The 144179-nt window shown below is 41.3% G+C and overlaps 3 long non-coding RNA genes across 3 annotated transcripts; all 3 read right to left on the bottom strand.

Moving 5' to 3' along the window:
* Positions 1–2699: 2699 nt before the first annotated feature.
* LOC120513795 lies at positions 2700–8579 on the bottom strand. Its single transcript, XR_005630393.1, has 3 exons — positions 8450–8579; positions 4046–4111; positions 2700–2836 (listed from the first exon to the last, which is right to left on the bottom strand). It is a non-coding gene; the product is annotated as an uncharacterized LOC120513795 (long non-coding RNA).
* A 12783-nt stretch (positions 8580–21362) lies between these two features.
* On the bottom strand, positions 21363–22450 carry LOC120498774. The gene is made up of 3 exons (XR_005626733.1): positions 22430–22450; positions 22174–22306; positions 21363–21766 (listed from the first exon to the last, which is right to left on the bottom strand). It is a non-coding gene; the product is annotated as an uncharacterized LOC120498774 (long non-coding RNA).
* Positions 22451–89648: 67198 nt separating this feature from the next.
* On the bottom strand, positions 89649–135165 carry LOC120497693. Its single transcript, XR_005626554.1, has 3 exons — positions 135052–135165; positions 96205–96260; positions 89649–89817 (listed from the first exon to the last, which is right to left on the bottom strand). It is a non-coding gene; the product is annotated as an uncharacterized LOC120497693 (long non-coding RNA).
* Between the last annotated feature and the right edge of the window lie 9014 nt (positions 135166–144179).

Raw genomic sequence — 144179 nt, 5'->3', positions numbered from 1 at the left:
GGAGGCAAAGGAATAAGGAACAAAGTAAGAAGGCCAGGAGAGAAGACAAAGGGTACTGGCTATCAGTATTTAGGGAAGGACAGCAACTAAGACTGAAGATTATGTCAAAATTTTGATTTAAAAAGAAATGTGCTGGGAAAGAGACGAGTTTTTCTTTTAAATCACATGGAAAATTCATCTTCTCTGTGTGTCCCATGGGATAAGAGACCAGCAAAAGAGATCTATCCTGCTCCAAAGTTTGGCATGTATCTGAATACAGATTTGGACTGTGCTGATCCCTGCCAATGATACTTGAGTCAGACCAGACTTAGCTCAATCTGTGTCTCTGCAAACATAGTTCTCTGCAAAGCCTATGAGCACTCATACTCTGACTTGTAAATGGAACAAATTTCCTTTAATATCACGAAGAAAGAAGAACTGGGGGTTGTGCCTGCCTGCATCCCCTTCATGTCATTTTAACAGAGTGGCTTTTAAGAGCATAAACACCCACTCAAAATTAGTACAAATGTTTCCTTCATCGTCTTGCTCTGACACTAATGGGTAAAACATATTTCCACAGTGCACATCCAGCATTCTCACTGCACGGCTCTCCTGTCACTAACAGCAGCCGATGCATTCAAATGAACAATTGGCAATAAATAAAACTGACAAGAGCAAATTACAAAAGCAGGAGCTGTGGCATGGGGAATACTCACAAGCCAGAGAGGCATTACAGTCCTTTCACCTTTAGGTCACTACTATCCACTAACACCCAGTTTGTCAAGTTAGGCTGACTCTTTCTTGTCCTTGGGCCTGGAAGATTCCTACAGAAATGCAGGGCTTGTGGCCAGCAGGAGATCCCCCTCCCCTTTCCGTGGGCTGGTGTTTATTTCTTTCCTACAAGTCTACTCCCCACTCACATACTTTTTTCCTCACAGTTTTCTCATCTGACCTAATTTGTGAAAAATTGAATTATATTCAGTGCAATCAGTTCTTGAGCTATCTGCATAAGCAGCTTCACAGGGCACTGAAGACTATGCATATCTGTTTGGGAACATTTCTATTTGTGTTTGGCTTTACACATTAATAAATGTATCTTCCAGTACTCTAGTCAGAATATTCACCAGGAGAAACTTCCAATCAGTCCTTCTGAGCTCCGTGTAAAAACGACCCAAAACAGGTAAATTGAATGTTGTCCTAACAGGACTTTTTAGTCTCAATGTATGTTTTGAGTGCTAAGGTATGTGGAAGATTAGAGCAGAAGTATTTGTTAACAAGTTTGGGCTCAATTTCTTAAAGAGAGTTTGCCATTCTGGGCCTGAGCTAAAGAGCCAAGGTGCTCCTACCCATCCCTCCATTGTGCCCAAATGTTCCCAGAGAAACAAATAGTTTGTGTCATCTACAAACAATTCACTTTCACCCGCATATGCCAGACTCTGCTTTCCCTCTAGCTGCCTTTGGAGAAGGAACCTCTCTGTTGAGACAGGCTCTCTGCACTTCCATCTTTTTGGATATTATAGAGATGTCAATATCAATTGTCACCATGCCAGAAATACAGTGAGCACTCCATGTATGACTCCACAAGATCATAGTTCCCTCCAGGTTCATTACGAAAATCTCCCTTTTCACAATGTGTGCACAAATATGAATAGCTAGCTGATGCACAAGGGATTATTATCCGTATTAAAGGACCAATATAATTTTGTATCCTTTCTGGTTTTGGAAGATTCAGTTGTCTCTTTTAGAAATTTATAAGGCTGGGAGCATATGAGCTGATTTGTTCTGCTTGCCTGGGACAAAAACAACACAAGGCTCTATGTAGCACCCAGAGACTGCAGTGTGTTATCTGCCATTGACAGCAGTAATAGGCAATAAAAACAAGCTTCTAAGATCCAGGCTCACACAGACATATGAGTACACCCTTTTTTAGATGCTCATGTCAACTAACATTAAGTACCTAATACTAACCAGAACAGTTTTAAGAAGAACTGATATCTGGAGGCAGGTTGTTAAGTCAGTGCTTTCCATTTGTGGGAAAACAAACAAACAAAAAAAGATAATCAAGAACCAGATGAACCAGTCTTAATCTCCTCAATAAAAAATTCATTACATTATTCTGCATATATATTGTAAATGCTGTCACTTATCAAGATCCCAGTGAAGATCAGCTTTTCAACCCTATTTCTGTGTAAATTACTTGATTGTTTTATTCTACTAAGGCAGGGCTGAAGTAATTTTTACTTGTCAAATTTTGACATAGCATTCCAACAAAATTAAGCAAGATTCTTTGAAGATTAATGTGTCTTACTGTGTCTTCTGCACCCAAGATTTGTGATATTTTATTATACCATATGCAGCAAATTCTCCCAAAAGAAGTGTGAAAATGTACTAATTAATAGGGGGGTGGAGGGAGAAAGAAAAACAGCTAGTCAGGGGATAATACCTCTATGCATCAGTATGTTCCAGGGTAAATTAGTTTCTGTTAAGCTTGAAAAGCCTTTTTCCCATCTAGGAGATGTCAGTGAGGCCTCAATGAAAGCTGCCAAGGGATGAAGTGAAGAAGTATCCTAAAAGAATAGACTGTGCTTCATGTCCTGGAATTCTGCCTGGCTTGAACAACTCTTCCTTCACTCCTTTCTGGGAAAGGGTTAAGACGAAAGATTGAGTTTGGACAGATTTATTATCATACCTTGAAAGTGAACTCACCAAGCAAGAAGCAGGAAGAAGGGAAGACTAATTTTTCTCAAAGACTCTTGATTAGAACAGATATTTTCAATTACGTATGATTGTTTTATCTGAATATTATAAGGATCAAAGTCATTTAATCTGTCAGTCAGATCAGGTCTCCATCTCACATCTGGAAGAGGAAAAACAAACAATTGAATGCAAGGTGCTGTTCTCAATTACAGTCATCTAGGTAAATAATAATTATATGGTTTGCTCTTGTTAAGGGATAAACCTCAGGAAGATCCACAGAAATGGTCTATTAAAAACACTGGTCTGTGAATTTAAGTTTAGACATCAATAAGTTACATTTCCTAAGAGAAACACTCTGTCAGAACTGCTTGTGTTATCTTTTCTTTTAACAATTTGCTTCAGCCCTAAAAAAAATAATTTAAAATCTCGTTTATTCTTTAACTCTCTATCTATTTTTATTTTTTTGAGAAGAACCAAATGTTTCTACAAAAAATTAGCTTTGTGATTGTCAAGTTTTTGGCAGTAATTAATTTATAATTTTTGGTTCTGCCTAATTAATATCTTGAGCCATGGATCTTCAGTGCACCAGAGGAACCTTTATGGATAAGCTTCAGACTTCTGGTTTGTAACTTATATTCAGCTTTGCCCCTGATCAGGTGTTAGGATAATAAGACGTGACTGTTGGCAGTCAGAGAAGGTGCCAACTTAGAAAGTGTCTCCTGCTCTGTTGCATAAGAGTGGAAGCTGGCAGGAGTTGTCAGCTAGCAAGCACATACCAGATGAGTTACAGCACAGAACTCTGCTGGAGGAGAGGTTTTTATGTTACTTTCACAGCACTTAGAACCAGAATTTAATGAAATGGGGATTTGCAGGGCTCTAGGAGTTTTCAACCAACCAGTAGGCTCAATGGGCGACTCCTGAGAAGTTAACAAAACAAAACTAAGAAAAATGACCCATTATCATTAGATTTAGGTAGCTATGATGTACTAGCAAGGGGAAGTATGCATGGGTCCACAAACTCATGAGGCTGAGGATCTGAGCAACAGGCTCTTGAGTCAGAGTAGAAGAAAGAGTGCAACCACCCAAAGCTACATCAATCACAGCCTCACACAATCAAACCTTCTTCTCCTTCCTCCTCCATATTCCCAGAGCACACACTTCTCTGGACTGCTGTCAGACAATCAGAGACCTTGTCATTAAATACTTTCTTTCTACCATGGCAGAGATCTGCTCAGCAGCCTCTTCTACCTGGGGCTGGCAAAGCAGCTCTGACAACCTCATTCATCTGACCAGGAACCCCATGTCAAGACTTTGCTCTATCCTTGTGTCACAGATATAAACAAACAGCCCTTGCTTCTGCAAAAATTACCAGTATTATGCAGGCTCTTGGGAACACCCATTCTTCACATCACACAGTCCTGCTAAGGACGGCAGCCTAGTGGAAAAGAAAACAAAATCAAACACTCCACCGTTTAGTGAAACTCAAAGGTTTCAATGTGCCCACCCACAATGAGGCCAATCCCAACTTGTCTGAATTCAGGATTGATGTTGGACTCACACACAATGAGTAGGTAAACTTGGCACCTTGCTGCTTTCCAAAGACTTAAGGCAATCAGCTGGATGCTCTTCTTGGGAGACCACGCAGCATTTTTAAACACATCTATTGGAGCAGAGGTCACCTTGATGTGTAAATAGCCTTTCACTGCCTTTCAGAGTTTCTCTGTCCCAACCTATTTAAATAGGAGTTAAAAGTCCATTCTGACCAGTTGCTGTATCTTACAGTAGAACATGGACTGTCCAGCTTCTCCACTCCTGCTTCTGTTAAGCTCAGTAACTTCAAAACTGCGTTGGTAGTTACTAAACTTTCTGTGCAGATGATAAGTGATGTGAATTTACTACTTAATAAAACTAATTACTTTATTAAACTTTCTAAGGAAAGAAAAAGTTGAAATACACCCAAAACCAACAAAACCCCAAAGTCGAACCTACAGCAATAAGAAGAAACCCAACAGCAGCTAAAAGAACCTCTGCAATTTAATATTCACAGATTTCTGGCTTCTGTGTCAGCAACTGGGTCCTGCAATTTCTTCAACTACTCAGTGAGGCATCCAATTTTTCTGCCTGCACATCTGTTTATTGGCAGTACTTTAGTCACCCCTTAATCCTTTTTGTCATAAAGTAAGTTTAGCTAGCTCCTGTATTATCTGCCTGGAAGGCATATTTACCATATGTGAAATTGAAACCAACATTAAACTATAGATATAATGGTCAGTGTCATCAGAAATTAGGCCGTTCATATGTAAGATGCTTCTAATGGTTTAGAATTGTTCCAGAAACAAAAAATAAATATTAAAAAAAAAATTAAAATTTTTCCAAAAAAAAAAAAAAAAAAAAATTAAAAAAAAAAGAATTAAAAAAAAAAAGAAAAAGAAAAAAAGAAACCTACAAAAAACCCCCCTGCTTAGCCATGTAGATTCATTCCTGAGGCAAAGTTTGTAGGAAGAGGTAAGGTTTTTAATTAGACCATCTGATATGCCTGGAAAATAGCAGGCACGTGCTTCCAGGCACATGAGCCCTTTGTCAGGTCTGAAATACAAGAGAAACACTTCAGGCTAAATACAGGTTGAGAACAAGCTGCTTTGAGTCTAACTTTATTATGTTAATCAGTCAATTTGAGAGAAAGGTGTGCTTTGTGTTGTAATTCCTCAGCTCATTACATGTGGAAGAGTTCTTAAATTCCAAGGTGCTGATATGCTTAGGACACATTTTATTGTACAGTTGGCTCATCATTCAGCCTAATAAGGAAAACACCCAGGAAATGAAACCGAGTAAGAGCAAAGGGCACTCGATGCCTATCTGTGTCTGGTCGCTGACACTGCATTTGGGAATGTGGACCAGTTGGGTGACTCCAAATACCTCCCTTCCCCTCCCATAACAGCATTGCCTTTATTGGAAATAAAAGAGAGGTTAAGGAAACTATTTCACCAAATATCGGCCTTGCTATAATCTAAATGGACAAGCCAACATTCACTACACTGGCTCCACTGACATTAATTGCACAGCAACAAGGGTTCGTGCATTTCAAGGGCAGGAAGATCCATTAGATCATCTGCTCTGACCTCCTGCAGAACTGCACGTTGTATTATTTAATAAAAAACAACTGTACTGAGCAGGTGCTCCAAGCCAGACCCCTTCATTTCTCATTCAGTTTCTAAGCTTCCTATTCTTTTCCATAGTAACTTAAATCTTTGCATGTTGCAATGCTATACAATAGGCAAACAATGTCCTGACCTGAACTCCTTCAGGGTGTCGGTATCAGAAAAGCAAATATTTAGACAAATGGTTGTGATAGTTAGTGTAAATAATGAAGCAGTAACAGTGAAGTAAAGATATTTCCTGGAGGTTTAATGCCCAGCTAGGAGGAGCTGATGCTCTAAACTGATTTTGGTTAATTAATAAATATCTTGCCATTGTCTATAAATAGATTATTGTTACTATTTTTATATAATGAAAACAGAAAATTAGGTATACATTTAGAGTCCTGTGGCATATGGCTTTTTTTCTGGATCACAATTACCACATACATCATGTGGAATAAATGTTTGCACCCTGACTGGTTGAATCATTTCTCCAGAATCCATCATTTCATGTCAAAATTCCTCATTGGCTCATGAGTCTCTTGTTTTGCATGACCTGTTGCTTTCCTGAAAACAGGAAAAAAGACAGCTGAAGGAAGGCCTTTGTCTTGAGGTCCCATTTCTGTCTCTCTGAGTAATGTTACTGTGAGACCTACAGGTCATCTGGCAACATTATGGGAATATTCAATTATCCCTGGGAAATGCCATGTCCCAGTGCTGTGGCACAGATGAGCAAACCACATAAAACTAAAAAATGGATTTGAAAAGCAAACCCTTAAAGGCTTGGACATTTCTGTGAGTATAGTCTTGAGAATTTTTTAGTGCCTCTGCCAGGAAAATTGTTTTACAAATTTTCAGCGTTCTGCCTATCGTTTTGATGTCTTCTTTTTTCCCCATCCTTGCCTAATCTTGCTGGTCACAGGAAGCAATGAAACAAACAAATAAAAAACCCCATTGTCTATTAAAGAGGCACAAACTGCAATCTATATAAATCCCTGCCACTTTTTTGGAACTGGTGCATTTTTGCACTTGAGAAGTGGTCCTGGAAAATCTGGTACTTTCAGGTCCTTTTCGATTAAGATTAGGCAGAGCTCTTCTACATCTTGACCTGACCCAATGCTGCACATCACAAATTGGAAGGACCAGAGAATTTTGCTGCATAACTTCCCTTCTTTAGTGTCAGACTGCTGAATGATCTGTGACAAAACAGGACAACTTTGAGCCTACTTGCTGTCCTTTTCCTCACAACTGGCCAGTTCAGTGCAGTGGTTTAACAATAGCTGGCAACTCAATATCATGTGCACTTCACCCCACCACCCAGTGGGATGGGGAGGAGAATTGGAAAAGAGAGAAGGTAAAATCCTTGGGTAGAGATAAGAGTAGTTCTAATAATTTTAATAAATTAAAAATATAATAATAAATGTAATGAAAATGGAGGCACCAAAATGAAAGGGACATAAAACTGAAGAAATGCAGGTGATACAGAGTACATGTGCTCACCACCTGCTGACCAATGCCCAGCCAGGCCCTGAGCAGCTACCAGCACCTCCTGAGCAGTTTTCCCCAGTTCATATACTGAGCATGGCATTCTGTGGTATGGAATATCCCTTAGGTCAGTTCAGGTCAGCTGTCCTGGCCACACTTCCTCCCAGCTCATTGTGCACCTGCTTGCTGGCAGAGCTTGGGAAATTGAAAAGTCCTTCCCTGAGAGTAAGCACTGCTTAGCAACAACTAAAACATCAGTGCGTTATCAACATTATTCTCATACTGAATCCAAAGAGACAGCACTGTACCAGCTACTAGGAAGAAAATTAACTCTATCCCAACTGAAACCAGAGCATCCAGCTCCAAAGCTCAAAGGCAGAAGGGATGGAAAAGAGATGCAGTCAACACTTGTCTCTCAACATTAAGACAGCAGTTCTCAGTTTAATTTCAGGATAGCACAACTGAGCTCTTGGAAACATATATGTTCCTATCCTGTGGGCACAGAAATATTTGTCATTTTTATAGATGGCTGAAATATATTTGGAAGCTCTAAGACTGTGGCCATCCTATATCAAAGGCTGTTTCATAACAAAACACTGTAGCAGTCCATTTATAGAAACAGCATACTGCACTCTGGCTGCTGTGGGTAAAACGAAACACCCTCCCTGCCTTCCTAAAACAGTAGAAACAACAAGACCTTCCTCCAGAAGGGCCATTTCCATAAAAGAAATAAAATTAAAGCGGAAAACATTGTACTGAAGGAGGAAGTTGGGGACACAGAAGCAATGTTTTCAACCCAAAATTGTCACGTGAGCAGGTGGTGGATGGCAGAAGGCAGCAACCAGGGGAATACTCTGTGGCTGTGTAATTTGCTAAACTGAGGTGGACACAAGGAAGAAAGTTGAGGGAGGACAGGCATTTATTTTAGAAAGGAAATTTGAATCCCATTAGAATGACCACAGTGGAATGAATCCAGCCAAGAAAAGTGAAATGGGGGTCATAAATAACAGGAATCACAGGTCAAGCAGCAAGGTACTGCTGCAAAATCCATCTGAGTAGTAGATGGAGGCTTCCAAAAGCACATAACTGTGAGCTCTCAAGGACTGCAGGCTCCCAGGACCACCAAGGATGCCTGTAAGTATCTAACTTACACTCAAGACACGACTTGACATCTCTTCCAGCTCTTTTTTCTGGTCTTCTCATTTGCTCTGTGACTGGCAGGAGCGTCCAGATCTGTCTCTTCAGTGTTTTACAGGGCTGATAACACACATTTCCCATCTCTGCAGGATAGAAGATCTTCACTGCACCACTCCTTTGCACTGTGATAATTCCATTCCCACCAACACTCTCATAACAGTTTTGAGTACACTTAAATATGACTATTTCAGTCTCCACGTGGTACCCAGAAAGAAAACTTCTTTATTCTCTGGTGCAATATCCCCTGATACAGGAAAGCATTTCTTTATTGACAAGCATTAAATATTACAACATCATAAGGAAACTTATCTGACTTTACAACACAGACAGGAGAAAGTAAGTTGAGTAACTGCACAAATATGTAAAATTTTAACTGAATTCGTTTTCCCAAATGTAATCATACAAGTTTATTACTTCCATACCAATCCATTAGAAACTTTGTGGATATACAGTTGACCAATCAGTTTCAAGGAGTTTGATTCAACAAGATGCCTGTGGCATCTACCTGCTGTACTGCCTTCATGTTTACATGAGTGGCTCTGCTGAGTGCCCTGCAGGACAGGTCCCTTTCAGGGTGTCACTGACAAGAGTGACAAATATTTGTATATAAATATGAACACATACACTACGTGCTCCTTTTCCAGATTTTTTTTCACATTAATAAATAATGTAAGAAAGTTAATGCTGTCATAGTGTTACCTCTCCTGTATGATCAGAAAAAAAAAAAGTAAACATAATAGATAAATAAATAGGTTTGACTGCAAAAACATGGTGATTTCCGAGGCAAATAGTAGGTGGGTCTGTCTACCACTGTCTGTTTTTTTTAATGGTGCATTCTTCATCCATACCAAAGTCATAAGAAATACCACTCAAATCATATCTGTCTATAACCAGATTTGCCAAAAATAAAATTAAACAAAACACATAGGTTTTCTATGGCATGTTTTACAGAGAGATGTTCCTTCTTGAAGGAAACCTAAACTGCTAAGGGCTTGAAAGGCATTATTATTCTTACAAGAACTTTCAATCTGAGAAGCCATCCTTCATCTTGGGAATTTATTTCAGATGGGGACCAAGCAATAATTGCCATCCTCCTCCACAGACTTATCTCGTAATAAGAAACATGTGCACAGCTGGAGGGGTGTGAGGTTGGGGTAGGACTGGCAGTGGAGATGTGCACGTTCAAGAGCAGATGGAGCACTGCTTTTTATTAAGAGAGTATAAGTAGATTCAAAACACCTGGCAGAGAGGTGCTTGCTTTTCCCTTTGGTCTCATGAAAGCCGTTGTGACAGTGAAGGTATTTACATGTAAAACAACTCAAAAGTAAAGGGAAAGAATGTAAATTTAAAAAAAAAAAAAGAAAGAAAAAAAAGAAAAAAAGAAAGCCATAGAAACTGAAGAACTTTCCATAATAATTGTGCTTTCCATAATAACTGACAGACTGGATAGTTTCAAAGCAGAACTGATGCTTCTCAACAGCGCTGCAAATATGTCATTTTAAAATACAAATTTAGCATTAGATTTATTTGGAAAAGGTGTATCAGATTAGTGTTTTAGAAGTAATCTAACATAATTTTAGAAAAATCCATTAGTCACCATGGAGGCTACATCTTACCAACGTCCACACCTACAGAGTGACCCTGTGTTTATCATTCCATACACCAAGAGACACCTCAAAAAAAATAAAATTAGAGTGAATATAAAACAGCCAAAGGTTTTGAGAAGCATACCAGTGGTTTTGAGAAGCTGTGCACCAGTTTCCTGAGGTTGAATATAGTTTATCATTGGAAAACAGAAGAGATTTTTATCAACTATTGAAAATAACTGGGAAGCAGTGGTAACAGAGATAATGAGTTCCATTCAAGAGTAAAGGCTGTTTCAGAAATTCTCACTTTTACAGAATCTTCTGTCATATGAAGATTTTCATAAAATGGCAAACACCATCCTCAGAGGAAATGCAGAGGACAGCACATTTTATGAAAAAGAAAATGATAGTAACTAAAAACAAAAACCAAAGCAAATTCTGAGGTTTTTTCCCAAGTTTTTAAACAGATTACCTTGGTTTTTTAAAGATCGATTCAAAACCACCATACTTTGCAAGATGATCCCCAAATACTGGCAAAAGCAAGAGCATTACAAATACAAACCATTCAGCATGTTTTGATCTTACCCGTTTTCTAGCACGGCTGAAAAGACACACAACATAAAGAAGCGATGACAGTAATGACTAAGATTGTTTTAGGGACAGGTGGGAAGAATAAAAGGACATTGCTCCCACACCAAACCTCCGTAACCTCTGAGCCAGTTCCCTGAGCTAACTCTAGTTCACGTACTCATAACTTCCTGTGATTGATATTGCACATTTCTTTGTCCTTATTACTGACCAAGGCCATAAATCCCAATTATGGAAGACAGTTGAGTTCAAGCTGTTGCCATATTTCAGAGCAACACTAACGCTGGGGTTACCAGAGGTCACCTTGGCCAGAAAGCAGGACTATAGCACAGTAAGTCTATATCTTCACTAGTCAGCTGTAATGTCTTTCAGGCTGATTGAGCTTTGATTACCCCCTATCAGACCCATAAGCCACATTCTTCTCTCACAGCCAGGGACAGAACCAAGATACATGATCTCCTGTCTTGTGACTTGTGAAATGCACTGGCAAAGTATGTGTCAGCCCCTTCTCCAGAGGCTAAATGAAGTAGCAGCCACTCATGCAGCTGAAGGGAAAGATGTGGTAGGGGAAGAGAGAGCCCTCTGAAAAAAGAGACCTCTGAGAGCCCACAATATGCCTTGCACAAACTACAGATTTTTACTATTATTGTTATTAATAATATTATTATTATTACAGAAACAGTCCTCCAATTTTATGCACATCTAGATGTACCCATTTAAATGCACCAAGTCTGTATTGCAAGCTTGTTGATGTAAAAGCATCAGGGTTCTGGTTAATAGATAGATACAACTGCCTTGAGACACACCTAACAACTCACAACTTTTAAAAGATGTTGCCAAAATACAAAAGGAACACAGCTTAAAAGAAAAAAAAACAACTTGAAATCTTCTACATCTTTGCCTTTCAGGGCATTATCTTCATCATGACACAGTTTCAGAATTTAGAGTCCGCTGGAAGGAGATACCAAAAAGTTTAGCATGCCCCAGCTTAATCACAGCAGCCTGAGAAGGCAGTTTCTCTGGGGAGAAGATGAAATCCCTGCATTTGACCTGTGTTTTCTGGCATATGCTCAGACAAAAGGGATGTTAACAATTCTTTTATATTTTTTATTTTCCAAACTCCTCAATGAGGGTCAGTCAGCGTGCACAGGAGACTGGGGCTGGCAGTCTGGGCAGGCTTCTTCCATCAGAACCAGACACTGCAAGGAGCTCCCTACAGGAGTGTGCCTCCCACAGGCACATTCCATAGGCACTGGCTGCAGGATGAGTCACGCTTCTGCCTGGGAATTCTGATCAGAAATATGGGATGTGCAAGTTTGGGTTTCACATCATGTGACACGTTCAATGAATTTGAAATGTGAAGAAGTACCTTCTTACTAGACAGAGTCCAGCCCAGAACTGAATGTGTCAGATGAAAAAAACTTTATAACAGACTAACAGCAATGCAGGGGATCAAAAAAATCTTCTCACTCTCACCTCCATCCTTATAACAGACTAACAGCAATGCAGGGGATTAAAAAATCTCACTCTCACCTCCAGGCACACAGAGCATGTATGATCTAAAAAGGCTTTTAGCCTTGTATTGAGGAGTCAGAATGAACCATCAAACAAGTATATATATATTACACACCTTGGCTGCAGGATTAATAAAGTCATTTACCAGGACATCTAGAGCTCCTTAAGTGAAAGGCTGTAGAGGACAGTGCCCCTGCCCTGTAGATTTGACTGGTATTCAAACTATGTATCCCACCTAATTTCATCCCATTTGCTCTATTTATACCCCTTGAAACAGAAGGCTCAGCATGCCCTACAGTCAGTAGAGATCTGGAGACAGGAGGGAATATTCCCTTAATTATCCTATATCCCAGTGGTATATGTCACAAGCCAAAGTGCATAAAGCTCCTGGCCTGATTACCATTCACATGCTGTGTGGAATTTATTAAATTCCTTATCCCACAGCCATTTAATCAGTGGTATTATTGGAATGAGATATTTACCCCACTGGGTGGTATGGACTGGGGCAGGAAAGCATGCCAGGAACAGCTTTGCTGATGCCTATTTATAAAGGCTGTAATTTTCTTTCCCCCTCCCTTTCCTCACTAGAACCAGTTAGTCAGAGCTCCAGCAACAGAGCAGGGCTTATTCCATGTCTAGTTTTCTGCAATAAATCTTTACTCCTGATGTGTTTTGATCCACAGCCAGTTTAATCTGCCTATTGACTGTTAAACTCTATTTATTGTTTTCATGGGATCTTTAAGAATTAGGCCTTTCTTTCTTTCTTTCTCCCTCTCCCAGATCCAGGTTGGATTTTTTTTTAAAGAGATTTGGAGCTGGGCTGAATACCTGAGAAAGCCATTCCTTCCTCAAAACAAAGCTTTCATGGCATTACCCACGGCCACTGCCCCCAGCCTGTCTGGCTGTATCTGCTTTAGACAGAGCTTATCATTGAGTCTTCTTGCTTGGACAATCTCCAGATTCCCCATTCAGTCTCCTCACTTGGACAGTCTTCAGATTCCTTGCTGAGATTGTAAATTGTAACCAGCTATTGTTCTTATTTAGATTTCAACCATGGCCTTAACTGTGACTTGAACTCCAGAGCAGTAATATTGTACATGTGCACAAGGAGTGACAGTTTCCTTTCCTAACACTGAAGGACAGTGTTCATCTCTACCAACCAAACACCAAAAATAGAGGGGCAAGACACATGAATCAGTTGATCTTTCTCCCCACTGATGTGCAAGGAGCCTAAACAGCTACCTTGCACTTTACAGAAAAACATCCCAGCTTCCATTCCCGTTTATTGTAGTCTAAATTAAGTGTCTGTAAGTATAATTTTTGCTCTTTTTCCATGACTATTCAGCTTTCTGCAATACATTAAATATGCCTTCATCCACAATAATCCCTGGAGCACAGCTATGTTCTGTCCTGATTTCATTCACCTTCATAAAACCACGAAGGAACAGGGGTAAAAGAGGGATGGAGAAACATCTGGTTAGCTAACACATGGGATACAGGAGTAATGAACCTTGCATTTTAATAGGTAAGTCTCCACCTGCACAAGATTTCCAGCTTCTGCACCAGCAACAGCTCCAGAGAGGGATAAATAATTAAGACAAGAAGGCTGAGGTGGAAAATGGCTGTGATATTTGCTTTCCTTAAGAGCCCATTAGGGACATGCATAAAAATCAGACACGGTTGGGTTTGCTCTAAGTGAACTTTGACTGACCCCAGAAGCCCTTTTAGCTGAACAGAGTGGTGAATCTACCCTCTGTAATCTGAAAAAGCACTAATTACTCTTTGGCTAGTCCTAAGACTGTGACTCTCTCTTATTTGAAACACAAGAACCCTAAACCCCTGTGACCCCATAACTTCAAACTTCAAGGGGCCATGACCCCTGTGTTACACAGCCATCCCCCAAGAGCCTGCCTGCTCCTATGGCTACTGCCACACCCAGACACTTGCCACTCTAGCATGTAAGTGTGGTGAAATGATAACTTGGATCTCGCATCTGGAAAAGCTTAACCATTGTAGTAAACCAGGCATGATTCCTACTGCTGCACTCTATTTTTGTGGGGAAGCACATAATGAGTTTTTCATTGAAATAGCCTCCTCCAGGTAAAAAAATTATATGGTTGACACTGATCAACTGGTTCAACAGGTGGCTGACATCTTCAGTTCCAAAGGAAGGCAAGTTTGAGGAGAGTCAGATCTAGAAGAGATCTTGAAGATTAGGCAGAACTGCTTGCTGAAATGCACACTAAGATATACGTATTCCCCAAGAATACAATATGTGGTATTTAAAGGGTCTTGTTCAATCTGAAAATCAAGTGATGCTAAAGTTCTTCTTTCCTTTCTGTGAAGCCAATTCAAAATCAAACTTCTGATCCTCCTGCTGTCAAAGAGCCCAGCTGAGAAAGAGTACATCAGAAGCTTATGGGCTTTTCACCAGTACTCTACATCCCTTTGTACAGAGACTCCAACACTGATCAGGTTTCACACCCATAAGAACAGGCTGGAAGACATTCAAGAGCTCAGGAAAGTGGTTCAGAGGACAGCTTATTAGAAAGGCAGTGTAGCTGCAAAAGAAACTATGGTGGCCTCTTGAAAGTTGTCCACACTATTGTAGCTCCTGCCATGCTTTAATCTCAGATCAAAATGTCCCTGCTCTGTGCAAACAAAGAGGAGAGAGTTTATATAAAAAGAATCTAGGATAAAAATCAGCAGGTGCAAATAAACAGGAAAGCACCAAACACAGTGTCTGCCTTTAGCAGTAGTTCCACAACTACCAAGAATGTCAAAAATAAAGTGAACTTCAGTGTTTTATCTCATTGATTCCAAAGCAGGGAGAACTAGCTTATATGGCCCTCCTCCATGAGTAGGTAACATACTTTCCTTTCAGGATCTCTGGTTCTGTTTCCCACTCTCAGCAATAATTATACATATGATGGTGGACAACTGAATTGATCTCTGTCTCCATTTCTCCAAACAGCCTCAGGAATAAAACTCAGAACCACGTTTGCACAGTCCATTGCATATGTGCCCTCATCACTGACAGTAATGAAAAACATCCAAAATAAACTAGCCAACCTCTGCCCCAAACAGGATTATAACAGTTAAAGTTTAAGAGTATCAACTTAATTTATGAATCATGCATTCATGTTTAAGAAACTTACTGTATGACTGGATCTTGAAAATAAATTGATTTTCAATATAACTTGTGAGATAAATCAAATAGAAACAAATAATATCAATAATAACACTAATAATATACTAAATAATATGTTGGATTTCAAGCAAAACAGAGGAGAGTATTTAAAAGAAGTGTCTATGATAGTCTTTCCACCATTAGTCAGGGTACCAAAGAACTAACTTAATACCCTCCTGAAATTTCAAACTCTGCATATTCTGGTGAAACCTTACTCTATTAGGAAGGTGTTTATGTGTGAAAAGAAGAGACACATTAGTTGTTTTCAGCTTTAAGATTTACAGGATGGTGACATCAGCCTCTCACACTCAACTAGGGACAGATTTTTTGGAGGTTTTTGCAATATTTTTACTGTGCTGTGATAAAATATTTTGCATACCTTGCAGCTCTAACAGTTCTTTGATATATGCTAATAAAAATCCAGAGGTGTGACAGTAGCTATAAGTCTATTGCATAAGCGAAGTGACAAATATTTTCTTGCTTGCTCACAAACCATCAAAAAATAATTTTCTTTAAATACTACAGGTTTTTATGAATATTCAAATGACTAAGTTTTAACTAGAAGTTTCCAAGACTAACACTGCTGATTCTGTTATTCCTAAATGATTAGCTGGTCACAGAAAATATTCATATTTTTTATTGCAGCTTTTTGACTACATTTGCTGAGAAAATAATTGTGAACATCTGTCCTGACTGGTCAGTGACTGACAGATCCACAGTAAACCTCAGACATATTTACAGCTAAGGAGGTTTCCAAATGTAGAATGGTGTCCTGGGAGTGAACAGGCTGGCTGGTTGCTCGTGAGTCACAGCTGAGAAATGCACTACAGGTACAAGCTTATAAAACCTTGGATGACCTGCAGAACACAGACATGGAAACCATATCACAGGAAAACCCCAGTGCCACATAAATGCTGTCTGGATAAATTTACCTAATTGCAAATCAGAGCTGGACACTAAAAGAGGAAGGGTCTTTGTACGGTAATACTGCATGGAAATGAAATAGAAAAGAGCAAGCTGTGAGGCTGAATAACTTGCATGCAGAGTCCCTGGGGGAATACTGCTCCTGCCAAGCAAGGACAGGAAAGGAAAAGTGGCCTTGCATTTAGGACAGAGTTTGGAATTTGGAAACCCATGTTTGGGTCCTGGTTTTGCTGAAGAACTTCCTAAGTCTGAGCAAGTTCTTCTGAGAGGACATGGCGGCACAGTCAAAAATGAAGTTTTAGCACTTTTTTACCTCTGGGATATACCACTGTCGAGGCTAGAGAGATGCTTGAGTGTCAGACAGTGAGACCAGAGAAATCTTATCACATTCAGTCAATCCATTTGTTCCAAAACTGAGCCAAAACTCTTGGCTCTTATGTGAACAAATGTTCTTGCCAGGCAGTTTCAGCACAATGGAAACCTTCAGAGTGAGGCAGAGCTAGAACCAGTCAGAGAGGTGTGAAGAGAGTTTGTAAACATGTCCTCCCAATTACATTGCCATTTATAGAGAGCAGTGAGTGACCAGGGTAGCTGGGCAGCATAAACACATATCACACATATTATAAACCACAACACTATACTATGAAACCCCAGTTAGGATTAGGAAACCCAAATTAGTTTCATGCATTGCTTTTAGAAGACTTTTTGATCTAGCATTCAGCTCCAATACCCATGTTTTAATAATGAATAGGAATTATCTGAAATCTGGAAAACCTGTTTAAAGGTGAAAGAAATGCAAGTTTCTTTTCCTGAATTATAGCTTGATCTCATATGATGCAGGGGAGAACATGGGGCATAGGGACAATATCAGAAGACTCCTTACTTCAGTTATTAGTCACAGGCACAGCCTGGATGTTTATTACCTTCCTCCTCCTCCCTCCCCTGCTTTGTCCAATCTAGAGGTGAAGTGTCCTGGTTTGGTTTTGTTTTTCCATCAGGGAGGGTCAAGAATTTTTTAGTTCCAAGGTGCTTGATTCCCGACCCCTTGAAACCACTGCACTGAGGTTAACTGCCTCTGCAACAAAGGTTTCTCAACTTGTGCATTGCAAAACCAGGGGAGATAGGGGAGGAGAAGGGAGTGAGGGGTCAGAAAGGCAATCAGGGGTGTTTGTAAGGCATTGAAATGTTATTACAATCCAAGGCCAAGAAAATCTTGCTATTCTCCTCCCTGTACCACCTTCAACTCCAAGGTCAAATACTCCCTGCCAAGTTCTCAGAAAACCTGAGCACAAACATGTTAGAGAGACTTCACCATGCTATCACCAGCAGATTTTTCACTCTTACTTTTATGGAGAGTCACAAAAATGATTGACTTCTAGAAAGGGGTTATGACCTAAGAAGGCTGAGAAATCTTATACTTGCTGAACCTGAAATTAGGGGCTAGTCTGAGCCTTAATTCAGTGGAATGCTATTAAATAAGCCATAGAGATATTACAGCTGAGGAATTAATTCCATATTTAAACACTCACATAACTTTTAAACAGGAGTAAAAATTGAGATGAAATTGCACAGGCGATTAAGCAATTTTCTGAATCAGTTTACTTGTTTATTGTTGGATGTTTGTTTTGGTATGTTTTTTCTTAAATTTATACAGTCAGTTTTTAGTCATACCGATGTGAGAACATGGACAGATCTCCCCTAAATGTAAAACAAGTAAAAGAAAGTATATGCCTCCATTTTCTAAGAACTGAATGCAGGGACAGAGTGCTATAAAAATGCAAGTGGCACTGGAAGATCTGTGACCGCATTTGAGCACCATTCTCAGGAGCAGCAAGTGAAGAAATTAAATGCAAGGTATGAGGGATCGCTGCCCCTTCTAACAGGGAAATTTTTGTGCAAAGCACCATCTTCCTAGATGGGTGCCCGGCTCTGGCAGATCTTCATGAAGCACCTCAGGGGTCTTTCCACAGATATGCAAGGAGCACTGTGGGTCATGCAATTTAACCCTGGAAGTGGCTCAATGTGGAAAAGGTAGGAATTTTCAAAGGCTTTTTCTTCCTTACTTGCAGCTTCTCCCCTGTCAGCTGAGAAAATTTTACATGCTGCTCTGTTATTCCTTTCACAGGGTCTTAAAACAGTCTAAGGTGCTTGTATTCAAAGATGGGAAGAGCACTGTAGGAGCTTGTTGAATCCCCACCTCAAAGACCCTAAACCAGCAGTTTAAATTAATTAAGACTATGAGCCTCTTCTATATCCCCCTCCCATTCTTCACCCACCTTTCTACCCTGGAGCCAATCCAGTCCTCTACCCTTCATCCTGGTTCATTTCAACCCTGGAAGAGAGGGAATGTCAGGCATGGGAAACATCACTGCTTCCATGAATGGACAGCTGCTGCTTTCAAAGAGGGAGCTGGAGACACAGAGGAACACGGTGTCATTTGTTGTGGCTTCTGCTTCAGCAGCCTTTAGATTGCCCCAGATTTGGCAAAAAATCACACCCTGGGCCAGGATGTGACAAGATGTTTGCTTCTCCATCTGCTGGAACAAGGATGCCTGTGTGCTGCCCAACCTGCTGGCCCTTTTGCACAATTCCTTTAGAAACCTGCTGCACATCTGTGTGGGGATGCACTGAAGTCATTACCAGCAGACTGGAAAATGTGCAAAGGCCAGTATTGTCTTCTGGGCCGCTGCTCCATTTTGAGTGAATTGCACTTTAAAGAGATTTGAGGCTTCTTGAATGTGTTCATCATGGTAAAATTATAAAAACTGACAGTGCAAAGACAGGCAGAATGATTTCATTAGGGCAACACACATACTAATTTCTATCTGCATCCAGCAAGTTCCAGGGATTGGTAAGAGTACCAGAAGAGTCCTTCTATTCACTCTTTCAGTACCTGCAGATCCTTGTGATCCTTTAGCACAGACCAGTTTTTCCTCCTCAACTTCCCTGAACTGATAGAGTGCAACAGTCCTTCCTTGTCCCACCTGTAAATTGCATCCTTACCCCCCCAGCCTAGCTTGTAAATTGGGTGCTAACTCTTCCCTTGCTCTTCACTTCTTGTGACCCTCTGGGAGAGCAGCTTTAGGCATCTGCCCAGAAACCACAAACCAGGCTGTGTGAATTTGCTTGTAAAACTGAGCAGCACATTATCTCTGGCAGTTACTATCAAAGTGTGTGACTCGTCAGGTAAACATGGGAATCCAGGCCCTTTATCTTCTGTGCTGGAGGAAATTTTCAAAGAAGGGCTCTCAGAGCCTCACTGTCAGTCTTTGCAGTCTGGGATGGAGCCAAGGGCAGGAAGGTTTGGTGCAATGGGAGCGCTTGGCAAGTAGAAGAAAGGTTGCTATACACCAAAAAGAGCATCCTGAGCATTAGCATTTGTCTTGTAGGCAGAAATGGGCTGCAGGAAGAAAACCAGGTGAATTTCTATCTTCTGATTCAATCTATTTGTTGTATCTGCAGCCTGAGGAGAGCAAGCTGATGCCATGGTCTTTGCCCCATCTCGTGGATTACTGCATGCTGGGAAAAATGATGGGAAAGGTCTGCCTTAGAGTCAGACTCACCTCATATACTGATATTCCTGTATGGCAAAACTTCAGTCATTAAGAAGTGTCCATCTCTGACCCTCAAGTACAAGAGAAGACCCATCAATAGAAAATGATTAAGACAGAGTATCTGGCATCCAGCAGCACTGGGAATGGCCCAGTGAAAGTAATTTCTGAGAAATTAAATAAAAATCTGCCAACAAAAAGGAACATGACCATTAAAGTGGGATTTAACACTGAGGAGAGAATCAGCCAGCTACAAGAACCTTATAAACATACAATTGCAAGGACCCAAAGAGAAGGGAGAATTTCTTCTTGCCTAGGGAAATTTGACCACATCCTTTAATAGTATCTTCACAAGTCTTAATAACAGCAACTTGTGTTCAATGCCTTTCATCCTGGAGGAACCCAAAGAACTTTACAAGTGACTTAGCAAACTATACAACAATATTCACCCCCTCAAGACTGAAAACTGACTGGAATTGGCAAGCTTTCCCTTTTGGTTTCCAGGGTTCCATGGCTATTTCTCTAGGCCATTGCTTTTATATCTTTGTTTTGCTTTAATAGCAAATTTGATAGTATGGGAAAAAAGGCAGCTCTTTTCTCAAGGACAGCTGCAAGAATATAATCAATTTTGGGGGGTCAAGAAAGAAAGAAAAAGACGTTTCTTGTCACTCCAACACAAAAAAAATATAAGTTTTGTTTTCCAAAATGGGGGGGCTCCTAACATCAAAACAAAAAACCCCACTTGAAGAAAACACAGAATATTTAATTTGCTGTGAATTAAAGTCTTTTCTTGATGTTTTCTGAAGACTGAAGTTGACTCAGCTGTAAAACAAATCAGATTTAATTTGGTAAATGGAAATGAAACTATTTAAATTTCAAAATGCAGTTTTTCTTTTGGACACAGCTTTAAAAAAATAAGAAAATCCATGTCACCTGGTGCTTTTCTTTGCCCAGAACTTAAAGCAGTACCTAGACACAGCCTAAGGAGGGGCCAAGTACTTCAGTTCCTACTCTGTCCACCCAAACTAGCAGCAGCACCTTCAACAGACTAAAAAGGTCTTTTTCCTCCATGAATTCATTCAGTTCACCCCTCATTGGAGCTGCATAAATTTTACTGTTCACAGCATCCTCTGGCCAGGGGTTACACAGCTTCTGCATTGAGCACAAAAGTACTTTGTTTTGATTGTTTCAGTTTCCTCTTGATAATTTTCTAGGAGCAGAAGGCATTGAACCAAAGAGTGCACAATCATTCCTTTCTCACCACCACCATGCCAACAGCTGCTTTTCTCTTTCCATGGGGAAAGCCTGTGTGTGCATGGTCTCTGCTCCTGCAGAGGTGTTGAGCAATTGCTTTGGCTCTCTCCTTGTTCTTGAGAAACTATAGTTTCTATACTATTACTGTAGCAGGAGGCTGAACTTTATAACCAAATGTGTACAGGGGACCTGTGATTGAATATATTTTGTTTATGCACCCCAGACTGACCTTCCCACACCACTGTAGGAATAGCTCAGATACCTAAGACACAGACATGGGGCAGACACAGGACCTTATTGTACTGCCTGCAGTAGGAAACACAGCTTCTTGGGGATCATGGGTATGATGAAGGACAGCAGAAGACACGCACTTCAGAGAAAATGGCATCCAAATTGTACTATATGCACAGTATGCATACAGGCACTCATTTTGATCTCTGGCAGTTTCCTCTTACTATAACATCTGAGTGAATCAAAAGTGCCCACATTTTGTTCCCTTGCTACAAACAGGACTGATGGAAGTCAGATGAATTCTTCAGATTAATTCCTCTGGTGATCTTACAAGAGACTGGAATATACCTTAAAGGTCTGTTGGATCACCAGATACTGAGCTCAAGAGATACTCCTCACACTTCTGGAGCAGAGCTGATGAAAGCTGATGACCTATAAAATGGAAAGGAAAATCCTGTCCCCATTCCTCCCTTAAAAAAAAAAAAAAAAAATTGAATTGAATTCAGAGGTATTGAGAAACACATTGAGCAGAGTGGAGGAAGAAAACAGCTTGCTCATCCAGCCTTTATAAGCAGCTGGGCTTGAGCTGAATGGGCTTCTACTGTGCTCTTTGTGTAATAGCATATTATAAAAACTTTATTAGAAGGACAAATTTAAGCATGGCAGGAGGAGAAGAGGGAACAACACCCTGAAACCTTGAAAGGTCAATCAGCTTCTTTAGGAGGGAGATTTTAAGCCTTCCCTTACACATTTCTTTAAAGTTTTGGATATTTTCCTCTACTGATTGGAAAGTTTAAAGCAACAGGAAAAAGAAAATATAAAACTAGCAAAAAACTCACCCTAGAGTGCAACATCCTTTTTTGAACTCAGCCTGAGATAGACCTCAGTTATAGGGCAGTTGGAGCAGGAGAGGGCTACGTGCTCAAAGAGATTCTTCACAAAAAATATCTTACTCAGACTTGTTCATGTTTTCTATTGACACAGAGGTAACAAGAAGAGATTCAATTTTAAGTGGGATCACCAACAAAAAACATAAGCTGAGAATTTAGAAAATGTGCATCAGCTGCTGAAAAACACATAGGGACTCCTTCTTACTTCAATCACTGTTCCTTCATTTCAAATCTGATGCAGAGACCATGGAAGCTCCACTATTTAAAGCTTTAAGTAGCCAACTTCAGACACCTGCCTTTGTTTTCACAGATGGCAAATATCAAAAGGCAAATCAGCAGCTATGGTGGTTAGAGGATTAAACACAAATTTTAAGACACTGAGTAATCACTGAAATCCCAAATCACAGGTAATTCAGAAAAATCAGAGTTTCATTTCATTAGTCCCTGTATTTATCGACTCAAAAATAACAGTTATGCTAATTGATTGCTTTCAGCTGCAAAATGTAAGCGTTAAGTGAACTTTTCCCAAAGTGCTGCATTTCAGAAATTAGGATGTCTACTGTACGTAGGGGAAAACCTGGTCTGGTTACAAAGCATGGTGTTACACAAAACCTCTTGCTTCCCTTGAGCTTTTGTCTTGGTAGCAAAGAGACTTTGGTGTGTGTTTCAAGCTGACTTGTTAACAGAATTAAGCCTGTCTGTTTTGAACTACTGTGACTTGAGGAAAAACAGATCATTATTTTTTTCCCCCTGAAGTTAGGAACAGAGAACTTGGGTGGATTGCCTAGGTTACCATGCCCTGTCTCCACAATTGCAGCAGCTCTTCAATAGCTTTTTACTTAGGGGGACTACAAATCTTCTGATGTTCCCACACAGCACAGGCTGCAGGATTCTTCCAGTGCACAGCAAAAGGGAGACTGTAGGAAAGGCTGGGAAGCTGCAACAACAGCTAACAAAAGCTGTTAGCTGTCCATGAAGGACATTGCAAAAATCCTGTTCTAAAAAATAAATTTGTCATATGATACTTGGAAAATAGAACTTGTCCTTTTCTACAGAGGAGAGTAAAAGCAGATTTGAGCTGCGGAAAAATTCACCTCTCTTCCCAGTCCCAGCAACTTGATTAACTGTAAGCATCTGAGCCAGACACACCCAAGGCACAATGAGACTGATACAAATAGAGCGTGTACATGTGCCCAGGAATGTTCTCTGGCACTGAAATCAACTGGCACTGAAATCAACTGGCACCAAATAACTGGACTGCCGCGTCTCTCAGACCCCCAAAATAGGCTGGCTACCTGAACACTGCCTTCTGTGAAAGGTTTCTGGATCAGCCTCTGAACAGCACCTGGAAGTAAATTTTGGAGAGTATTAGCTGGCACGGGCAGAATGCTGACAGGGATACCATGTAATGTGTTGTACCATTGAGCAGAAGGATATGAGAATTGTGTGTAAGAATATGAGCAATCACATTTCAGTGCCTGAGAATATTTCTAATAATTCTTTACTTTTCTGGTATTAAGTCTCTTGGAAACTTTTGAATGGATTTAGTTATGCACTTTGTTTAATTTTGAGCAACTTATTAGTAGAATTTTTTTTTTCATTAAACCTGCTCACCATCAGTACTTGAGGTTAGAGATCCAAGCTGTTATTACTCAATATATAGGTTTTGTGGCAGTGCTTGTGTGTGGCCCATAGTATTAGCCTCCAAACATAAACACAAGTAATCATAACAATTTTTCACTCAGTGGCTATTTTGTAATATTTATGTAAAATTTCATTGACCTATAAAATGTTTCTCAGTAAGTAAAATTAATACCCTTGAATAGGCAGGAAGTAGACCCCAAACAGATTTGAAGAAAAAAAACCAGCCAAGTCATTCAGGCACCTCTCTCTAGTAAACACCAACCAGTTCCATGTGATTTTGGCCAACTTCAAATACTTAACATGGTTCAAATGAGACAACTATGAATCTGGCATTCCTTTGTTAATCCCATGCCCCAGAAGACTTCAGCAAAGCCATTTTCAGATTCTGTACTCTGGTCCATATGCCGTACCTTCGTTTTGACTCACAGATTTTGGTACCTTCAGAGTTTTAGTATACACCACAGCTAGCAAAAGAATTCTTGCCTAGAGACTTGATGTTGCCAGAGTACCAATAACAATAGCTGCCAAAAAAAGCCTGGAGATTCCAGAATGGGAGTTCCCTGACAAATGAAACAAATAGTCTGGTGGGTGCCAGACTCAAATAAATGACATTTGATTCCTTCCAGGTGTGTGCCCTCTACCAGTAAATTCTCCTGATAACAATTCCATTCCCCTCATCTCAAACCCCCACAATACCTTCATATTGTCACATCCTTGAAACTTACCACACCTACCAGTTCACCCGTATGTTTGTTAAATCTTCCTTCCATGGTCTTCTGTTAGCAGTGGGAAAAGTATCAATATATCAATGTACAGGGCATGTACCAGCTGAGTAGTCAGATAAAAAAATGAGAAAAACACACCACACACACACACCCACCCACACATAACTACTGAACAGTATTGCAACCTTTTTTTTTTCATAACAGGAACTTTTATTACAGTTTTAGCTATACACAACAACAAATTTTCACTAAAATTTATGTAACTTTTCTCTGAAATCTCCACCTCTGACAAATTTCATACAGCTAGGCTAATGACTTAAAACTATTGTGAGAATATAAAGGTGAAAAGACAGACAAGCAGAGAAAAATCATTAAAAATTTGCTTCTTTATGGTTTTATATTCTAGAGCTTTCCGAGATTCTAAATACAATTTATTTGCCAGCAAGTAAGTAGGAAACAGTTAGAGGAAAAGTGACTACCAGATAGTGTTTATGAGGTCTCCAAGCAGTCTGTGTGTGTGTGCTTGTGTGCATTCCCACCCACCAAGGGACACCTATCTGAAGAGCTGTATTAAACCCCATGTCTGACAAAAATTGCAGATGCACTGAAAAGAGCCAAGCCCCAGCAGATTTCTCTCTTCCCTGCTGCTCTCTCTGTCTTCAGTTAACTCTGGATGCAGCCTCCTGTTACATATTTCTGGTTATCAATTACAAACAGAAGTCCATTTATTTTCTGGAAAGAAAAATATTTTAGATGCAACAAGGAAGTTGCTGGTTGGGGTTAAACCACAGAGTTGTCTCTTATGAAGTTGTGTATATAAGCTGCCAGAACAATCAGTTCTGCAATTCTAATGCTTGTAAACTAGGGTTACAATAAATTTTGGTTTAAATCTGGGAATGAGATTCATGTTATAACTGTAACTCTGGAAGACATTCATGGAGTCATCTTTGCCTGAGGTTCAGCCTGAGGTCTTGAAGATGACCTGTGACACATGAACTGGACCCAAGTCCTTCATGATCACCCAAGAGGCAGCGAGTTATTCCTCAGTAGTAATTCCAATTTAATTCAAGTGTATTTTTATCTAGATATCTTGGCCTTTGTCCTTAGGACTCTTTACAACTGTTGTACTCCATATCATTTCCTTGAAGAAACTGCGCTGGAAATCAAGAAAAAACATGACCCTTCACTACTGAGATGTGCACAGTCTTCTTAATTGCATTTTATTTTTAAAAAAATTTACAGTGAAAATATTAGTGAAAATTAAAGGTAATAAGAGAGAAAGAAACAAATAGAAACAAAAGCTTCCTTGACTTTGATCTAGAAACCAAGCAGCCTTGGGAAACCTGAATAATACATGCACTTTGTTTTCAAAGACCTCCAAACAGAGTATGGACTGCATCAGAAGTTATTCTGCCAGAAGAAAAAATAAAATGCTAAAGCCAATATATGTCAACGGAGCAAGCCTGTTAGTCATAACATGCATCCCAGAGATCATAGCTGAGTATGTCTTCTGCTTAAAAGAAAAAACCCACTGTACACTGTATATTAGGTTCTGACAAAAGAGGTCCAATTATAATGTTTTCCACCCATTTAAAGATTTATTTTCATAGGGCCTCCACAAAATTTCCTAGCTGTTAGAAGACAACATAACTGGAAAAACTTGTCCTGAACTCAGCCCAGTTATGACACAGCAGCACACAAACTGTAGTTATCAAAGGGATGTAACAGAAGAAACAAAACTGACATCTGCACACCAATTACCAAACACTTTATCACTTTGCCCAGGCTATTGTTTAGTTTTGCACAAGAGGTACCACTGCTCTCTTCCTCTGGTGCTAGAAGAGCTCTGTAATAAAGAAAGCTGGAGTCTGCTGCTTTGGGAAGTACATAATTGCTTTTCACACCCAGGCACAGCACAACAATTGTCTTGCAGCCTCAGAATGAGAAAGTCAGTCTTCCTTTGCCTTTTTTCAGCCTATCTCAAGATGACAACATAGACTTGAAGTTCCTTTTTGGACTGAATATCTCTCTATCTTCTCTAGAGCAAAGTGGGGTGGTATCATATCTGTCCTTAAGGCTGGCCCATGAGAGCTTGTCACCATTGATGGCTTGTTCCTTCAAGGAACACATAAAACAGCAGTCTTTGGAAAACATTTTGTATTTTCCCAGTGAACAGTAGCAGACTACGGTAAACTCAGGAGCCTCCCACCATCCCAGCTTTCTGCAGGGGTCTTTCAGCAGCAGGCAGTGTTGAGATTCAGGCTGGGCTGGAACCTGTTTGCTACAGAGCAGCCTCACACAGACTGGTCAGTTAGTTGTGCTTCATAGAGCAGAGCTGCTTGTAAGATCTGGTTATATTCATTCCATCAAAACTGTTCTCGTTCCCTCTGTGAGAAAATTGAAGTTTTGCCTCAATGGAAAACTGGATTGTGAAGGAATCATTTGCTTTCCATCAAGAATACCAACTTTTGTCAGTCACTGCAAGCCTGCCATAAGGACATTTTCAGTGGACAGCCACAGCCTCCAACAAAAACAACATATTTCCACATTACTTAAATGAAACATTTAATTTCATTTGCTTTATTAAATTCAGCCACTGCCTCTTCAGGTGCCACGGTGTCTTGTGAAAATTGTGGTTTGACAGTTTCACACCCCACTCTCCCCTCTCCAACAGGCTCTCTCCCGATGACCAAAGCTGTGCCAAGAGAAAAAACTGCATACCTTCTAGGAGAGAACAAGGCATTAAAAAGGGGCCTCACCCTGAGGAAAACCAAGTTCCATTTCTAAAATATTGCATATTTTGCAGATGCATCCAAAAGAGCTATTGATGTGACCCCATCAGCAACAAAGTTGAGGTGAAGGCTCTGTCTTGTTATCTGCCAAGCCCTAAACTGCTCAGAAATGACCTGATTTTAGAGCACAGATGGCAATCTCTTTGGAGAAGCTTCAGCAGGCAATACCCTCACAGCCCAAAGATGTCGTAGTTGTTGCTCTCTTTGAAAAACAGAGTGGAAGGGAAACTGATACTAAAAACGAGAGGAAAAAAAAACAATGCTTCTGGTAAGATGTTCACAGCTTTACAATCCAAATATCTCTTCCTTCTTTGACAAAAGCCAAGCTCATGGGACTTGCCATTGGTGGGCGTTGCTTTCTTTCCACTCACTGCTGCACTGATTAGATGCTAATAAAATGAGTGATGATGTGCATCTTTATTGAGTGGTTCAATTACAATCTCCCTTACCACAGCCCTCCCACAAGAAGAGAGCAGGATGTGCCAAGGGCTTGAATTTGTTTTTCAGGTTCATAGGGGGTAGGAGGGTTCCTTCTCTGAAAGCAAAATTCTGCTCACTCCCCTGAAAAGAAAATAATCCCCCTTTCCTGAGCCAATTTTCTGCTGATTTTTGGCCCTGTTCCTTGTTCCATTTGGAAGCCATATTGCAGTGTGAGCAAGGAAACAGCCAATAAACAGGGGCTCTGGTATTTGCTTTTCTGGAAGTCCCAGGCAAGACCCATAACTAAAGCACTGTGATCAGGATCCCAGAAACATCTGCTTTCTTTTCAAAACTGAAGTGTTCTTTTTATTTGTTTTTCACTTTTGTGCTGGGGAGGAAGCAGGGGAGGAAGGGGAGCTCAGCTCTCAGCTATAGAAGCAGAGCAGAGTGAAAACTGCACTCTGCAATCTCTAGATGATTATGCCTGGCACCTAAAGGCTAGGGCAGTAATCCTTACATTTCTTTCACACTCCATTGATGGATGGTGTGTTGGGGGTGTGAAGTCTATTTCCCGTTTCCTATTGCTGTCCAAATGCTGGAAATGGAGGATGAGCTTATTAAAGCTCAATCCCACTTAGCAGATGCTGTAATTTTTTTTTCTGGGCTTGGTTTTTATTTGATTGGTTGGTTTTAGTTTTTTGGTGGGTTTGTTGGTTTGGTTTGGGAGAGTCTTTTTGTTAGTATTAGCATCTGGCTTTAAAAGAAAGGGCCACCACATGGCTATGGAGTGGAGTGGAGTTCTCAGGCTGCATCCAAAGCCTCTTCCATACACTGACCTGGCAAAGAGCAGCTACAAGCTTAAGATTAGAAACATTTTAGGAGCCCAAAGAGATGTGTTATATTGATAAGTTCTAGTGGTTTGCTGAGCTGTTGTCAGAGATTTTAAGGCACTTATGTGAGTGTGCTATTTATATACATCCACATGGATTATACAATCAATCACAAAGGTCTCTTCTGGCTCCACACATTATGATTCTAAGGAAATATGTATTTGTGCATCAGTACATATATGCATCTACAACTTCTGTTCAGGTCATACATGAAAACACGGAGTTTGAAAAGGGATTTGGGCTTCACTACATTCTCTTGCAGAGAAGTAAGAAAAGTTTCTAATTAATCTAGTTTTAGAAATCAGGGACAATAAGGCATTGAGATGGGTATTTTGTATATAAATAAATAGGATTTGCTATGAGGAACATTGCAGAGATAACCCTTTGAAAGCAACAAATATGCACAGCAGTCATTTGTGCTGAGCATGAGGTGGCAGAAGATTTCCTCCCAACACTTGCACACACCATGTCAAACCACAGGTATGATGTTGTCAACTGATGTTTATTCAAACATTAAGGGTACCACCCCTTACCCTACTCCAAAATTAATTTTTATGCTGTCAACAGATTGGACATTTGTCCTGCTGACTGATAAACCTGCTGGATTGTTCCTCAACCTGTCTTGTGGAAGAGACCACAGTATTTTATGATGGATTTCTGAAGCACAGAAATAATTCAGTGTGCTGGAAGTAGACTCAGAAATTGAATTTTTCACTTCAGCTTAAATATGCTTTTGAACTCAAGTTTCAAGGACTGCTTTATTATTATTATTTCTCAAAATACATTCAGGGAGTCTTAAGAGGAAAGCAGAGAGAATTTCTGCACAGCATTTTTTTTCTCTTTTGGTCTACAGTTTCCAAATTTTCCAGTGAAAAATCAAGTGTCAATATTTTAAAAAAATATATTTATCATAGAAACATAGAAAGGTTTGGGTTGGAAAGGAACATTTTTTTCAGTTAGGGAGGATTTATATGATTCCTTGAAAGAAGCACAGGGACAAAGAATACATGGAATGAAGTTTTACAGAACACTGTATCAGTGATTTCAACCAAAACTTGGAACCTCCTTTCCAGATGGGAAGCAGGAAGATTTACTCAAAAATGTTAATTGGCTGCATGCAATGTTTAAACACGTACACACTACATTGGTAATAAATACAGAAATTAAATCAAAGTTACAATTCATTGCCCTGGGTAAACTAAGACTGTACTAAAAAACAAACAAAACAAAAAAAAACCCATGGGGTACAGGAAGCACAATGACAACAGAGAATCCCAGCACTCTTTCTCCTTCAAAGTGCCCTGACATTCCTGTTTTTCTTTGGATATCACCACTAAGATGAAACTCAATGCCACTGCAGAGCTCTGAAGTTCAGGAAATATAGATTTTGGTCTGATTAGAGGTTATTCCCATCAAGACCACCTCTCTTACTTCAAGTGTGAGTCCCAAATTGGAAGGATGTAGCTGAAGCTGGGTCTCTGAACACAGACTTGGGTGACCATCCCAAGACCTTCAAAGGGAAGGAAATATTAAGATCAGCCTTCTGTGAGATGTTTTGCCATGATCTTCATCCCAGAGTTATACCAGAAAAATTGAAGTTAGATTGGCTATACTAGTTGGTTTTCAATCAATTCCCAGTTGCTTTTATTAACTACTCTTCCCTGCTAGAAACCCAATGTTTATAGTATTATTTTTCTGATGAAATATTTTCTGCTTTTGGATTATAATTATAGCTAGTCAGAAACCAGAATTTCCTTTCCTTAGGATACTCTGGCATTTGAAAGAGAAGGGTTTGTATTCCAAACTGGAACAGAAAGCCAACATCGTGACATTTCTGGTGAAAAGAACACAGTAAAAATTTCTACAGGGGACCACTGAAATTTTCATTGTCATAAAATCCAAATATGTTGTCCAGTAAATGTGAACATATTTCAAGAATGTAAAAATAAATGTTGTGCTTCAGATGAATCATTTGATTCATCTGTACATTTATGTAAATATGTTTGATTATGATCAGATAACCAAAATCTCACATTAACACTTTATATGAGCAAAATGAAAGGGAAGAGCAGTTATCAAATTGTCATTTATAACCAACTCAACAGAAAGAGCTATCTTCTTTTCCCATGGCAATTTGCTTTATGAGCAATCATTTCCCCAAGACTGAGTGGAATGCAGAGATCATATCATTCTGACTTTCTCAAGGCACACTGGATTAGCCTCAGTGCACATCATCTCTTGCCAGGTGGAAAGGACATAAGAAACATGAGGTTATTACGGAGGAGGTAGAAGAAAGGAACATCTGGAAAAGAGGACACAATTCCACAGGAAATCTGGCTTCAATAGTTCAGCTGCTCATGCAACAAGTTATTATTTCTGGAGATATTGGCTTAGCATGAGAAGCCCTGTTTGGGGTGTTCTGATCCTGTAAAAGGTGATGAAGAGGGTAGGAACAGGTATCTTTAAGACTAACACCTGAAACTGGCATGCCAATAAAGTAGGAAGATTGAAGGAGAACCTGGAAACTGTATTAATGCAACCTTGAGCAGGAAATTTCACCTTCATGATGAGCCTGTCCTATGCTCTGAGAACTTCTAGCCAGTTTAAGTGTCCTCTGGAGGCAACCAAGAAACTCAAATCTGTTATGAGTTCCCAGACACAATCAAATATAGACCCTAGCTGTTTTGGGGGATTGGGATGAGAGGGAGGGAGGGGCAGTTGTTACAATACAATTGGATAAAAAATCGGTTCTGAGCTTCTGCTTGCATGATTCTGATTGCAGTAAAAGTAAGCTTGATGCTATCTATCATAGGCACAAGGACAGATAGTACAGTTTATTAATACTGATCTCAGTACTTCCCTTGGAAGACTGTGCAACCAGCAGATTGTGCTGTTGGGAACTTGTCCTCACATTTGTAGTTCCCAGAAACCTGTGCATGTATACTCTACTTCTCTGTGCCAGTAGGTCTGTGCTGCCTCTCAACACAGCACATGTCTGTGAGGTTTGGAAGATCACTATCTCTGTCCTTCCACTGCCTGCTTCTACAGATGATATCTGGAGAGTTGCTGTAGATCCCACAGATTTGGACCAAGCTGAAATGACTCTAGCACATCATGGGGTAAAACCTTTCTGCTCACAAACCACCAAAAATCAAAGTTTAACAGAAAATGGAATTAATTAAAGATTATGCTCCAGGTCAGCATATGCTCTGAGACCAGCCTCAAGTCTCCAAACACCTCATCCTTCTCTGCAGCAGTGCGCACGTGCTGCCCGTGTAACCTTTCCTCAGAGCCCCAGAAGGACGTCCAGACCTCAAATATCCAGTGTGCTCCTGCATTTTTAAGCAGGATACCTTCAAGTGAACCAGCAGCTACATCTACAGCTCCCTTGCTGGACCAGTAAGTTTGATGGAAAGTGTAGCTGAAGGAAGGAGTTGGTTTTCTTCATGTGGAGGTGTTAAAGACAGATGTCAGGTAACTGCCAAGGGGATGTAAGGGAAGAGATTGAAAATAAATCTCAGTGTCTTTTGGTGCTAAATAAGCCTCAAGCAACTCCAGTGACTGCCTGACTGCTGAGGGGTTAATCCAGAGTGGTAAGAGCACAACTGAGATCACATCCTGGGCCTTAAGGGCAGAAATAAAATGCCTGCTAGTCTAACCAGGAAGGGACACAGAAACTACATCGTACATTATTTCCTTACAGCTGCATTCACAAACTTTTTTTTCTTTTGCATTCCTGACACCTTCACCTCAAAGCATCGCTTTTTATTAATGATTTCCTTCTCCCTCCTTTTGTCAGCTGTCACAGCAGAGTTCTTGTAAGGGCCTGGTCAGAACAAAGTAAATACTGTTCCACTCACACCAGAGGTGTGTCTGTATATGCTGATCTCGCTGTTATCCAGCAGGCTGCAGGAGGAAACTCTGCTAATGATCGTGACTTGCAGCATCAAGTGCAGGGTGGGCAGGCTGCCGGCGGGCTGAGGTGTGTGCGTGTCTCTGTGTGTGTGTGTTTGTGTGTGTGTGTGTCTGTGTGTGTGTGTGCTCTCGCATGCACGCACTCCTCTGCCTGCTCAAGATCACGTCGCAAGTCGCCATGCTAAAGATCCCACACATTCCAGAAAAGTACAGCCTGTTTCCATACATCACCAGGGAACGAAAACTAAAATCACATTCCCTCTTCCCTCTCTCCTAAACCAGGGAAGTATTGTCCTGTTAAATTGGACCCAGTCCTCGGGGGATGTACAGCGCTGTTGCTGCCTGGGCTGCTGTGCTAGCTCAGTCACTGTCTCAGTGTATCCACCCAGCTTCTGATGTTGTATCTGTACCACATCTCTGTCTTTCTAAATAAATTCTGATTGAAACCAAAAATTAAAAAAATGTGCAGAGTGCTGAGCAAAGAACTGTTGAGAAAAGCTCATACTGGATAGTTGGGGCCAGATGGAGGTGAAATGTCATTACACTGGAAAGAAAATTTTCACAGAATTTTTACTCATGCTCATTTAACGTACCTCAGCTTCCAATTTGGAAGTGTAATTGTCCCATATTCCTTCTGCAGGTTAAAAGGGAAGAGAGACACTCGCAGTGGATGATCAAGTCTACCTGGAATTGAAGCCTCTTCGGCTGCCAGTCTCTCCCTCACAGACATTGATGAAAGTTGTCCTTGCTTGGTCCCTGAGTAAAAGCAAGGTTCCACTTTGCCTCATTACATTTGAATGTCACATAATTAGAGGAAAGGCCCAAGGCCAGATCCCAGTTAGACGTGTAGACCAGCATATTCCCTTTGGCTGTACTTTCCTCTGTTATCTCTCTCTGCAAGTGGAAGCAGATTTCGGGACTGTGTAAGCCAGGTTCTCACATGATGCAGCACACCACTGATGTGGAATCACAAATTGTTGCAATTTGTTCATTTCCTAAGTACACACTAACCCTGTTTCCTGGAATAGGAGTTGTTATAAGCTGTATGTGAGCACGTAACTCACTGTAGCAGGATCTATCAGTGGGAAGAAATGTCCTCTCTTTCCACCATGGTAGTGTTCAGTCATCTTTTAAAATAGCCCAACCAATACCTCATACACCACTTATCTCCAGAGACTGTTCTGCAGCCTGGCATCTCTCACAGTTAGGAAATTATGCAATATAAATGTCCCTTTACAACTTACACTTTTTCCACATCATGGCCCTTCACATTTCCACATCATGGCCCTTCATTTTTTCTTTAATTCCCTTCAACTATTTAACTAACACACATCACCTGACACTGGTCTGGAACTTGAAAACCTGGCTCTGATCTTTGCATCAGAATATCAGAGATGTGTGCTTTTCACTTGCTATAGATATGATCAAAAATACAGTGTAGATGCAATTTTCAGGGCTAGTTCAAAAATTTGACTCAAAGACCACAATCCATCCTTTCCTGTTCAAATGCCTCCCGCATGTCTGCAGTGAAAAAACCCCAAAAATTTGGATAGGAGTCTATCTGAAGCTCATATTTTAAATGGTTTTCAGTGTGGTGGCAAAGTTGGAAAAGTTAATGTAGCTTCAATTAAAGCAGTTTCTCTCCTGGATTTTTTTCTTTTGGCAGAGATCAGGGAATATCTACAAAATAATAGTAATGGCCTGAGTCAACAGTGTGTCCCTCAGTAAATTGTAAGTCATGTTCAATGAAAGCTTTTGCCTGGATCAGTAGATGGTGAAAATTGAGAGACCCCAACACAGATATGCTGGTAGTCCCATAATAACTGTTCTATATGTACACAGATGCTGATCTGTTCAAAAGGACAGTGTGTTTTTCATTTTCCAGCATTTGGCAAAGGAAATCATGTAGTAGTTATGGATTGGGTGACTATCACCCTGGTCAGCGAGGCAGGTATGATTTATTTATCAGCTTTCCAGCTTTCCACAGAGGATAAGGGGGAGGGAGAGCTCTGGAGGGGGCTGCAGGGGGAGAAGATGAGGAGAGCGGGGGAAGGGGACAGGGAAAAGCAAGATTTATATCCAGATGGGAATGTTGAGACAAGGGTGGGAGCCACAGCAGGGAAGGAGCGTCCACAATGAAGGTTATTCATCAACTCTTGCAGCAACACAGCTCTGAAATGGAAAGGGCTAGAAACTATTCCTTCAGCTCCATCCCTGGGGTGCCTGGGGTTCCTGCAAGGAAGCAGCTACACACTGATAGCTGCACAGTTTTGGGCTCAAATATCTCCTACTGCAATTGCATCTGACTTTGAGGATCGCAGAGAGGCGTTTTTTCCTCTCTTCAATTCCTTGTACATCAGTGAGAAAGTACATTCAGCATCTCTTTCATCATCAGTCTCCAAGCAAGGTGGGCTGCAGCAAGAGCAACAGAGTAATGAAATAAAAGCACAGGAGCTACAAAGGATTCATGGTACTTGAATTTTTAGGATCACAGAAACACAGAACAAGTTAAGCTCAGAAAGATCTTACAAGGGCTCTGTTCCAACCCACCTCTCAGTCATGAGATCTCCCTGCTTTAATATCACAGACTCTGTTCTCAGCACAACAAAGTACCTTGTTTTCTGATATCCTGAGTCAATTAGGTTATTTGTTATCACTGCGGAAAATTTGTCCTAGAAACCTGGAGGATCCAGATGTTCTTAATTATAAAATCATAAAAAGAATTGCAGTACAAATAAACAAAACTGATTGATAAGATTATGACATATGATATGATAAATTATATTATATTCATTGATACTTGTACTTTTTCTAGAGTAAATGCCCTTGCTTTCAGAGGAAGACACAATTCATCTGGAAAGTCTCCCAATTTATTGTTACTGTCCCCATGTGTATTTGTGATGCAGGAACCTGTGGGTGCTGAGACACGTGATGGTGTAAGTTGCCAGATTTGCATTTTGCCATGTGCCAGTAAATTCACTCATTTCAGTGGGATAAGGCCAGTTTCATAATCAAGCAAACAGGTGGTCCAAATTTTATTTTTCTCCTGCTTGCTTTTTCTCACATAATTCATTTCTAATCTTGCCAGGCTAGCAAGAATCAATTGATTCCAAAGAATATTGTAACACCGAACAATGACCTGGCATTTGAGGAACTCAAAGGCTTATAATTTCTTATAGAACCCAAGTGCCAGTATCTATATCTAATCAGAATCTTGCCCTGTTTGCAAAGGCTAGGGTTTCCCTACCCATGCTGTAACATAAAAGATGGGTGAGTTGTGTGGAGTGCTGGAGATTTCTTTGATCCCATACTGCTTGCTAATATTCATGTCTCCATTGCAAATTTAATTATTCAACAAGAAAATCTCGCCTGTGCTCCTATTATAGTTTCTCTTTAAGTCATTCCTCAGTTTATTTCACCCTAGTTCTATGTCTGATAAAAACCAAAATATCCATCTAGGCCAAAATCTTCCATGAACATTTATGAGGTTTCCCACAGGTATCCCAGTGGCACTGATAGAAATATCACAGGTGACTGCATCATCTGGCAAGGTCAGAGTGCTGTAGCCATGCAGGTCCTGCCATTTATTTTGGCACAGCCTCCACCTCCACTGCCTTTTCAACACAAGGTGATGAGCACCTTGCTCACAAGTCCTTCTGCAGCCCCACGGGATTGTGAATGGATGTTGCACAGGCTATGAAACCTTATTTCTTCTTTCCTTGAAAAAAAAAAGTCCAATATGAACCCCAAATGGGAAACTGATGTTTCAGTATCATTTCTACTATGATAATACCACTTTCCCCTTTCCCTTGGATATTCTATTTATCTCCTTCAGAATCTAAGCTATTTGACCACAAAGACCCTAACACTGGTGTGGTGGCAACAAATCTCTGATAATTTCTCTGAAAGTCACCACTTTCCAGGATGTAATACCTGTGGACAGATAGCTTTTCTCCCCATGACCAAGGCTTTGGTTTCTCTGTTGCAGTTAATGATAAAATTCTCTTTCCTCTAAGTATTGTGTGATTCAACCCCAAAGTCTCAGTTCAGTTAGAATAGCCAGGACATGCATTTCTCCCAAAGCATGGAAAGTCCTCTGGATCTAATACTATGTTTAAAGAGTTTTGTAAATTCAGTATGATATTATATTGTCAGACTGAGCCTACCTGTTTCTAGAGAGCTCTCTGAGGAGAATTGGAAAAAGAAAATAACAGAGTAGCTAAACAGAGCCCTTTCATGGCAGGATGGCTGGAAAAGGTTTCTCTCTTTCAGCTTTATTTCATAATACACTAATGAATCCAAGGTTAGGCATGAAGGCTCAGTCACTCAAGTGGGCTCCCTGAAAAGTCATAGTAAGAGATTATTCTCTTATTGTGATGTCTCATCCCAACCTAGAACAGACAAATTTTTTGTCCTGCTGAGATACCCTACAGACTAGAAAAAGAGAAAAATTGCCCAGAGTAAAAGCCTGGAGAGAGCAGTCACCCTTTTACAAAGGTTTCCTTGCTCTTCCATCTGTCCATGCTGGTCTAGAAAGTGCAACTTCTCTGCTTCAGCTGTCTCAGTGCATTAACTCATAGTGCTACAGATGTTGGGTAGCTCTGGCATGACCTTGCACAAAATCCTAAGGGCCTCTGGCAGGGGAATGAGAGGGTATTCTGGGAACAGGACTAAAATCCTCACTAGATGCATTGTTAAGACTCCCTGAACTCCTGCCATAAAGTCTCTAAAATAAAATTTCAATAACTTGAAATAAAAGGCTTGAGTTGAAGGCATCTGGAGAGCTCTGTGCTGTGACTCAAACATTGGAGGCACTGCTTGGCCAGGGCAGTGATCCCAACAGAAGAGGAGGTGGAAAAGTCACCCAAAGCACACCTTGTACCTTCACCTGTTGTTTACAGATTGCTCATGTGAGCACTCTCACAAATAATGGCAGCAGATGGTTTTCTGTTATTGAATAAATGGCTGCTGTTTATCCAGACACCGATGAAGCATTTTGTTCTGAAAAAAAGTAAATTAAGTATTAGTAACTTAATTACTCTTAGTATTGTCTACTATCTGGGCAAGCTGCTTTAGCATCACACTATGGCTTTTATAGGTTGAATGCTATACAAAAATCCAGTATGTATGTCTCCAGTGGTGGTCTGTGTTTTTAAAGAAATGTTTGATCATTTTTTGAGCATTTTTCAAGATAGATTTTAGTAGCATTTCATTTCCATGCTGTCTGTAAGCAGAGTACATATGGAATTTTCTTTCCTCAAAACTCTCAAGATTTCTAATTTTTTCCCTCCCACTCTAAATAAGGACAAAGCCAAAATTCTCATGTTCAAAATACTATTATTTAAGAACTATTCACATGGAATTGGTTGAAACATTTCGAAGTTGGTTCTACTCCAATTTAAACCTTGTTTTTCTTTAATATATAAAAACAGCTCAGCCAGAGAGTAGTTTTGAATCAAAAAAACCTCCCACCTTCTTTCCATTTTGAAAATGCTGGAATGAGATATTTCAACACAATCCCAAAAGTATTTTTCACTTTCAAATGCAGAGCACAGTCAAAACCAGCTCTTTTTCTCCAAATTTATTAATTTGGATAAATCTACAAATTAAAATAATAACCATTGCTTTTTGGGAAATTCTCCAAGAAGCTTTTCCTGAATTCATAAAAAGCTTTAAAGTATTACTACAGCGCCTCTGTCTCTGCAGTTGTAATTGAGCCCTGCACAAGGCTATGTAGTCCTTGTGTCTCTGGCTCAACTCTGATGTTAATTCATACTAATATTATTTAAAAGCACTTTCTTGTTGCTGGACAGAGTGTGACAATGCTGTCTCCTGCAGTTGCACCTCAGGTGGAGTCCTCACATGGTCTTGCTTCTCTGGAGTTTGCTGGTGAAGGCCACGCATTCAGCAATGGTGCAGGAGGTGATGAACTCTGGTTTCCCTGTCTCTAGAGGGCTGAAAAAGGTGCCACTAGAAAACAAATGCCTGTGTTATCTCTAATTAACCCCTATGTGCATCTTTCCCATACAAAATTATAATTCACTTAGTTTCTCTGAGGACTGAACTTCCTGATTCCTAAAGAACTCCCATAAGGGAAGCAAATGAGGCCAGAAATAGACTGATTTGGACAAACCCCAGTAAAATACCACATTCCTGGTATTTGCAAGACTGGGTACTTCCCCATAACTGCTTTTGATACCTCAGCAACTTATGCACAGGGAGAAATAGATATGAAATCTAATCACCTCCTGATATTTCCAGCATCCAAATATTAGAATGCAAGGAAAAAGCTGACTCCTCCAGCTCCGTGACTAATTCTCTGAGTTCATTTAAGCATGAGTTCTAAAACAGTTCACATAGAAAACAGAGCAAAAAAGTAAAAGGAGTTGTGTACTAGCATCCTCTCTTTGCAACAAGAAATCAGGTGCCACAGGAGCATTCCAACAATCCAATAGGAATGGATTCAATCCATTTGGCTGTGGATGAAAAGTCACCCTGATAATGGCACAAAACGCGTCCATTACTTATGATCATTTATAGAGTAACTATTACACATGAGGGTTTATGATTCTGCCAGGAAATGAAGCCATAACTCTGTGAGGAGCCCTACTGACAATGCTTTGCCGTCCTCAGAGGTCTCATATACCACATTTCATGGTTCCAGCAGACTTTGCTCCAGGTAGTACTGAAAACTGGGACATGGCGCATGCTTCAACTCCAAGTATACGAGGGGCTCTTCCACTGTTAGTCACCTGGTCTGTCTCCATCCATCCATCCATCCATCCATCCATCCATCCATCCATCCATCCATCCACTCATCTCCTCTTTTCTCTAGGAGAAATGGGTGGTAATAGCAGCCCTCATTAGCCTTTTAGGATTCTTTCAAGTATCCCTTGAAAAGGAAGGGAGTTCACCTCCAGAGCTGTAGCCAAGTTGAAGATGCTTGGCTGGACATTGATTACATTACATAAGGTTGAAGATGCTTGGCTGGACATTGATTACATTTACATTGTGCCTTACTTCTGGCAAGAGGCAGGGACCCAAGCCAAAGTCCCTTATGTATCCAAGTGCCTGTAGCCCCAGGTACTTTAGCATTACCTGAATATCCAAGAAAAAAGAAAAGGAAGGAAACATCAGGCTCAGTGCTATATTTTCCCCTTTTAAATACTACCTATTGAACAAGAAATTTCAGGGTGCATCCAGCTGCAGCAGGTAGCTGGATCAAGAAGATAAATCATGGAAAGCAGATGGAAAATTAGACAGGAGTGCTGTGTGTAACGAGTCAGGTTTAAGCAAGACCTTGTGATGGAGCTGACTAGATAATAAATCTGCAGATGGAAGCTGATTCCCAGACTGTCACTGAAAGACTATTAGTAATTTTCCAGGTCAGGCTAAGTGATCTGAAGATCCACGGGATCCTGTTGTCCTTAGTATGCAGTGAGAAGTTTGAAAAGATGGTTCATGACAGGCCAAATGAAACTTTGAGCACTAACAAGGATCTGCAGCCAGCAGCTGGGAAGCTGGAATCATGTTTCTTTCCACTGACCCACTTAGTGATTATTTCTGAATTTTACATTACCTTCATATAAAATGTTCAATTAAGAAGTTTATTGGAGGGAAAACAATCTCACCATATTTGGGGAGATACATCTATTAATTCTAGACATTTTGTGGTGATAATTTAAATGTTTTTTTCTTTAGCACTAAGATAAATGAAAATCCAGTCTCTGCCTTGGAGAGTTTATAAATAGCACTACACTAATCTTGTGAAGGGCATGAAAGGGTCAAAGAAAGAAAGGAATTACTTAGGGTAGCCCAGGGAAGCAGAGCTCTTAGTGAAGAGGTAAAGCTAAGAAGTGGAATTTGGGCCTTAAACATTATCATAGTGCTTCTTGATATGTATTTGACCTGTAAGTGCTCTCCCAAGAGATAAGAGGAGATCTTAAATGCTTGGAACATTTCAGTTAGATTGGACTGAATTCCTAAAATTTGGCAAGGAGTTAGCCTTCAAAAGAGATAGATGAGCTAATTAGCTTCTTTTCCATCTCCAGCTACCGTGGCTTTGTGTGTTGCCAGTGCTGACCTTAGAAAGGAAAGTGTGGGACATATCTGTGGAGATGTACTATACATAGTGGTGTATTTTCATGCACAGCCTCGGAACCTCTGGCATGGAGCTAGATATATATATATATATATTAAAAAAAAAGGTACTCAAAATAAAGTACTTAAGAATAGCAAGACTAACCTTTTCAAAGGGATCTGATGCAACTATCATTCCTCAGTCACCAGTATGTCTGATTTCTGAAACACCATTAAAAAATAGCAACACATTTTCACCCTGCTAGCTACTACTGGTTAACAGAATGATCCCAGCACATAAGCACTTGGTAGCCTAAGAAAATATGGAAACACTTCACATGCAATGTCTCACTGCTGATTCCTTGCTGTTTGTGTCACAGTGATCTTCACACGATAAATCATCTTGCCTGAAGTGAGTCACTTACCAAAAAGATGCCTCTGTACTCTTTGCCCCTTGATATGTTTGCCCTTAAATTTCTGAATGGATCCAGGGTTAGAACTGTAGACATAGCCATGATCATAAAAGAATTAATAACTCAAAAAAATGATAGTGCATGACTTTTGATTTATTACTTTGTTCTGTTTTCAGTCCTGATCTTCCCAGCTCACATATCAAAAAGGAGGATGATGTCCTCTCCTAATCTTACAAAAATCTGAGTTAGTCTTCATCTGTCCTGCCTTCTTTCTAGTTGAGAAAAGGCATGAGTCTTTTGCCATTTTACTTTTTTCTTGTATAGCTTGCCAATCTCTTTAAACAAAAATTTTATGACCTTCATATAAACTTTCTCAGTCCAAATCACACCTGAACCCACCATTTCAATGTCTCTGAACTGGGGATGAATGTATCCCAAAAAACAGAATTAATTCAAGACCAAGCTGAGGGCAGCAAACAAGAAATAACTGCTGTTTGCAGCCTCCATGTTGATTTTCTGCACCTGGAACTCTGCACTGACCAATAATCAATTCATTAGAAGCAATTTGGACATATGGACTGCAAGCCTCATGTAGCACTAAACACTAGTAAGAGTTTCAACTTTTGACACCCACTCAGGAGATGAAGCTGCTGGTAGAAAACAACCAGATGTTAGTTAATCATTCTTGCACCATATATCAGATGGATTGTTTTATAGCAATATACCTGGATAGGTAGGCTTCATAGTTTTGGAAGTTTCAAACTAAAGTTCATCTTGGGGGTGTGTCTAGCCATTATCTTTTGGGAAACACTGACACAAAGCAGCCATTGACCTGTACAGATGGGAATAAAAGCTGTGGACATCTCCTCAGTAATGCCAATGATTTCTCAATCACCAGTGGGCCATGCAAATTCTCTGAACCAATACCACATGTTAGTCAGGTTTCCCTCTCTCAGGAAAAGGAACCTTCACGTCTTGAGGAAAAGATGAAGTTTGCAAAGTGAATTGATTAGGTTGGCACTGGTCTCTGTGTGTCTGCTAGCACACAATTATTGCCTTAGAGATACTAAAGGCTTAATATTGGCCATATGTGGCATATTAAAATATGATTTAATATGTGCATATTAAAATATGCACCAAGAACCTCTTCTGGAGTCACCAGTTTTGGTATACAGTAAAATTATGGATTCTTGCCTTCAGCACAGATTTCTAGAGTATTTTGTAAGTCTCCCCGGAGGACTGAGGCTGAGAAGTCAGACACGTAGCATCAGGAATTAGTTATAGTTGGAAAACCTCTCCCTCTCCGGACAAATCTTGTCTCAGTGATCTTCTTTTGCCATCACAGCCATAGCAACGCTACTAGCAAAAGATGAAAGATATCTGACAACTTTGTTTCTCTGGAACCACAGAGCTTTCTACTATAAGGATAACTTTCATGTGGAAGAGACACAGAACTTTTTCCGGGAGCGCGTCCAACACTTTGAAACAAATCCTCATAGGATAGGAGAACCCTCCAAAACCTCACCACCTTCAAGTCCTTTGCACATCAAGTGATTTCCTTCTTGCCTCCTGCAGTGTAAACATGCAGAACTGCTTGCATATTTGCTTAAGCCTACCCAGCTAAGATGTTCCACTGCTCCCACCCCTCTTCCTGCTCTTTGCAATGCTTAATCATAACTGGATAATGTGCCAGCATTTATGAACTTTATTATGAGCATAAGAATAAAGAATAGACAACAGAAATAAGTATTCTTAGCTCAGCTGACGGTAAGAATATGGGGAGGGAGAGTGGAAAGAAGGGAGGAAAGGAGGCAGACTCTAGGGCATATCAACCCACAAATGAAAAGAAAAAGAAGAAAAAAGAGAAAAGTAGACACTGAATACCTGGTGCTGTACAGGAGGTTTATGCAAAGATCAGGAACTTAGAGCTTACACCACCGTGAAAGCTCAGAAAAGACAAATTTGACAATTTATAACAAACCAAAGCGCAAAAGCAGAAAAAGGCCCCTTCCTCCTCCTACAAAATTTAAAAAAAAAAAAAAAGAAAGAAAGAAAAAAAAAAGAAATAAAATTATCACTAGGTCTCTGGAAATCAAGGAGAAATTAGGGTTTTTTACTTCCTTATAAGCAGGCTGTATTCCACAGGAGCAAGAAATCCTTGGGTGTTAAGAAAATAGGACATTGGGCCTTAAACCAGGGAAAATGTAGCAATGCAGGATTAAATCAACATCTACTCTTCTCCTGACCAAAGAAACACAGATGTCTTCAAGAATTCTGGTGAAATTTTCAACTACATGGAGTATGTCTGACTCTGAGTCTCTTTTTTTTTATTTTTCCTTTTCTCTTTATGGAGTGTTTGACAGCCTTTTTTACCATTATAAAAAACAATCCAGACACTCTGTGCATCTACAGTCCAGCAGCCCTGTCCCTGATACCTGTGACCTGTTTCCCCTGGTTACAGACCTATTCACAATTTCAAAGCTATGCTCTGTCTTCTTTTCCTTCCCTCATGGATTTACCAAGAGGGTCATCAGAGCATCAACAAACGTCCCACAGGCATGGGAAACTCTGCTAACTGTGACAATCCTGGCTTGCAGCAGCACTGGTATCAGGAGCCGTGGGGAAACTCATCTGGGATGACCATTTGGGTTAGTTTTAGTCCTGCCAGACTAACTCAGCATTAGAGTTGGGCTGAAGAACCACATCAAGCTTTCTGGTTTCTGTTCTCCAGCCAGCTCTGCACATATTCTGCCCAGTTCAGCATATACCTGGATGTTTTTTTGTGTTTTTTTTCTTTTTTCTTTTTCCCCCAGAAGTTTACAATTCTACCTCATAGCATTAAACTTGCCTGTCCTTGGCAATGGTTCCCTCCAGCAGTGCCAGTGACAGCAGGAGGGAGGTGTACATCAGCCCTGGGATCTGAGCAGGCTTTAATCGATGTCAGGGCAGGGGGAGCTGCTGGTACAGTCAGGAGCTCCCTGTACTGCACTTATCCTAAGGAGCTGAGAGCTGGGGTGCTGCAGATAAGAGCTGGGGAAGTGCTGAGTGACTGTGCTGCTGAGAGAGAACAGTTCCTGCCTTATCCTGAAGTGGGAAGTTCAACCAGAATGGATTTTGCTGTTTCAAATTACAGGCTGGTGGCTCCAGGCAAATGTAGAGGGGGCTGCCATCTCCTGAAATAGCAGCAGCAGCAGCAAGAGCAGCATGTTGAGATCAGGAGCACTGGCGTGACATTTGGGAGTGAGGGTTGCTGCAAGATGGCCTTTGAGTGCCAAGGTCACAGCCCATCAAAATGATGCTCATCACTGCCTGACCCTTCACTCCAGCCTCTCCCCACCTTTACCAGGAGCTGGGGGAAAGCATGCAAGGGCCAAGCCCCACTGCATCAAGAGCCAAGTCAAACCTTGCAGTCAGAAGCCCTTCCCTCCTAACAGCTCCCCTTTTTCTCACTGAATCCAAAGCCTTTGGCTACATGGGAGCTTAAATATTTTGTTGCGCCCTCATCACTTACAAGAATGTAGCAACTGACCCTAACGCTTTAATCCTCCCATTGTCTTTAAAAGCTTTTTATATCGTCACCAATAAAGATTGCCTGTCTCAAGGGTTTTCCTGCTTCTCTGGCTGGGTTACAGCAGTGGGGTGGAGGTAGAGGAAGGGGGGTACAGGGAAGGGAAGAGAGCTGGATCATTGCCAGGCTTTAAAAGGCTGCTTAAGCATTTTTCTGTGGCTTGCAGGGTTTTACTCAGCAAAGTCTCCCAAGCCACAGAATATGCCTCTACTTGTATAACATTACAAAGTCAAGATGATTAGAGCGTAAGCCTCAGCCCTCTGGAAGCTGCCCTTTTGTCTCTGGGGTGTAACGATACATTATTTGTCCTTGTCTAGTTCTTATCTTATTAATGCACTGTGTTATTTCTGCTGTCCCTCCCATCCCTGCTCCTGCACACACACCTCCCTCTCCTGTACTTCAATTAATGGAACAATCATGAGTCTCTATCCCTTTCCAAAGCTCTGAACTGTGACTGTGTGTGTGTGTGTGTGTGCACTGCACACGCGTGTTGGAGTGAAGCCCTCCTCCTCATCACCCTGCCTTCCCTGAGCAGCTCAGCACACTGTCACCCCCACCAGTTGCAGGATCCCTCAGCAGTTGAGGGCTGTGCCCTACTGGACTGTGTTTTGTTAGCTCAGGGCTCAAACCCTGCCTGTTCACAGTGTTCAGATCCACAAATCCTCATCTCTACATTTAATTTGCTCTTTTTCATCTTTTTGCCTCCTTCTTACAGCATGCCATTTTCCTACTGTCCCAGGATTTGCCTGCATCTTGCAATATGTTCTAATGTGGAAGGAGGGATCCCCTCTTATGCCTCTGGCTACCAGAAAGAAAAGTGGAGGACCAGGCTCATGGAAGTGCCTTGTGACCTCTGTATGTTTCCATGCACATGGGAATCCATTGCAAATATTTGAGAAAAGGATGCTTTGTCAGCCTAGGAGCCACTGGAATGGGCCAGGAATACTCCATAAGATGCAGACGCAGGGACATGGCTCCAGTTGAACTGAAAATCTCCATGGCTTCAGAGAAGCTAATCACTCTGGGTGACAGAAATTCCAGGAGGTAAGAAAGGGAGGAAATTCACTTTGGAGTTAAAGCAAAAGAAGGAGTGAGGGTATCCAGACTCCACTTTTAGCTCTCCCAATGGCTTTTATTTTATCTTTGTGTGCATCACGTCCTCCCAAGTACGCATTGAGCAATGTCCAACACGTAGCTCTCTGTTTGTGCTTACTCCCCATCTATCTATAGAACATCTTAATCCTGCTTTTTGCTTCAGCCATAAACCCCTTGAGGCCTGGTCTGTCTTTTTCCCTCTAGCATTTCTCCAGCATCTGGGACACAATGGTCCATGGCTGAGCACCCTCTGGGCGCTCTACAAATTCAAACCAGCCACTGCAATAAATAGCACTGCAGCAAAACAACAGGGGCTAGGATCTGAATTTTCCTCATCATGCTGCAGGTCCTGGCCACTAAACTGGAAAAGAAATGGTTAGGCCTGTCTGCTGGTGGGCAGTGATGTAGGGACGTCAGTGGAGTCTGCTGACAAGGTGAAATGCTCCAGCATCACTTACTAGAAGTGCTGGGAGTCAGAGCACTCAGGGACTACAAAGAGAGAGTAGATCATGCTGCTGTCCTCACTGCAGCCCCTCCCACATGCTTCTTCTGATCTTTAGTGGTGGCATCTCTATTACTTGACTCCCAGAATTTCCAGGGCTCAGTGTGGGGCCTGAAAACAAGGCTTTGATTGGTATCATTAACATTTCTGAGGAAGTGCTGCCGCTTCCTGGCAATATACCCCACAGAGCACCTCAGCAGGGAGAGAAAAGGGGACAGGACTGTGTTTCATTCCACAGATGTGCAATAGGGGACAGAGTGTTCTGTTGTGATAGAACAGCTTTTAAATCCACAGTAGAAACACGTTTCAGAGCAAGAAAGTGAAAAAATTTGTCGCCCAATGAGAAAACAAAATCCAATCAGATTAAGCCAAAGGAATCTGTCCCACAAAGCGCTTTCCTTGGGCTGTTCAGTGCTCTCTCTGTAGTAACAGAACACCATTGGCAGGGATCTCCTCACAATCTCTCTCTTCCTCTTCCAGGAACTATTACCCCCTTCCTGATTTCATTAGAAATTATAGTTTGCATTTTGTCCTGACTGGAGAGAAGGGAGAAGAGGAAGAATTTTACCCAGTAAGCAAAAGTATTTTTCTTTTTCCCTTCACTTCCATAAAAGCTAACCCTCAAAGCTTTTCCTCCCATGAGCAATGGTTACAGACTGGTCTAGGAACTCGAAACAAGCACAGAAATTCACTCACTCAAAAATCTCAGAGTCTGCTCTTTTTTACTGCTCCTTTTCCTGTAAGATCTTTGGGACTGGTTTTAATAGCACACATGAGTGTCACCAAGACTCAACCAAAATAAGGTGGAAAACCTTTATCCAAGTTCTATCCCTTGACTTTATTGGATGACCAATTTCTAATATTCCTGGTTTGTCCAGAGACCAAATGCTGTGCAATGCAGCAATCACTATTATGTTCAGTATTTTGGACATTGCCATATTGCATAAAGGAAAATAGTGCAGAGATGAAGGCAAGAAAAAAAAAAAGAAAAAAAAAGCCTGAAACGGATCCTCAGTATCAACTTAAAGAAAAGGGGCATTTTTTTCTTTTCCTCCATAAAATCCCTGTAAACAGCAATGTTAATTTTAATACCATTTTAACATTTGTTAAATTGAAAGTCCTCAAAACCCAGACTAAGTCTAGATACTCACATCTGGTTTTAAAGGGAATTAATACTTTCAAACAGGTAATTAATGCTGCAATTCCTATAGTATTTTGCATACAGTTAAATGTTTAGCAGAAGTAGAGTGTGTTCAGACTAGTTTTTTTCTTTTACCATTCATGGAAAAAAATGCAGCTTGTGAAATTCAAATATATTATTTTTGCGCATATATAAATATTTGAGTTGAATATATTAAGGAGCAAAAATGGGAGCACTTGGGAGCAAAAATATTGCTGGTACTAACTTTGGCTATAGCACTTGCCATGAGTAGATCTCACAGGGCTTTACAAGGAGGTGAGGAACAGGGTCCTGATGTCCCAGATGGGAAAACTGAGGTCAGAAGAAGTCAGAAGAACTTCAGGCATTAGAAGAGTTAGGAGTAAAATAATTATTTTTGAGGTCCAGGTCTCTGTTTTGCTCATGACCTTGATAGACTGTGACTGTTTCCAGCAACTTCACAATAAAAAGTAATATCTCACCTGTAAGTCCCATTGCAATTTCAAGCATTTCCTCACTTCTCTAGTGAGAGAAGCTCTGAAATCTCATCAACACCTCTTGACCCATAAAGCCTCTTGTAGAAACCTCCACTACTTATATGCCTGAAAGCAAATTGCATCATCAATGGCTTAATGCAGTTACTAGTTTCTCTGCTGAATGTTTATATGCATTAATTATTTTTTCATCCAAAACTTCAGCATTGGGATGAAGGATTGGAGCTGCATGACAGCAAAGATAGCCCAATGGCTGGGCACAAAAGGAGATACTGGGGCCTGTGTCATTACCTTAGAGGTCTAAATATTTGTCCAGACACTGTGTACTGTGGTATCCAAACTGCAGGTAGGTGACTCAGACCTAGAAACAGTTTGTTTGCAAAAAGAAACACAGCCACACGAAAGTATGATGCAAACACGGGCTGATAACATCATCTTTTTTTGTTTGCCCAAGGTAAAAAGTCCTTGAACTTTTTCATAGAAGCAAAGAAACAAACATATAAATTAGTATCTCAGAAAACACCACAGAAGTCTACTGGGCACAAAGCTTTCGCACCAAGCATTCAAACCTGTCATCAACACCAGTCCTCCCAAAGACCTTGTGTGTGTGTGTGTCTGTGTGTGTGTGCATTTGGCTGCTTAGACAATAAAGGACAGATTTCCTGGCACTTACAAAGAGGGGCAATGCTGAGCTATGCTAATCGGCATCATCTGGTGAGCCTGCCCTGCCTGGCCACTTGAATGCAATCCCAGAGGATTCATCGAGTGCTGTCCTCTGTGTGGGACAGTCTGGTTTCAAACTGGTCACCTTGCTGCAGCCCAGATTCTGGTTGGCAGCCAGCTGCAGATCTTGCCAAGAATTCTCTCTTCCTTCAGTGCATTTTCCCCTAGCTCTAAAATGAAAATCTCAGAAGGGGAGGGAGGGAGGAGGCTTATTTGCAGCAAGGCTGAACAAACTGTTTCAGGTCCTTTGCTAAACGCACTTCAGCTGCAGGGTAGGGCTGCAGCTTGCAATTTGCAGTGCTTGAAGCATCCCAAACTGTTGCCTAGCTTCTGAGGCAGGTGTAGAAAGTGGTTCTTGTCTGTTTCACAGGCAGCAGGGGAAAACCTCCTGATAGCTGTAAAACACATCTTTCCTGCTGGATGTGTTAAAGATTACCCTGGCTTCTCAGTGCACATGAGTGGCACTTACTCGGCTGCATAACACCCTTATGCTCACCAGAGAGACCAGTAATGAGGCAAAAGGCCTTAATTAACCACTTGTCAGATGTTAGAGTTAATTCCCTTGCAAGGCAGTTATGGGAAACCCGGAACTTCTGGGATCAGAAAGCAAAAATTAGTCCTTCTTCAGCAGAGGGAGCGTCCTCTTTCGCCAGCCTGGCCTGTTGACATCTGTTTGAAACCAATCTACAGCTTCTGGGAAGGCCAGAATGGAGGCTGTTTGTAGGAGAGTTTGGCTTCCCTCTCAAGCTCCCTTGAGAACAGGAGTGGAGCATGTGCCACGGGGGCTCATCACGGCATGTTGGAGAGGAGCCGTGGGGGCTCATGGATGGCATCTGTTCCCTCCTTTTTCCTCCTTTGTGCTCCTTCCTTCTTGCTAGGCAGACTTTCTATCTCCATTCCCTCCCCTTTTCCTGTTGGAAGCTGCTGGCTCATGCACAGGGAGAAGCTCTCTGGGGGGAGGATAGCTGCCCGGCTGCACAAGAGACACTGCTGAGCTCCATGCTGAGCTAAATCTAAATGCTCTCATGCATCCGGGAGACAAAGAAAGCAGCAATCCAAGGCTGCATTAATGCCACACCTAAAAGTTGTCCTTAAAAGTTTCTGCCTTGTCAGCAGTAGACAGCAAGGACTGGACTGCAGACATGTGGTTACATCCCCCTTCCTTGCCATGCTCCTGCAGATGCATGGATAAACTGCAGGAGTCATGGCAAGGCTGATGACATTTGACTGTATTGTGAGCACGTCCTCGTCATTTCTCTAATCACAAAGGTTATGTGGGCAGCAACACAGGAAGACCTTGTGTAGCTACAGGCAGTGCTGGGATTTGTCAATCCTCACACACACACTCCACCTTTCCCCCAGAATGTGACAGCAAATTGAAAAGGCAGAATCCATCTGGAAGAGAATGCCCATTTGTTCAGGGGTCAGAAAAGTGACAGGATGGGTGGTGAAAAGGTAGGATTTCTTGGACTGACCTCTTCTGGAGGAAATCCCCTCTTCTGGTCAGCTGAAGGGCTAGGAGGGAATGCTTCTAGGGCAGTGGACCAACAGTATTGTCAGTGATGACAGGGAGAAGATCTCCCAGACTAGTCTGGGACAAAGGCAGCCTAAAATCCCCCTTTGCCTTCCTGAATGTGGGGCTCAAGTTTGCCAAAGCCACATCACCCTATCCTTTCCCAGGGCTTTTTCAGGTACCATTCTGTGGTGGCACCTGGTGAACCAATCTGGCATGAGGCAGTGAGGGAGCCACTGCACCACCAATGGGGACAAGTAGGGATTTTGGAGTGTTGTAATCTGCAGTCCTGGAAACAGCCCTCACACTTCCAGAGCTGCCTTGAAGAACCAGGTCACACTCATAAGCACTAGAACATCTCCCAGCTCCAGCACAGGGCCGGGCCAGGCCAGCCTGGAAACTAATAAGCCACAGAGACAGAAGTTTCCCCCTTGACCTTGGAGAGAAACTCTTCTTAGCTATCAAGTGGAAAACCTCTGGCTTGCCTTTCACCTGAATCTCAGAAATCAATGAGAATTGCAGCAGAACTGGGTGTATTCCTTTGTTTTCCTTTTTTAACTTGTGTCACTGGAAAATGCCAACTTTTCTCTCAGAGGAGGGAACCCTTCAAATTAAAATGAAAGATGCAAATCTCCTGGCAATGGGTGCCAAGCCCTCCTTTCCAGAATCCTTCCAAAGGGTGACACGAGGAGGAAAGTGAATGAGAAGCAGATGGCAGAGATACACCCCAGAGGAACGATGGATATTTCTGCTGTGACCCACCAGGGGAAGGTTTGGAAGCGCTGACACTTTTATGGCATTCTGTTTTATTGTGCAGAGCATTTTTTTCTTGTTAGTTATATTTTGGCTTCTCTGGGCAACATATTTCTAAAGGGCAAGAGACATGTACCCTACGTGCCCATCTGCAGCAGCAGAGCCACGGAGAGCTGGCAAGAACTAAGCTGGACATTACCTGGCCTAAATCTTTCTCAACAGAGAAAATATCAGTCTTATGCTAGAAGAATCACCAAAATGAAGGCCCAAGAGTTTCCATTTTCCCAGCACAGGCATGTCTATGATAAAAGACTGGCATGGCCACCTGCTGTCTGCTGTCCTGCTCTTCTTATAACATCTTCTTTTTGACCACTGGCAGATCATCCTTTCTTCATCTGATGTGGAATTTGCCTCAGTTTCCTCACTGATGGATTATGTGAGTGAACCAAAAGTCACTTCCTACACTTCTGCAAAAGACTCCCAAAGTTTCAGTTTCTTCCTTATGCCTTTTCTCAGCCCACTCCAAGGACATCCTAAGCCACTTTTCTGAAGACATCCAACAAGTGGCTGTCCTCCTCTTCTTCAAACTGTCACAAGGGAAAAAAACCCACAACCCAAACCCTCAGGTATCTTTGGCCTCTCTTGCCTTAGTCGCTTCCAGAAGCCCTTGGATTGTTTAGATCTGGGATGACAGTAAAGCAGAGTGGGGATACTCTCTACCTGAAGCCATGACTTCTATAAAACCTGACATAATATTCAGATATCAGAGGTGCAAACCTGAGAAGAGAGATGTGCAAAAAAACCTCTCCAGCTTAGGGTGCAGAGCACCTGGGGAGGACAGCACAGCAGTGAAGACGTCAGGACAGAGGAAGAGTTTTGGCGTTTACCTCACAGCCAGCATCTGCCAATGACTTTGCTAATTCATCAAAATAGCCAGATGAGAGCCTAAGGGACTAACCTCTCTGTGCATGGAGATTTAACAGCTCTCTGAAGAGTATGAAATAAACAATTACTGCCTTTCAAAGCGGTTCTGTTTTTTCTCTTTACAGAGATGATAAGGCTTCCAGGATACCAAACGAGACACTCACCTCCCTGTTTCTTTTAAATACAAAGAGTTTCCCATAATACAGACAACTGGATAAAGGGTTTAAGGACAGTCTGACTTTCTAACCATCCTTTTTGACCACAGAATACTTTTGGCTTTGCTGCATACTCATATAGGATCCTGCATGTTACCCATTAGGTGAATGTGGAGATGCTAGCAAAGAGCTCAGTCCAGTTCTCATCAGTAGCTAGTATACTCTTGCAATGTAGGCATGCTACCAATCTCCTCTGCTGCTGTAAAGGAGTCAAATTCTCTGGGAAAGACCTTCAGGGTGCCTGTTGTTGCAGGCAACACCACACTGAGAACATGCTACCAATCTCCTCTGCTGCTGTAAAGGAGTCAAATTCTCTGGGAAAGACCCTTCAGCGTGCCTGTTTTTGCAGGCAACACCACACTGAGACACTGTGGATCTGGGTGTGCATCACATGCTCAGGAGACAAACTCACAAAGGGCCAGGCACAGAGCAAGCGTGTCAGGAATGTGAGTCTACCAAGAGCATCGAACCATCTGCTTTTCTCAGTTCTCAAGTGATGAGCTGTCACCAGTGGTTTAGAGCAGTATTTTAACCAAGTTGTGCAAAAGAGAAGAAGAAGAAGAAAAAGCCAACAAAGTTTTCCCCACTGCCCAATTGCAAAACATTTCCACTCATGGGTTCCAACTGCTGAATACAGACATCAGGTTTCTATGGTTTTAAAACTAAAGTGACTGGAATAAAGCAGAGCCAGTTGCAGAGGCTTCATTCACATGGGTAGATGATAGCACCTCATAGACTTACTGAGATCTTCTCCATCCTGCAGTTCATGCATCTTTCCTCTGATGTCATTGAAGGCACCTTCAAGTCTGGCACTTGTGCCTTCCTACCCTGGTGACACAGAGGCTTTCTGGCATGACAGTCTTGTCACCAGGCACCATGATAGCTCCCTTCACTGCTGGGGGATCCCTGCCTTGCTCAAGGCCTCCCCAGGATCTAGCAGAAAAGCACATTGGTCTCTTTTGAATCCAACCATAATAAATAAGATCTGTAAATAATCTTGAGGGCAGAAGTGTGACTTCCAGTCAGTTACTGCGGGTCAACCAGTTATATTTTCTATTATTATCTTTGACAAAGAACATAACCATGAACACGTCACTTTTGTGTTGGCATCCAGTCTATGGGGTTTAGTGCTCTCTGATGAAGAACAATGTGAACTTTGAAAAAAGATATAGCTACAGCAAAACAAGTCTGTGGGATACAGATTTGACCTTTTCAATCTCACCACTATTGCTTTCCAGAGGAGCAAAGCTACTGCACTCTTTGAACATGAAATCCAGCCCCCAAGAACAAAGTAGGATAGAGCAAATACCGAAACTGCACAACACAAAAAATATGGAATTATACAGCAACCATGATGAGAACTTGGAGAAAAAGGTGCCAGAGGATATGTATCTCTACTCCACTAAATATAGTTTATTTGAAAGTATTTTACATTTAATTAAAGCAGACAGGATATAAGCATTATAAATTTTCCCCTAAAAGTAAGCATTGCTGGCATTCCACTTGTTTAAATTATTGCTTTTTCAGGCACCAATTAATCCATGCTCCTCTTAGTTAAGAGAGGAAATGGTGTATTGGGGGTTTTACTTCCCAGGCTAAAGACAAATGATGCTTCTGCAGGACTTAGTTTTTCACTGCTTGGGTTTTTTTACCTTTGGGACTCTATCTCTGTATTCTTGGTACATGATTACATCTTTTTTTCATGGGTCATATCTCTTGTGTGAGATCTCTTCTGAAAAAGTCACATATTTGCATGAAATACATTATTAAAGAGACTTTACAAGAGACTTCACATTTTACTACGGAAAGTTAATTGCCACTTACTTTTCTCCAATGGACAGCAGGGAAGAAAAATTCCCTTAAAGCAGAATTGTGATTTGAGATTAAAAATTAACATGTCAACAAGCAGAGAAGATAAAATAGTGAGAAATATGAGTATTTTTTCATTAGAAAATGCCACTTTATCAAAAGAAACATGCTTTGCAGGAATATGTTTTCAGAGAAAGTAAATAATTCTGAAATCAGACTTTCATTTGGACTTCATTGGACCACTTAATGGAGATAGTAATTTATGTGAACTACTTTTTTTTTTTTACAAGCTAAAGCATTTAAATTGTACTAACATGAATTTCTGAACCTTTTTTATGTCTTTATATAGAATGTGTAGTATTATGTTTGAACTATACCAAAACAGAAGATTCCCAGGTAGTTGATTTGATATTTCAGAAGTTGCATTCTACAAATCATCTGAGTTTTTAATCATTTGCACCAATCTAAGATAGTTGATTTAAATCCTCTCTGGAATTTTGACAGGATGAGAATTGCATTCTTGACAAATTTACCTGCAAAGTTCAATATCAGTTCTGAACCTGGACCCAACTAAAACTTTACTCCTGCTCCAGACCCCAGTTTGCTCCTTTTGTTCCATCATTGCTTCCAATGGCATTGTGGAAAGCTCTTCATCTGTGCTCTTCACAGACAGAAAAACCTGCTCCACTGATAAGGTTTTTTCTCTTATAGGTTGATATTTTGGGCTCCTTTTTCTCTCTAGCAGGAAATCTATCCAAGTGAAAGGTATTGGCTGGCACAGACACTGAGTCTTGGGTTGAGACGTCAGGTTTAGGGTGCAGGTATGGGCACAGGCAGAGGAAGAGAGGTGCAAGAGTTCTGGCAGGGAAAAGAGAGAGGTCGGGTCCTCCATCCTGCAGAGCTGAGACTTGTTTTGTGAGGCTAAAGGAACTGGGGCACCACCGTCAAATTCCTTTTTCTCATCCCTTGTAAGTCACATTTCCAGCCTACAAGCCAGGCATTGTCAAGATCAGTCAAAGGCAGTGGCAGAAAAGTACACACTAGTTGCTGCACCTCAGTGTAGTCATGACAGGTTTTAATTTGGCCATTTAAAGAATCTTTGGTCCACCAGAATGAGTTCTATTGGTTAGCTCTGAGTGAAAAATTTAAAAAAAAAAAAATCCTTTTCCCTGTCTCCTTTACTGCCTGTAGGGCAGGTGCAAGCTGACAGCTCCATGACTATAAATTGCTGCTGGATCTACTGAAGCCTTCTCTTCAAACCAGATGCTCCTCTTTTCTGCATGAGTAGCAGAACACATGCCCTGACAGTCTCCATCTATTTTTAAAATATGGATTTCTTCATCGCTTGTTTATAGCTTTATGTGCTGGGGGAAAAAAAAAGGCAGAATTAACTTAAAAGAGAAAAAAAATGTCTGTGAGTCAACATGCATCCTCTGGAGGCACTGGAGAGATCTGGAAAGTTAAAAAATATATCTGGTTTGTTGCATGAAACCATAAAGCCAAACTAAAGAGTTAAAATTAAAACAAAAAAAAATCCTATAAAGGTTTTTGTGTTAAAAGTAAAGAAGAATGCTAACAGAAAAGAATCTACCCCAGTAAAATGTTTCAGGCCATTATCCTGCAGCTGCAGTTTTCCCAACAATAATCATATCACGTGTTCATCAGCTATGAGGGAGCTCAGTCCCTGCCAGGTCACCCAAGGATAACAGCCTGAGTCTTTAGACTCCATTTTAAGAAACCATTTTTCAGGCACCATCCCTTCCACCGCAGACTCATTCCTCTGGCTTGCCTGTGAAGATGCCCCAAGTTTTGCATCTGAAAAAAATGAAAACCAGAGGAAGCCCCCATTGATGGCATGTCACGAATCTGGGAGCTCTGATACAAACAGCAGCTCCCCAATGAAAGAATGACAAAAATATGGTTCTCAGAACTGGAGAACTTCCTGTTGCTTTTTAGCTCTACCGCTGAAGAGGGAGGAAATATGTGACACTGCAATATAATTATTCTTTTTCCACTGTCAGGGACCCAGGACAACCGCATTACTCATGTGGAGCCATCAACAAGCTGCACAGGTCCTCCCAAACAAGTGGTAATAAAATTTTACTCCTGACGGTGCCATCTCCAGAGTTGATGACACATCTTTGTTTGCTTTCATTCAGATTTATGTGGGTTTCCTAGGCCTCCCTTCCCTTTCTTTGATGTTGATTACAGACAAAATGATGTCACTCTTGGCAGAAGCTGGCACCAGGCACAAGTGCAACAGCAAATGAATTTTATCAGTAATTCATGACATGCTGGCAGTGGATGGTTGGCCCTTGGAATCTTTTTGCCCAGGCCTGTGGCCAGGCTGGAGAGAGCAAGAACTTACACCCAGTGCAAATGTGCTTCATTCACATGTCTCTTTCCTATTCAGACCCATGTTGCCACCTGTCTGTCTGATCAATTCTGTACAGCCCTGAACCCCATATGTAAGAGCACAGAAGCCCTCTAAGTGTCTCTCTGCTCCACACCACCAGGTATCTGAACCACTGCTGGTCTATAGCCTCATGCCTACCTGCCCTGATAGGACAGACAAAATAGATTGGTTTAGAATTTGCTAAAATGTGGAAATACTTAGTATTTTCAGATCAATCAAGTACAGCTGTCAGTATACAACTGCTCACCTTCATCAGATTCTGTATTAACACCCATTGTTTTAATATTTATTAAGACAGCTATTATAGTATCTAATATAACCCTTTTAAAAAACTCTGAGCTTCATTCTACCATTGGTATAGGAAAGAGCTCAGCATTACTGTATCACAAAGGAACTTTAATCTTTTATTACTTCTGCACCCAGCTTTGAATTCCTGGGCATTTGCCCAGAAGTTTGCACTTTAAAAATAAAAAGGAACAGTACTGGGTGCTTCCTTGTCCCACTGGGGTGCTCAGTGGCTCAGTGGGCTGGCCCCAAGGCTGTGTGGGTGAAATGCACATGTTCTGCAGGCAAAGGGCTCCCCCACCTCCTGCAGTCACTGCAGCAGGTTTCTGTCAGGACCAAACAGCTCAGTTCAGCTTCAGGCCTGAGTCTTAGTTGCTTCAGCTCACTGGATGGGATCCAAGTGCTTGTCACACTGCCACAGCTCTGCTGGGGAAGTTGCCCATCTTTCCCTGTGCCAGCTTTATCTCAAAGCTTTTATTTCTGTATATAGTTCAGTGATTTAAGTAGATGACGTGGAGGCACAGGAGTTGGAGTCCTCGCATGTTGTGTGCAGCACCAGTGGATGAGGAGAGCGTGAAGGAAGTGAGTTATCCACCCACACACAATCAACACAAGGACTTGATTTCTCTGGAGATTTTTTTCTCTTTTATGTGCCATCATAATTAAACATTTTTGCACTACCTTGTTCTCCCAGCCCTTCTTGATCTCCAAGTCCCTCTACCTCCTTCTCTGTGTGTGTCCGTGTGGCTGGGTCCCTTGAATGTTTATTCTGCTGCAAAGTGCAGTGATTTCTGGGCAGGATGTCCAAAGATAAATCTGGCTTGTGGCAAGAGTTAAAAAGATTACAGTAAGGCCTTGTTTACAAAAGAGAAGGATCAGCTGCTGTTCTTGGAGTTTGTTTAAAAATTCTTTTTTTAACCATCCTTCTTTGTGTTTAGGTTTGTTTCCCTTGTTAAATAAATAACCGGTAAGGTCTCCATTGATCACCTCCGTCCTGTGCATGTGCCTGAGGAGAGAAGAAAGAGAGGATTTCATGACTTTCTGGAGAGGCCAGAAAATTTCTAGGAAAACTTTGTTAAGCATCAGGGAGTGGCAGAGTTAAATGCAGCCCAAAGCCAGCCAACAAGCTGGAACAGGTGAGAGAGGGGTCACTTATGATAAGCCACATACTCATGAACATATTCACACATGAATCTTTCATCTTTCTGCCTTGCCTTCTTCCACAAGGTGGCCTGAGCAGTGACAGCTACTGATCTGACCTGCCTGTGGAGCCATCTGCCTCCTTCCCACAGCAGGAACCCCAGGGCTGAACAACCAGAAGGGCAGCAAGGTCCCTGATAGAGAAAACAGCGTGGCCAAACCCGAGGGTTTTCCCAGCCTTTTCAGCCTTTTACCATAAAGGGCTGATGAAGAGAGAGCAGGGATGAAGAGGAAGCTAATGCTGACCTCTGTTGACAAATCAATGGAAGAAAAATTCAAAGACAACTTCTGGTTCAATCAGTCCTTAGATCACTTCCCAGTGTGACTCTCCATCCTCCTACATGTTTGCCCTTCCCTAGGTTCACACTTGCAGGGGCCAACAGCAATGCCTGGTGTTTCTGGTGTTTCTTCAGCTCACAGAGTGCTCAGCAGTGCTGCCTCTACAGGCACATGAACACAGCTCTCCCCTTATTGCCCTGGCTCTATGGTGAACACAGACTCATATTATGGGGTTCAGTGCAGTTCTTTGGGACCACTTTGAAATGCAGAACATAGGACTGTATGTCCCTTCCCAATGGTGGAAACCATTTTCTTATACAAAGAAACTGTTCAGGAAGGTAGACCTGTGATTTTACATAGATGAGAAAAACTTAATCTCAGTGCAACCCTATTTAGGGAATAAAAGCAGTGCTTTGCTTAGTTTGGATTTCCTTAATATAAATATTATTTTTCCTTAAATAAAATAAAAGCAAGGTATGAGGGAGTAGGTGAATAGAAGTCATTTTAGGAGCACAGCATGAATGCATTTGAAGGTGAAGTAGGTGCTGTTTTTCAAGAAAGCAGTGATGCATTTCAGGACCTTGAAGGCTGGTTCGTTGTTAGAGCCATAATTAACTGCAGAGACCTGAATGCATTCATCAGCGTGGATGACCTCTTTACCAGTGCTTACCAGGAAATAATAAGCAACATTTAGGTGTAGCTCCTAAATGAAACAGAAGCAGCCAGGAGTGAAATTCCTCCGTGGAACGAGAGCTCCACCTTCAAAGCAGGACTTCATCCTGCAGTGCCTCTTTCCCAAAAAAAGAACATTGCGAAATAGAGACCAACCCACCTGGTCCAGACTTGTACTACATTTTTTTTCAAGCTAAGAAAAACATCTGACAAGACTGCGAAGTCTTCTATAAAATCATCTGGTCACATAACAAGACAAGATCTTTAAGGCTAACAATTTAAACCATGAGAGTTAATGTGTTTTGGTCAAGACCTTGTTTAATTCTAAGTTATTAATTTGTTTGATCAATTATTGAATTATTCAGGGCCTGCAATAGTTATATACATTTTAAATTTATGCAGATAATTGTAGCAGCTTCAAGTTGAGGAACAGAAGAATGTCCAAATATGCTGTTATCCACTTCTCATGTAACCTATAGACAATTTTTTATCCTGTTCTATAACATCCTTGTAATGGCAAAATGGTCAAAGCAAGACATACCTACAGTGTTACTTTAAAGTCATGGCACTTCAGACCAAATTTTGCAATAACAGAAAATAAATTTTCCCAGAAAGCCTTATTCCCACTTTCCATGCCACCAGCCCTGAATCTTTGCAAAGGCTTTAAAAGGACTGAAACAATGTTTGCCTCATGCCAGCCCTTCACCTGGGGTTAACATCAATGCCTAGATTTCCTCACTCAATGCCAGAATGAACAATTAGTCCCCTACTTGTGAACTCCTTTCAAAACATTGGCAACAATTTTTTGCACAATTATTAATGATGTCCATTAGAAATATGGCAACTCACGTTTCCCAGCTCCTCTCTACCCTCTTCCCCTATGGTTTAGGACAAGCATGGAAGGGAGACAGATGCCCAGAACACTTTCTAGTTTCTATCTCTAATGGCACCATAATGAGGCTGACAGAACTGTTAGGATTAGTTTAGTAGAGGAATTAAGCATCTGGACAAAAATTGGATATGATGGATTTTCCCCATTAGGGTTTTTGGTCTGAGCCCAAAATAAATGATTATCGGTGTAATTACAGGGTGATTATGCTAAGTTAATTAATGGCATGTAGCTTTATTTACAACATATTCTCTTTCCCCAAAGATTTAGAGAGTGCCTTCCCCTCCCAGCCCTCCCCTCCTTTAGCAGAATAGTTCCACACAGATATTGGCATGCTCCAGAGAATTTAACCAGTTGCTTACTTACAGAAGCTATAAGCAGACACATGGGCTTGAGGACTCACTCATTTGTCTTCTGATCAGGAAACCACTGAGGTTGTCTCTGCTCACAGCACCTGACTATGTGGCCCTGAGGTATTTCTCATGGTTCAGAGCTGATCAGCATACAGAGCTCAATGCAGGTGCAGTGCTGATGGGGACAAAGATATGTCATGACCTGAGGAACTCTTTCCCTTTCACAAGAGATAACAGGGATAGTCCCAGGCTGACAGAGAAGACCTGAAGGCTGTGTGTCATGATGATACCCCATTCCCCAGTAAATCTGTTATTTGTTTAAATATGAAGAGGGACTAAGCCAGACACACATAAGACAAAGTGCTCAAGAGGGAAGAAAAAGAAAACCAAGCAAGTTTCCCAATAATTTGGGAAAACCAAATAAGAAATCAACCACAAAAACCCTGCTGCAGTCACATTTGAAAACTCCCTGGGAATTCAGGCCAGCAATGTAATGCAAATTAAGTCTGGAAGATAGTTGCTTGCTTTTCTCACTCCTGCCTCTTCCCAGCAAAACATATCCTACCCACCAGGGAATCTCATACAAAATGAGGGTTGAGAAGGCAGCAGGTGTAAAGGCACCTCCTATGCAAACACACCTGTGTTCAGAGGAGGAACTAAGAACACCCTGTGTTCTGCATCACTGCAGAGTGAATTCAGGGTGCATTTTGCCCCTGTGCTTCATGCTTGGGAAGGAAGTCAGAGACTGGGCTGTAGAGGTAACCTCTAAATCATGCAGCAGTCTTCAGACTACTACTTTCAGGACAGGCAATGCAGAGGGATGAGAAAGGGCCCCTCTTGTTAAGCACTCTTCTTCCCCCTTTATTCCATGGCTCATACCACTGATGTGAGTACCCAGACCATACTTACAGGTTCTGACTCATAACAGGAACTCCAAGTCTGACCTTTTTGAAGCACTGACTTTAGACTCCTGCAGGTCTTAGTGGATGTCTTACTTTTTTTCAGATCCTAATGACTAAAAGCACTCAAATACATACATAAATATTTACCTCATTTTGCTAAGGAGACAAGACTTACACGATTGAGTGGTGTCTCCTTGAGTCAATTACTAGAGAAGCTGAGCAACTGAAACTGGTTAGCAGAGGTCTCAAAACACTCTAAGCTGAAGACAAATAGGTGACCCATTAGAGAAGAGGTACTTAGTCAATGCTAAGATATGTGAGTGCAACACTGTATTCAGCATCAGAAAAGTCACTTTCACAAACAGCATTCAAGTTTGCGAAAGAGATTATATCATGAGTCATGACTTCTTCACCATGTGTATTTCCTGGTATCTAGCAAGGGGGTTGGCAGACTGTGATTACTTAGCTGTTATGGAAAAGCAAGCATCAGATAAAAAGTATTAAAAAATAAACTTTGCCAGAGGTTTGTCAAAGGACCCTCTATCTCTAAAGGCCACTGAGATGGTTTCAAGCCGTCTGTCATCCCAGTCCATCATACTTCTCCAGCAAAAGTGTGAAGCCTTTATTTAGAAAGTCTTTTCATACCTTGTTGTCCTTGGGCTTCTTTGCCAACCTTTTCTGTCATCTGTTCCCAAAGCAAGCCAGATCCCACTTTAAATGGGTGGGGACATGGCCGTTTTGAGCTACTCTCCTTCCTCCTTCATTAGTTGTTTTTGAAAGTCTTGGCCTAGGTGATTTGCATTTGTGGCAAAGCTTGAAGAGAGTCCCAAGTGTCCCAACCAAATGCCTGCCCTATAGAATCATCCTTCTTCTATGTAGGTCAGAAAATCACTTTCCTGGATGCCAAAAATGATGGGGTATTCCATCAGCCTTTGCATTGCCCAGAAACCTGGCTTCATTAGGAAAAATTGCTTATTAAAATTATAATCCTGAATCTAGTTCAGACCTGAAGCCACAGGCCTCCATCAGCTGCTCAGTCAGCTTTCTCATGAGTGTGTGATCTGGCATCCCTGTTCGGACACTGCTCACTCTCTAGCCTGCAGACATTCACCAATGTCTCATTTCTCCTGTCCTTGGGAAACTTCCAGATTTCCCATGCAGAGTGAAGGGAAAACACAGCCCAAAGGCAAGGGGGAAATGAGTTGCTGGATGCAAAGATCTCGCAGGTCTCTAGCTGCTAGGAACTTGCAGGGGAATTATACTTCTTGTCACCTTGGATTTGGGTTAGAAGAACAGCAAGCATGTGATTCTTCCAGAAATTACTGGAAATTGTGTCCAGTGGCATTGAACACAATGAAGGAGTGCAAATCTCTGAGACAGGAATTGTGGCATTAAAGTTTGAAGATTTTATGTGGGAAGAAAGGAGCAGACAGACTTCACAAACAAATCCCAGACAGTGCAAGCCTATATCTAAAGTGTCCCTAACCCAGAGTGGGAGGAAAGAAGCAGTTCTCTGTGTCACTTAGATGAACTAACCATTTCTAGTCCGTGAGAATCTTGTTTGATTTTGTATATTCAATTCAAACTCCAGGAGTTAGGTCTGTATTATTCCTGTCTCTCAGGGAACATCCACAAACCATTACACCCAGGTGACTGAGGGGCACAACACAAAGGTAGAGGGCAAGCAGAGCAGGTGTGGGCAGGTGAATTGGAACCACCAGGGCTTTGGATGGAAAGCCATACTTCAGGCAATATTGGTTTGCTCATGGCAGATTCCCTAAGGGTGGATGATGGGGAGATTGGCAGAAAAAAAATCAGTATCTATCAAAGGACTGTGTGAGCTGTACCACCTCTTAAGATAACCAGATATCCAGAACTGACCATATCTCAGATGATACTGTTCAGCTAGCTCTAGAGCAAATGGCAAGGTCTTTCTAAGGTTCTTCTGGAGTCAGAAACTGGAAAAACTGGACTCGTTACTCTGTGGGTGTGAATTAGGTCCCAAGAAGGCCAAATACATCTTAAAACTATTTGGCAAGTCTTTCTATAGAGAAACTATGAAAATTTGAATGGCACATAATATACTGATTTTTATTCTCCTGGATGTTCATGCAAACCAGGCGAAGTAATACATCACACCTTAAAACCCTCAAAGAACCTGGCTAGATATGTGAATAAGTAAGCAAAAAAGACAAGTATACCAATTTTTCTGTGGCTTTTTCAATTTTCAGTCAATGCCTCTGCAAGTAATTTCTGCTGACGTGATTTTTCAGAAATCTCCGCTGTTCATGGGCAGAAATGGCACACCTGTCTGGAGGCATGGAAGACAGGCTATCTGATTTCAACTATCTTAAGGTCTGGACCTAATGGACTTCCTAACAGCAGGTTGCAAAAGGCCATGATTTTGAAGTTATTTGTCCTGTTTCCAGGCTGTCCATCTCACCAATAAGCAGTCCTTTCTCTCCCAGGGCTCAGGAGCATAATTATTACCAAAGCTCAAATTATCATGCGTCAATAGAGCCATGGTGATGAATCACATGAGTGCTGCTAGGAGCAGAGGAATTAGGACTGGAATGGACCTCAGGAGGTCACTACAGTGACTACATTCTTCAGTCTGTGGTCCATGGTCTGGTAGGCATCAGGCAGTAGCCAGGAAACTTTGGAACAACTTAATTTTCCAGTATATACACTCATTTCCACATGTGGGAGCAAGCAAGGAAGTGGAGGTGGGGGCCCGAGGGGGCAGGGATGACGACAGTAACACGGTTCAATGTTTGAAATGGGCTGGAAGTGCAATCTAATGTAGAAACATTACACTAGGTGAACTGTAGTTCCTCCCGGATCAGAAAGGTGAAGTCATCCTTGGATGAATTGGTAGAAGAGAAGCAAGGGCTAAGGAACACCAGTTGAGTCCAATCCCCTGTCCTAAGGCAGAATTCAGCTATATTAAAATATTTCTGCCAAATATTTTTCTAACTTCTTCTTAAAAATTTCTATTAACATAGATTCCACCCCTTCCCTAGGCAATGTATTCCAGCATTTAACTGTTCTGACTGTGAAAAAGTGTTTCCTGATGTCTAACCTGAATCTTTCTCAGTGCAATTTAATCCCATTATGCCTGGTCCAATCCATAGGAGACCCAGAAAGCAATTTACTCCCTTTCATAGCCCCAGGCAGCACAAGGTAAAACATGTTAGCATAAACCTCACTAAAAAGCATACAGTATGCAATGTAGAGAAGCTCAGAGTACTTAACTCAAGGAAATTTGTGTTGTTGGGAACATAAAACAATATCCTTCTCCTCCTCAGCATAAACAAGGTAATTGGTTCATGGTAAAAAGGGGTAAACTGCAAGTCCCAAGACATCCTTGAGCTATTCCCTGAAGTCCTCCTTCAGGGAAAAAAGCCCACCTACTTGCCCCCAGAATGTCTCACATTAAAAAAAAAGAGGCACTGAACATCAAGGTGTCACTAAAAGGATCCTACTGTCTCTAGAGCGCTCTTATTCCTCTGCTGTGCCAAGAAATCAGAAGGACCAATAAAAACAGGGGTGGGGGGTGAAGAGTTAAGAAAAGAACCTTTGTGGGCAGCTGTTAAAAGAAGGTTGAATGCTTATTTATTTATTTTTCTATGGGGGAACATTGATGCGAAGAGAGAAAAACAAAGAATTGCTTTTGCAGAAGTCCAAAAGCTCCCTGCTGACAGGTTGGTCCCACCCTCCCCTCTCCAGTGCACAAGGACCCTTTTCAAAGAGAATCACCTGGCCCATAAATTCCAATTTATGGTAATTTAAGAAAATAAATTATGAACTCCAGCCTCCGACAATGTTTAGAAAAGGCAGGATTAACCACAGCGATTAAAAAAGAAAAGCATTTCCTTGCCACTTGACTTTGCAGGTGGGATTTCCTCCAATCCTCCCAGGTTTGTGGCTTCACTATGCAGAGCCTTCAAGGGGTTAAACTGGCACTGATGGGGTGGGGGTTACAAACACTGTGAAGGCTGGAGGAAGGGCAAGAGGAAATTAAGTGGCTTCTTTCTTTTCACCTTCCTTTTTCCAGTTATCTGTAGCAAGCCCTCAGAGCACCTATATATAGACTAGGATATATAAAGAGGCACAGATGGGCACTTGAGACAGGAACATTTCCCATTTTCTATTAAATTGACTAATTTTTAGATTCTGCACTGCTTTCTTCAGTGATCTGGGATTTGGCCAAGGACAAAAAAAAAAGCTTTTTAGGGCCACTTACTGAATAAAGATCTTACCCGAGACTTAATTACAAATGTGGTGTTCCAAATTAGATAGGCAACGATGTTGGATTCAGCAGGGAGATGCTTCAGAAACCAGGGCCAAATACTTTGGCTTTGTGGGGAGAAGAACAGAAAACATGGGCACGTCATATCCCTTTCAGTCCTCCTGGGACCACATGTCTTCTTCCAATAAGCATGTTGTCCTCTTCTCATACAGGGAAAAGCTCCACCAGAGGGCAAGTTGGATTCTTCATCCCTACTCCTCTTCTGGGGAGGCCAGAACTTTACTCCTCAAATGGTCAGAAATTCTCTCCTTTCCAGTTTTAGTTTATTCCTGGCCACATTTATCTTTTTGCCTTCTGGTATGAAACATTTTTACTTCAGCTTAAATAGCTCTTACCCTTCTGGCATCTTACTTTCTCCAACCTCAGCATAGCCAAGGAAACTTTCTTGACCCTTGTTTTCCTGCAAAAAAAAAAAAAAATGTAAGCAAAGTTCCCTCTCTTCTCTTAAGAAATAGTCTCCAATGTTCTTTTTCTTCCCAAACTCCTATTTTATTCCTCTGCTAACATCAGTGTTCTGTGTGTAAAGAAACAGTCTGCAAGTCTGATGGTGAAACAGAAACTGGCTACAGGATCCTACTCAAGCCCACAGCACCAAGGCTGAGGTACCATGGATGATCTGAAAGTCTAGGGGGAGAAACTCAGAAGGAGCTTCTGTCTGTGCCCAGTGTTTTATGGTCTGCACCAAAGAACAGCTGTCAACATTTGCCTTCCTTGGATAATATTTCGTCCAAAGATCCATGGTGTGTACCTGGAGTCCACACCTCATTGAGCCATGTCAGCATGTCTTCCCTAGCAAGGAAATCTCATGGGAGACCCTCTTTTCAGACACACAGAGAGTGGGTCAGGAGTCAGACTGCTTTCACCTCATGTGGGAATGAAAAAAGCTTCCCACACCAGCCAGTATGATTTTGATATCCACATCTTCCCACCCTGACCCCCACCCTGGACACCTGCTCCTACACTGCCACCCAAAACCTGACACTGTCTCAAAGCCCAGGAGTTTGTCCTCTGGCTGCATTCGTGTCCTCACCACTCCTGACTCAGAATACATTCTAACTCCTACCAGTCCAGCCTGCCTGGTTTACAGATCGTGCAGTCTCCACACGCCAGGCAGCCGGAGCAGGTTCTTGGGAAGCACTTGGGGAGCAGCGGAGCAGCAGGGCTGGGGCAACAGGGGAGATGAACTTAGCACTCCCTGGTGCTGCTGTGACTGCGGTGGTGAAGGAAAGGTGTGGGCTCCTCTGAGTTCAGAGAGACCGGACACTGGTGATGATACATGATGGAAAGTGTGCTCTGGCCAAGGCTGAGCTTGGCCAGAACATTACCCTGACATCAAGTTTCCATTATGTTTTTGTTGCCATTTCCAAGTACAATTGTCTTTTTCCTGGGAGAGAGGAAGTGTTGAAACCATAACATTTTCATTTCCCACCTGGAATTTCTGTGGGTTTTTCTAAAAATTGAAGATGGGTGATGGCGGGGGGAGAGGCGGGGAGAGATATCTGTTTGCTTACTTTCTTGACTTTCTTTCTCTTCTTTCTTTTCTCTCTCTCATTCTTTCAAATAAAATTATCTTTTTTCATTGATACAACTCTCTCCCCTCCCCTTTCACTTCCTAACCAGATTTGACCTGTATTTTCTTAGGCATAAATTAGTAATTTAAGATGCCAAATTTAGCATGCTGGACTGAGTCTATTTTCCAGAAGACAAATGTACAGCATTTTATTAAAACCTAGTTCCTGGATTCACTCTCTCAAGATGTCCAACAGTTATTCCATCAATGCTATTCCTCCAAAATCTGAGGAGCCAAAATCTACAATAATTTCAGAAAATATTATCTTTGTATAGTGAAGACAGTAATCTTAACTCTAAAGCAAATGAAATTTATTCCTTAAAACAATCCCAAAAACTCAAGAGATGCCAGCATATTTATTCATAAACAAAACTTCTCTAGCACAACCCTCAACTTCCCAACGAGCAGTTTTGTGAGTGAACTTTATAGTATGACATCAGTGAACAGATGGCAGGCATAGCTGTTGGCAGAGTGATGAGAAAGCTGGCCATTTATAATGGAAAATGTCCTGATAAAATGGAATGCGCTTATTTTATTCCACGGTAATGTTTATAAAATTCCTTTCCTGAGGCTTCTTCGAAGATATTTTCATCATTATTGCATTATTATTAATAATAAAACATATAAAGGAAAAAATGTGCATAACAAATGACATTTTAAATACCCCAGAGAGAAAAGGAAAGGTTTTCAGCACGGCTAGGGTTGATTGCATTGTGATGATTTGTTACAACCTTTACAGTTACAATCCGCGATGGCACGGACATTTCTCCCAACAGGGTTAATTGTAGAATAACACTCAATAACTGGCAGGTCTTCCCCCTTCAAGGGACAACACTGGAGTGTGAAGGCATGCACAGATGCTGCCAAATCTCTGTACCTTGAGACTCTCTGAATGCTGATGTGCCTCAAATCGTTCAAAGGCAGACTTTCAGCTGGATTTAATTCAGGATAGGTCCATTATGTAAGCAGTGGGGAACAAAGCTGGGCCTTCAAAAACTGTACTGTTGAGGAACAGTTTTTGCCTTGAAAAGCCAAATCCAGGTAGTGAAATCTAATTTAAATTAAATTAATTCTAATGATATTTTCTGGAAATTTCCAGTGATGGCACATGACACAAAGCTGAGAAGGAAAAGATTCCTCTCCGAGATAACCACTGGAAATTCTGCACTAGTGCCTGGCAGGAGGAGACACAGGATGAATTGAGGGTGGGATTCCTCGACCCACCACTCTGCTGAGTCACAGCACAGAGAAAGGAGACCCTCCCACTCCTCCACATTCTATCCCTGTTTGCCTTAATTACAGGAGCTCAAAACCAAATAGGCCTTGCTGAACTTAAAATGTCTTACAAAGTGATTTCACTTTGATAAGACAGAATGAAGACATGTGGTTTGACTTAATTCCAACACATTTCCTTCGTACACAGCCCCAGTAAACCAAGAGAGAAATCAGTGACAAGGTTTAAGATAGCATAAAAGTGAATTAAGCAGGGGAGTAATTAATAATATTGATTGAAGGATTATCATCAGATAGTTCTTATCACACCTTATCTTCCAGCTTTTTATAAAAGCAGCTGATATCATTATTGTCATTTTACAAACAATGAAGCTGAGGTCAAGAGAGATCAAACAACCAACAAATGGCTGCCTTGCCAAACAGTGACAGAACTATGAAGCTGCTCATTCTTCACCTGTTACATTCTGATACACTGCATCCATCAGAATAAAAATCTGACAAAATAAACTTTGTCCCAGAACAAAAAGATAGTACTCAAAAAAAAGTTTGTCATCATTCAGAAAAAAACCACCTCAGTAGACAGGGAGTCCCCTTTCCAATCTATTTAGCAATATAAAGCAGAGAGGGCAGCTAGGATCCCATGCTATCCACTTACAACCAACAGGCAGTGACCTTCTGGTGTGTTACAGCAACATGGTTAAACAAACAACTTGCTGTTCCAGCCCCCCTTGGGTCAGATTCCTTGGTGGGGACAATCTATTTCCAGCATTTCCATATCCGGATCTGGAAGTCATTATATCCACCTATTCCTACAGTGAGCCACCCTGAGTATATCTGAAGTCTCTATCTCATCCTGAACAACATGCCAGAGACCAGCTGTGCTGGAGGAAACTTGTTTTCTAGTAGATTCTCAGACTCAAATCTTCTCAGGCACGGAACACCAGCTAGTCTGGGTGAACTGGATGCTTAATTCACAACAAGTTCCAGGGTCATGCCTGAAATCCAGCATATTACAATTTTATGCTGCTTCCTGCTTCCCTCTTTTCACAATTCTGAGATGTCCTCAATTTACCTGCAGATGTATTAAGAAGTTCTTATCTTTTGGGCAAAACCTCAACTTGGAAAAGCCACAGGAACTATAAACTATACTTCAGCAAATTGCCTTAAGCTCTCCAGCTCACTGTGGTTTGATACCCTGCCTAGTGGACCATTCCTAGTCTTCAAATTAATCCGCAAAATATTTTTTTTTAATTTCCTTCCATCTGCAGCATTTTCTGTTCCACATCCTCTATACAGCTCTGCTTCCCTGAGACAATTGTAACAACAACAATAAAATCTAACAGCAACAACAGTGTGCCTGATTTCAGGCTCCATAGTGCTCACTTCTCTGCTCAACATGGTAGAGAGACACGGACATGGGCACTAGGTTCCATCTCTCTCCTGCCAAGGATCCAATATCCTGTTCTCAGCTCACACATTTTGGATCTGCCACAGTTTCTGCCAAAAAAAAGAGCTTCATTTTACAGGAGAGGAATGAGAAAAAATAAGAAAGGGAGAAGATGAGGAAGAAAGATTTTTAAAGGGCAGCCAAGATAATTCCTCCTGGATATTTTGATCTTTCTAAATAATTTGTTCTTGAAGAAACAATATTCTGGTGGCCCTCTGCAGGAGAGTGCCTAGTGGAACATAATCCTATCACCTGGGAAGAAAGAAGGTGCAAGATAATATTATTCTTTTCTAACTCCAAGAAAAAAAGGAACTTTTGGATGAGAAAACCCTTCCAGACCAAGAGGAGATTAACCCCCTTTCAGGTCTATTGCAGAGCATCCTCTCAGACATGGACAGATGTGCAGAGATACAAACTAATTTCAGAAATAGGTTCAGGTGAAACAAATCCCATCAGGATCCAGAGACAGTAACTGAAAACCATTTCCCAGAAATTCCTTTTTGTTTTTATCCCTACTGCCAGAAATCATGTCACCAATTCGGGGCACTGCAATGGCTCCACCTCTGTCCTCCGTTTGCTCAGATTTACTTCCAACCATCCTGTGTTCATACCTAAAAGCTCCTTTGTGCATCATCCGAAATCAGGTACTTGTCCCCTAGAGGCACGGTCCTTTCCTGTCTCCTTTTTGGCTGGGATGGGCATGCAGCTTTTACAACTTCAAGATGAAAAGCAGTCAAGACCACTCCTTCCACTTTGTTTGACAGGGTATTCCTAGTCTGAACCCTCCTACCTTGTGTGAGTGTCAGAGACCTGCTCTGGTATGCAAGGAGGTAGCGCTGAGATGCATCATTCGGAAGATCCAAGTGAAAGTCATAAAGGCTCTTTGACTCCACAGCTTTCATGGAATAACTCCAGGTTTACACCAGGTTTGGCAAGAGCAAATAGAGTTACTCTTTTATTTTATTTCCTGAATTTAGTACTGCTTCCAATTCATGTTCCCAGTCTGTACCCTACTAAAACTCCAGACCTTTAAGTTCTGTTTTCTGTAGAGCTGTATTATTTACTCCATGTTAGTTAGGACAGTCCTATAAGAGTATGACTTGGTCTGTTGCCATTCTCTTAGTTCCAGTTTCTTTTGGAAGTAGGTCTCAAATAGTTAAATTCATTCAGGGTTATAAAAAGCTCAAAAAATTTCTTTTTTTAATGATAGATTTTTAGAATAGATACAGGCCTTATACCTAGTTTTCCAGCTGAAGTGACTAAACTCATGGTTTAGGTCCTACAGCTGGCTTGAATTTGACCTCCCTTGCAATGACAACCTACAAGAAGAATGGAATGAAATAACAATTACGAAATACCCTGATTTTTTTATCATTGCTGAACAATTCAAGCGAGGTTCTGTTTAACAGATTGCAGTGAGATTCTGCAGCAGTCTCAATATCCATAGGCACTTGCCCCCTGTTCCCAGGTACTTATGTTTAGAAGATCCCATCTGGTCTTGTTATATGGTATTAGAGTACATTTAATACATGTCCTGATTACTCTGAGACTGCTTTATTTATTGGAAAGAAATTTTAAATTGTTCATTAAGGAAAACAAATTCATTTTAAAAGACCATCCTTATTGAAGCAGCAGCTGAAGAGTTTGGAGTCTGAATAGCATCTCCTGAAGCTCAAAAAGCAGGAGAGCTCTGATTTTGGTCACATTACTATGACAGTTGAGCCAGTAACCAAAAATTCAGAAATTAGTGTAAAATGATGCCACTAGACTATGAAATTCAACTATTGTGCTGTTGACATTTTCTTGCCATTGTGAACTCAAATAGAATCAAAATGCCTTTAGTCATTTCGACTTTGCTTCAGACACAGCTTTATTTTCATTTCAATGTTGTTGATGTATGAAGTTGTAATATTGTCCACGCATGTTTCTTGTGAATAACATTAAGAAAAAAAACCTATTTATAGATCTCCCCTATGAAAAAAAAATGCTCCATAAAAAATGAGTAGTTTGTTTACAAGGATAATACAAATGGCTCCACTCTCCAGCTCAGTTCTAGCCCCTTTAAATTCAGAAGCCTAACTCTGCAAAGTTCAGTTTCCTAGCAATAATATTCTGCTCTATGCTTCTGAGCATACAGCCAGCACTGGCAATGCCTGACATAGCCTTATTTAGGCAGAGCACAGGAACAGCCTGGAGTCACTCATGCCCCAAGGCTCAGACCAGATTAAAGGTTCTGATACAGGACTTTGCTACCCTTGGGAGCCCAAGTAACACAGCAGTGACTGCATTTGGGGAGGATTTGTATGCCTTGCACTACAGATTAACATTCTGTCTCTTTAACACAGGGATCTCCACATTATTGTCCTTGGTAGGTAAATGAGCTGTACACCAGGACTTTATATACAAGTCTTTGACCACTGGGCCAGAGCATGTTTGTTATTTGTAAGCAGACATGCAGAAGCTTCTCAACAAGATTTAGCACAAGACCTGGTGCTCTGGGTCTCTGATTTGTTGGAGCAGAGAGCAGATCATCCACCAAATCATACCAAAAATAATTTCTTTTGCATCTTGTGGGGGTGTCAAAAAAACATAATTGTTTTTCTAATAATGATTGTCTACTTCTCCATGTGACACTGCAAATTCCTTACCACAGATAAAAGCACAATCCATCATATCTCACTTACTCCAAAGTTCTTTCTACCACTTCTCCCTAGTGCTTTATTTTCCCTGCCCTGGCTCCAGTGATGACTTCATTAGATTTATATTCAGGTCTTATATGATTCAGGCAGGTGTTACCTGTATGCCTATATCAGAGCTACACAGGAAAGGAGAGAAATCCCTGCTTCTCCAGAGAGTGTTTCCATGCTCCTTCCACCAAATTAGCACTGACAGAAAGGGGAAGGGGAAGGGAGCGACACATTTGTCCATACTGCTCTCTGCTAAGTGATCACATCTGAACTCCCGTTACAGGATTTTGCCCTGTAATTAAAGCGTGGCTCAATCCAGCATTAGAAAGTTAATGTGGCTGAAATTAAGACATTTTCAACCCTCACTCGGCACTTATTCTAGCAAAGTCAGTCCAGAAGGATTTTATCAGTCCACAAGTTTTCTTAGGTCTTTCTTAGGGAGGTCAAAAACAAAGAGACAAATCTATCACTGGAACGGAATATCCATCCCAGCTGGATGCTGTAGAAACTGTTTCTGTATCCCATCATTCCCCTATTGCCTTCTGTGTATTGTAATAATATATTCAGGTAATACAGCCTTCATTTCCAAGCGAGACTCTTCTTTGCACATTTCTCTCTCTAATTTCAATATTTCTGATTTTACACCAGACTGTGTAGGTGTGGTAGATCATTTATTTTGTATCCCATTGAGTTTGAGAGCTCCCTGCAATCTCCAAGCAATGTTTTTAACCCTGCATTCCCTTTCTAAGATGTTAGTATAACCTAGCAGAGATGGGTAGTTTGGGACTCCCACAATGTCTTGTCTTTTTCTGTTATCAGTGCTCAAGGTGAAACTTGGACAATCTCCAGCCTTCTCCCCTTTAAATTAATTGGAATAAAATGGGTAGTCTGCTCCATTGTTCTTGCTAATACTTCAAGTGTTCCTCCATCCCTCAAACGGCTTTGATGTCATCTAGTTCCACTTGAAGGGGAAAGAATGTGTTTGGGAATAATTAACAGGCTAAAAATTACTTTGTCAGAACATTTGTGTTATTGAATTACTTGCAGCTACCAGCTTTAGAGAGCTGAGACAGTGGTTGGGCACAACTAGAGCCCTTTAAAAGGAAAAAAAGAATGGTCTTTTGGTGCAGCACAAAGTTGTCCTGAAGAGGAGCATGTTAATCTCCTGATTCTGAGTCAAAACTCTCACATTACCTCAGGAACATCACATAGTCTACCTACACTTCAGCCCCTCACACAAAATCCCCCTGGTGACTCTTGACTCATTATAGCATAAGCAAATATTAACATTACAACCGAGCTGTCTCTTAACCTGCATTCCTACCTCATCCAGCATAAGAGTCCTGGATTTTGTCAGTGCCTCTGGGCACTGCTTTAATGCAAATAATTCTCAAGTCAGAAGTCTTTCTTTCTTCCCTCTTATACAGAGCATTGTTATTTTGAGGAGATGCAATAATAAATCTGCCAGCCTTTATAACAAGGACTGTGAGCAATCAATACAAAAAAGTCAACTAACATATGGCTCTTTCTTCTGCCACTACAAAGCAGAAATAAAGACACTTCTGTTGCCCCTCTACAGCTGATTTAGAAACTCAGATCACTTAGTCTCTTGTTTCATTGTGAGAACAAGCATATATATAGAGGATTGCTTTAAAAGTACACTTTGGTATGGGATACTTTTACAGAAAAGAAAAAGTTCTGGCCTGAATAAATTGCATTTCATGCCTGGATTTTCAAGCATTTGAGCTATCTCACCCCTGCAACTAAGATAGCTGTTCCATCAGCTGTGCCAGGATCTAGCCTGAGGCTCTTGGAGATTTAACCTTTTCAAGCCATGGTGAAGAACCTAGGATCAGATTTAGAAACCCAGTTTACCCTCTGCACTCCTTCAAACTTATGCTGTGGTGGATCAGACGAGCTGTTCTGTCCCTGAGCAATTGCACAGACAAGAACGTGTACATACAACATATTTACTCAGCAGGAAACCAGACTTGAGAGCAAAAGAGGAGAGCCTAGAGAAACAACAACAAAAAAAATCTTTTAGCACAGCCCCATTTTCTAGAGCCTCCATTTTCTTTCCAAGCCCCAAAAGCTCCCTACTTCCTCCTTCATTCCTTCTAAATCAAAGCTGGACCTGGCAATATCCATGGCTCAATGTTATCTCCAGCGCCTGTGGTTCATTGTTCCTATATGTACCTTCAGCTTAGGCCACCTTGTAGCCTTTGAGAGTTTGCTAGAGAAGGGCTGGTAGTACTTTTGAGGAAGGGGAAGTGCTTCTTTCAGGAAGAAAATAAAAGTAAGAATGTCTTTTCTTTCTACAGAGCTGTGTTAATGGTCTGTTGTAGCAAAAGGAAGTGGTTCTGTAAGGAAGCAGAAGAAAATCTGGTCTGTCCTAGATGCCTGAAAGCCTGGTAGGCAAGTTTTGTCTGCTGCTGTTTTATTGCTAACTTAGATCTGCTGTATGACTCCTAAGAGGGACTTGCATTTATTAGTCCGAATGCTCTCTTAGGCTGATTCTTATTTATTAACTAACATATCTTATTATAAAAACTTTATAGTATATGTTCATCTTATGCCTGTTTCATGTCTCTATACCTTCTGTTGAAAGGAAGGGCAGAGTACACAATATGAAGGACAAGAAAAGATGAAAAATCCACAAGTAGTGAGCAAAAAGAGATTTTGGCTGCAGTGGATGGGGAAGGATGGGTTGTCCTTGACAACTAACGTAGCCAAGCCTGGTATGTGTGAAAGCTACTTCTTGTCTTTGAGCTCCACAAAGGAAATATCTGGTGTTTGAACTGAGAGGCACCCAAAATTATGCACCATGATTCAGCACCCTTTTATTTTTTCTGTCTCTGAAGAGAGCTGTAAGCTCTGAACACAGATCATGCTGCTAAATGAGTTTGCTCTGTGTGTAATATATCCGGTAGTGAACACACTTCTATTAAGCTCAGCTGTGTTGTATTTATTCGGTTGAAAAACAAAGGAATGCTGTGTCTTCCTAAGGAGTTAATCCCCTGCCTGTGACCCTGTGGTCTGCCTCAGAAGCTATAGTTAAAGCTCTGCCTTTAACCACATCCTCTGCGTGTTGTGTGTTGAGTTTGTGCTGTTTTGTGTTTCCTCCTCTCCTGATTGTTAGGAGAATAAAAGGTGAGAAGGAAGCCATTGGGAAGTGTGGCTAAGGAAAGGAAAATACAACATATCAGCCAGACCACCCAGTTGTCACTAATTTGGAAGGTGTCAAAATGTAAGCTGAAGTTGCCATCACAGCAACTTAAAAAAAATTGGAAATTCCATTGAGTGTGTAGGGGGGAAACAATCTTAATGGTTAAAGTGAGTGATGGGATTGGAAAACTTTGAGGGTCAGACATCGTAGCAGGACACATAAACAAGAATTTCTGAAAAATGTCTGTCAAGTGGTGATGTCCTGATTTGAACCCTCAATGGTAGCTAAGAGGCAGCACAAAGTGTTTGCTGGGTACCCCCCAGCATACAGGCACCCCCAGTGCCCCCACGGCCTGTGTAGAGCTGTTCTCTCTTTCTACTTTGGTTTGGAATTCTTCTTTGAACTTTAGCTCTCATTATTTTTGGACTTGTCACTTTGTTTGGAAAGATTTATTTCCACTGTTCCTTCTCTGTTCTTTCCTTGCCTCTTCTCCTCTGGATGCTTTTTTGGCAAAGACTATTGCTATTTTTTATGACTTTGTGTACTGTTTCAAAACAGTAAAATGTTTTTGAAGCAAGATGATCCTGTGTTGCTGTGCTCATGCAGTAGCTCCTCCACCTCTACTCCTTTTTGAAAGACTTGTGTTGTACTTCTGGTTTTCAGTGCTCATTAAGAAAACAAGACACTCCAAATTGTAAAACTAAAACAAAATCCACTCTTCTGTGTATCATGATGTTACTGAGTTTTTTACTTCCCTACATGACAGTAAGCCAGATATCATTTTGTGATTACATGCTTTTACTCATAGATTTGAGTAAAAAGGAGCCTTCCTGATCCTTCTGCCAGATGAAGTTGAATTTAGCTGAAATTGGTGGTGTAAGAGGGACAGCTGGCCAGTGTGATTTCTGAATTGCCACTTCCTTTGGACTCCAGGACTAAGACTAGAATGTTTGTCTTTGTGTATTTTAGATCATGTTGTACCATACTAGAAACAAGTGAATCAATTTCACTTGGAAGTTGGAGGCAAAGATCTAAATCTAATTTTAGTATCTCAAAAGTCATGCCAATATATAAACACACATGTAAATATATTTGATTGGCTGAAATGGTTTCCCTTTAGTACTCTGAGTGAGGTTTGTCCTGTGTCTGCAGGCTCCTACAGAAAGCCCTTGAAAACTCTTCACTTTATTTAGCACACTAAATAATAGCAATAGACATTTATATCAAGATTATTTGAAGTGTCTCTGTGTACTTAACCAGTATAGCTTGAATGTTAATTTTATATGGAGACTGGCCACAAAGCTGAGTTTGGTGCTTATAATGGCAATAAAAACAACTATTTCAGTTGTGTTTCTAGAGCTAATACTTGTGCTTCTCAATTATTTTTTTTTTTTCTGAAATTGAGGTATTTTTAGAAATAGTCTATTTCTCTTTTCTGCCAGTCAATTTTTTTTTTGTTTGTTTGTTTGAAGAAATGCTTTTTGAGGTGCTGAGGTTGCTACACAATACTGGTCTGTCTTAAGGGCTTAATTGTTTGGATGGGTATAGAAAAACCCTTATAAGTAGAAGTAGGTGCACTGGCTGGCTGGTGGAGTGACAAGAGGCTGGAAATAAATATTCACAGCTTTCCAGAGATGTGGAATGGAAGGGCCACTGTGACTCTTTGAGGAGAATTGCCACAGCATCATCCAGAAGGAGAAGAGCTTCCTGATTTGGACTTGTAATGAATGTCAGTGAAGGACAGCTCAATGTCAAATTTCAGACCAAGAAAAATGTTAGGTCATAACATGTAGTTACCTACAGAAAGCATCATACAATCCAATCTGTGAAGATCTAATGCTTCTTTCAAAGGTAGCAATTTCTTGCATCTTTTCAATTTGAAATTTTTAAAATAACTTTATTCCTCTCAGTTATTTAAACTTTCTCCACACTTTCCACCTGACATTCTCTTGTGACACATTTTATCCCGATACCTTTCTCTGACTCAATGCTGGCTGAAATACCTCTTTTTCCCTCCTGATGGATGACTTAAATCTATTACTAAATAAAAGCTTAATTCCATTTTTAGTAGGCTATCTCCTGCACCTGCTTCCTCTTTCTTGTAGATCACTAGCCAGAACACTGTACACTCAGGTGTGACAAGCATACAATCTAAGAAAAGAGGTTTGTGGATAACTCAGGAGAAAATGATGAATCCATCCCCTTATGGTGGAAAGGGACATCCCAAAACGAGAGCAACTCTGTCAACAATTGTAGTGCTGTAGCAATTTGAACCAGACTCATGTACACCTGCAAAAATAATTTGTGCAGCAGCCACTGGAGGGGTAATAAAGATTTTTTTTAACCCAGTCATTGGTAGAATGAATGGATATTGTCAAAAGAATCCCTTTCCTGTATTAAAAATAAGCATGTCTTGTCTCAGCTTCTGCAAGACAAAAATGCCCCAATCATTTCCCCTTCCTTTCTGGAACTCAGAACAGGCTTTCAAGGGCAAAACAAAGAAGTTCAAATTCTAGTGAGACCTGTGGAATGCAGCTCACAGTGAGTATTATACAGAGGGTCTTCAGGCAACCAGGAATTTCCTCTGGAAAGTGAAAAACAACTCTCATCTGAAGAAATAAATTTAAATAAGCTGAAGGTGAAAATGTTGGAGTTTGGAATGGGCTTTGTTAATGGTCTACAGGGACAGAAGCTGTGAGAGAGGAACTGCTGTCCATCACAGCTGTTGAGGGATTCTCTTGTTATTTTGCCTTGTGGTGTGGAGTTTGTGGCTCAAGCAGTTTCAAACTCAAAGAAATGTCTCTGTTCCCTGCATCAAATAGGACTACTTATGTTTTTGGGAGAACATTTGCAGGCCACAGACTGCAAATGTTAGGGCTGCCTGCAGTGCAAGTGCATGAGACCAGGCAGAGGCACAGTCTACTATGGCATGTGCTTTCCACACAGGAATGATGGATGTTTCTTGGGCACAAAGGACCCACAGACAGAAGGGAACATGTGTGGCTTCAGTATCTCCACTGTGTGAGCTAAAACCTTGAGGCTAAATGCCCTTTTAGGAGCTTTAGAGATTAGGCTTGTGGTCTCATCCAAGGTTGCTATTGCAGAAGAGGTGTAACTGGTCCTGAAGAAAGCTTGTGCTTGTATGTACGGGGTGGTTTGCCTCTGGACATCATACAGGTTGTCCTGAGAGAATTGGCTTTCACCTGTCTGTGTATCCTACAAGGAAGGAAGAGGATGGCACTGTTTGGGATCCAACATCATCAGTCTCAAGCCTTCAAACCTTCTCATGTGCTTTCAGCATGGAAAGGTGGCGTGTTAACACTCTTAACTTAATAAGCCCCAAAATAGCAAGATAGTGGGTGATTAGTGCAAATGCTTTTTAAAAGGTTGCTATTTTATCAAAGATGCTTTGGAAAAGAAGAGGGTTTCCTGGGAAGAATGTTTTCTTGAGCATCAAATGCAAGTTATTCCCCGTTGTACTGTTTTGAGCTCTGTGAATTAAGTGTGGGTTTGCCCTTTGCTCAAGCAACCCTCAGCTGCGTGTTTGCCCTCCATGCCCACCCTCTCCTCTGGTGCCCAGCACAGCATCTGCCACCCAGTCACTGATCCTGCTTTGGACACCCAGCCTTTGGTTCATTTCTAATCAGTTGCAGGGATGAGGGAATCCTGTGTTTGGCAGGGCTTGTTTCAATTCTGTTTGATTTTGCTTAGCTCTCATAAAGTTGATCCCAAAGGGCCCTGTCCATTGCATCAGCTTGCTGCTTGCTTTCAGCTTCCATGCCTTTGCTTGCTTGCAGGCAGTCACCCAAGAGCAAAGTCAAACAAACTAGGCTACCAGGAGGCCAGCCAGAGGCTGTTCTTGCAAAAGAAATTTCACCCATCTTACCCAGAAAAGGGTGGGGAAAGAGACAAATTCTCTATTAAACTGCTGGCCAAGGGACATCCTGAATACTCCTGTCTCCCTTTTGAAACAAATATAAATAATTTATTTTCATTATGGGGGTGGAGGGACCTGTTATGGACACAAAAATTTTACTGCTTGTAGTTTCAATCTAAATTTCAGCTGCCAGCATTTCAGGGCTATGTAACAGCCAAAACTGAGGATAAATAAATAAATAAATTAAATAACCACAAATTTAACAGTAAAGCTGCAAATCTGAAACATTCTTAAGTTAAAGAAAGCCAGATGTAAAGGTGTTAAAGGAGTTACGGTTAAGCTATGTTTTTGTCTCTTTTTTGGTTTGTTTGGGGATTTTTTGGTGGGGGTTTTTTTTTCGGGTTTTTTTGGTGGGTTTTTTGTGCTACTGTTTTACATGATCACAGACTTCATTTAATAAAATAAGTCACACTATCTCATTTGTATTTCTTTAACTTGTGGAGTCTGCTCCTCTTCCAGTCTGGGTAGATATTTACAAGGGAAGAAATGGGAGAAGAGAAGATGCTGTCTACCTGCAGCAATACAGTGCCACAATGTTCTCCAGGAGCTGATGCCAGCAAGCCCCACTCAGCTCTTGGCTCACAAAGCAGCAGCACAGTGCACGCATGAGAGCAGGAAGGGGATTGGAGCAGGCTCCTTGCATGTTGAAGCTGCTTGAAAATTTAGTTGCCAAACACTGGCAAATTTTCTATTAAGCCTGTGTGATTTTTTTAACTTTACAACTTGACCATATTTATATATATTTTTGTTTTTCACATTGATGGTATAAGTGCCATCTGTGAGACCACAGCAGTCCTTCTGTCAAATTTTACATTCCCATCCTAAGCAAAGGCGCTAAAGTTTTTCAAAGGAACAGTTGTTTATTTCTTTTTTCACTTGGACAAAAAGATGTCTTCAATTTTCCTTGGGAGTGGAACTGTTTTAGCTGAAACTTCAAATAAAATAATTCTGAAGCAGTATCATGGAAAACTTCAGGTTAAGCCATTTCTGTGTGATGGTTTTAAAAGCAATGATGAAACAGATCTTTCTTCAAGAAAAAAAAAAGAAAAAGAAAAAAGTTAAATTCTATCTTTATTGCCTGTGTTTTCAGAACATGGGGTGATACGGCTTTATAGGGAGCCCCATGCAAACATTCTCTCTGTGGGAATAACACCAATTTCACCTCAAATCCTGCCACTGATTGGTATGGAAGGTAAAGATCTCTAGAGCCCTCAACTTCTTCAGGGGTATTGAGTACATTTAAATACAGACAACCTTGCCTGATGCCAGCTGCAGGTAAGACTAAGGTCTATATTCATCCCTCAGTTCCCAGGTGACACCAAAGGATGAGATCACTCAGGTGCTCTCTACTGAACCCTGCTTGTGGCTTGGTGACCTTCATCAATTCCTGTGAAAGCACTGAGCCTCAGCAATCTCTGTCAGCAACCCACAGCTCTACACAGTTCTGCCATCTCTGCTTGGAAAATTCCCTTGGCTTTGCTTCCTCAGAAACTTTTAAAAGCTCCACAGAGACTGTAACTCCAATGGCTCAAGGCAGCAAACCCACGCTGTTCATCCATCCCCAAACACATTGCTCATTTTGAGAAAGAAAATGGAATTAAGAGCTTCCTTTAATATATGAATATACTTTTTAAAAAGCAAAAATAAGGAAACAAGCATTGGAGGCAAGCTGAAAATATGTTTTGAGTTTTATTGCCTCTGCTTGAATCAAACCATTTAGACTAATATTACTCTTTCCAATATATTTATGAGTATGTTCCTGCCATGGCCCATTTATGACACGGGAAGTGTGTGAGGCTCATGTGCCTCAGGGCCCATTGCCTGTGGGGTCTCTGCTGTTTGGCCCACAGAACAGGCTAATAGCCATATTTTCTTTGTCTTCATTCTCATGGAAGCAGAAATTGAATTTGAGGTGAAACATATGGCTTGTTTTGGGTAAAAGTTATTTATCTCTTCTTTCTCATTGGCTTTTGAATTTTTTTCCTTTAATTTCCTAACTTTTGCTCTTTTTTAGAGTAAGGGCCTTATTTGAAGCCACTTGGATTTTCCTATCTGCTTCAACAAGGCCTTGGACCAGGCTGTGGATACCAATGCGGATTTCTTTCCACACTTCTTTGTAACTGCTCTTTAGTGATCCCTGGTGAAAATGCCTTGTGCATTTCCTGAACTGTTTGTTATAGCCCTTCCTACTGCATGTGAACATGTGCTTCTTTCACAAATGTTCCATTCATGCCAGCAGCATCCTCAATAATATACAAACATTTTTGGGAGTTTCCCCAGGAGACAAAGATCATGGTGGACTGAGGGAAAAGAGCTGTGACACTGATTTTAATGCCTTGAAGCACTGCCAGTTGTATATAAAATAAAAAGGAGCCTGCATTCTAGTAAATTCTAGTAAATTCCCTATCAGATCATTAAGAGCTCAAAATATGTAAGAAATTATGTCTTCCAAACCTGCATGTGATCTACTGCAAGTGACAAGGACAGCAGCATTACAGACTGAATGTCTTCCTTCCTAAACAGCAGGCTTTGGACAGAAATTTAATGTTTAATACAAGCTCTACTGGCTGACAGTCTCTGGCATGCAATCTCCCTACAAACCTAGGGCTGAAGAAATTTTTCTTTTGCTTCAAACAATGGCATCCTCTACATATTAGCAAAAAATAAATCTTGCATGTCTGGTATTCAGAATTACTTTCTATGTCCAGTATTTCTACTGGAAGACGCTGATTCTACTTAAACACTAACCTCTAGCCAAATTTTATTTAAATTTTACTTGGCATTCAGTCAACAGTAAGGTGGATGGAGACACTCTTAGGCATGTATTGCCCCGACCATACAAGGATTCCTTTTTCAGGGGGAGGAAGGAGCGCCAGAAAGCCTTGAAATATAGGTATTTCACTGGATATATTTGAAACCCAGTGTTGCTGAGCCCATTTTGCATCTCACTCAAGTTTCCCATCAGCCATGTGTACACACACTGTAACAACTCATACATTGTGGCAGCTTTGAGAATGGCTCAGCTGCAGGGCCTTTCACCTCTGCCCACCTGCCCTCTCTTCTTCATTTATGAATCTGCAAAGCTGTCAATGTTATTTTAAAAAATCTTGCTACTTGACTTTGTTTACAATAGTTCTCTCACTGTCTCAGAATTGAGCTTGGGGTATAACCTTGCATTTATACACTTGTTCTGCTTTTGCTTCCTCTATGCACATTTTCATTTCTCTAGTCTTACCCATTAGTCATGTTCTCCTTTTCTCCTCCCCCTGAACACCAAAGTGTCAATATGGCTTCTGGTTTCTCCCTATCTTCAAGATGAGGACAATTTGGTCTAAATTAGTAGAACTAACAATCAAAATCAGACTTTGTTTCTAAATCAGTTGTTAAAATTCTATTCCAGGAGGCTTTGCTGTCTGTGCTGGTTTTCTCATGCTCTCTTTCTACCTACAAAGAGTAGCTCTGAAGCCTTGAACTCCAGTCCTCCAGCTCCAGCTTTTAGCCTTTTTCCTGTATTCCACTCCTCCTGCTGAGCCAGTAGATACTTATCTGATGTTATAAATCCATGTAGAGTCTCCACTCATCTAAACATGAAGCCTCCTTTCTTGCTCCTCTTTAGGTAGTTAAAGAACCATTTCTTATCTGTGCCAGCCTTCTCCAGGGGTGTAGCTTACATGACTTCTCTGGACGTTTAAAGAACCAGAGCAATCTTTTGTAACCTGTAAAGATTTACTGCTATAATAGACACGCTCCTGAAAGCTGCACTGGAACAAATAGCCAGTAGGAATACCTGCAGGTTTTGCCACTGTTCTCTCATGCCAGGCTACCAATGTGCAAAGAAAAGAAAATCATTATGAACTTCAAAGTGAGTCAATTCAGTGGGAGTAAATGTTTGAAGAATATTCTGTCCCTTCTTCCTTGCCTGCCAGCATAATTGAAGCCTGGAGGAAATTTCTAAAGCACATGGAAATCTAGAAATCAGGTCTATGTGGAAAGATCAATTACATTTTCATATAAGCCTTTGGTTTATTCACTAATTTCTTTGTGCAGACTTAGAATTTCCCTGTCTTTCTTGGTTTTGACCCAGGTGTACCAGATGGCAATAATTGAACCCTGGGTTGTGGAAATGGAAATTCATAAGTTTTTGTAGAAGGAGCTATCAGCAGAAAGCAATGGCTGGAGCTGCCTTGCCAGCCACTGTGAAAGGAAAGTCCTTTCTCTGCACAATGCTGTTTGATTTCCTAGAGTAAGGCACTGAGGTAGGGCGTCCTCAGGAGGGCTCATGATCATCTGGTTTTAGCAAAATAGCAATTTACATCTTATTTTTCCCAATTAAGACATTTATTTTTAAATAACTTCCCTCTTTCTTGGCTTTAAATCCATCTGGTTTTGTTTCCTATGTTCAGAGGATCTTATAGGAGGAAGTGGGTGGTCATCCAGCTAGAAATAACACCATGCTGTCACACCATCTGACTGTTTTCTGAGATCCTCCCAAGCATATTGCCCAAAAGTGACCTCCAGACTACTTATGTGCTAGTGGGGATTAAATGTTCAGACAAAACGTGTGAGCAACAGATGAAGCTGTATTGTAAGAAGCTGTTCTCCAAGGACATTCCTCCACTTGTCTCTTGAACAAGATCTGAAACAACATCTGGACTAGGATTTTTGTCACATGACTTGAAACATGCTGACATTTTACTTCAGTTAATCAGTGACACATTCTGATAGCTCCTACAGGCTAAGTATTTTATTTATATTTTACATTGTATTTATTGCCCATTAATAAAGTACTGCATAATAACTCAAACCACATTTATTGAGGCTTTTGCAATTATGTAACAGGCTAGTATTCTTCTAATACGTAACTGGAACCACTCAGTTACATATGAATTAAAGTTTTCTAGTTTACTAAGAAGCCAGTAGCTGTTAGCATGGATTTGTTGTTGGTAACCAGAACAAACTCATGCTCTGGAAATGATGTTTTTCCTAGGTGACAGCTGCCCACAATTTTGGTTTAACTTCTCCTTTTGGATGTGTACAGATCACCTGAAAAAAGGAAAATGAGGGAAGGTAGAGTGTAGAGGCTGGGACAGGAGGCTGAAGAGACAGGCCCAAGATAACACAGGAGGTCTGAGATGGATCAAAGTGTGAACAGGAATCTCCTGAAGTCATACTCTCATTTCACATTGCCTGGTAGTGAAGGTGGAAATCCTGCCCCTGCTGCTATTCCACACCCCAGGGGAATCTTAACTGCCTGGGAAGTGCTTCCCTGTGGTGAGGAAGTCTGTTTGTACAAAAAAACCCCAAAAACTTTGAAAGGTCTTTTTTTTCTTTCCACCTTAATGTGGAATGGGAACATTTATGAAATCTCAGTTTCATGGGGTGAAAAATTGCTTCTCTCTCTCTACTCTAGAGCAGATTGATAAAAGACTCATGATAGCAATTGAATGCTGAGGGAGAGGGGCGTGGTGATCTGTGCAGCTGTGCATAACACTTATTATTTTTACAAGTCACTGGAGGTATTTGGTAGGGTCAATATGGTAAGAAATCTGGACCTGAAAGTGAAACACAGTGTCTGTCAGAGGGGCCAGATTTTAATTGGAAACTAAATTTCATTTTGGAGAAAGAGGAAAATACCACACTTCTAATGAGATCCAGGGCACTCCAAAGAGCAGTCTGCAAGGAATATTTAAATAAAAAAGTTCTGTTTAGAAAGACCGTTTGTAAATGACTCCTTGATACTGTAGGTAGATAAATGCACTTGAGCTCATTCCTCATAAATGAGAAACATATAAAACATGCTGATGACTTAAAGTAAGATTTTTAGAGTTTTTTAACTTTAACCAAAAAAGTTGGTTATTATTTTTCAAACTCCTTGGAGAAGCTGAGCAGAAGAGAATTTTTGTCTTAAATATTCAGAAGGGAATTACTTTTATATGAAAGTGGAAAGGAATGGCCAAATTAATTGTACATGAAAAAACTGAGTTTTCATTAGATGCTTTCAATTAAGAGATTAACTGAGGGGATGTTTTTCTGTTTGGATTTCTTTTTCCGTTTTTAAGTTTAGATTTCTGTACTTTGAAATAATTCAGGTTCAAAGCATAGTACAAATGTTGGTACTTATGAGCTCTTAGAAGTGGTAGTGAGCATTTCATTTAGGTATTTTGCTCAAACCAGTTGAAAATGTGAGCTCAGGTTTTGATCCTTAAATAGTCATTTGATGAGAATAGAGATTTTGTGCGTTGTGCATTGCACCAGCCAGAGCATGAGGGCCTAGGAAAAAAGGATGGTGGGTTCCTGCCCCTTCAAAAATGCAAGACCCTTGGTACAACCTGGGAAAAGGAGAAGGATGCAGTGATCCTAAGAGGAGCAAAGCCAGAGCTCACTATCTAAATTACAAAAAGAGAGGCAGAGATGAGATTTTGCTTTTCTATTTCACCAAGCATACTTAAATATCTTAAGTAAGCTGAAAGTTATTTTGGTTGAAGGATGAGGATGACTTTCCTTCCTTTTTCCCCCTCTATTATTCCTAACCTGTGGCCTCAGCTGATTTGCTCAATAGCAGAGCCTTGAAGTCAAAGATCTCACAAGAGAAATGATGGTATGTGAAAGGATTGCAGGCACCCCTGTGGTGTCCTCGTGTGGTAATTAAAACTAATTCAGGGCTAAAGAGATTAGTAACCAAGTCCAAGAGGAAAAATTGGGTGAGGAAGAGTTAAAAATGTCTCTTTCTTTCTCTTGTGTGAAAGTGCAAAGCTGATAAAATAAACAAATCTGTTGAAATCAGGCATTTCAAGCCAGAGACTGGTCATTCAAACTCTATAGGGAATAGGGGCAATACCTGTCTCCATACCACACATCAAATCACACTTGGCTGTTCTTCAATTGGACTGCCCCTGAGTCCAGTTTGAGTGGGTTATCACTATGTGAAGGAGCATGACATAACCCCAAACCTCCTGAACAGGTCTACAGGAACTTCTTCTGCAGCTGGGTTGACTTGTCTGTGCTCCAGGTGTGGGGGCAGAAGGTTAAATAGCGGAGAGGAGAGAAGAGAAAAAGAAATTATACATGAAGAAACTATATTTTTGTCTTCCCTCCAGCATGTATCAGTGGATAATGAAATTTTTCAACTGATTAGATGCCCCATTGGTCGGAAAATTTGGAAGCAATCATGCAATTATATCGCAAAACCTCAGAGTCATGTACATTCAGCCAAGTAGAGAAACCAACTATTAGCAAAAATAGAGAGAGAGAGAAGAAAAGAAAAAAAGACTATTTATATTGCAATACTGGTCCTAAAAAATGGAAAAGAAAACACAATGGAAAATTTTCTGCAAACAATTAAAGGAGGGGGAGAAGGCTCAGGATGGGTCTGGTGTTTCAGGATAAATATAGAATTTATAACATAGTAAGAGCTGTTTTTAGTGGGCCTTAATTGAAACTACATTGCTTGCCCCTCTACTGCTGCAAACCGGTGCTGCAGTCCGTGAGAAAAAGAGGGACTGGGTGACTTTCCTAGTAAGGGACTGATACATCTTACCAGAGAAAACAATGATTGGCAATGCTCATTGCAAGCACTTGGGGCACTTTTCTAAACAGGGGCATGGACTTGTGCTCTGCTCCACGCCACAGTGTCTCTGCTTGTGACAGGCACAGCTCAGCCCCCATCCAGGAGCCATCTGACACACAGAGTTTTGCTAAATGAAGTCAATTGCCTGAACTAATGCATTTTTCTTTTTCTTTTACTAAGAGGATTTCTTGCCCCGCTTGTGCACTCCATGTAGACAAGGACTTAGAAACGCAATGTTTTCATTGGTAGGAAGATGGAGTAACTTGGGGGATGATATCTGACCCCACTGAAGTCTCAATAAAATTGTTTTGTTCTTGGGTATTACTAACTGACTTAAGCATTTGCAGCCTCTGTCAACAGCCTCTTTCCTTTGCAGCTGCCCAGCCTCTCTCCAGGGTCTCGGGCTGACCTTGCAGTGAAGGCTGAGGTGACACCTACAAGGGAGCTGTGCCCAGTGCTGGAATGGTGTGAGTGGCAAGTGATCAGAGCAAGATCAGCAGCAACTGAGGAAGGGGCAGGTGTCTCCAGCATGTTCTGTAGCAAACTGAGGACCACATCAACTTCTCAGAGTGCAAGAAGTCCTGGCTTAACTTATTAGCTAATGATGGACCCAGTCACTGATTAATACCTGCGATCCAGAATCTGGTCTAAGTCCCCCTTTTTAGTCTTCTTTTTCCCCTTTAAATCCTTTTCCACTGAGGGACAAAAAGGAAGAGATAGGCCAGGATGGAATGATAGAGGAATTAAAAGAAATATTAGCATATTGTTGGCACATACAAATGGGGGGAAAATTGTTGAGGTGACCCAAACCATAAATTGAACCTGAACTAGCTACTTATCTGATTGCTTTACCTTGTTCCCATCCTGAATGTGGCAACTGGTTTCTTCCCACCATGGGATTTCATCCTATGCTCCCTGCTGGGATTGGAAATGCTCCACTAGGTTTGATGTCTCGGTACTATTCTATTAATGGAAGAAAAGTGTCCCTTCCCCTTGGCATTCCAAATATGTGACAGTCATGAAAAACTAGAAGTGTTTTTATTATTTAATACTATTATTTTCCAAGATAAAAAGAAAATATTTGCCAATTTCATGCTTGCTGGTGCTGTGGTTTGATCTGATTCTCCAGAAAAGTGGGAGCTGTTCTTTGGGTTCTGCAAAGCCTCCTGGGGTGAGGGGAAATTGGTGGCTCTTTGGGAGCTTCCTGGAATGTGAAATGCTATTTAGCACTGGCTTTATGTCCTCAGAGTCTTGGGAACTCCGGTGTGTCAAAGGCCTAGGGAATGCTGGGAAAGGGTGGACAATTAGATGGGTTCAAAAGGGGAATTCATTAGAAGCATATTCAGATCAGAAACTGCAAGAGAACAGTTACATTCTTTGCCTTATTCTTTGCATGAATGTTGAGAGACAGTGGAAAAAAACAGACCATCTCAGGGCTGGATCCAGGCCTAGCAGAGTCAGGGTTATGTTTTTGTTTTGTTTTCCACCAAAAACTCAACACCCCTATTTTTTCTTCTTCTCTTGCAGGGAAAGAAATTTAACTCAACAAAGAGCTCTTCACCCACCAGCTCTTACTGTCCCACTGAGTCTTTTACAAAATATAGGTGCCAGCAGGAACAGGGCTTTTTTTTACAAGAATTATTTTCCTGGTCTCTGGATGGTTGTACATCAAACCTTCCCCACAACATAGGAAATGAATACTGATCTCTAATCTGCTCACACTGAAGGAAAAATGACCCTACCCTAGGCAATCAATTTGTAGCAGAACAAGGCTTATGGTAGGAAGAGTTGTGAGAAATCTCAGGTGCAAGGTGCAGGGATGGCTGCAGCCATCAAGACTGAACAAGGCTTGAAGGGAGATCAAAATGACAGCGCTTTTCCCATATATCAGGCTGAAGGACCTGACATTGTCATCTGCAACTCCGTGAGGCTGATTTTAAAATAACCTGTTGAAAAAGAAAGGGAGAATATATTTGTTTGTGGCTTTCACCCACATGTACTTCTTTAGTAAAAAGTGGACATCTGTCTTGATTCTGTCAAAATTATGATGAAAGCACCAACAAGAATGCTTCCTGGATTGAGAAGAACTAACATGGTTTTTTGTATACAAAAAACCCATTTCGTTTTTCAGAAAGGAAAAGAATGTTTATATTCTTTCTACTTTTTTTGGGGTGGATGATCTCCCGTGTTTGCTTTAGGCTGGTAATTGCCTCTGCCCCTACTACGACATGAAGCACCATCTTGAGCCAGATTCTTTCTAGGGACCTCATGAGAATCACTGAATTGTGTTCTCTCTTTACATCATGAACTTTGGCCTCCACTTTCTAGGTCTAGAAGTTTCACCCCTGTGAAGAGAACTGCATGACATCTTAAACACATTATAGTCTTGATTATTACCTCTTCATCCAAAAGAATCCTCAAGTCTTTTAGTTTTTCAGAGTTTTTTTAATTTTCCCATTCTTCTCAGTACAGTCACTACTCACAGTATCCCAAGACAAGCTACGAAGGGGAACCCTTGCACACACAGTTCTTGAAGTCCAGCTGAAGGTGTGTAAAATAATTGATTGCAGGTCAGTGCCCCTGTTCAACTGCTTCACCGCTTAGTTCTCAGTGTCTTCTAAACTGTGATTGTTATCATACCCAAAACTCAGACTAGTAAAATGAGAGGCCTGGGAGAGAACTAGAGAACTTCATTGTCTTATAGTTTCTCAATAATTTAATTCCATTTGCATTATTTAAATTCTTGATTGGAGCTGGAAGGCAGATCAGCTCCTACAACTCCAAAAGTCCTTTAACTCCCCTTGCAGAAGAGAAGGAACTCATAGGTAGATCATCTACTGTCAGGAAATTTGTGTCCATTGCTGCATTTCTGAAGGTCTCCTTCCTCTCCAGAGGACTGATCTGAAATCAAGGTTATCTCACATAAAATGAAATCTGCAGGTGAGATCCTATTAAGCTAAATGGGAATCAATTTCCAAGGCTGTTTGAACTCTCTGGAGTCCTTTTGGTGATCAAGGGGGTCACTTTTGCCATTTGGAAACAGATCTGTTGAGGGGAAAGTAAAACAATGCTTGCAAAAGAGAGCAAAAGTCCTAGAACACTGCACACACAAAATGTTCTTTATATATAAAAAATTTAGTCATGAAACTAGTCTGAACTGACAACTTTGCATGAGAAGCCAGTGCCACTAATCACTTGCAGCATAAAACCAAAAAAATTTGTAGAGGAGTCCAAACTCTGTTCCGTTACAGAGTTTGCTGGTTCTTTTGTCCACCTACATTGCTTTTTGTGGGATCACTTCAGCACAATTAAGAACACTTCCTTTGACCTGTGCAATTTATATAAAAAGTTTTTGGTTATAAAACCAAACTGAGCACAATTCCACTTTTAAGAATTAATCCTTCAAGTACCCATGTACAAATCCTCAGTAAAGGTTTTGGCTTTACTGCTAAAGCCTTTATAACCCACAGAGGAGAGCCTGCACATAAAAACCCATGAAAATTAATGAACATGGACTTGCAGCAGTGAGAAATTTGGAATTCCTGTTCCTTGGGAACTTCCAGCGTGTCAAAACTTATTATTCTAAGCTGAAGCAAGTACTTTCAACATAATAAATTTGCACCAAAAAAAAAAAAAGTAATTTCTTATAATTTCTGTAAAGAATTGCCAATACATCAATTATTCTTGAATAAAAATTATAATGGATAACTACCTATATTGAAATGTTTCCTTTTATTTGTTTGATTTGACATACATGCTCCATTTGCCTGAAATTCAATTAATACTGGACTTCACATTTTGTGAGGGTCTCTATTTTGACTTTGTAGTTAAAAGGCCAGAACCCCCAGGCTTCCCTACAGACAAAACTTTTCTGTCCAAATTACATTTCTCATGCAGCACTAGAGTCACATGAGTACCAAACACAGCACACAGTTCCAGCCAAGCCAAGTGCATGTTATTTCTTGCAAGGCGAGTCCTCCAAAGGACTATGGGTCCATAGTGGAGAGAACAAAGTTGCCAATTAAAACTTCCACAAGGCAATGCTCAAATAATGAAACTAAGCTGAATGCCATGGTGAACCAAGACTGAACATTCTACTAATTATTTTGTATAAATAAAAGGAAAAAATATTCTTTTATGAACCTGGGTTGTGTTTCATTTGGATTGCAACACCTAATTTTACATCATTCCTACTGTGTTTTTTAATATTCTTCACTTTGGAAAATCAGTCTGGTGAAAATTGCCATTCCTGTTGGAGCCTTGCACCGTCTCTGCTGTTGGTAGATACCTCCTCCTCTCCAACAAGAACGATCCACAGTTTGGTGAACCAACATAGGTGGGAACAGAGAAGCCACAGGAAGTTAGGTGATATAGCCAAATGTCACCAGTAAAAACACGTAGGGTGGTTCATTATCTAGAATGGCTTCTCTTTCTCGCCCTCTCCCTGCGAGCCCTGTGTCTTTTCTGCTGACAGATAACTGCTAAATGTTGTGTTACTCCACAGCACGTTAGCAGGAGTTCCACTGATGTAAGGGGATGATTCTGTCATATAAAGAGAGAGGACACTGAAACCAAAGACGTTTCTGAGAGAGAACTGCTCTTCCCAGTGTACTTGCTCTGTTACAGAGCAAGAGATTGCAGTTGCAGTAGACACATGTTCCTATTTCAGCCAAAATTTGAGCTTCCTGTTGCAGTTCAGTGATCGTCTTGGGGCCAGGTCCCCAGTGGGTACAAAACAAAGTAGTTCCTGCTGCTTAAACAGTTTGAAATGAGAAAGAGTCCCCTCTCCTGTGGTATTCATTGCAGTTGTTCCTGTTATCCATTATACCCGCAGTGCATTCAGTATTGCCCTAAACACCATCCGTAAGGCTCCCTGTCCTAATCCAGCCCACAAAGTCAAGAGCTTGGGAATTGAATAAAAGCCGACTGTGCAAATGCATTTTGTAAATCACAGGAAAGGAAAAAAAAAAAGAGAGCACATAGAGCACATTTCAGTTTTCATTGGTGCTTCTGGCAACCTTCTTCCCCTACACATCATCATCGAAGAGACAAAACCCAGGCTCCCCGCTGAGTACACAAGAAAGGGAGACTTCCCTTGTGCTTCACTGTGCTGCAAGCTGTAAATTTCTAAAGAGCTCTGCTATAATCTTTTACAGTCTGCAATCCCACCCTTCAGCTTAATGAAATGGAATGGTACAAATGCTCTCTGGACATTTCACTGCTGACAGTTACCCAAGGTTTGTTTCAGCTGTTACAATATGGCTATTTTATTGTCTTTTTTTTTTTCCTCTTGTACAATTTCATGACTAACTATGTGTAAAATGGAAGGAATTTGACTATCCTTTCTTCATCCAGTTGGACACAAACTGGACTGCTTCCTTTAACTCACTTTTCAGCTGGCAGGGCTTGCTTTCTGTTTTCTTTTAAATGTCAGAAAAGGTTAAATAGGCTCTTCAAATCTGCAATAGATTTGGAAGATCTCTGGGGGTAAAACCTTCACAAGAGAAACAGTTTATATTAGTTCAAACAACAAACTCAAGTTCTGAACGTGGAAGGCAAGTAAAACAAACCCCATGCACATCTCACATTAAAAAATCACAGGATTTGTTTTTGCCCAATATCATAATATAATGAAATATTTGGAATGGTTTTAATCTATTTAACTGTCTCGTTGTTTAGGGCTTTTTTGCTGTTGTTGTTTTATTTGATTTGATTTATATTACACTTACATTTTACAGTTAGAAATGCAGATCGAGGAGCTGGACATGAGAAAGTGACTGCCACCATTTTCCCGTGTTTGCCTGGTATCCTGCTTGGCCACAGGGATTACGAACGGGTCAAGGCCCTAGCTAGCCCGCCTCATCTCTTCCTCACTTGAAACAGAAAAGAAATACAAACATGGGTCTAAAATCTTGAAAGAAAGTTGGCGAGAAATTCAGTTTTCACAACTCAGTGAAAAATTCAGCATTCCTGATACCACTGAAACACTACCACCCCAGCTCAGCATTTGCCTGGAAGATACAATCTTTACCTCAGGTAAAGGGCAAGGACAAAAGACAGTAAAATGGTGCCTGGATCCATAGAGCTGTCTATCAGACATACCATCTCAAGATACTTTAATTTTGAGGTAAGATGTGACAGAAAAACAATATGCAGAGATTTTGAAGAGTACATTGTGTGTTGGGTGAGGCTTCATGCTTTCTACATCCAAACACAGTCTATGCTAGAGGACAGATACACTTATATTAAATTCCTGCTGATTCAAAAATAGCTTGTCTTCTACTGCCAGCTACATGCAAGGACCTTACAAATTCAGGCTGACCATTGTTTTAAGATTCTTTGGATGCATCTTGTCTTGTTTCTCACTGCCAATATTGTTCATGAGGAAAGAGAGAGAATTTGGCCAGTAAGTAAAAATTCTTGCACAGAACAACAAGTCTGGATTTGTAGCACATGCCCTGGGGTACTTGGAGTCAGAAACTCAGAACATGCCAAGCATCTCATGAGGAAATGCTTCCCTGATAACTGGACCAACTGCAAGTGTACTCCAAAGCAGAAGGACTTTTGCTTCTGCTTCAGGTTTCCACTGCAAATGGGAAAATTCAGGTGGGACATTGAAACTGGAGAATCCCTTGATGTCTTCATCAGTAGCTGAGGTTACTGATAGCTGGCAGTCCCTGCCTGCTCAGTCCTCACCTTGCTTTGGAGATGCCAACCCTTTGTCCAGACTCCAGACAGGAGCTTGGGTAGGATGTGGTGGAGGGAGCACAGGCATGTCTGAGCAGAGAGATCACCTTACAATGGTGCTAAGCCCCTCACCTCAGCGCTCTTGCCAGTGCCAGGATCCCTTCCCAGCACTCTCCTCCTTTGAGAAAAATGTGAAAAGTGGTTTAATTGGCCTCAGGCCTGCTATCACTTATGACAGCAATGATCAGAAACAGGGGCCATTTAACAGCCCTAGTATTTAACTCGTACATTCACTTACATATAGAGAGGTGCCTGTCTGTATGATTAATGTCTTCTCAACATATTCCATTAACAAAAATACGAAGTGCTTTGATTTTTTCCCCCACGTGACTGACAACATAAACACGTTGTCAAAAGCACTGAACAGATGGTAAGGCACTTAGGAAAGTTTGCTACCTTTAAAGAAGTCACTGGCCTTCAGCAAGCACTTACACTGCCATGGTAGTAACTGAAAGAAGGCTGTCCTTCAATTCCAGAGTGAAATGGAGTGGAACTCAGTCACTGTCTCCTTCATCCAACAGTAGTTCTGCATTCCCATGATGGTTTCTAATGGGAAGCCACCCTCTTATCTAAAGCAGGTGGTCTATCAGTAGAGAATGGCACAAGGAGCAGAGGATGGGCAGTGTGGGACAGCAGCAGGCAGGGAGCAGAGCTCTAGTACATGTAGGAAGGAAGCTTGCCACAGTGTCAGCTTTCACCTTTAGATCACTTACAGCTGCCTTCTCCATCCTTCTTTGCAAGGAAATATGCTCAATTTCCATTTTCTTACACAGTAAGCCTTACATTCTCACCTGACAGTATCCTTGGGTCTGGCTGTCTTGGCAATCAGACTACTCTTTCTCATAATTTCCTAGAAATCATTACCAGTTTCATCCTCCCCAGTGTCTATTTTCACTTTTGGGTCTTTCAACAGTTTGAGTAATGAGTGCTGATCAACATCAACTTAACTCCCACAACATGAACTAATTATTTCTGCAGACACCTCTTACCATGAAGACAAATCTGGAGGGGACTTTGTCTTCCCTGCTGCTACCTGAGGGAGTTTTAGATTTTGTTGTTCTCATCTATGACATGGATTGCCTTGAGCAGCCTCTCATTCTAGCAGCTGGTACAGCTTGCAACACATCCAGGGCTAAAAGCTGGTAGAGTTTGCTAAAAACTGAAGGAATAAACTATTATGAGAAACCTGAAACACCCCTTTTCCCACTACTGTTTTTTACTGTGTAGGCTAAGTTATCCTCATTCCTCAGGCTTTACAATCACTTTATGAAATCATGCATCCAGAAGTGACTTTGTTCAATTTCCTCTGAATTATTTCCCACAAATATTCTTGTCATTTTCTATTTTTACTATTCAAAGTCTTTAAATACAAGGACTTTTAAAATTCTGAATAACATTTGCTTGAGAGCTTTCTAGTGCTAATATATTACTATAATTTGTTTTGCTATGACGTTTTTTAAGGTAGATACTTCATCTCCAATGGAGGTATGGTGACCTTTCATAAGGTAACTTGAATACTCTAGCATTTTTTCATGTACAGGCACTGAACTGATAGCTTTCTTCCTTGGATCCTCCTAGTGATGAGCTGCCTGAACCTGTTTGAACCCTTCTGTTTGCCCTCAGATGGCTATTAACTCACTAAATAAATATTGATCAAAATAAGAGAAGTTATATATAAAGTAGCCTGATTAAAGAAACGTGGAAGAAATATCTTGAAAGCAAACCTTGGACACACTTCAGACAATAGGTCTTGTCAAACAAATTTGATGTCATTCTGTAAAGTAGGCTATTGTTCAACTCTGACTCTAAGGCATAAGTAAAGTTAGCAGAAAAAATATTAATATTCCCACCCACCTAAACTCTCATTGCCATCCTACACCCTTTTTTAGAGCATGGTGGCAAAGATTTATGATTTGGTATTTAACACAATTAAGAGCCAGGCATGGTCATGGAGGCTAGGCTGTGGGACCTCCAAAATATAGGTATTGATGCAACACACTTCCCCATCTTAAGAAAGGAGCTGTGTTTCCATTGAGGGCACAGAAATCCTTCAAAAATTTACCTGAACTTCTAAGTTAGTATGGCTTCCAAAACCAGCAATTACTATCCAGTTACTGCTTAGCAACATTAATGAAACATTGCTCATTAGAGAGCTCATTAGAAATGTTGTATGTTTGGATTACTGTCATTAGTTTCACTGAATTTCTAGGGCTTCATGCTTTGATTTAAAGCAAATGATCACTGAACATTATATAAAGCAGGAATTATTTAAAAACTGACAGACATCTCAAAATTTCAATCAGAGGAAAAGCCTGAATGACTGTATTTTTAGTGCTGCTGATCTAGGATGAGGCTCATTTTGGATCTGCACTTTCCTCACAAACTTAATAATGGGTACAAAATCCCTGCTGATAAAAGTTACTCTGTGAAATAAGCATTGCTGGAGCAATGATCTATAATCAAAACATTCAACTGTTAAATTCAAATGAAATATTTCTTAAAAAAAATTTAAGAGAACGGCAGTTCATCATACCTTTATAAAGACAGGTCAGCACCACAGATGTCTTAAGATAGAGTTTAGCAAAAAGACTGTTCATTCTGGTTATGAATACATGCTAAACAGGGCTGATGAATTCATAGGATATGTTGAAAGAGAAATAATAACCTAACAGATGACATTATTACCTCTGCAGATGACATTTATTGATGCCAGCTGGTTGCATCCTGTTCTGAATCCACACCTAAAAAAGGATACAAAACCACAATATTTAGCATAACAGAACCACATGGCTGTTTTGGCTCTGCAGAAACCCCCTCACCATGGGAGAGTTAAAGAAGTCAATCTGTTTAACAAATCATAAAAGCAACCAGGGAGACAAGAGGTGGCTTGATCACTCTATAATTACCTTCTCAAGGAAAAAATAGCAGTTGCTAAAGACATCCTTAATTCAGCAGAGAAATGCAGAACAAGAACCAGTAGCTTGGAGTTGACTTAAAACTTGGCACATTATTTAACTGGGAAGGGATAAGAATCAGCTAATTAGAGTAATCTGCTTGTAGAAACAAAGAACATGCCTTGTTCTCTTGTTCTCATGATTCTATGCCTTGTCTTCTCCAAATAAGACCTGAGCATCTCTCTAGAAAGCACAATTTTACTGAGCATTTTTAATGGATTTTATTAGGTGGTGACCAGGAGAAAAACTGCGCCTAGGATTGATGAACCAGTCAGAGCAGATAACTCCAATGCTCTGGCCTAGATTCAGAAACTTTAGAACTAAGAACTGACTGGTACTGATCAGGGCTATGTGAGATGTTTCATAGCACAATAGCATTTCAAACAAATTGCATTCATCTTCTGCCTATTGCAGATAATCCTCTTGGGAAAATATTATTTAATAGGCATTAGTTGAAAGTTTGTCGCCTCTATATTGATTGGATTACTGGTCACAGGCTGAGACAAACCTTCCAAAGTTATCTAGTACAACTAATACTTATTTATATGTTCTTTTTACTTATTTCTAGGTGAAACAAGTCTGAAATGACACCAAGTCAGGTTCTCCTGTAATAGAATTCATGTCGTCACTGGCATACAGGACTGCAGTCATAAATCAAGCCAAACTGCACCTTTATTGACATTAGCTTTTATCTGATGCTAGTAAGGCAAATTTCTCATAGAAAATACTGGTTTGTCTTCTTTTGGGTTGATGAAAGCCAATACCAAATAATCAGAAATTTCAGTGGCAACTATCTAGACAATATTTGTTTGCCTGTCTTCTTCTCTTAGCTAAATGTTTTTATGTATATCCTGACAGTAACCTCCTGCAATGGAGGAATATCTTGGATTTATGTCATGCAGGAAAAGCTGTATACAGTGAATGGCCTTTTTGATACTCTTGCATTAAAATCACCATGTTTGCTTGGCCCATATCCACAGACACTCCTCTTTTCCAATACACTAATATTTTTGGAGAAGCCACATTAGATGGACTTATCTTTACCACTGAAAATTTTCTTTGTATTCTCTAGAGTTTCTTTAACTTTCATACCAAGATGTGTGCGCACACCCCGTCGCTAATATCCTCAAAGTGTTATTCATGACCTACTAATTTCCAAGGCATATGAGAGAAATAAAATGACTGATTTCACTGATGTTGTTCCTTCCTAATCCATTCAGAACATTTTGAATTTGAGAGAGGAGTTGTTTTCTTGAGCAATTTAGTTTTTTCTGGTTGTTTTCCAAAAACTAGGCAATGTTGGATAATCATTCATTTTCCAAGTACACCAGTGCATGGTCAGACTGTGACCTGTCTGTCTGGAATAGTTTTTAGGATGCATTTTGCTATTTTATCCTGCAGATGTGACATTAAGACACATCTTCCATTAGCACTTGTTTATGCACTGTGGTACACAGATAAAACTAACCAGTCAAATCTCCTTATTTTTATCATCCACAGCAGTCAGATATGGACAAGTAGACTTTGGGATGTCTAGAGATGAGAATACTTCTAACACACAAAAAGCCCAAGTTGTGATTTCAGAAACTCTCATAGCTTACAGCCAGTGAACATACTTCAAAACACTGGAGCCTTTTCATGAATGTCAGAGCTTGTAATTTGGAGATGGACAAGATTTGTCTACTCAGATTAAGTCTGCTGATCTCTTCCTCTACGATATGCATCCTGCCAATCTCAAAGTTGTTTGAAAATACAGTATATTTTATACATACTAGAAGGATATTCAATGCATACATCTTCTGCTATTAACACTAGTATCTTCACCCAGCCGTTCAAATTACATTTTCTTTCAGCCAAATGTGTTAGATCTTGACATTCTCCTAAAAAGAACATATCCATTCTTTGGCCAATTTCTTGCAATTATCATTGGCTCTTTTGTTGTTGGTTTGGTACTTTAAATTGTCAGAGGAGAATGTTCCAAAGTAACAGAGTGAAATTTTTTTGCTTTATTTCTCTGGAAAGGTCAATAAGGCAAGGTAAAATCCGCACAGTTGTTTTGTGAAGACACTATGAGTTTTTGGCCCTGAAAGACATTGAACATGACTGAAAACACCACAGAAGCCTGTAGCCTCAGGTTTGAAAAATATGAGCAGTCAGTTGTGCTAGAAAATAATTCAGTGCCATGCTTTAAAAGGTAAAATCAAAGAATTCTGTGTGCCATATAAAGTTGAAAGGGAAGCAGAATCCAAGAGGGTTGGGTGACCAGTTTTGAAACACTGTTTGAATAAGATGGATGGATTGGAGCTTGCCGTACTTGGTTTGCAGCCAGGAATAATCTTTTCAAAGCTAGAAGTGCTTTTGATCTCTGCCTACTCCTCCTCATCACTGTGAATCTCCAGGGATACAACCCTACCGTGCAATACAAGGGAAAGAAAATGTGCTTCAGAAGAGGGAGAGGAAAAAGGACAAGGAAGCCAATGAAATAGTATCTGAGAACAACACCGCTGCCTATAATGACACTGACCTGCTGGTGCCAGTGGAAGAGTTTTGTAATATTTTTCCAGGTCTGCTCTTGTTTTTGATACTAGGCTGTGAAGCTGGTTCTGTGACTCTAACCACCCTCGGCACACTTCCAGGGGTATTGGGAATGGTACTTATGAACCTGTGACTTGGGAGTAGACCCGAAATGTTTACAGGCCAAAAGTCCTGTCAGGCAAAACTGAGCCAAACTGATCTGACATCAGTGGGAGTAGATGCCCTGATGAGCAGGGGTCTCTGCATCACTATCCCTATGCAGCTAGGAGCTGGCTGTGTTGGAGGCCGAATGCAATGTGTTTGTAGTGCGTAGCAAACCCAGGAAACAATTTAGGAAGAAATAAAGGGGCATAATCCATGACATGAGTACAGCAGAGTGCGCAAAGGGCACTTTTATAATGGAATGCACACAGCTCAGTTGGAATGACATTGCAGCTCTAGTTTGAAAAAGGTGTCTTGTCTTTCAAGGACCATCAGAACTCTTAGTTACACAGTACTACCAAAAGCACCTTGGCATTCATTTTGGTTTAGACTGTACTTGTTGAGAAGGATGTGTCCACAGAATTACTGAGGCTGCAGACCTCTCCCTGGAGGTCTCTTCTGGTATCCTGTAAATACTAAAAAAATCAGAATGTCCCTCTGGGAGCGTAACAATCCAGTCATTTTGGGATGCCTCTTCTCTACAACTCAGATGCTGCTAATACTGAAACATAATCACCATCTCCTGTTGGGTGGCATATCTTATGATGCATGGGAGATTTTAATAAGTTTTTTCTGTGAGTAATATAATCTCCTGGGACTGTGGATACAGACTTGAGCCATGGAATAAATGTGGCTTTTTGGGCTTGCACTCGTCCTGAGCAACATTCTCCACTCCAAACCGCACCCTGCGGTTGCTGGAGGGAGAAGATAAACAGTCAGTTGGAAACTTCCTCTGGTTTCTTCCCACTCGGCTTGGAAATCCTGGGTATGGAGGTACCCAATGGCACCTCCAGCAGTGACCACCATGCAGGCCATTTCTGAAAGTCATCATAGTCATGGCTCCAGAGAAGCCTGCAAACTGCTGGCTTCCCTGAAGCTGTGCCAGGATTCCAGGCCCTCCGGGGCTGTGGGGCTGGGCAAACCCAGGAGGGACACAGAGCATCCATCAGGTCAGCAGAGATTGATCTCTGCCAGGTGGCTGAAGGACTATCCAGCCCCCCTTAGAGCCCACATTCTCATCAGTTCCTTTACAAAGTTCCTCTCTTTTGTTCACCACCCTGCCTCATGTGCACCCTGCCTCATGTACTTGTTGGAGCGTACAAGACAAATGTGTATTGCTTGGTGTTCCCCTTGCTTGTCTTTGCATCACTCAGCCCCACAGCTCCTGTCAATTCCCCTTCACCAGCTGTTTGCCAGAACATTATTAATTTTCCAGAAATGGTATCCCCTGGTGTTTGCCATCCTGTTGTGCACAGGGAAAAAAATGTAACCTTTTCTGAAAAAGAAATAAAGAAAGAAAAACAGAAAAATGGAAAGAAGGGAGCAAGGGAGGGAGAGAGAAGAAAAGATGAAAAAAAATTTTCTTTGCCCTCAAAGGCTTTTCTTTTAAAGGTTTTATGAGTTTGCTGACAATGTTAATTTACTGGCATCTCCTTCAACACCCTACCTACTCCACAGAAACTTTAGCCAACTTTTAAAGCCAAACTGAATTCTAGGGAAAACTCACAAGATGCACAGAGAAGTAAATTTCAGCTTGTCAAGTGTTACACTGATTAGTGGTAGAGTAAAACAAAATCCCAAAGAACAACCTTCCCTCTCACTTCTTGTCAAAACCCACATCCTCCTGTTTTTCTCTCTCACCACCACCCTCACCTTCAAAGCAAAAAAAAGGAAAATAAAATAGCCCCCTTTCTAACCATTTTGGAGAATGAAAGCTTTGAAAGCAAAACAATTCCATAAAATGATCCAACTGCAATTCAAAATAAGCTGGTCTCACAGAATAAGTTTGGTTATAATATTTGGAAAAACCACTGCATACGTTCCTCCCCGAGGTCTGGTAAAGGGCAGCCACAAATTGTCTGATCACAAAGAAGGAATTTCCCCCTCACTGGTTTGTGGCAAGCGTACATGAGGCTGAGAAGCTTGTCAAAGAAGACAAGCTGAGCAGAACTTCTGCTGAGTGACTGACCCCTTCTCAGTCTCCACATTAACTAACAGTAAAAATGGAGTAAGAAGAGGGGAGGAGACACAGCTCCATGCATCAGCTGTGGGGGGACCCAGAAGAGACACAAGATGCTTAAGATCAGCAGTGAGCAGGAGGGAATCCTTAAAGGATATTTTCAATAGATGGCTGATAGAAACAGAAAGCCCAGACACAAGCATGAAGAAGGTTCTCACCCCCTGCATCTCTGAAGAACTAACTCAGCAGAAGAATTCACAATATGAGGCCCATTTTGTGTGGTCTCAGGTGCAGAAGACACTGGATATCTTCAATCCCACTAGCAATTCACTGTGTCAAGGGCAGGTCAGTAGCAAATAAGAGGCCATCAGTTTCTTACTGAAATAGTTGATCCTGTCAGCATTTATTATCTTTCAGATTCATTCAGCACATGGAAAAAGGGAAAAAAAAAAGGAGGAAAAAAAAAGTTGGCCACCATCCTGCCTCACAGATATTTGTGCAGCCCCAGAAGCCTTCCCCTAGAGTTTGTATAGGATCGACCAATAAAACAGAAATGAAATGAAGTGAAACAAAAGCTGAGAAGTATCATATGCATTTGGAATCCTCCACTGTTTTGACTGCTAAATGGGAGGTGCTGTGATTAATCTGTGATTATGTGACTCACCATAATTATGTCTTGTTGAAATTGAATTTATTGAAGCATGAATCATTCCACCCAAAGTAGAACCTAATTGCACGATTGCTGTGGCAGCCATTTAGGGTTTAGAGGAGAGGTTGCTATGTTGGGTGAAGACTTCCGCTCTATTCAGGCAATGAAAAATTCTGTCTTGTGACTTGCAGAAGGGTGAAACTTGTCTGTGAAATGAGAGGAGAAGAACCAATCCCATGAAGTTCCCCTTGAAATGCTGGGAAATGATCAGCCAGCCTGATAGGGAAAAGCTTCCTTAGATTGAGAAGGTACATTAAAGATGAGTTTGGGTCTGAGAGCCTGTTGTATTTGAGTGTTGTATCACTCAAGCCAGAGACCTCCCACTGCTTCACTGTTATTTCTGGGCACATGCTCACCAGGACTGGTGTATATTCACAAAAAACCTGTAATTTCATCAGTAAAACCAGACCAGAGAGAGATGAGCCTGGCACTCCTGCTTTGGATGACACATGCAGGAGGTTAAGTATGTGGTGTGTCTGTGGGGTGTCTCCCAACCAGCAGTTCTGTATAACAGAGAGAAAACTAAGGTCAACTTGGATTTTTTCCCCCATTTTGAGGAAGAGATCCACATTTTCTATTCAGCTGTTTGAATTTTTGGATGGAAAAGACTTTATTTAAATGGGAATTTTTATGGGTAGACTTTTTGTTCCATTTTTTTTACCAAAAAGCCACATTTAATGAAACAGTCTTTGTATTCAGTTTAGAAGAAAAAAAAATTTGCATTTTGTCCTGTGATGTAAAATGGACCCTTTTTCCAAACAGACTTTAGTATAATTATTGCTAGCATATATGAAGGAGTATAGACAATGACTCTCCAGAGTAAGGAATTTTATACAATTGTTAAATTTCCTGTTCTATTTTTAAAATTCTTACTGCTGCTGCTGTTGTCTACAATACAACAGTAGCAAAGGCCCACAACAGCAGTTAAGGTTGAAAGGGGGATGAAAATTACAATTCAAAACAAAAACAAAGTTAGGAAATACTTTGCAGTGCATAATGCCCAAGAAGAAGAATCAGACAAGGGGGAAAAGGTGAAATTTACACTTTTATTTGCTACTTAATGACTAGGTTCTAGGAAAAAGGAAACAATCCTGCCTCATATCACCCAACCTCAGTGCTCTGTGTACTATTGTTTCCCTCCAATTATATTTAGCCAATGGGAAAGGGATGCAGGAGTCCCATCTGGTACAACAGAAGATGCCTCTTTGTTGGGATCACATCTGTTTTATGTTCACACTGAATCTTGGAAAGGAGATATGGAGCCAGGGTATTGGCTTGTCTATTACAAATTTGTTACTTATTTCTAGCAATGCACCCTTGCAAGAAAATATTCAGTGCAAAATAGCTAGGCTTTATGGATGGGTAAAAGGAAATAAATATGACATTTTTTGAGAGATACCATATGACTGTGTTTTTGATAGGTGTTGCCTTAGTCATCAGGAAGCTCTCCCCTTCAAGAGGAGAAGCTACATAAGGCGTCAGCTTTTCTTTTCTACATCGCCTCTCCAGAGAAAGTTTTCGCTGACCCTGTCAAAAAGGTTTCCAGTTTTCAGTCTGATACTAGAAACTCTGGTTCTTGTGTAGGTCATCCATAATCCCTTTTTTTTCAGAGACTAGACTTGTCCATGGCAGTAATTTTATTCTCAGGCTCCTGCAATCTGGTCCATAAGATTCCTTTTCATCATGTTTTTTTGCAGAAACTGCTTTTGCTTGCTCCTAGGTTTTTTTTGCAATGGAGACATAGAGTCACTTCTTGTTGTTACATTGCCAAATACAGATTTTTCAAAATAAAAGTGAATTGTAGAAGTTGTTCTTTTTGCATGCAAAGGTGACAAGAGGAAAAGTTTAGCCTAGAACTGAAGTTACACTCAAGCCTCAGTCAATAACTCTATACATCTTCTGAAGTCCATTCATTCATGTTACAAAAAACTTCTGAAATTAATCTTGAATATGGTGCTAGACCTGTTTTGTTTCCACCTTCATGTGTTCATTTCTGGCTTGACATTGCTGAATGCTTAATGTTTAAAAGAAGGCATGCAAAAAACCTTTCTCCAGGATGACTTCTGGGACTTGGAAACCAGTCCCTGCAGTCCCTGCGCATGGAATGGCACACAGTCTCTGCAAAATGGACAGGTGAGACTTGCATAAGGGGAAGAAACAGAAATAAGTCCCCAAGACTGGGAGGAATACATGTCCTTTGCCTTGAAGAGACCTTGATCTTCTCTTTGGTTCTCTGCATCTGTAAAGTGGAGTTAGAGCTGCAGAGAGGGATGGATAGACATGCGTATGGAGACACAGCAGTATTGCAAGCCACTGAGTCAAAGAGGCAAAGATGGTAATAAAACAGAACTTTTAAAGTCATTCTGCTGCTTCATCCGCAAGTAGATTTGTGGATGTCTGCCCTTTCCAGAGTGAGAGGAATAGAAAAACACAGTGACATTTCAAGATCAAGGTAGCTTCAATCATTTAGCCACAGTATTCAGTGATGGCTCTGACACCTTAGCTAAGAAACTAGGGTAGGGGTCTTGTTGTTTTACTAGTAGTCTGTTCCTGATCCACACCAAAAGGCCTGAACACCAGCAGAGTCATCTTCTCATAGGGCATGGGGTCACTCTTGATTAGATGGACAAATGTCATCTGACCAAAACTTGTCCACTGTCTCCACCTCCACAAGAGTCAATCTACTGTTCACCTAAGCAAGTTCCAGTTATTGGCATAACTTGCATCTTTTCTCTTTTTATGTTAAAATTTTATCTCTCCTGTGTCCAGGAATAAACTGCTGGGTTTATAGTTCTCATGTTTCATGCTAGGTAAATGACACCATTGGTCCCACAGAACAGTTGTCTCTTTGCTGTAATCAAATACTTACATATGTCTATCTATCTGTCTATCTATCTATCTATCTATCTATCTATCTATCTTTTAATCTTTCTATCTTTCTATCTATATATATTTGATGAGAAATGTATAACCAGACACTTTGATGAGTGTTTTGCTGATTTTATCTGATTTGCCTTCTTCTTTTGCAGTATAATATTTTTTAAAGCAAGAAAAATTCCCTTCAGAGACATTTAAAGACAGCAAAAAGAAACTTTATTTTCTTCTCAAGCCCCTACTGTTATTCATCTGAAAGTTGTTACCTTCCTCTCCACCATCTCTGCAGATGTCTTCACCAAATCAAAACTTTTACTCTAGAGTGCTTTTCCTGGGAAACAGAGTTTAATGTGATCATGCTGTTTATGTGTCAGCCTGTACGACTTCCAGCTAACAGCTTTGTAACCTGACAGGCAGGAAAGAATGCCTAAAAATATTGTGACTATCATATTTCATCAAAATAAACAAGTGGAGAAAGGAGAAAGACTTCCTTACTCAGGGATCACACCTTTTATTGAACACTAGAGAATCCACATAAGTGAGAATCTTTGGAACAAGCTTTTTTCCCCTCCTTTACTTATGGAATCACTTTGTGCGTTGTCACTGCTCCCCCTAATTACAGCCCTCTCCCCTGGGTTGTATCACTTTTTCAACAAGTGTGAAATATTGCCTTGGAGCCCATCATCCCACGATTCACCTTGGGCCTGGCCTGGAGGATTGTGCAATTCCTGCGGTCTGCTCCAGTGCAAACAGGAAAGAGAACCCGAGCCCCGGTTTTTACAATGTGCAGCTTGCGTGCAGGAAGCGGACCCGCTCGGCAGCATCTCTGGGATGTTTATTGCTCTGCACTCCGGCCAGCGAGGCCGGGGCTGCTCGCTCTGCTGGCGGAGGGCTCGGAGCCGCCAGCGCTCTTCAGGCCTCTGGTGGCCCGGCCTCCTGCTGGAGGGCAGCTGGAGCAAAGGTTCTCAGGCACTGCTTGAGGAACAGGGAAAGGTTTCTTCGTTTTACAGAGAGGTGGTGTGAACAATTGCAATGCTCTCATTCCCCCAGCCCCAAAAAGAAGAACTCCAAGTTACAAGCCATATTCATTCACTTGTTTTCAACAGGAACTCTGTGTCAAGTGCTGGTGGCGCAGTCATCTGCAGTGCAGCTGAGACCACTGAGGAATACATCTCTGCTCAAGGCATCTCCTTTCTTCACCCATCTACATTTTCTACCTAGCTCAAGTGTTCTATGTTACTTTGATTTTGGCACCTTCTGGGAATGAAGTTTCTCTTTCCAGCATACAGATGGAGACTTAGGGAGCTGGGCTGAAATCCTCAGCCTTTTCATTAAATTCATCCCACTTAGATCCACACAGGATGAAGACCCAACCTCCATGCAGCGGTGTTTCTACAGTCATTACTACTGCACAAATCAATCCTACAGCTCACTAGTGAGTAGCTCGTGCCAGCTAAAACAGACAAGCTCTAAAAAGGCCTTTCTCCCATGTTTTTTATGTTAACCAAATCCATCAAGGAATAATATCTTTTTCTGAATTAATTTTTATATCCATCGACATGTTTCCTTCACAGTTAACGTTACTCAAAGGAGAAAATTGCCTAGTCCCTGTTTTTTACTGCAGACAAAGAATTTGCATTCTCTCCTCTAATCTTTCACACCATGAAAACAGATGTGTAGATGTGGCATATTTTGGGACTCCCTCTTCCAGCTTCCAGACTCTGTGCCCTGTCACTAAGTTGCTGAACTGGATCACTCCCTCCGCTAAGTCACCTTCTTCTATGGGCCTTGGTTTTTCTACCTTTTATAAACTGCATTTGTGTTCCTGGGTGAGAAGAAGCCTTGGAGAACACAATACTAATAGCAACACTAAGACCAGGTGTACACTAAAATTCAGGAGATTCTTAACCTTGTCTTGGTTAACTTTATCTTTGTGGTTTGTGGTTTCCACCTATGTGTTCTTTTGATCCTTGAGCAGTGTTGGGAGATCCACATGTGCTGGGACAGAAAACTGCTTTCTGCATGCCTTGAGCATGTAATCCTGTCCTGGAGAGCAGAGACAGCCACCACACATATTTGTGAAAAGCCAGTGGTTCTATGTGCAGCTGTAGGTGTGCTCCTGCATGGGGGCAAGACCTGAAGCCCAGACATCACTGTCCCAGGACTTTAGGCCACACAGCAAAACTGCATGTCAGCCAGACATGAGAGGCAATGAGCCCCCAAGAGGGGTTAGGCAGTGAGGGTGTTTGAGACACACAGACCCTCTCCCCAAACGGGCTCTAGAGAAGCTAGAGGAGAACATGCAACCTCTGAAGTGTTGGGCTGTATCAACCCTGGACTCCCAGCACCATGGAGGTATTAGAGCAATTGCTAGAAAAGCAGCAAGCTCTGCTGAAGGGCAATAGAGGGGCAAGGTTTAGTATGTGACTGCAAGTTGCTTCATGTCACTGTTTCATTACTACTGAAATCATAGTGTTGACTCAAGGAATGAACTCAAGAGATCTTCTTCACTTCTCCTCTGCTGCCCCCAGTTTATATAGTGGATGACCAGAAGAATCTGAACAATAACCCTACTTTACTAGCACAAGGTGTGACCTGCTGCAGCAAAAGCTTACCTGTACTGGCTAAGGTGATTTTCCACTGGTATACAGGAATATCAAAACTTTCTGAAGAAAAATGTCATTTTAGAATAGGAGGAAAATCTCATTAGATTTCAGTTGCCTAAACTCCACCCCAAATGTGTTTTTCCTTACAAGATTTCAAAGTGTTTTATTTCTAAATCTGTATCATGATGTGTGTCTTTATGGTACTCTGCAAAGATCAGGCGCTCATTCTCCCTCTTAGGACTGCAGATTTCCTAGAAAACTACATATCCCCCAAGGCAAACAAAAGTTGGAACTTTTTCGACACTTGATGCCACTCCTGTTTGGGTAGTTTAATGGGAGATGTAGTCAATCTGGTTACTAGCTTATAGAAGACAACACAGGCTTGGACAACCATTCCCAGGAGGCAACATAATGGTTGGTGAAGCTGAAACTAAGTGCTAAAATTACCTCAGAGGAAGGGATCCTCTGCAGGCTGTCTCAGATATGAAGTGCTTCCATTATTTACATTTTAAATGTCAAAACAAGATGTTTTGACATTTGCTACTAATAAAAAACACTTTTGACATTTTCTGCAGATTAGAAATTCTGGAATTTTTTTTCTTTTTTTTTCTTCAACCTCATGTTTGGAACCTAAAACAAATTTTCAAATGTCAGATTTTCCCTTGGGATGGAGATTCATAATTTCTTCTCAGCTCTAGTTGTGATGCTTGGAATTACCTCTGAGAGCCAAGGGACCTACAGTCCAAACAGTGAAACAGTCTGCAAGCTTAGGCAGAGGAGAATTTCCTCCCTTTGTTCTATATTTTGTAATAGTAGCCTTTATCTGATATAGTTTAGCAAAGTAGACAATTCCATCTAATAACTTTCTTCTTTACTATAGAGCAATCCCCTTTTTATTTAACCCTGCCTGGATCACGTGTGTAAATTTCCTAGGAAAGAGAGAAGTGTTGCAATTGGGACCTGTGGATGATATTTCTCTTTCTACAGTTCAGGCTGAGGTTCTGTGCACCCCATGGCCATTCCCTGGACAGCCAACAAAGGCCTGAATTCTTAAGACTGACAACATCTTGTCTGGATATCCCACATCCAACCCCAGTAAAAGACCGGGAGTTGACCCTTCCTATCTGCCCTGTCAGCAGGAAGTGCATTACACCTGGGAAAAACTGAAAAGCCATGAAAATATGCTGACTATTGTACAGCAACCAAGACATGAGAAACACACATCTTTTCCCAAAGATTCTGCTAATATAGTCAGGTGTCAAATGCCTGTTAAACAAGGTTTGGATGTGATACTGGAGGCCCAGAGGAGCTTTTATCTTGACCAAATTTTGTGCTTTTAAATAAGGGGAGGGTAGATGAGGGGAGCAGAGCATGCTGCTGGGGTAATATAAAAAAATAGTCTATGAATAAAAAGTGGGAAGTGTGTTCCCTTGTGGTAGCAATGAAGGCACTGAGTTGATTGCCTTTGGACTTGGCAATGTAAGGAAGGCATGTCTGAGCCTGTGATCAGACCCGTGAGGGACTGCTCAAGTTCATTCATGTGTCTTTGCAAACAGGCCGTTCCTGCAAGATGTGCCACATAAAGTGCTAGTGCACATAATTAAAGCATTACCATTGAACATGAAATAAGACAGGCCACTCACCCACAACAAAAAGCTGCTGATACTGAGGACTGCTCTGTCTGATGATGCTAACCAGTGGCAGCTGCTCTAGGATAAGTGCAAGAAACCCCATGACAAAATTTATAGGTTATGTGAAGGCTTTGGATAGTCAGAATAGCTTGTATCCTACAGTTGTAGGATGTCTTTTATTTTTTGTTTAAAATTAACTGTTACAATCCCAGATACTCAAGCTTCTACTGAACATGTCAAATCTTTTATTGAGTATATCGGTGTTCATGTTCATGACTCATGTTCTCTAGAATATATAAACTTAATAGATACCCTAAATAAATCTGGCAAGGCATATATATCCTAAAGAAAAAGCGATGAAAGGTAAAGCGGGTCTGATGGCATGCCGAAGAGTGATCAAGGAATCATCAGAAAAGTTGAGTAAAGACAAAAGTGTTGTCACCATCTTGCCTTTACAGAAGAACTGTGGCTTCAAAAAGATTCTGAGGTGATCCTGATGACTACTTGAAAATTTACTAGTGTTGGCTCCAGAGCGCATTCCTCACAGGGTGTTAGCATCAAAGGATGCTTTTGGACTTTCACAGACTGTTGGAAGCTCCTGTCACAGCTTTGCCTACACAGGGGTGTGCATCATTGTTCAATGCAATTAACTGTGGGGCTGAATATGAAGCTGATGTTTAAACTAAACTGGACCCCGGGTTAGATTACCTCATTTGATATTAATGTGGTTTCAGTTTGATTTACCTTAATTCACTCTGGGAACAAAGTTGATGACTTAAATCTTAGGAAAATAAGTGCATTCAGGATAGAATTGCAATGATCTTAGGGACAAATGAACTTGTCCAAGTTATTTTGAGTTAAATAATCTGCTTGGAAAAAAGCTAATTCAGATTCCTTTTTTTTTTCCTTAAATGTTTCTGTGCAAATAAATCTGTGCAGATAATGGTTTTCTCATCCTGTGAAGCTCTCTGAGACTTCAGAATTTTTTCATGTCCCACCACAGTATAAACCCAAACTCTTTTGTAGTGGTTTTGGTTCATTTAGTTGGGATTTTTGGGGCTTTTTCTCTCTCTTTCCTTCTTCTCCCTGAACAAACAAACAAAGACTATCTCTTTCTGGAAAAGAATCAGCTGACTAAAATAGCAGAGATCGGCTGGCAAAGGAGCCATTGCTCTCATGAAATCAACACAAGCCTAAGATAATCTTTCAACTTTTTATGCTTATGAATGAGACCCCAAATCATCATCCTCATAGCTGAGACCAGGTCATACTTATCCCAAGACATGTATCCCCTATATTAGCAGCTATTCTGAATTGAAACAATCTACATTTGATTAGAAATTTCACCATCAAGCTGGGAAACCCACCTTTATTGAATGTTTGGATTTAGTTTATTTTATAATGATGCTTTTTTGTAAAATGATATGTGGTGAGAAAGTTGGAACAGAAACATTTTTCCATTGAAAACCCTTGCAGCCAACAGTCCTGTCTGTCTGCAAGCTGTTTTTCTCTGGTCTGTGACCATTTTATGCTGCTACTGTCTATCTCATGGGCTGTGCTTACATGTTTGATTTTTATGTTCTTTCTTGTCAGACAGCCTAAACAATGCCAGTCTTTGAGGGGCTTAGAAAGTACCATGTCCAAGGGGGCTCTACTGTCACACTCTTCAACTGACCCAGACCTAAACTAAGAATGTAGCAAAAGTCTGAGGAAACTCAAGATAAGGAAGTAAGTAATGATGAGTGAGTCTAGACAAAAGTCATCTAAATTCTTAGGCTTGTTTAAGATTGTTGGGCTTAAGGCTTGAATCTCATTCCTACATTGCTGTTAATTTCTCCAGGACTGATGCCCACAAAAGCATTTGGGGAATATATTTCTGATAGCAAAGTTCCTGTCAATGTCTATGTAGCCAAAAGCATTAATGCCTAATGAGTTTTATGCCATGAATGAAAAGAAGTAATATGGAGTCTAGTAATCAAAGGAGATTTTTTAACTGCGGTGATGAAGGAAAAGAACTTGAGAGCATTTTCATTCAGAACTGGAATCTGCAAGTAACAGTAGCAAAAAGAATATATCCAATATAATTCATGACAACTTATGACGAGTTGTTGATATAGCCTGGTGGATGAGGTTGTAGAAACTCCATTTCTCTTCTCAAGGAAGCAAAGATGCAAGCACACATCTAAGAAGTGGCTTCTTAATAAGGATGACCAAGGAGAGCAGCCTGCCAAAGCCACTTCACTTGCCAAAGCCAATAGCTTGAAGTCAGATGAGAACAGTCAGCAGGACAGCTCCTTGGGTTTTTGATTTTGGGTTGTTTGGATTTTTATCTAGAAGAACGAGTATTATTTCAGCCTCACTACTTTGAACTGGTAGATCACTGTCAACAGGATTGAGAAATAACTAATCATTACTCTGAAACTGCTTTGGTGACAGAATTACAAATGGTCCCAGTAAAGGAACTCAGTCAGAAATCTGATCATTTAATACTTCACTGGTTTTGAAGAAGATAGCAATGCCTTATATCCAGCAGCATGTGAACAGTGTTGATCAGAGCTCTGACTTTTTGTGTAGAGGAGGAGCTTGTGGAACAATGTCATTTTAACAAGGCACCTTAATGCTGTGGTCCTGATCCAGCTCCAGATTTCTGATGGAGTAATACTTGTGTGGTGTATCTTTACATATTATCCCTTTGTAGTCCAGATTAAAGTCCCTTCTCTGTCCTAAACTTCAGAAATACGGGTCAAAAAAAGAGCAGGATGGTTTTGCTAGGGTGGCCTAAGCAAAAACACTGACATCCCTAGTGATAAGCTCACTTGGCCAAGAACTTTTCAGGGATAAAAACACACTTACTTTATGTCACATTGCACCATGTCCTCATTCAGTCATCCTCTAAATTAGCCTATGACTACATCCAGCTGTCTGTTTTTCTCTGATTTTTTCACTGGAAGAGACTTTGGGTCACTGAAAATTCAACCAGAATAGAGCACAAGAGTGCCTGTACTCAGTGGGCAAACCCAAAGGCTCCCAGCATGGGCTGGGAAAGGGACAGCTTGTTTGGATAGCTGGGACAGATGCTTATTCAATGTATTTCCCTCTGTCCATGGTCAGTTTGCAGTTTGCTATAAGACCCTCAGCAAACTTGATGAGGAAGCAGGAATAGAAACAAGACTGAAATTCCCAAGTAGGTCAGGGAGGGTAAAATTTCAATCTGCCTACTTTATTGGAAAACACATGAAGGGACAGGACAATATTCATGACACAGACTTGGAAATTCAGAGCCAAATTAAAAACATTAACAACATAAATTTTGGGTGGATTGTTTTCTCTCTTTTTTTTTTTTTTAAGGAACATTTGGAGCCAAATTTCTAGGAAGGACAACAGTGAATTAGATTTGCAATTCCTGGTAATAGGAGTCTGGCGACCCTTCCACATATTCTGGAGGTTATCTGAATGCTGCCAAGAGGAAGGCAGCTATACATTTGTCTTGCAGCAAGGACAGAAAGAAAAATGAAGCAGGATTTTTCTTCTCCTCCCCATAAAACTTAAACATTCATACTGAAAGTAACTGCAGGCAGCCCTGGGACCTGTACAAAAGACCATCAACTGGCTGTAAGCACCATAATTTAGAGCACATTCCACACTAAAATGAAGATAACTTAGGAAAAATAGAAAGAGAATAATAGAAAGTGCCTCATCAAGCAAATTTCCAGCACCCACCTCAGAGAGAGGTGAAAAGTAAAGGAGAGAATGGATTGGGATTTCTGTGACCAAGTGAAGAGAAAACATAAGGGAAGAATAGGAGTGTATAAAAGCAGTTGATGCCTTCCTGTAAATCTTGCAATGTTTGCTTGTCAGGAGCAGTTCTGTTCTTGCACTGCTGATGTCTGTAATATTCCCCTTTCTCTTGATGCTTCCTGCTAGGGACGCTCACTGAATGACCTCTTTTGTTTTCCAATGGCTTATGCTTAGGGAGGAAAGCAAACACATCTTCTTAAATTCAGTTATTGTGGTGGGGACTCAAAAAACCAATATTTTGAGCTTTAAGGCAAAAGTAGCATATTTAGTATCCTATTCTGGAAGTGATCCAGATGAAAACTCCCCTGGGTGTGAAATATTTGCCCAGGTTTACTTACATCTCACCTCAGGTGTTTGCCTGTTCCATATCCAACTGATCTGTGGTGTACGATCATGAATCTTAACTCTCTGCAACTTCACCTCGTGGAAATTGAAACCCATCATCTGAAAATCTGATACTTGCAGATCAGCTGAAGTTTCTTGGAAGCCCATACAGGACACAGCTTTAGGGCATCACATGCAAACTTGTCTGAATTTCTTAAAGGAAGGTCTGGATTCAAGGTTGTGAAAGACTGACTGTACCTCACAAGGAGCATGTACTTTAAGATCTCAGAGGCAGCAGTGTCCTGTTGGTGAGCATTCACTTCCCCATATGCTATTGAGTTTGAAGAATAAAGATTATTCCCAGATTCTGTGGAAATTCTGCTATGAATCTGGGAAAAGATTCTCAGATCCTGCCTAACCACATAACAAATTTTCCAAAACTGTGATCACAGTTTTTGTAACTGTTCACCAAAATCTGCATCTCTCTTTGGTTTTTGCTCTCCTGTGAGTGTGTATTAACCTGAAGAGCCTAAATGGAATAACCCCTGCTAGGGGACCACTCTAATAATGACAGTCCTACAAAGGAGACCATCCATTCCTGCTGACTGTGTTCCCAACAGTGTTTTCCCAGCATTGTTTGTAGGTCATTTTCTTTACAAAGAAAATCACTGCAGCTTGTTTAACAGGAGAAGGAATGAGAGCTCTTTCTTGAAATCCCTTATTTACAGAAGAGCAATTAAGGATATGTCCATATAGCCTACTTGTGCCCTCTCCCTTCACAAGTAAAAGTCACATTTCTATAGGAAAGTTGCAATACAGACTTTGGGACCCTGCAGTCAGACACCATACAAACAAATAAGAGTTCTCAGCTATCATCACCTCCAGCTAAAGTTATAACAACTGAATTATTTTCAATTTACTCAAAGGCAATGTTAGTTGGAAAGATGAAAAGTGTTTATTTTTGTCTTTTGACTTTTTTTTTATTTAAGTATTTTCAAAGAATAAATCTTCATTTGCAGGGGTGGAAATTCCTTCTAGCACTTAGTTTAGTAGACACAACAAAAAAATGCACATTTTGTCTATTTTTATTTTTTAATAATTAATGTGGTTTGATTGGTCACTTCTCAGAAATGCTTCAGCCTGTTTGATGCTGATGAAATTGTGGTGAAGTTAAAGAAAAGAAGAGGTTCAACACTTACATAAACTGTCCAGTTTCTAAGGCATCTGGTGTTGGTATGAAAATTAAATATGGCTATCATGCACCACACATAATGGGACCCACTTTTACTGTTGTGAATCCAGATGCTATAAACCAGACACATCCTGGAAGCTGATTAAGCACCACTTGGTGAGCCTAAATCCAATGAAGAAAAGCATGATGTTGTCAGAGTAGGAGCCAGGCATGACTCCTATGGTCATTTTTCAGTTTCTTTTGAGAAAGGACTGAAGTTGGGCGTTTCATTGGGCAGGAAAAGTGCATGCCATTGCACAAACATGTAGAAATGCATCTTTTTGTGTCATCTGTAGCTGGAGAGTGAGTCAAGAAGTCATTGAATAGTGAAAACTTGGGAAAGGTGTATCTGGCAGCACCAGGCTGCAAGGTGGTGGGTCTGAAAAACTGGTGTCCAGATGTGAGATGTGAGCCCTGTTCCCATGGGGGTGAGATGCAGCTGTGCACCATTAGCCTTGCCTGGGAATGAGTGCCCAAAGCCAGGAACGCTTATATTCCAGAAGCAAAGTCTGGTGGTTGAACACCTCCAGATGGATCGTTTGAGTAAATTTCTTCCAGTTGAGACTTGACCTGGGCCAGGTTTTAAGCACATTCTTGCGTAAGCACGGTTCGCAAGCACAAAAATGTGGGTTTGGGCACAGTGTGCTCTGCACATGGGTCTTTTCAGGGTAAGATCTTTTAATTGCTGCATTTCCTTCTAGTGGGTCAGCTGCTTCCCAAGAAGCATTTGCATTTATGCTACAAACTCTCAACTAGAGTCTTCTCCTGAAATATTGTGCTTGCTGCAGGGCCAGAGTGTCACCTCAGACAAGAAACCAACAAGTCCTGAGTGGGTTTTAGACCAAGCACCACTGTAAACCAAAAAGGTTAGTGATGCCACCACAGCCCATGAGGTGATTTAGTGAGTTGGAAGGCAGAAATAGGTACAATCTGCAGTGTGCCCACAAGGAAGCCATGTGGGTGAAAGGAATAATATTGTCCTGGTTGTTCTCTGGACTCAGTGTTAAAACAGTGGAGATATAGCCAAAAGAGTATAGGGGAAAAGCTGAAAGCTGCTCACCAGCCAATGGGCAATTAAAAGCTCTCTAAGGTACCAAGATGAGTATCTGCAGTCCCAGCAGCACCAAGAGAAGCTGAACCATACCTCAATCCATCATCTGCCTATCTTAATGAAAGCCTGAGGGAATGAGCATTTAGCATGTCATTTCAGGTTGCTACTCATGATCTCAACATCTTTTCCTTGAGTTCATAATTTTCCTTAAAAGACAGTCTATAAGAATCTAGTAATGGCAGATCCTTTTGTCCATCTGGAAAGTCTTCCACTGTTAAAGTAGGTAGTAAATTGCTGCAATATTCAAAGGTAATTTTTCATCAGTAATGTCTTTTTACCTCATCTGTATGTCTCATTTTTTCACCCAGCTGTAATCATATGAGACTCATTTATATTCTTCATTCTCAGGTAGATACAGCACATTTACCATGAAAAATGTCCTGATTTTCAGACAAGTCCAGGAGTGTCCATCAGATTTCACAAAGGTGCTTTGGGCTTGTCAGGTTAAATCTGTTCTTCCACAGTTTTCTAATTCCATAGATTGTTTGTTTCACTGCAGAAGGGACAACAAAATAAAGAACCAAGCCAACAAACAAAAATAAATGTACTCCCCAACAATCTTCCCAGTGATATTCCTGGACATGAAGAACATGCAACCCTCTGGTCCTCTAGTGTCTGTCTAAAGCATCCATAGGCTCAAACACAGTTGTCAGCTTTACTCTGCTGTGGTGACAGCTCAGGGATTTCGTGGGCTTCATATTTCTGGTAGCAGTTTCCTGGAGAGTAGACCTGGGCTCCTGAGAGAAATGATTGCAGCGTGTGCTTGCTGTGCTGCAGAGGGTGTCTGCTTGGGGGTGATCCAGGTGTCCATCTGCACTCAGCCTCCCTGCACCACAGGCAGTTGTCTTCTCGGTTTCAGGAGTTGAAAGATCAATGTCTCCATGAAGAACACAAGCTAATCAACTTCTGCCTCATTTTACAGACAGGTGTTACTGACCCTTCTTCATGGCTCACACACAGAGGCCCACGTGGCTCCTGCTTCCCAGACATCCAACATGAGCCATGTGGGATGTCCAACACTGGCTTCACCCACAGTGAGCCCAGCCAGTCACCTGCCTAAGGGTAAGCCTCTCTTCTCATAATTCTCAAGGCAATGGACCCTTGCCACAAAGGCACTCAAAATATAACTTGGTGTGTGCTCATCTCTCCAGGGACAGGAAGGTAAACAACCACACTGGTTTAGCTGACAAGGAGCAGCTCTGTTACATGAATACAGCACCATTCTGCAGAACAGGAGCTTCCACACATGGATCCTTTCAGGACCACGTTGGAGTTAGGCTAGTGTTGTGTGTCTGCTACAAACGAAACCAATCCGTGTTCCAAAACCAGCCTGCTTTTATGCTGCCATGGTAAAAAAAGGATTGTTTTCTTCCTGCAGCCTGATTCAATTTTAAACCAAATTTTTATAGCTCATATCTGTATAGGCTTCCAGTAAGACTATTCTCATCTGAGCAAAAACTGTTTTGAGGAAGTTTTACCACAAACCCTTAAATACTTTGATATGATAGTGTCCATTGCACTGACAAACTTAAGGCTAAAAATAGAGTTTACAGGCTTAAGTTTGGCATCCAAGCTGACTGCAGTATTGCAAAGCAATTTAAAGTCAGCAAAATAATGTTTAATGTGTCCCGGATCCCAGATCTCCTTGGAGAATCAAGTTTAAAATAAAAAAACCAGTAAGGAAAAAAAGCTAAACAACCACAACATCAGGTCAGATGTAACATGCTGCTGCCAAGCCTCATCCATACAAAGTCATTGCAGATGCTTCCTGGTCAGTGACAGTCTAAACAAGCAGTGAAACACTTACAGCTGTAAGCCTGCCTGCCTATCCAAAACAGCCTTATGCAAGGGAAGGTGTATGGTTTCAGAGACCACTCTGATGAAGTTAGGATCCTGTGGCAGTATCAGAGCAAACCCGGGGTTAAGAGAAAGAGTTGGATAAGGAGATGCATGGGTCTTCCTGCAAGGGATGATGAGAGTGGTTTATTAACACTTTGCTGGTCCTATTTTCATTGCTGCTTACAGAGTTGTAGAGGATTCACATCCTCTAGACAGAGGAAAATGGAGGATTTTATTTCCTGTAATTGATAGGGACACTTCTGTCCCATTTTATTCATTTTTCTCCCAGTGCTTTGCAGCTGAGTTGTAACTAGAGACAGGGTGTGGGACAAGCATACTGGTGGTGCCAGAAGTAGTGAGAATTTCCCCTGGAGCCCAGCAGGCATGAGGTTCTCATGCCATCCAGATAAATCCCATTGCCAGATCTGACTTTTTTTGAATAATATTTTTTTTTCCATTGCTCAGATTTGGCATGGATTATTTTAGAGATATTTTGCTTTTCCCTATGACATAGAGAGTTCTTCAGGACTCTCATCATAATAAAGTTCTCTCTGAAAGGGAAGGCGCCAGGAGTACACTTTATGCTGTCACCCTGAGTTTGTAATAGTCCTCACATCCCCTCAGAATTTTACAACAAGATCTTAAACTTCAAAAGCACACATGTAGACTGTGCTGGGAGAAAAACACCAATTCTGAAGATGCTTTTTGACTTTACAGGTTTCTGCATAGTGGCTTGAAACTATCAAGATGGAGAATCTTTTCTCTCCAATCTGCTTTTTTTTCTGTCCGTAGTTTGTTGTAGTTTGTTGTAGTGGCATCAGACCATCACTGGAAAGCTGCAGCAAGAGTCAGGTGGATGATGTGCAGGAAACACAGTGACTTTATTGGAGATGGACTTTGCAGCACTGGCCACTTGCACAAGGCTTCTATTACAACACATGCTGTTTTCAGTTCTTTATGACTTTGCCAAGGCTGAATGTTTGGGTTCAGGTTTTCCATGCTGGATGTATCCCTTCAAGCTGAACTGCTTTTTGTTGTTCCTCTTCCACCCTCCAAACACTTTTCTCATCTAAGTTGACCTGACAAACAACTAAAAGAAGAAAAGCCACAGAGTCCCCATTTCACAGGCCTGGGTTGAAGCAATACTGAGGAGAGTGTGTCAATAAGCATTGCTACACGCTTGGAAAATGTCAGGAAGGAAGTTCTTGAAGAAGCCAAAAAGAACAATCAGGTTTCCATAGCCTACAAAATGTGTTCTAAATTTCAAGCTTTTTGTTCTCCTTGTCCCTTGCTGTAGGACTTGTAGGACTTAAAGGTTAGGACAACATGGGTGTCAGAGGAGTCAGAAACTCTGGATCAATTGGGCTGGGAGATCTTTGTTCTACAAAGAACTTCTCCTGCAGGACTTGTGCTGGAAATGTCTTGTAATGTGGTATTTCTGTACACTAACCCTGTTCTCATGTGCTGCCCCACAGTCATCTGTAGTATCCCCTCTCCCTGCTGAATTTCTCAGAGGTGAGCCCAGACAAAAAAACCAAAAAACAAACAAACAAAAAAAAAACCCCACAAAGAAAAATAATCCACCCAGAAAATCAACTCTTTCAGAGGGAAGAGTGATTTGGCAGTAGATCGGGGACAAGGACAGAAAAAGGAAGGTGACATGACGATAACAGGGCACAGCCCAAGACAACACCTGGTGTCTCCATGCAGAGCTCCAACCAGATCAGTTCCCTGACCACATTCATCATGAGACTACAGGGATGCCTCTGCTGCTATAAGAGCAGGGAAGGGAGTGGGAGAAATGTGGGGTAGGTAGATTTACCCCTGAAAATTTATGCTGGCTTTGCTTGCCCTGACTGAGGGTACTCGTCAGAGACAGACACCTCTCTGTGACATGCTCTAGCTCCAGAACAATACAGTTCTTTGAAAACACATCAATGAGCTCTTGGTTCAAAACTAATATGATATATAAATCACAGCATTTTTTGGCTTAAAACACAATGCCTTGCAAAAAAGAAAAAAGTATATTCACTAATCCAGCCAAGAACTGTAATAAACTGTCAACATCAGTCTTGTACACTTCATTTTGGGGTCTTGCTAGTCCTTACAGAAAGGTTCTTCAGCTGTGATGTCCAGGCTGGTGGTCCATGGAGACCTTTCTGTTCCTGTGATTCTGTTTTTTCTATCTGAATCTGATAAACATCATTAAAAGGAGTCAGACCACTATCGGATGAAATGTCAGACTTGTCTTCATGAAATATTGTGCTCTGAATTGACCCAACACAAGCCAGCTCCATGTGGGATCTAAAGCAGTCATTTAAGTGCATTGCCGAGCCCAGCTAATAACAGTTTTTGAGGAGTAGATTATATTAGTTGCCACTCAGCACCTTGTGATTGCATTTCCATAGCTTTTGGACCAGTTTGAAGTGTGGGCAAAACATGTCCTGCCTGCCTGCTTGCAAATGACTGTGTGGATCCATGTGCATGTATATCTAATCACATAAATGAATTCTCTAGGTGACATGAAAATCCTTGCCCATAGTACAGGAAGGATTTAAGAAGCTGCATAGTCTTTGCCTTCCTGAAGTGCTGGGGCCACTTTGAATATAAATCTGAACATGAGAATATTTCCTGAGGGAAGGCAGGGCCAAGTTGGGGTATTTCAGAGCTACACAAGTAATATAAAACTTCTGGAAAGCCATAAAGATTTACAGACAGGATGTCCTCTGTTCCCAGGTAAAGGAAAACAAGTACTTCCATAAGAAAAGGGGGAGGAAGGAGAAAAGCATAATTCTTGCTGTAAATTTCACTTTAATTAGGGCTGTGATACAGAGACAGCACATGTGGCAGCTCAGCTTGGTTTTCACAGTCCCATACCTTGTTTGTTTGATTTTGGTGGAGCTTTTTCCTAAGATGCTGTTCTCTCCTGAGCCACCCATGCCCTAATCATCTCTGTGACATAATGCTTCTATGTTAATCTGCAGTTGCCATCCCACATATTTGTGCCTGCTTCCTCCACTCTGTGCCAAACCTACCTTGGTTTTTCTGCTGCGCGGTTTCAGCCTTCACTCAGCTACACCAGTTCTTGCCAGTACAGCTTGTCATCAGCTCTAAGGTCAGTTCCTCACTGAGATCCCATTCACACGTCATCAGGCAGCCATGGGCTCCCAGCTAAATCCAACGCTTAAAAAGAAAGGGCTTAGTGGTGCTATAAAAATTAGAGTTGCCTTTGTTTGTCTTCATCACCTCCCAGGTGATGCTCTATTGAGAGCAGCACCTCCTAGTCTGAGACTTGTGCCCATCAGGAGCACTACGTGGCAGGCAGATCTAGTCCAGGAGGCAGTCAGCATGGAGTGGAAAGACCACAATGCAGCTGCTGTTGCAAGAGACATCATTTTTGTTCAGCTTTTTCTTACAGCAGGCTATGTCCATGCAGCGATATTTCATATACCACTTCCTGATTGCCTTAGGAATGCTTCAGACAGGTGCAGCTGGTTGTCAAAGACACCAAAGCCATTCGTCCTTGCCAAGGTTTGACCCATCCCAGCAGACTTGATTTTTTCTCAAAGTGAGTGGCACATTTCAGTTGCATTCACACTAACAAGAGGTTGTGGCTGCCCCAAGTTAATTTCTGACTTGCAGGAGCAGGGCAGGGTGCACCAAGAGGAGGCAGTGACTGTGAAAAGATAAAGTGTGAGTTTGTGTCACAGGCATCAGGCTCTCCAGGATACAGTTTACAGGTCGAGGGAGTCTACAGTGATGTTTTCTTCCTCTTTGTTCCTTCAGGAGAATGTCTTGGTCAGAACAGACATTCAAATAACCGCAGAGCACCACAGGGTTCTGAGCACTTTGAGACAGCAAATGGATTGTATGTCCAGAACACCTCCTGAGGTGACATTAATTTCACCAAACAGATGAGAAACCAAGGACTAGCTTGTTGATACTTTGGGTACAGATTATGAGATAAAGATCTCTCAAAGTGCTACTCTTCCATCACCCCAGGACCCACTATTCATATGTCTCCCTCCCCTGGTCAGCAGGAGTCCAACCTCAGATAGTTATATGTATGATTGTGGTGGGGTGCAAATTCCTAATCCCATTACCTTGAAGGTCTGGCTGAAACAACTGCTCCAGTGGGAGGGATGGCACAGCTGCTCCTTTCTCTTCCCTCTACCTTGAGCCCCAAGCAACAGAGATCATGGCAGGGTCCCTGAGCTCAAGCCATGAAGAATCTATTATGCTGCTTATGGATAGCTAACTCTGGCATGGAGAGATGACTTTCACTCCTTAGAGATTAATCAAACTTCAGATGTGACATCAGCCCTAAAGAGGAGGCATTTATTCTCAGGTCTAGAGATTAGAGACTTTGGCTGCATCCTGGTGTGGAGACAGTCCCTACAGGTGACCTCCTGCCATGCACCAGCTGGTGCAAACACACCCAGCTCTGCACTCAGATGCTGCACAGGATTTTGTCATGCAGACCTACCCTGTACAGCCCTTTCCAGATGAACAAGCAGGTCTGAACTTGTGAGTGACCCAATGGTCACATTAGCCAATGCATTGTGCCTTTGCTCACATACCATTGACCAAGTCACTTTGGCAATCATGTGGAGAATGAAGAGTAAACAACCTTGTAGTTTTCATGGTTGCTTGGGAGTGATGCATACCTGGAAAACTGACTTGACAACTACAGCAATTTAAACAAAATATAGGGCCCCAGAACTTGAAGAAGATGGAAGCTGGTGAATCAGATTCCTTAGTGCTCCACAGCAGGGGACGGCCTCATTGCTGGTTTACAAGCACTGCTCTCCATCATGCAAGGGGCTATTGCTTCTGTGTGTAGCTGCCTGTCACTGCTGAGCTCACTGTGGGAGTGTGGCTGTAAACGTGCTGAAAAGCCAGCTTGTACTCAGGAAGCACAGGAATGCCTGCAGAATAAATAACAATGTAAATTAGACAGGATTGGAGTTCACCAGCCCCAGCAGGAGTTATCCCCTTGTCCAAACATTGAGCCAGCAGCTGATGAGCTTCCTTGTGTGCTCAGCAGGGCTCCTGCCAAGCTGAAAAGATTAAGAAGGAAAACTTGCCCCAGCTGAACAAATAGCCCAGAGGTCTGCCTGAGGCTCAATAGATGATTGGGGTGGCATGGTTAGGCATTAGTTTCTGTAGCCTGAGAGACAGAAGTAAGGAGCACCCCATCCAGCAGCAGCTGCCACACTAGCCTGCAGGACCTACAAGCCTGAAATTGTGCCCTCTGGAAAAGATCCTCACTCAACAGGCAAGAGCAAGGTTCAATTCTAATCATACAAATTCAAATACCATCCACTCTTAGTCATGCTCTTCTCTTAACCACAAGAGCAGATACCTGGGGAAACTAAATGCCTCCTCTTTCTTTGTTCCAGCCCTAGCACAGGAAAACAGCTAGTCTGTAAAAGAGACATCATGTCTTCCAGAAACGCTGACAGTCCTCCATGTTTCACCACTATTTCTGAGCCCAAGAGTCAAGTTCTTCTTGGCTTATCTCCCCTAGGATGGTTGATGGCTCAGCAGGGACTGCAAATCTATGTCTTACAGCTAGTGAAGCATGGCTCAAAAACATATTGTAATTTACAGCCAAGCATTTATGCAAACATAAATCCAGTGTTGATCCATAGGGACCAGCGTAATCATACATTAAGAAAAACAGAGCATTTTGAAACTCCAGTGACAGATTCAACTCCACCTTCCTTAAATCACCTTCAATGATCTTGACCTCATCTTAGTTCCCAACTGAAATTAAACCTGCTGTCACACTACTTTTTCTGAGTTTCTGCTGCACCTGAACTCATCACCAGAGACTGACAGCAGGGAAGAGAAGGGTTGGAGAACCCAGTGAATATTATCATCATGGGGGGAATTTTTAATATGTTTTCCATCATAGCCACAAACTGAATGGCCCAGGAACTTTTATTATGCTATCCCTATGGCATCTCAAAGGATGAAAAATAAAACATATTTTTATTAAGCCTCTTGAAAGATATAACCATTCATTTTTATCTGTTGGAACTCTACAGATGGGAGACCTGACAACTGCTATGCTTTCTGAACACAAAAAAGTTTGTGGGGTGGTCAAACTGAATGTTCCTCTAATAACTTAACACCAGGACACCCCAAAACAATATAGACAGGGTTTGGCGTCTCTAGACCCCAAAGGTCAGTTTTGGCATATCCTGGAGGTAAGCTGTGACTTTTAGAGAAATTTGAGAGATCATTCTCATTTCCTCTGGTAAAGGAACAAAAAAAGTGAAGGTCTTTGCTTGATGACATTTGATACAAACAGATGTGACTTTGCTCTGCTTTCCTCTGCAATTCCTCTTTCACCAGAAATTGCTCACCACTCTACTGCTTGTGTTACTCTCTGCCTGCATTCATTCATTAGAGATTAAAATTAGACTTTACAATGATTCTTCCACAATCCCAGGCTCTGGAAGGACTGATAGATTTTTCACCAAACACATAGAAAACAGTTTTCTTCATGGGAATGGTAGGTGGCAGGAACCCAGTGGAAAATATGTTGGGTCTCTGGGAAGTCTTTTTATACTGTCCCCAAAGGAGCCAGAGAAATACAAGCTCTAAAGGGAAAGATCTTCATGTAAGAGAGTACTGACACAGTTGATCTTTCCAGGTGATGTGACAGGAACAGGAAACAAACAGAAGTCTAACTTCCATAAAGCATTGCATGAACCTGTATTCAGCATCTCATCTCTGAGATGCTCCAAAACAGAGGTACCCATGTCACGAATGTGGGGATCCCTACCTGGACTGTGGAGTGATATTAACATTTAAAATTTGGTCTTAGACCTGTATTCCTTAGGAAGCACCTCTCTTTTGCTCCTAAACTTATGCACAGAATGTCTACAGTGATTCTGATCCTAGTATAAGAATCCAGAGTTAGAGAAGGACACATAGATCTGTTTTCACATCCCCAGTCTCAAGGAGTTTCCATCATAGAATCTACAACTCATGTTTGCAGTCTTGTTGATAACATTGTCCCTGTGTAAGAAACAGTAAAAAACGCGATCCATGGACACCAAGAGATTTACAGATGCAAACACAGAAGCAGTACATTGGTTATGGAGCTGAATACATAGTGCCCAAGGACAGAAGGTGATTTAAAGGGACTTATAATTATCCAGGCACTTTTCACTGGGGATGGTTTAGATATATCACCTCTGAAACCACTGAAACCTTCAGCAAATCACATAAATAAGGAAGTGACACAAACAAAGGTAAATCAAAAAGTGTTCTAATAATCAGATACTCTGAAAAGACCTCTGATGTGGCAGAAAGTTGATTACAAAGTTTAAAAATGTTAACTTGGCAGAAAAAAAATTGCACTTTTCTCCCACTGAGCAGCTATTTTTCTTTGTCCTGGCATTGGACCAAAAGCTGCATAAATCTTTGGAGGTATCTCACAGTATGTGCATGGTTTCTGGACTAGAATGGTGTGAGTGCATCTTAGACAACAGAAGTAACCCTTGCTCCACTACAAAGGGTACTAGAGAGAAGTATTCATGACAGGGAGGCCTTTGGGAAGGAAGGTCACGGTGAGCAGCTCTCCATGAGAAGGTTGCTGAAGTGCTCATGCCTTGCATGTAGCTGTGTTCAGCCTGTATCACAGATAGCTGTCTAATTTGTCATTTTAATCCTTCCACTGTGGAGATGTTTCAAATTACCAGGCAGAGAATTCAGAGCTTCACTCCCCTTGCTATCTTCCCAGTGCGAAACTGACATTTCCCATGCCTTTTCAAGCCTTCAGTCTCTCTTGCGCCACAGAACCCAAGAGCTCTTCAGCATCTTCCTCTCTACATACATTCCTCTTTAAAACACCAAGGTAAAGAGTCAGTTGGACACTAAAGTTTTCAGTCTTTCCTTTAGAGTTTTCTAGACACTCAGCCTTTTCTTTTTTCTCTGGATCTCACCAGTTGCTTTGTCCCTTTTTTGAAGTGTGAGGGCCCTGTATTTCATCTCCCACTTCACTGATGCTGAATTGGAGATTATTGTTTTGGACACTTTGTAAGGCAACGTCCTCCTTCATACACCCATTTTTCAGTGCAACCTGAAACCCTGTTTCCCATTTTGTCTGGTCCATTTTGCACCCACTCAATCTCATATTGAACAATGCAGAACTACTGCTTTGCCATTTATTCCTCCATCTTGAGTACTACCCTCTTGAGCCATTGAATATTCCTTCAGAAGCAGAAAATGTTACGCCTGTCTTTGTGGAAGGAAATCATATTTATTTCAGTCTGCTCTTGCAACTGGGAAAGACCTCTGCAAGTTGCTGAGTCTCCATCTCATCATCAACAGTTGAGATAGAGCATTAAAGTCCTCAAGGTTCAAGCTAAACTAATTTTTAACCTTTTGACCATTGTAAAAGGTGCTTGAATGTCATGCTCTGTTCTCCAGCTGTTTTCCCATAGACTTAAAAAACGTGGCACTTTCCCATAACTCAATATGTCCTTGACTTCCATGGGCTTAAAATCAGTTCCTTCTCTTTACAAAAATAATAATTTTAAGGATTGGCTGTGTCTGTTACTGAACCACACCGGACAACTTCTCTTCCTTTTCTGAATAGTAAATGAATATTTAATAAGCGTCCTGCTACTTTCAGTATCTTATGTGCAGTCATTATGGTCTATAGATCAAACCTAATGATTCCTGATAAATGTCTTAAGTTCCCCTGGTTGCTTACATGGCTGTAATAAAATCACCAGGCAAAGGTAAGAATTGCCTCAGTTCCTGACCTCATTCCTCATGAATCTGCATACAGCTGCCTCTTACCCCCTTCAAATCCAAACCCCAGAGGCCTGAAAGATTATTGTACACACTTGAACATGCCAAATTCCCAGTAGATTAACCCCCCTTCACACACCACATCAGAATGCTTTACCCTTGCTTTGAAGAAATCACTTCCTTAAAATGCCTCTGGTTTAAAGCAACAGATGAGTTCACCCCCGTGGCCCAGTTTTGGCCCTTGTTCTCTGCTGAGGCTGACATTTTATACACAAGTTGATGTCTTCCAAAAGCTTTAAGGGTTGCAAGAGTTTCTCCATTCATCCATCATTGTATACCCACACTTCATGTGCACTGTGCCCCCATCAACACGCATGTGTGATCACTTGCTTGTGGATCCAGCTTCTGTCAGACTCTTTCAGGTACTTCAAGACCAAAAAATTTGTGGCTCACTAACCTCCTCAGCCAAAACGTTATTTTTTTTTGTTAAAACCTTTCATGTATTTTACTCTTGTGAATTTGTCTAAATATTTTTGAACCCAAATGAACTTTCCCCAACCACATAAAACTGCAGCATGAAGTTCCACAGCTGAATGGCAAAACACGTGGAAACACATCCTCTCTTCCTTTCTTTGTCCTGCCACTTAGCTTCTTTTGGTATACCCCTGTTCTTGAATGCAAACAGACAGTGAGAAATCATTCCCTATTCATCTTTACAAAGATATTCATACAGATTTTTACCACACCTTTCCCTGATTGTCTTTTCTTCCTGGCCATCTCATCAGCTTCATACAGATGGACAGATTACTCCTTTTAACTTTTTCAAAGATCTACTTTTCACATTAACAATTCCTATGATGGACATATTCTTCAGAAATGGGCTGAGAACCATCACCTTTGTTGTATATCATTAAATGGCCATTTCAGTCACTACTGAATGTGCTACATTTGAACTCCCTCCTTAGACCAGTAAGTGGTTAAACACCTGTAGACTAATGTGGCAGAACTGCTAAGTACTAGTTTTTTTCCATTCCCATCAGTGTGAAAATGCCTGAACTTCTCAAGTGGCCAGAGTTGAGAGTTACCATGCCTCTCATCTTGGGCAACTCCCTACATCTCTTCTCTTTGCCTGTGGCAAACACACTGTGATTCATTTCAGCTTAGTCTGAAGTGTTAAATTACATTATTCTTCGTTTGCCCAGGGATAAATTGACTCAGCATTTAGGCTAAGTATTTACTGTAAGGTTTGCATCCAGACAATTACCTCAGCTTAGCTGATGCTTGGTAACTTGTTAAGCCACAGTATCTTAATTACAAGACCTAAGGCTCTCACAAAACAGATTGGGATTTTGAGATAACTTCTATTTTAAAAAGTTGGAATAAATTCCAGGACAAAACTATTCTAAGACAAAGTTCTGCATTACAATCTCCCATCATGTAGTCTGAAGAGTTTTGTGTATACAACAGGAGTTGCAGCCATTTCTTTTCTAATCCAAACTGTCCACCAAATACAGAAATAAGATGGCAAAACTACCCTTGGCATAGCTAATTGCAATTAGAGACTTTTGAAAATTCAAGCTCTCATACCCCACTTCAAACACAATTCAGCAAAGTGTTTAAGCTCTGACTTGAATGGGATGACTTAAGTGATTAGAGTTAACCACATGCTGAAGCATTTTGCTAAACCAGAAACCTGAGAAGGAGAATAATGCCTTAAAACTATGACAGTTCTTCAGCTGAAAAAAACACAGAAGACCTTTATTCTGGGTACCAGAATTATATTTCTTACACTTTTTTTCTAAATAAAAAAATACTCAACATGGTTTGTGTTGCAGCCTTTAGACAGGGATGAGTTTAGTCTTTTTCAAGCTGCAAAATAAAATTTCAATGAAAATGTCTTCCCTTAGCAGTGAAGAGACAGTACATGAGTCTGCAACACTGACAGCAACCCTTTAGCCTAGATATTTTTCAGTTTGGTTTAACATGTAAGTGTATGCCCAACAAGGAATGCTAATTTTTGCACTTTGAGTATTATGATCCATTCTGACAGCAGCATAATCTGAGTAACTTCAGCAGTTGTTCAAGACCAACACAGTACAATTTAGAGTAGTTTTTGGCACATTATAGCTCTTAATACACCCTCTGTACCAAGATGCATTCCCATATGTTGCCACTAAATTTATTAATATTCTGTACTTATTGGACAGATATGTTGAATAGGACTTCAATTAGTTTGAATCAGTCCTTGAAACTGGGATGTGATATTCTGGTGGGGTAATATCAGAGAATGTACTTGCTCCTCCCCAACCATTCACCATGTGTGACATGAACATTCAGGATTTTTATGACCTTAGAAATTCTTTCACTCATTTACCATGGTAAATGCCAGTCATTTGCCATGGTAAATGTGACTGCAATACCAAGGAACGAAATTGTGAAGGCTGCAGTACAAATTCAGTTCTTGTAAATATTCCAGGCATTCATTGGACATCAGCTGTGGTTGAAATGTGGAGATTTGGGGGGTTTTGTTTTGCTAGATGATTACTTAGAACAACCTTGCCAGTTAAGGTCCACAAGTTTAAGGGTGACATGATTAGTCCTGCTTTTGAGAGAGGAAGTGGTAACAGGAGCATTTTCTTCTCATCCCACTTTCCCGTGCTTTTTGTGCTCTCCAGTAGAGGTAAGTTGGCTTCCACAGTGCATCTATTCTAATATTTCACTGCTACAATCTCTTTTTGGTCCCATTATCAGCAATGAATTAATTCAAGTCAATAATCCACTCAAAGATCAAAAATAAGCTCCAATAGACCTCACGCATCCTGTGTCAAGCTTATAACTGAGTACCACATATCTGTCAGCATGTTATCCCGACTTGTGCATCAGGCTACTGACAACCAAGGCCATGAATAAATAGATAAAATGTTCTGCTGTTAAAAAAATGTTGTTTATATTTTTCTTTGATTTGTTATTCATTTACAGTAGATTAAGTGAGGTCTTCATTCAGTAGATCAAAGTCTTCTACAAATAAAGCACTTTAGGCAGAGGTGGAAGAAACTCCTAGGCCATCTCCCAACCCTAAAGTAAGACCCACTCTGCCTGTGCCCTTTCTAAGACCTCCTGCAGTCTCTCCCATGGCTTTGCAAGCTAGAAATCTCATTATGCTTCAGGGACTTTTATGTGTTTCAACAGCTTTGATGCTGCGGTGACTCTACATGGAAGAACTCCTGCCTCAGACAATACAGTTGTGCTGTGCTGGGCTTCTGTCCTGGGTGTCGAAAGATTCCTGCTTGTCAGTCTTTGGGGCTTGCTTGTCCACCTTCTCACAGACACACATCCTCCAGAGCCATTCTCCTAAATGGTACTGACAGACACCTACATAGAAAATGCTCAAAAACCCTCAACTCATAATCCCCTCTGACAGCAGGTGGGCTCCTGGCTCCTCTGGGAGGAGGAGCAAAACCATCCAACAGTTTTGCTCTGGATGTTGCACTTCTTATTCAAACACCTTCATTTCTAGAGGAGCTAAAAATGCCTGGCTCATGCAGCCCTTGCACACGATGTCTGGCAAATGCTGCAGATGAGGATTCTCAGTCTAAGGAAAATGCAGCAATTAACACTACATTAATTAACAGAAGAAAAAGCAATCTATTTTTGGAAGTAGGGCCTGCCCACTCAAAAGCATTCAGAAGAACCATTGTACCCTTCTGCTAACAAAGCCTCGTTAGCCTCCCGGAACAACCAGTCCAGAAATGGGGAAAGATGATTTAAACTGGGGCTACACGCTGTGCAGATCCAGATTTTGAAAATCCATTTTCTGGCCTATGTCCCAAAATTCTGTTGGATTGGAAAAGGAAACCCTGGGATGCCAGTAGAAGCAGAAGCTAAAAAGTAGCAGGGACTGCCCTGCTTTTTATAATTCTGCTGTCATGGGATAGAAGAACCAGAGCTCCAGTATGTGCTTGGCTGAAAGATCTAAGTCTGTTTTTGGAAATCCATACTCGGCTCTTTTTGGACAGATAGTGTCTCTTTGAAGCACTAAAAAAAAGTGCTTACAGAACCTGACTTGTCTAATTTACCAGTGTAAGAAGAGGCAGGGCTCTGCCTGATGTCATTTTTCACATCCAAGTAAGAGGACCATACCAGGGCAGCTTTTTAGCTGTCTGTGGTCAGTGGCATGGTAGCCCTGTAAGGAAGCTTCTTTGAGAAAAGAGATAAATAAAGGTAAACCACAGGGAAATCAATTATAGCAGAGAGAGAATGAAACTATATGCAAAAATATGCCCCCAGAAATCCTAGGTTCTTCAGTTTGGTCAGACCTCCTTATGAAGATGATTAAGGTGGTGTTTGAACGATTTAAAGACCTCTGCGTAGGCTCACCAGAGATGCAAGTCAGGAGCAACACCAGTGTAACTCTCATGTAGCAGTAACACAAACCCAGATTGCTGCCATGCATGAGTCCCAGAGTGGCTGCCATCCTCCCAGCCACAGTCTGGGTATTGCTGACTCTGGGAGCAGCTCTGGGTACTTGGAAAAGGAATAAATTAGTGCTCATCATTGAGAACTGTGGAGGAATTTTCCGATGGAAGTGTTTGTTGTCGGAAAATATGGGTTCATTGACAGCTGCACACGTGGCAAGGGTGGACTGACTTCAGTGACACTTTTTTTTTTAGGACAAGAACAGTTTCACGTCCAAGCATGGAATTTTTATTCAAAAACAGAGCCGAAAACAGCAGTTCCAGAGTGCCCATTTATCCAGTGATTGCCATGTAAATTCAGAGGTGGAAAGCATGGGTTTAAGTCCCTGTTGCATATGATTTGGTTTTCATGTCCTTGCATCTATAGCAGGTCCCCTCACTCTGAAGGTCATTGTCTGGAGAGAAGAACATGATCCCTCTTGCTGGGGAGGGCTGTTTCTGTCTTTGTTTTGATTTGTTTGTTTGTTAAGAATACAGCATTATTTCATCCAGTAAGAGAAAAAGAAAAACAAAGTTCTTCAAATCTCAAGTGATGCCAGAACATATTTTCTACCCAGCTACTTGCCATAAATAAAACTGACATTTTATATCTTGGCCATTACAGCTAAATGACTGCCATGATTATTTTTTTCTTCTTAATAAAATAGAAGTCATGTTAACAAACACTCGCTACCAGAAAATTTGGTCTTGTTTCAGATGGTGCAAAATGCAAATAGTGAAAATATCAGTTTAGAAAGACACATGAGAAGCTTTTTTTTTTCCCTACCAACCTTAATTTTCATTTGGGTGACTCGTCTGCAATCCAGATGGTATCTATGAGGGGGGAATGGAGACAGACACGATTACTTTTTCTCTTTTTCTTCCAAGAAACACATTGCAAATAAATTTGGAAAGAGGACCACTTTGAGAAGACCTGTTACAGGAGATACCAATATTCATTCTGCGAAGGTGATTAGCATGGTTCTATATCCATACGGTTCTTTAAATTTTTCTAAGTCCTCAACTGGACATTAAGTGACTCACCAGCTCTTAGAATATTTTTTTTTCAGTTGAAACATTTCACTGTGCCCTTTGGCAATGGATTTTTATGCTGCAATTTTATTAAAAAGTTTGCATGAGGAACTTCAAGATTAAGAAAAAAAGGTTAAAAAGTTTATGTCTCCACATATAACTGCCTAGTTCTGCACATCTGGAGAGTACCTGGGGATGGGATCTTTTCCTTTGCTGGCACAGATCTGAGTTTGATCCAAAGCTTCCATTGCATTACACATTTTAACGCATTTCTCTGCATTCTCAGACAGTGATTTTTATGAGTAAATAACATTAACAATGAATAGCTCAAAATGTTAAGCTCTTGAACTCAGAATTGGGCTGGGCAGTGAAGAGTGGAGCTCACTGTCTCAGGATGAAAATAACAGGCTTGTATCTGACAGAACCAAGTTAAATTCCTGCCATGGACTTTTTCAGTCTTTGTGATGCCTCTGGAGCTAAGACTGGGCTTTGCACATATATACAAACACACTCAATGGTATGCTGCTTTTAGTAAGACCCTTTTATTTCCTCTGAGTCCTGGACTCTGTTCATGCAGTGACTCATGAGCAAATAGCTTTGCAGAACTTATCCTTTGATTTGTAATGCTCCCTGCTGTGCCTCTGCAAAGTCTTTTATTCCTTTGCAAACTTTGCACAGAACACTTTCATAACTATAATGCCCCAAAAGCTGAAATCAATGAGGACTGTATCCATTACACTAAGGGTGCATTTGTCTTGCTATTTTCAACTTTGAAAATTGGAAGCTTTAAAGGATTTATCATTGAAGGCAAGAACACATTCTACCACTTAGGAGCCCAAATCCTGTTAGCTGTTCAGGTACCAACGTCAGATTCCTAAACACTGCTTTTAGCAGCAGTCTGAGGTGGCTGAGCCTCTTTTTTAAATCTGAGCTCTCCAGATATGTTTGTGCTGCCTCCAGTAGAAGTCCTGGAGTTCAGAGCAAACCAAATGCCTTGAGATGGTGACACTTGCACTTAAGGTGGGACCCCAAGTCCCAGCCAGCTTTATGACCTCAGAAATTCATTTATCTGAAAAGTCTGAATTCAGATCAGAAGCCAGACCTGACTTGGCTTTTTAGCTCATGCTTCTGGCAAGCAAGTCTGACAAAACCAATTTGTTCTCTGCAGACACAGGCAGGTGAAGGTGTTGGTCTTAGTTAACATCAGGTAGAACGCTAGAAGAAGCTGCCCACAGAGGCTGCAGAGTCTCCTCTGGAAATGTTCAAAACCCACCTGGACATGATCCTATATCATCTACTGTAGGTGAACCTGCTTTAGCAAGGGGGTTGGAGTAGATAGCCTCCAGAGGTCCCTTCCAACTTCACCCATCCTGTGATTCTGCTTGATTATGTGAAGAGGTAGCCTGAGGTGTTTTCCATGATGTTCACTCATCTTTTCTCCCCCACTCTCATTTCAGTGGCATTTTCATATCTAACTCCCCCAGCTGCCCTAGACAAAACAGGTAACAGCAAACAGCACTGGCTGCAACATATTTTCTCCCATCCAGCAATGTCTGAACAGTTCACAAATGCTGAGATGCAGGCATTGCAATACCTCTGTGGAGAGCAGGCTCATGCTACCTACTTTTATTGACAGATGGAGAGGTGAATGATGTGACTATTTAGCAGAGGTTGTCACAAAAATTTCCAGCTAAGTGATGATGAACATAAATTGTTTTATATTCCTTTAGAAGCCTCCTTCTCCTTCTTGCCTCAGAGTTGAAGGACTACTAAAATATCAACTGGACAGTGAGAGCTACATGGGAAATTTTGTCTCATTCATCTTTCATTCTCTCTTACAGGACAGTTTATCGTGTTGGGGACTTCAAAGGACTGCACCAGATAAGCAGAGGAGAAACACAGATTAGTTGAGACATCAACAAGCATTGGATGAGGTCAATTAAAAGCCAAATTAAACAAATGGAGCTTTCAACTTCAATCCAGACAGGAAGAAGCAGTCAGTTGCAAGGGTTGGAGATGAAAAGAATTCCAAAGGGCTGATGCAGAACAGGAGCATGGGGGTGGGAAGTGTATGACTAGCCAGGGGCAACATGGCAGTGTGGGGCAAAAGTACCTTCCATCTATTGTCTTCAGACAGGACCAGAGCTCAGACTTATCTGGATCAATGAGACCTGGAGGAGCTGAAACGGGAAAGCCCTGGCCAAGTTAAGAACTGTCTTGGTGGCTACAGAAAGGAAGATGAAGCAGAGCCCCAGAGTAAGGGTCAGGGTGAGTGAGGGCGAGGACAAGCTGTGCTGCAGCAGGCAGAGCAGTAGACCAGCAGTGAGAAGAGGCAGATTTTGTGCCAAGTGGATTCTGGGTCATGTAACCCGAGCCAAGCTGCTGAGTCACCCTGCAGAGCCTTCCAAAAGTCACTTTGCCCACCTCCTGCTGCCTCAGTCAAACCCATCTGAAAACAGGGGTCAGGACAGTCAGGAACTGTGCTGTGAAAACAAGGTGCTGGCTGAATATGCCAGAGGTGACCATGAAAAGATCCAAGCCCACAGCAAGACCCTCTGAGACAACAAGCAGAGGACCCAAGAAACGCCGGGATAAAAAAAGTGACTTTGTCTCATAGAGGAGTTTTTTCAAGATTTTGCATTATTCTTTGCCCATCCAATTCACTCACTTGGAATACTTTCTGTTCTCCAAGGCTCTATTTAAAGTCTGGACAACTAAAGCAAAAGCCATACTTGTAAGCAGTGGTAGATTAGAGTTTAAGCAGATCATACCCTTCCCCTAGGCTGCCTCAACGATATTTTTTCCTAGCATCCCCTGGGTTTACTCCCCTGACCATTAAAAAAAAATGGTACCTTTATTCAAATAACTGTTCCAAACCACTTTCCAGAGTCATTGTTTTCCATGTTTTAGTCTTTCAGTTCCCAAGTTTGCCTAATACTTGTATCCTTGCCTTCTAAAAGGATATCATCTTAATGATCTCAAAATTACTGTCTTTTGTATTATGCTTCAATGTGGATCATCTGACTCCATCAAGAATCTTCAACCACTGCAGTATAATCTCTAAGACATTATGTTTCCCAATTAACAATGGCAGATTATAGAAGCTAGAGGCCGACTAATCCTCTCTTGACAAGTGAAAAGCTACAGTGTGCAGTGTGTTCCCAGCAATTCTTTATTGTGCTTGGACAGAAGGTCCTGAGTTTGAAAATAGATGTGTGATCACTAACTAAGATCTAGCAAGAAGAGAGGATTTGATGAAGGGGCTATAGAACACAAACATGGCAAGCAGTCATACAGCAGGGAGAGGGTTGTTGCATCGTAAGGAATGACAAGTGAAATACTGAGAACAAGTCCAAAAAGAAACGGTTTTCATGACTTTTTGTGTCCAGGGACATTACTCTGGCCTGGATCAGAATGTGGTTTACATGAACAGCCTTTTCCTTGCAAAGCAATCTAGTTCCCGTATGACACACAGCATTTCTTTTTCTCTCAACTTACTGGCATTGCAAAGACAAGATCTTGGAGGCCCCTCCAACAACTTCCCTTCAGTATCTCAGCTTATCTTCCTTTTCTTCTCAAGAATCCCAGGACAAGCCTGATGTCAAACTCTTCCCTTGAGGCTGATTCCCATCACTCCCAGAGTTGTGTTCAAACACTCATATAGCCTAGTAATTAATACAAACTATCATGAGCTGACATGTACCTCTGTCTGTGTATCAGTATCCTCCGTGCCTCCAGAAGATGGATGGATTTAAATATCATCTTTGAAGACAGCTGAAGAAAGTTAACTAGGGATTGACTAACACAGGAAAGCTATTTTTACCAGTCAACTGGTATCTGGTTACCTTGTTACGGGAAGCTTATGCAATGCTAGTAAATTCTTAACTAAGGAGATAGATTGGACACCAAAATTATTTCACTCTGAGAATGCCTATAGGACTTCAAGAAGAAATACACTTAGCACAAAGAGATTTACTTGCCTGCTGGTGCTGGAGCTGCAAAAGATTTATTTTTTCCTCCAAGGTTTCTTCTGGAGCTATGTGGGCTACCAATAAAAAATGGAAATTCATTATGAAATTCCTGATTGCAGGAGGAGCTCAAATAAACTTTAAAATCTCACCATCTTCACCAGTATTTCATGTGACCTAGTGGCACCAGCATTTGGGGCATGCATTTTTAAAAGACTGGTGTTTCAGCATACACATATGCAAAATAAACTTTTCTGGGAAGCATCGGCATGGCCAAAATTATCTGAGCAGTCCTGAGCTGACCATCCCAGCAAGTGAATAACTTTGCACAGATGGAAAACACCGGGCAAAGCAAGCTGCCATTAATCTTCTGCCTCTCCTCCCTGGAGAAGGAGAACAGAAGAGGAGGCACAATTCTAATTTTGTTTTTACCTTTGCAGCTCCACTAAGATTGTCTCTGGATCCAAGTAAGGGCAGAGTTTGGCCCATTGACTACTGAGCAGGAGTAGGGGCTGATGCAACTGGACCCATGTGCAGAGGCAGCTGGCCAGTAACACAAACTGTCTTGGGAGCCAGGGCACGATGCTGTGAAATGCTTGATCCAGCACAGCAAGATGTTTTCCTTATTTGCAAGCCCTAATATGAGAACAAGGCACACCAAGTATATATAGCTCCAAGGATCTGGATGGAGAACTTCTGTGCCCTCAAAAAATTATAAATAAATAATTTGCTGGACAAAGGGGGACAGCACTGCCCAGCTTGGAAGGAATTGCTTTTTTTGGAAAGATCAAGGGAGGGCAAATGGCACCAAGCCACTTCTAAAAATTGATTAGGAGGGCAAAGCATATGCAGGTTTCCAAGCAATGAGTAAGCACCATGACATCAAGGAAAGGTTTTGTCAGTGGGATGAAGAATTCCCACCAGTGATGTGTCTTGGGGATGCGGAGCCAGACAAATGTAAGAAGCTCCCTGGGGAGAGACTATTGAGACATATCATATGCCCTAGATGATGCAGTTCAGACATCTCTAGAGAGATAGGGGAGATTATTTCATAGGATCACAGATAATGGCAGAACTAAGGTTTATTTATTGCCATGTCCTGGTTCAAACAGTCAGCAGCACCAGGAGAGCCCCAGAAAGAAGTAAAATGCTAGAATTTACCCTCATGGGATGAAACAAACTCAGATCCTAAGTTAGGTCATTGTCTGCTCTTTAATAATCAATATTGGCCTACACTAGGTATCAATGAGTCTACATCTCTTTCAAAATCATGACAATTCATTCCAGTTACTGCGAAAAAAACTTGTATTCAACAGAAAATTCAGAGACTTTCTGTTTTCCCTGTAACCTGGCTAAATGTTCTTGTAGCTACATCCCATGGCAGAGTTCTTGAGTTTGCCTTTACTCTGTGTTAAACACACACACGCACACATACACACACACACACATATTTATTCGTATTTACTCTGTCCCTGGTCTAATGGACATGGGACAGAGTAAATACGTAAATCTCATGTTGCTACTTCATGTCACTGAAAGGCGTCTGTCCCCAGACTCTTATGCCCTTTGATCTGTGCAGGCGTGGAGGCAATGTCAGTGCCATACCCTTCCATGGCAGCAGCTTCCCTGCTGGAGCACACTCACCTCCCAGCTTCTGGCCTCCAGCTGCAGGGATCAGTTCTGTTTTCCAAGGAAAGCAGCCCTGCCTGCAGCACCTCGCTAATTGTGCTCCCGTGTGGGCGTGTGGACGTAACTTGAGTCACGCCGGCAGCCAAAGCCACCAGGCAGGAGGCACAGGGCTCTTGCACGATTATCTTATCTGCTGCAGCTGATGGGTGCTGTTCTTACAAGCGAAGTACCTAATCCTCTTTTCTCTCTCCTAAGCACTGGGCCTCCAGGTAGCCTCAGGCAAGCTCAATCCCTGTATTAATTATTGGTTGCATTTTCTTAGAGCAGTTCTTATTTTCTTTTCTTTTTTTTTTTTTTTAACAGATTCAGTCACTCCTAAGTGAAATTCCATCCGTCACCCTTCCCTCATAACGGGTTCACATCTGTTTCTGTAGTCTTTCAGTATCATAACAAGCTCTGATTTTGCAACAGTAGGCAGATTTGAGGGTCTGAGGGCATTTTTGGGAGGGGGGGCTTGGCAGATTAAACTGAACAAACTGAATAAACCTTCATAATCACATCAGGCTAAAAGTCAAACTCATAGGGAGCAAAGCTCAGCCTCTCACCCCCAGTCTTGGCACCTCACCTGCATTTACAAGTGCATGCTGGGGCTTTAGATAGCCAAATGAACAAGCAAGAAATGTCAGGTGTGCATCTGGCCCAGAAAACACCTTCCCAATTCTCCTTTGCTGTCCTACTCCCAGCAGCTTCAAAAATGAGAGATGTTAAGTGCTAGTAGAGGGTTCACAAACCTGTTAAAGGAGTTACCACACAACCTTCCACAGTAGCAGAGCACAGGTGCAAGTGGGAAAGCCACAGGCATGTGCATTTCTTATTTTCCAAATGTAAATTATATCTTTGCAATAACCCCATGCCCAAACCTATAGCAGCTCCACCAAATGAATGTCTTTTGATGTGCTTTTCTCTGTGCCTGCACCATCAGCATACAGGAATCCTCAGCTTTACACCTCCTCCTGCGTGCTTTTTATCACTTTCCAACCAACCTCAGAGAGGACACACCACTGTGCTCACTATAGTAGGGCCATTTGTTCCAGATTTGGAATGGATTCTTGCCCAGTTTTCCCTCACCTGCAGATCAGGCAACAAAGGGCCACCTTGGCTGTTGCCAGCTGGAGCTGGATTTCCAAGGGAAACCTTCACCAGAAGACTTTGAGCAAATCACCTTCTTTCCTCTGCTTCAAAGGTAAAGTTGGAAATCTCTGAGGCTTTTAAAAACACCTTCAATTTGGAGAGGCATCCCCACTTCTCATCTACTTCATGCCTGACACTGAGCAGAGCAGAGGAAGTCCTGCTGAGAAGGGGCAGGCCTTATTTCCTCCTATAATTTACCCCTGAAAAAAACTTCACTGAATTTGTACTGCCTCCTGCTTCTACTGTTGAAATGGCCCCAACTTTATCTCCCTCCACTGGCTACCCTCACTCTGAGTCATGGCTCTGCACATTCTGGTTGCTCACACATCTGCAGGGAGGCAAAGGTTAAGTATGACGCGAATCTTTCTATCGTCCATCTCCAGAGAACTCCTTAGTGCTATAGTGGGGAGGGACAAGGAGTGGAAATGTCAAATGTTTACAGCTTTTTACAGCACAAAATCCAGAATATGTTCTTAGTCATCCCCCAAGACAGGTTGTTAAGGAGCACAACCATAACTGATGTCAGAAAATCTGCTTGAGACAGGACTTCAAGAAAGTCCCAGACACAGATAAGAGCAACACAGGTATGCACTTCCTTAAACAAAACAGAACTCAAGTAATCTCCCTTACCAGAGCTTCATGTCCTTGAGTTTGCCAATTCCATGGCTCAAAACCTCTTCTGTTCTAGTTAACACTTCTCAGTTCCACTAGGATTGTGCTGGTTCTTGAGATGTCAGACCTCAGTATGAGCCCATGTGCGCCTGTGCTTCAGGTTTAGAGAGCAGTGCTGACACATGTTCTCAGAATATCCTGGCATTGTGCTGAATAAAAGCTAATGAAAAAAATCATCCTCCTCCTCCTCATTTTTTTGCAGCAGAGATGTTGGGTCCCATGCTGTCTATTCTTAATCTGTAGCACCATCTTTTGAGGGCATGCTGTACTCCCAAGCAAATGCACTGAGCTCTCCCCAGAGGATCCCCATGGGCCCTTGCTGGCCACAGTCAAAGCTGGCTGAAAAAAAGTTGTGACAGAAGCTGTTTTCCATTGGAAAGGGACATTTCAAGGCAAAATGTTTCTTGGGAACATGTGACGCTGAGTAAATTTGTGACTGAAAAATGTCAGGCTGCTACAGCAGCAAGAAAATCTTACTTTGTTCCAAGTTTTTCAATTTGTTCACTCACAGCTTGTTTTTGTCCAGCTTACATTTATATTTGGGCATAAGGTACCATGGGTATTGATACTTTCTATTCCATATTTATGTTATTACATTTAATATTTGAGAATAATGTTTTGACATTGATAAAATATGCCATTTTTGGTGTTTTCAAATGGAATTTTTAATTGGGGGGGGATAGAGAAATGTTGTCCTTCCTCATCCATTCTCCATCCCTGTTGTTAATGGCATCATCATACATACAAAAACAGCTTCACTGTCTGGACCTGTTGCAGTTAATGGCAATTTTTGACACCTAAGCTCTGAAGGAAGGGAATGAATGTCTGTGTGCAGTGTGTGTGTCCCTTCACTTCATCCTGGATTTCAATCAAGGCTGAGGGAAGACACAGCAATATGTGCAATGATGTGTTAGTAACCTGTGGTGATGACAGAGCTGTGCACTCAGTGACTGTTCCATCCATGCAGTGCTCTGGGGTGAAATATTTGCACCTGACACATAATGGGGAAACTAAGCACGGGGAGGGGACACGATCCTTCTATAGCTACTCTTCAATATTTTCACTTTTTCCCTTCAGAACTTGATGAAAGGCCATGGAATAAAAGAGGTCTGTTCCAGGGGAGTAATTTCTCATTCCCATTTAGCTAGGTACTGGCTCAGCAATGCTGCTGTGAGCCACCTGCAAATTGCTACTCAGGCATGTGGAATGGGAGGTCACCTGCTGAGCTGCAGGAGATGGGCAAAGCCACTGGAGCCAGAGCCTGGTGAAAGCTCATGGATGCCATGGTGAGGATAATAATGGCAGCATCTTCCAAGGGCTAGCCATGTCTAGGGAGAAATATAAGCAAGGAAAAAAGTTTCCACTTTCCCTTTATTTTTATTTCAACCCCTTTTATCTGCCGTGTTTTATAGCTTTACATTGGAAGACAGCCCATTTCCTGGTACGTACAGCAGCTTGACTGAGCATAGCTTGGCAACGGTGCCTGTTGCTTTAGGGAAGAACAGAGCATATTCTCATTGTGCATGTTTTCCCTTGGAAACATTTCATCCTGTCTATATAATTCTATATATGGCTCCCAGCCATGCCACTACAAGCTGCAAAAACACCAGCTCTTATACATTAACAATGTCAAGCCTATTTAATGGCTGGATCGAGGGCCATCAAGAACTTACCTGAGATTCTGTAGATTGTCTTCCTTGGGCAGATTTGGGAGGGTTTTTTGCCCAACACAGAGAAGAGAGCTATTTTGCTTTTTTGGAGGAAATCCTCAAAATTCTCATTTCTTCCTTTTTGCATGCCTTCTTTGATGTTATTCACAACAGTAAGAAAATTAATTTTGGTGTCTCAACTAAATTTCAGTATTGGCAATTGTTGTGGTTCTCCCTGTTCTATAGAGTTTATTTCATCCATCTCAAACAGATCATGTGGAATGCCTGGGTCCCACTCCCACAATGGATCTACATGCTTCTCAGGCTGAACAGGGTATGCCTACACTGAAGGACCAAATTCAGTCCCATTCTTCTGCTAACAAGCTAAATAGAAGTAAAAGGGGAGGAATATCCTTCAGGAAGAGGGATGAGATTCTTTGGAGTCTTATCTCAGTAAAATGCAAAAAGAATATTATATGTTCAGGCCTTGTTTCATGTCTGCCCTAAATTCATGTCTGTTTTGCTGTTAATAACCATGTCAATGTCAAAACAGGAAACAGAAAGTTTGCAAACTTTCTTAGTGTTGAAGTCAGAGCAGCTCTCTCATCCATGTAAGCATTGTTCAGAACAGCTGCACTATTCTAAGTACTATTTCTCTAGTACTATTTTGGCCCACACCATCTGAAGTCACTTACAGAGCTGAGACCTTTTATTTTTGTTCTTTACTGCACCACACTGCGTGCCCTGAGCTCCCAGAATTAGTAATGGGAACCCCAGACTGCTCCAGAGGTGATCTCTGCAGGAGCTGTCAGCGTAACAATGACTGTGTTAGGAGGAATTTTGCTCCCAAAATGAGCAGGTTCAGCTCCACATCTGCCCTTCACATTACAACCCTTCCTTGACTCATGCCATCCTCAGGCATAACCTCAAGTGTCTGAGACCTCCTCCCTCTGGCCTCTTTTCTGCTGAGTGCTCCATTTCTGAGGTTAGTCTTATTTTTTGATGTTTCTCAGTTCCTTGACTGATCTGTCTCCTCAAACAGCTTGTGCAGCAAAAGCAAGAGGAGGGGACCCCTCAAACATTTCCTTGATGTGTTCACTGCTGTCTCACTGGCAGCTCTATGGATGCCATGCTGTCCTTTAGCATGTCTCATTTGGCTGGAGAACACCCTGGCAAGAAGGGACAATTAAAAATAACAATAGCAGCAATGGTAGCAATAGATGGGGCTAGCAACCTTTCTCTCGATGAATATGAGATGTGCTGCTCTTCTCAGCTGTTTGGGAGGTCATTACTCAGTTACACATCCAGTGATGTTTGTACGTGCCAGATTCCTCTGGTTCTCCTCATGGTTTTTCTTTAGAGTGACAGCAGTGCGCTCAAATGCTCACCAGAGGCTCTGCAGACTCTGAGTTGGGGCAGCCAAAAAATGTAACATTCCAAGTTTGAACCTTGTTCATTTCACAGAGCTGTATGCATCTGTGCTGCACGATTTCTTGTCATTCAGCTTCATGCTGTCTGCAGCCACCAGGAGTCTCTACTTGAAATCTTCTTTACTCCTGGGCATCACTGGTTGTTATCTCAGGGGTGACTCATTATCTACCTAGATTGGTTACCAGAGGGTGTGAAATCTTTCTGTAGTGGAGTCATGGACTACAAAGCCAAGAAGGAGCATTTTGATGAACCTCAAATAACCTCTGAGCTGTTCATGTATTGAGCTGCAAGTGTTAGCTGGTGACTGTGAGGGTTTTGCATACAGAAATGGATACTTGCATTTGCAGTGCAAGTTTGCACTTGTCTGCCTTCCCTCACTAACACTTTCCATGTTTTCATAATAAGATGGATTCTAACCATCCTTCTGTGGCACAACAATTATGGAGTAGAGTTCCTTTTCCCAAATGGCCACCAATGACAGTGGACAATAAACATTAAAACTGTCATGTACTTTGAATGGCTCTGATTCTCAACAGGGACAGGTTAAGCTGGTGTTTGCATGGTACAAACCAGTGAAAGACAGGGCTACTTTTACTAGGGCCCCTAGATGTGACATCTACATGCCACCTGCAGGAAAGCTGCCTTTTTATAAACTGCCTTGACAGCACAAAGTCGATTCCAAAGTTGTAAGTCCAGATTTCCAGTAAAGAAGACACATCTAAATTCATCCAGGGACATCTGAGACAGGAAGTCATGTGAGAGTCCAGCCTCAAGGGCAAGGTGTTTTTCCTCTGTACAAGATGAGCCACCTGAACACCTGAGGTCACCACATCAAGCCAACTTCCCTGAATAGCAAAGTCTCTCAATGGCTTGCTTCTCCCTGTCAAACCCAGCCCTTTGAGAGAATAAATGCCTGTTAGAAGACTGCAGGTGCCCTGAACTAAAAGTGTAGTCAATTCCCACACATCTGGATGCCATACTGTGTGGCTGAAAATGCTTCTTTTGACCATGATTCATCCCTCTTCATTTTTTCACTCTGTAAGCTTCTGTGAGTGACTCAAATCTGACACCCATGAAAAGCCTTTATTTCTTTATAATTCTGGTCAGACCACTAATTAATTGCTGTGTTTGTTCTTTAATACCTGGCCAATTAGCATAAGTAAATAACATGGGTAGAACAAGATGGCATGCAGGGCTAATAAAACTGCTGCAGTGGTTTTAATTGCCAGCTTTAAACCCTGTAAAGTCTTCAGTGCAAAAGGAGAAGAAAATAGGCTGAGTGGCAAAATTATAAACTTCCTCCATAGGCTCCACTTCCAGCTTGTGGACTACTTGTAAAAGGTCTACAAATAATAATATATTTTTTAAAACCCTATATTTTCAGCCATCATGAAATCAGGAGGGCTGATGAGTCAACAAAAGTTGAAGACCAGCCTCTAAGCAAGACCTACAGCTGGGTCCAGATCCTCAGTACTGGGATCAGTGTATTTCCAGGCAGATTCCTATGTCTGCTGTTCATTTATTTTACTGGCTCACTATATAAAATTACAGGGTGGAAAGACCAGGAATGTCTAGGGAAACCTTAGATGTCACTGTAACAGCCCTGCTACGTTTCTGAAGCTGTGTATATGCATTAACACAATATTGCTTTCAAACAGAACCATATCCTGCCTCCTAGCTTGGCTTCTCACCCCAAACACTGGTTCAGTAAGGCAGGTACACGATTTCTGAAATAGAATCTCATATGCCCAAACTGCTTGGCCAGAGGTCTCTATGTAGAAGTGCCCCCAGTGATGGGAAAGGGTAGTAAAAGCCCAGAAGCTACCTGGAGGCATTAGAAAAAAGTGTGGGGCTTTCAATGTGTCTATTGAGAGACAGGAAAATGGAGAGGTACAGGTATGGGTTAAACAAAAGCCTGACCAAACATGAGGAGGATGTTTCTTACAGCAAGAGCTAGGAAGCCACATAGCTCTCCTGAGGAAGCACCATCACTGACTCATTTCAAACTAGTCTGAACAAATTAAAAGAGAAAAGAGAGACAGGCAAGCCTGGCAACAAGATTTGAGCTACAACATTGCTTGATCCA

Source organism: Passer montanus, unplaced genomic scaffold (genome assembly GCF_014805655.1).
Source record: "Passer montanus isolate IOZ18808 unplaced genomic scaffold, ASM1480565v1 scaffold1, whole genome shotgun sequence".
NCBI lineage: Eukaryota > Metazoa > Chordata > Aves > Passeriformes > Passeridae > Passer > Passer montanus.
Note: the sequence above shows the minus strand (reverse complement) of the source record. Positions and strands in the feature narration are given on the sequence as shown.